Here is a 143,645-nt window from a genome sequence, read left to right as displayed (position 1 = left end):
GGTTGCAGTGAGCTGAGATTGCGCCACTGCACTCCAGCCTGAGCAATAAGAGCAAAACTCTGTCTCAAAAAAACAGAAAAAAATTAAAAAGAAGACAATAACAAATTTGCTTGATGGAGTTGTTACAGGAATTAAATGATATGATGTGGTGAAAATGCATTAAATTATAAAGTGTAATCCAGAAGTTATCTAATTATAATTATTCCTTAGTGGAATCTTTGAATATTCTCATAGCTCTTCATTTTAAAATGGGGAAGCTGAGGCTCAGAGAGAAGTTTACTCATTGTGATAGTTCATCTTATGTGTCCAGTTGGCTAGGATACAGTGCCCAGTTGTTTGGTCAAACACCAGTTTGGATGCTGCTGTGAAAGTATTTTTCAGATGAGCTTACCTTTTAAACCAGTGAACTTTGAGTGAAGCAGATTACCCTCCAAAATATGGGAGTCATCCAGTCAATTGAGTATCTTAAGAGAAAAGACAGGTCCCCTGAAGAAGAAGGAATTCTGCCTTCTGACTGCCTGTGAATTCAAGACTTCAGCATCAACTCCTGCTGGAATTTCCATCCTGTTGACCTGCCCTGCAGATTTCAGACTTGCTAGGCCCCCGCAACTGCGTGGGTCAATTCCCTCAAATAAATCTCTCTCTCCTTACCTCTCTCTATGTATATATTGAGATGCAGATTATAGATAGGTTATAGATCTAGGTACACATACACGGTACTCTCTATTGGTTCTGTTTCTCTGAATAATCCTTACTGATATATTCATCCTTTCCCTCATGAAGCAAATAATTATTAGGCACCTACTGTGGGCTCTGTTAGGTAAAGCAAATAAGACAGGGTCTCTGCCCTCAGGCAGGGAACAGACAAGTGACTTCCCACATACAATGTAGTGCGACCAGTGCTCTGAGTGGGGTGTGCTTTGGGAACTGTGGATCCACAGTGGAGGAATGTTAAAATGGTTAACTGAGAGCTGTGAGGCAGGAAATGCTTCCCAAAAGATAGTGATGCCTGAGTGAGTTTTGAAGGATGAATATGGATTAGCAAAGCCAAGAAGAGAGGGGCCAGGCATTTCAGGCCCAGGAGTATGGGAAGCAGGGGCAGCATTTATGCACACGAGACCCTCGGGAGTTCCAGGTGGCTGGAGCCGAGGGGTGTTGGAGAGAGCTGAGCAGTGAAGCAAGAGCAGTCAGCAGGGGACCCCTTTTAGAGATGCCCTTTATCCTGGAAGTCACAGGGAGCCCTCAAGGACTCCAAGCAGGGGAGACAGGGAACTGAGTTTCAGAAGGGTGCCTCTGCTACCAGGTGGAAGCTGACCTGGAAGGGACCAGTGAGGAGCCAGGTTAGGCCCGATGTGAGGCAGAGGATGAAGGAGGGATGGCAGTGACAGGTGACCATTCCCTCAACACGTGGCCGAGCTCCTGTTACCAGTGAGGCCCTCTGCTCAGTGATGAAGCTCCATAATAAACAACACAGACACTGCTTCTAGGGAGCTTGTTGATGGAACAGAGGGGACTTAGCATTGACTATTGATCTGTTCATCTGAGGGTCAAGAGAGCTATGGGTCAGAGAGAGATTGGGAAGAAGCTAGGGTGAGACTAAAATCTGGGAGGAAAAATAGGCTTTGTGTTAAGAACCTGGAATTGTAAAATATTGCGCATTTGGTTTTTTTTTCCCCCCATTCTGTAGAGAGGATCTACGGTCATCATGACATTCTCAAAGGGGAGAAAATATCCCCTCCAAGTTAGGAAACACTGAAGTAGAATGCAGTGAGCAGATGGCGGAGGGTGGAGCCCTGGGGAATGGCAATATTGAAAGGGCGGCAGGCAGGGCACGGTGGCTCACGCCTGCAATCCCAGCACTTTGGGAGGCTGAGGCAGGGGGATCATTTGAGCCAGGAGTTTGAGACCAGCTTGGGCAACATGGTGAAACCTCATCTCTACAAAAAAATACAAAAATTAGCTGGGTGTGATGGTGAGCGCCTGTAGTCCCAGCTACTCGGCAAGCTGAGGTGGGAGGATCACCTGAGCCCTGGAGGTGGAGACTGCAGTGAGCCGTGATTGCGCCGCTGCATTCCAGCTTGGGTGACAGAGTGACACCCTGTCTTAAAAAAAAAAGAGGCAGAGGAAAAGGCAACTGAGAGGAAATGGTCAAAGAAAGAGGAAACAGGACAGTGCAGCCTTATGGAAACCTAGAGAGGGGAGAGTCCCAAGAAGCCAAGGACTGCTCAGCGCCGCCTCCTGGTCCAGAGCAGGTAAAGGAGACAGGCAGACACCAGCCATTTGATTTGGAGTTGAGGAGTTGGGCAGAGAAGAACCTCCCAGAGAAGAAAGCCATTTTATATCAGCAAGCCCGTAGCACAACACACGTTCATATGCTGCAAGGAGCAAGCCAGGAGAATGAGAGCGGTCTCTGGCCACCAAGCTCCAGGCTGCATCAGTCCTTGCCCTTCGGGAAAGCGGTGGCCCCCAAGGAGCAAAAGGAAACCAAGCGATAAGTGAATGATGGCAGCCACGTGCAGCTGTGCACTGAGGCTTGCTCAGAAGCTTGAAAACCTGGATCCCAGGAGGAACAGCCAAAGAGCTTGGGGTTCTGCAACTTGAGAGGCCTCTGGGGAGATGATCAGCTGTTTTCAGAGGAAGGGCTTTCCTAGGGCGGAGGGAACAGGTATGTTTTCTGGATCCAGGACTAATTAAAGCAAGACAGAGTGGATTCAGTAGCAGAGGGAATTTTCTAAAGTCCCAGAAGCCAAGAGGAGTAGCAAGGCCCTTGTCTTCAGAAGTGTGCAGAGGCTAGGTGTTTATTTGGCAGGGCTGGTACACAGACGATCCAAACCTCAGGTCGGGGTTGGATTCCATGACCTTTAAGGTCCCTTCCAGAGTTAGGAATATCTAATACTTATCAGATTTCTCTGTCATCTTGAAGGGTTTTGTGAAATGGTCCAAAAGACTATTGTGATGCATTTTATTTTTTAAAAATCATGCTACATAAGGCTCATGAGGTTAGTGGTAGAAACGGATAGTGCGGCTTAAAAAAATAGCACATCTAGCAAGTATTATACCTCTTAAGAAGGAAATCATTGACTAGGGTTTGGATCAGTGGTTCCCAAAGGTCACTTGAGGGCAGATAACCTCCACCCCTCTATTTTAACTCTAAGAGCCCAGGTTGGACCCAAGGTGGGCCCAGGAATCTATTTTATTTTATTTTATTTTATTATTTTATTTTATTTTTTTTGAGATGCAGTCTTGCTCTGTCGCCCAGGCTGGAGTGCAGTGGCGTGATCTCGGCTCACTGCAAGCTCTGCCTCCCGAGTTCAAGCCATTCTTCTGCCTCAGCCTCCTGAGTAGCTGGGACTACAGGCGCCCGCCACCACGCCTGGCTAATTTTTTTTTTTTTTTTTGTATTTTTAGTAGAGACGGGGTTTCACCGTGTTAGCCAGGATGGTCTCAATCTCCTGACCTCATGATCTGCCCACCTCGGCCTCCCAAAGTGCTGGGATTACAGGCTTGAGCCACTGCACCCAGCCCTATGTTTTAAATAAGCAACAGTGCTCCACCCCCAACAAAAATCTGATGTGGCAGATCCCAGGACTCCTCTTTTGAGAAACTGGGTGATGACGGACTGAGGATAGCAACAATCCTCCAAATAAAGTGCTCTATAAATGGCGATGTGCTTTGTGGTTGGGAAAAACAAGGCTCAGCAGTGTGGAATGTGTGCCGGGACAGGCTGGAGGCAAGTGTAAATCCCAGATTGACCTCAGGTCCAGGTATTTCCCCTTGGCATTGAGCAGGCTAAATGGAGAATTTTGCAGGCCTTGATCTCATTCACTTTCATCACTCCCACCTGGGCGGAACAGGCGGCTCAAATCACTGCCTCAGTCTGCTGGTCTATAAAATGAAATAATGGTGATTGGGCCTGTATTCTCCACGAACGAGGGAGAACAAATCTGCAAAGTATGGACCCCCAGGACTGAGTGGGGCTGGAACACTCTGGAGAAAGCTGCTATGGACTAAATGTTTGTGTCCCCCTGAAATTCATGTTGAACTCTAATCCACAACGTGATGGTATTTGGAGGTAGGGCCTTTGGGAGGTAATTCGGGTGAGATTAGATGATGAGGGTGGAGCTTCCAAGATGGAATTAATGTTATAAAGAGGAAGAGGCTGGGCACGGTGGCTCATGCCTGTAATCCCAGCACTTTGGGAGGCCAAGGCGGGCAGATCACTTGAGGTCAGGACTTCATGACCAGCCTGGCCAACATAGTGAAACCCCATCTCCACTAAAAATACAAAAATTAGCCAGGTGTGGTGGTGCATGCTTGTAATCCTAGCTACTCGGGAGGCTGAGGCAGGAGAATAGCTTGAACCCGAGAGGCGGAGGTTGCAGTGAACTGAGATCGCACCACTGCACTCCAGCCTGGGTGATGAGCGAGATTCCATCTCTAAAAAACTAAATAAAAAGAGGAAGAGACACAGTGCTCTCTTGCTGTCTCCTCCTCCACCCACCTCCTCCTCCTCCTTCCCCCCACTTCTCTCCCTCCCTGAATGCTTGCACCAAGGAAAGGCCATCGGAGGCCATAACCAGGAAGAGAGCCCTCACGAAGAACCTGACCATGTTGGCCCCGATCTCAGAATTCCGGCCTCCAGAATTATGAGAAATAATTATTTGTTATTTAAGCCACCAAGTGTATGGTATTCTGTTATGGCAGCCCGAACTAAGACAAACACATGACTATTTGCTCAAAGGATTCAGAAAGCAGCCAAGAAGGAATAACGGGGGTCACATTTACCCTCCTGCCTGGAAAAAACTGGGCAGAATGTATGAAGCAATAGTTTCAAAGTGCTAGACAGCAGGCAACAAAGGACAGTGATCCCGGAGACACAGGAAGCAAACGAGGTGAGCCCCGCGATGGCTCCAGCTGCCTGCGGGGGAAGTTTCCAGGCTGCAGCACAGGGAAGGGGAGCAGAGGCGGAGCCCAACAGAATTCCTGAATTGAAGCAGCAGGAGCTCCCAGGACAGCATACTGGAGAGGAGGAGCGGCACAGAGACATCTCCAGAGATAATGTGCAGAGAGAGAACTTCAGCGGAGTGCTGCTCAGCATGTGCGTGTGAGCAACCCACTCCAGGCCAGGGTAGGAACCACCCAGAAGGATGAGAGGAATCTAACTTTGATGGTCACAAAAAACAGAATAGCTTCTGTTCCCACCAGTCAGACAGGAAAGCCTCATTATCCATGGGGTATTGGATAGGGCACTGGGGAGAGTCTTGCCTCAGTCATGGGGAATAATTAATCCTAGGTAATAATTAGCCTAGACAAAACATGGCTCTGCTCCCACCCAATAAATCGTAAAAGCAAGAATTTAAAGGATCAAACTGTTCCAAGTAACTTAACTGCAGTCCCAAAACAGAGCTCGAGAATATTTACAGGAAATCAAAAATACCTAGCACCTGACAAATGAAAAATCTTAATGTCTGGTCCAGTAAAAAATTACTTGGCATGGTCTATATATAAACCCTCACTTTACAATTGACTTTTGACAAGGGTGCCAAGATAATTGAAAGGGAAAAGAATAGTCTTTTCTGTATTTTTTCTTGTTTTAGAGATGGGATCTCGATCTGTCACTTAGGCTGGAGTACAGTGGTGCGATCATAGCTCACTGCAGCCTGGAACTCCTGGGTTCAAGAGATCCTCCTACCTCAGCTTCCTGAGTAGCTGGAACCACAGGCTCATGCCACCATGCCTGGCTAATTTTTTTTTTTTTTAAATTTTGTGTAGAGACAGGGTCTCACTATGTTGTCTAGGCTGGTCTCAAACTCCTGGCCTCCCAAAGTATTGGGATTACAGGCATGAGCCACCGTGCCTAGCCAAGAATAGTCTTTCCAACAAATGGTACCAGACAACAACTGGATATCCACATATAAAAGAATAAAGTTAGACTTTTTCTTCATACTATATCCAAAATTTAACTCAAAATGGATCATAGACTTAAATATCAGGGTTAAAACTATAAAACTCTTAGAAGAAAATATAGCCATAAATCTTCATGACCTTGGGTTAGACAAAGCCTTCTTAGATATGACACCAAAAACAACTGACAGTTGGCAGGGCTCAGTGGCTCATGCCTGTAATCCCAGCACTTTGGGAGGCTGAGACGGGCAGATCACTTGAGACCAGGAGTTCGAGACCAGCCCTGGTCAAAATAGTGAAACCTCATCTCTACTAAAAATACAAAAAATTAGCTGGGCATAGTGTCGGGCACCTGTAATCCCAGCTACTCGGGAGGCTGAGGCAGGAGAATCACTTGAACTCGGGAGGTGGAGGCTGCAGTGAGCCGAGATCGCACCATTGCACTCCAGCCTGGGTGACAAGAGCGAAACTCTGTCTCTCAAATAAACAAATAAACAAAACACAATAGACAAAAATAAAGATAAGTTGAAATTTATTTTTCTAATTTATCCTTTTTGTCAATTAGAAAAATAAATTTTAATTTATCTTTTTATTTTTGTCAATTTATCAAAACTAAATTCTTTTATCCTTTGATGGACACCATCAGGAAAGGGAAAGACAGGCCCACTGAATTAGAGAAAACATTACATCACATGTCTAATAAAGATCTAGTATCCAGAATGTATAAAGAACTCTTGGCCGGGCGTGGTGGCTCATGCCTGTAAACCCAGCACTTTGGGAGGTCAAGGTGGGCAGATCACTTGAAGTCAGGAGTTCAAGACCAGCCAGGCCAACATGGTGAAACCCCATCTCTACTAAAAATACAAAAATTAGCTGGGCATGGTGGCACATGCCTGTAATCCCAGCTACTCAGGAGGCTGAAGCAGGAGAATCACTTGAACCTGGGAGTAAGAGGTTGCAGTGAGCTGAGATTGCACCATGGCACTTCAGCCTGGGACAGAGCGAGACTCCGTCTCAAAAGAAAGAAAGAAAAAAAAAACTCTTACAACTCGACAACAAAAAGACAAATAACAGACATTTACCTGAGTAGACATTTCTCCAAACAAGATAAACAAATGGCCAATAAGCACATGAAAAGGTACTCAACATCATTAGCCGTCAGGGAGATACAAATTAAAATCACAGTAAGATGCCACTTCACACTCACAAGAATAGCTATCATCAAAAAAAACAGATAACAGCCAGTGTTAGGATGTGGAAAAACTGGAACCCTCATACACTGCTGGTAAGAATGTCAGACAATACCGTCACTGTGGAAGAGAGTCTGGCAGTTCCTCAGAAGGTTAAACATAGTTACCATATGACCCAGCAGTCTCACTCCTAGAGAAATTAAAATGTAGATCCATGCAAAACAGGTACACAAATGTTCATGGCAACATTATTCATAATAGTCCAAAAGTAAAAACAACCCAGTGTCTATCAACTGATGAATGGATAAACAAAATGTGGTCTACTCAGTACAGTGGAATATTATTAGCAATAAAAAGGAACGAAGTACTGATACATGCTACTATATGGATGAACCTTGAAAACATTATGCAAGGACAAGAAGCCAGTGAGAAAAGACCACATATGGTAGGATTCCATTGATGTGAAATGTTCAGAATCAGAAAATCTACAGAGAAAAAGTAGTTGCCTAGGGATGGGGAGTTGGGGAGTGACTGCTAATGGGTACAGAGTTTCTTTTGGGAGTGGCTAAAATGTTTTAAAAGTGATGATGATGATGGTTGCACAACTCTGTGGACATACTAAAGAACATTGCACTGTATTTTTATTTTATTTTATTTTATTTTTGAGATGGAGTCTCGCTTTGTCCCAGGCTGGAGTGCAGTGGCACGATCTCCGCTCACTGCAGCCTCCACCTCCAGAGTTCAAGTGATTCTCCTGCCTCGGCCTCTCAAGTAGCTGGGATTACAGGTGCACACCACCATGCCTGGCTAATTTTTGTATTTTTAGTAGAGACAGGGTTTCACCATGTTGGCCAGGCTGGTCTCAAACTCCTGACCTCAGGTGATCCATGCGCCTTGGCCTCCCAAAATGCTGGGATTACAGGCATGAGCCACCGTGCCTGGCCGACATTGTATATTTAAAATAGGTAAATTGTATGATATGTAAATTATACCTCAATAAAGCTGTTATATTAAAATAAAATTACTAGGCATTAAAAGAAGCAAGAAAATATAATCCATAATAAGGAGAAAACTCTATCTATCTAAATCAACTCAGAACTGACACAGATGTTAAAATCTGCAGAGAGAGACATTAAAAGTTATCATTGTGTTTCATATGTTGAAAGAGTTAAATAGAGACATGGAGGATTTTAAAAGGCCCAAGTCAAACTCCTAGAGATGAAAAAACAGTCTAAGGTGAAAAATGCACTGGTGGAGTTAAGGGCACATTAAACATAGCAGAAGAAAAAAATTAGTGAATTTGCAGGCACAGCAATAGAAACTATCCAAAACAAAATACAGAGAGGAAAAATAATTTTTTAAAGATGAGCAGAGCATCACTGAACTGTGGTACGCTTCAAGCAGCCTAACATGTATGTAACTGAGGATTCAGGAGAGGAGAGAGAAGGGGAGGGACAGAAAAAAATATTTAAAGAAATAATAGGCCGGGTGCAGTGGCTCACGCCTGTAATCCTAGCACTTTGGGAGGCTGAGGCAGGTGGATCACTTGAGATCAGGAGTTCGAGACCAACCTGGCCAATATGGTGAAACTCTGTCTCTACTAAAAATACAAAAATTAACTGCGCATGGTGGCGGGCACCTGCAATCCCAGCTACTCAGGAGGCTGAGGCACAAGAATTGCTTAAACCCAGGAGGTGAAGGCTGCAGTGATCCAAGGTCATGCCACTGCACTCCACCCTGGGTGACGGAGTAAGACTCTGTGTCAAAAAAAAAAAAAGAAAAAAGAAAGAGATAATAGTTTAAAATTTTTCAGGCTTGATCAAAACAAATCCAAGAAGCCCAATGAACCCTAAGTACAAGAAACATGAAGAAAACCACACAAAAGCACACATCATAATCAAATCGCTCAAAAGCGATGATAAAATCTAGAATCAGTCAGAGAAAAAAAGACACCTTACATACAGAGGAACAAAGATACAAATGACAGGTTTCTCATTGGAAACATTGAGAACAGTGGGAAAACCTCTTTAAAATACTGAAAGAATTTATCACCAGCAGGCCTGCCCTATAAGAAATGTTCATCGAAGTCCTCCAGGCAGAAAGAAAAGGATATCAGATGGAATATGGATCTATACATGAAATAATAAGGAGCACTGGAAATAACTACATTGCTAAACATATCTCTTTCTTACTATTTCAATCTCCTTAAAAATAATTGGCTGTTTAAATGAGAATAACAGCAATGTATTATAAAATGTATGACAATTGCACAGCGGTCGGGTCAGGAGAAATGGAAGTATACTATAATTAGGTTCTTATACTATATGTGAAATGGTATTATATCGCATGAAGATAGACTGTGATAAATTCAAGATTTATACTATAAACTCTAAAGCAACCACTAAAATAAAACAGTTTTAGTTTCAAAGCCTACAAAGGTGATAAAATGGAATCATAAAATGTGTTTAACCCAAAAGATGTCAGGAAAAAATAGGAAAAAGGAAACAAACAACAGATGGCGGCAAATAGAAAACAAATAGCAACATATTTAAACCATATTTAATATTCACATTAAATGTAATGTAAATGGCCTAAACATCTCAATTTAAAAGGAGATTGTGAGGTAAATTAAAAAGCAAGACCCAACTATATGTTGACTAAAAGAAACACAATTTAAATATAAAGACACAAAAAAGTTAAGAGTAAAAGGGTAGAAAAATATACCATACTAACACTAATTTTAAAAAACCTAGGGTGGTCAAACTATTATTAGACAAATAGATTCCAAAAAAAAGAATATTACAGTAGGCCGGGCGAGTGGCTCATGCCTTTAATCCCAGCACTTTGGGATGCTGAGACAGGAGGACTGCTTGAGCCCAGGAGTTTGAGATCAGCCAAAGCAACATGGTGAGACTCCATCTCTACAAAATTAAAAAATTAGCCAGATGTAGTGGTGTGCACCTGTGGTCCCAGCTACTTGGGAGGCTGAGATGGGAGGATGGCTTGAGCCCTGGAGGTTGAGGCTGCAGAGAGCCAAGATTGTGCCACTGCACTCCAGCCTGGGTGAAGAGAAAGGCCTTGTTGTTTTTGTTTTGTTTTTTAAAAAAGAATATTACAGTAGTCCCTCCTTATCCATGGTTTCACTTTCTGAGGTTTCAGTTGTCTGTGATCAACCAGGCCCTAAAATATCACATAACTACTCTGCCTCTTTGAGGCCATTAAGTAAAATAAGGTTTAGTTGAACACAGGCAGTTCAACATAAGCACAGTCAACCTGATAACCAAGACAGCTACTAAATGACTAATGGCAATCTGGGCAGATGAAGCCAGACTGTGGGAGATTTCATCACGCTACTCAGGATGGTGTGCAATTTAAATTTATGATCTGTTTGTTTCTGAATTTTCCATTTACTTCACAATGCCTATGTTATTCCCCTTACTTAATATCTCATCATGTCATTATTATCTCACCTTCACAAAAAGGTGAATACAGTACAACAAGATATTTTGAGAGACAGAGAGAGAGAACACATTTACTTAACTTTTAATAGTGTATTTTTATAATTGTTCTACTTTACTATTAGTTGTTAGTCTCTTACTGTGCCTAATTTATAAAGTAAACTTTACCATAGGTATGTATGTATAGGAAAAAACAAAATGTATATAAGGTTTGGCACTGTCTGCGGTTTCAGGCATCCACAAGGTGTCTTGGAACAGATCCCTTGCAGATACAGAGGGACTACAGTACCAAGAATAAAGAAGAGCAATTCAAAATGATAAATACGTCAATTGAGCAGGAAGACATAACAATCCTAAATGCTTAGGCACCTAATAACAGAGATTCAACATGCATTAAGCAAAAACTGATATATCTGCAAGGAAAAATAGACAAATCCACAATTATAGTTGGAGACTTCAATACCCTCTCTTGATAACTGATAGAACAAGGGGGAAGAGATTCAGCAAGGATATAGTAGACCTGAACAACGCTAGCAGCTCGCCTGACCTGATGTATATGAGGGGACTTCAAAAAGTTCATGAAAAAATGTGGAGTATGAAAAACTACATGTGGATTTCAATTTTTTTTTGAGACAGGGTCTCACTCTGTCACCCAGGCTGGGGTACAGTGGTGGAATCATAGTTTACTGCATCCTCCATCTCCTGGGCCCAAGTGATTCTCCCACCTCAGCCTCCCAAGTAGCTGGGATTACAGGCATCAGCCTGCCTCAATTTCTTTTTGCACCAAAATGAATTCGTACTAACTTATTATAACATGTCTGAACACGATCTAGCTTGAGACACTAAGAAGGATAAGACTCCAGTTTGAAAAGAGCCCCAATCAGAGCAACATGAATTCTGCTAACACTGAAGCAAGAACAAATATCAAATTTATGGTGAAACTTAGGTGGAAGAATGGTGAAATCATTGATGCCTTATGAAATGTTGACAGAGATAATGCCCCAAAGACATCAGCAGTTTACAAATGGTTCACTCATTTTAAGAAGGGATGAGATGATGCTGAAGCTGAAGCCCACAGTGGCAGACCATCCACATCAATTTGTAAGGAAAAAATTCATCTTGTTCATGCACTGAAAAGGACCAATGACTAACAGTACAAACAACAGCCAACACCACAGACATCTCAGTTGGCTCAGCTTATACAGTTCTGACTGAAAAATTAAAGTTGAGCAAACGTTCTACTCAATGGGTGCCAAAACTGTTGTGCCCAGTTCCGCTGCAGACAAGAGCCAAGCTTTCAGTGAAAATTTTAAACAGGTGGGCTCCGGATCCTGAAGCATTTCTTTGAAGAACTGTAACAAGAAATGAAACATGGCCTTCTATCAGTGTGATCCTGAAGACAAAGCACTATCATGGCAGCGGGCCAGGCAGAGCAGAAGTGGACCAGTCAAGAGCAAGGGTCAAGGCAACGCTTGTTCAGCATGCTCAAGGCGTCTTGCTTGTTGACTTTCTGGAGGGCCAAGGAACAATATCATCCGCTTATTATGCGGTATTTTGACAAAGTTAGCCAAAGCTTTCACAGAGAAATGCCCGGGAAAGTTTCACCAGAGTCCTTCTCCACCACGATGACACTCCTGCTCATTCCTCTCATCAATTGTGACCATTAGGGAATCATTAGGCATCCACCTTACAGTCCTCATTTGGCTCCTTCTGACTACTTTTTGATTTCTAATCTCAAGAAATCTTTAAAGGGCATTCATTTTTCTTCTGTTAATAATGTAAAATAGATTGCATTGCCATGGTTAAACTCCCAGGACCCTCAGTTCTTTACGGATGGACTAAATAAATGGCTGCTATCATTGCTCACGAAAACATCTTGAACTTGATGGAGCTTATGTTGAGAAATAAAGTTTACATTTATTTATTTATTTATTTATTATTTATTTATTGAGATGGAGTCTCGCTCTGTTGCCCAGGCTGGAGTGCAGGGGCACAATCTCAGCTCACTGCAAGCTCCGCCTCCCGGGTTCACGCCATTCTCCTGCCTCAGCCTCCCAAGTAGCTGGGACTACAGGCGCCCACCACCACGCCTGGCTAATGTTTTGTATTTTTAGTAGAGTCGGGATTTCACCACGTTAGCCAGGATGGTCTCGATCTCTTGACTTTGTGATCTGCCCACCGCAGCCTCCCAAAGTGCTGGGATTACAGGCGTGAGCCACCACGCCCAGCCTACATTTTTAAATTTATATCTCCACTTTTTAAATTTTTAAATTTTTTAAATTTTTATTCCACTTCTCCCCTTTTTGAAGTGGAACTTTTTGAAGTCCACTCACAGAATCCCACAACAGCAGAATACACATTCTTCTCAAGTATACACAGAGTAATATAATATTTCTAGTAAGACCAACAAAAAAAAAAAAAAGAGAAGATATCAGTAAAATTGATAAACCTCTAGCCAAACTGATCAGGGAAAAAAATGGAGACACAAATTACTGATATAAGAAATGAGAAAGGTTGGGATTACTACAGATTCTACAGATATAAAACCATAATAACAAAATATTACAAATAACTTTATGCCAGTAAATTCAGCAACTTTGATGAAATGGATAAATTCCTTGAAAAATAATACCAAAGCTCACTCAAGAAGAAATAATCTAAATAGTTGCATATCTATTAAAGAAGTTAAATTTGTAATTAAAAATCATCCCACAAAGAAAACTGCAAGTCAGATGATTACACTGTTATAAGATCTTTGGGGTGTTGGCTGGGTGTGGTGGCTCATGCCTGTAATCCCAGCACTTTGGGAGCCGAGGCGAGCAGATCACCTGAGGTTGGGAGTTTGAGACCAGCCTGAACAAAATGGAGAAACCCCGTCTCTACTAAAAATACAAAATTATCTGGGCATGGTGGTGCATGCCTGTAATCCTAGCTACTTGGGAGGCTGAGGCAGGAGTTGCTTGAACCCAGGAGGCAGAAGTTGTGGTGAGCCGAGATCGCACCATTGTACTCCAGCCTAGGCAACAGGAATGAAACTCCGTCTTAAAAAAAAAATTAATTAAAAAAAAGAATTCAAGAGCAGTTTGCTGCAGGAAGTGCTCCCACATATTAGTTTTCAAGTGAAACAGCTATAAAGGAAGCAGGATGGATATTGAAGGTTTGTGCGACCTAAGAATGAAGGTTGCCGCTGGTGCCACATTGAAGAGAACAATTCCCAAGGAAGAAAAGAAGTTGGGAGAACCTCACAACAAGGCAGCACTCCTCTTCTGCCATCCCTCTCCAGGAAATGCAGGATTGTTCTTCTGAGAATGTCTGTGCACTAGTTAACAGTGTTTTGCATGTAGCAGGCGCTCAATAAATGTTTGACGAATGAACAACAACAACAGAAAAAGATCTTTGGGGTGTCAATTTTTCTGGCCATAAACTCTGTGGTTGGTGGCATCTTTGCCCGAGTTTTGCTCGGGCCCACTGGGCTCATTCTGCCCACTCAATCTGGCAGGCTGCACTCGGCTCATGATACCAGCCTGGGTCCCACACCGGTCAAGGGTGAGTCAGGCATGGAACGGCGAGGGGTGTGTGAGCGAGCCTGGGGTCTGGCCACTGTGCAAAGTCAGACATGCTGGCTGCTACAGTGAGGCGGGCAGCTCTCTGTGAGGCTGTGGCCAGACCCGGCAAACCACAAGCAGCTTCCATGGCGGGCACCAGGGAACACAGTGGCACATGGAAGCTTGGAGATGCTAGGAACTGCAGGGCCCCAAAGAGGGAGTCACAGCCTTGGCTTGGGGAACTCCCAGGTCTGGCCTCCCTAAAGGGACACAGCTCTCCTCTCCTCTTCACCCACAACGTGGTGAACAAGGGGGCATGTTTCAGCCCTGTTTGTGTTACAGCTCTTTTAGTCCCACCATTCGATGGGTCCCAAGTTCTTGTCCTGCAACTGGAAAGAATGAGGTACTCAGAAAAGTGGAAGGTGAGCAAGGTGAAGAGGAGCTTTACTGAGTGATAGAACCCCTCAGTCTCCTGCAGGGGGCAGCTCCTTTCCACAGCCTGGCTGTCCCAACGAGTGTTCAGCTCCTAGCAGAGAGGAGACTGTGGAATCGGAAGCTCCTCTCTACAGGCAGGTTGTCCTGTCATCTCTGCAGCTCTCAGCAGAGAAGAGGCCCTGGAATGGGTAGCTCCTCTCTGCAGCTGGTTGTCTCAATGTCTGCTTGAATCTCAGCAGAGAGGGGCCCTGCAGTGGGTAGCTCCTCTCTTCAACTGGTCATCCCAACATCTGCCCAGCTCTGGCAGAGCCTGGGGCTTTTATGTGCCTCAGAGGGGAGGAAGTACATGCTGATTGGTCCATGGGTGGCCATGGGTGGGCCTGGAAAAGGCACCACAAATTCCCACTCCTGTCTGCGGGACTGGCAGCTCACCAGGGACCCACCCCCTTCTGCGCAGGAGCCTGTCTGCCTCCCACTGCCATTCATGGCACCCAGGCTGTTCATGCCAAGGGGTGCCTGAAGGCCAGTGCTGAGCTGCCCTCAGCCCCCACTTGGCTTTCCTCCCATGCTCGTTGGTGCCCAAGGTCCCAAAGGGGGCCAGGGCAGCAGGGGGCTGGCGTGTCCACACTGCCCTGAGCATGTGCACACCCGGCCGGGCTATGAGAGCGCCTAGGTTCGGGCCTAGGTTCGGCCCTGACTTTGCTCTGAGATTGGATCAGGTGCCAAAAGCAGAGAGAAGCCAGGCAGTGGGAGCAGGCATTTCTGAGCCTGTGAGGACCGGGGCTCCTTCTCGGGCCCCCAAAAGTACAGGGATGCCTGGGTCCACAGCCACAGTTTGGGAGGGTAGGGCTCCTGCCAGCAACATGGAGCCGGAGGCCTGAGTCTGCAGCCACAACTTGGGTGGCTGCGGCTGCACCTGGGGAGCTCCCACCCCCACCAACTTGGAAGGGACAGGGCTCCCACTTGTCACCGGCTTCACAGAGTGTGCAGCCCTGGCTGCACCTCCCTGCTGCAGCTGACATGATGGCAGCAGCCGCTCCAGACAGGCCACCACTGCCATCACCACTAGTGAATTTTACCAAACATTCAAGGAAGAAATAATACCAATTCTACATGAAGTATTCTAGAAAACTGAAGAAGAGGGAGCACCTCCTAACTCATTCTATGAGGTCAGCATTATTCTGATACCAAAACCTAACAAGGACATTATAAGAAAAGAAAAATACAGACCAATATTCCTCATGAAATAGATGCAAAAATTCTTAACCAAATTTTAGCAAATTTAATCCAACAATATATATTAAAAGAATAACATGTTGTGAATAAGTGGGGTTTAGTTCAGGAAAGTAAAATTATTTTAACATTCAAAAATCAATTTATAGGCCAGGCATGGTGGCTCACGCCTGTAATCCCAACATTTTGGGAGGCCAAGGTGGGTGGATCACTTGAGGCCAGGAGTTAGAGGCCACCCTGGCCAACATGGTGACACCCTATCTCTACTAAAAATACAAAAATTAGCCAGGCTTGGTGGCGGGTGCCTGTAATCCCAGCAACTTGGGAGGCTGAGGCAGGAGAATCACTCGAACCTGGGAGGCGGAGGTTGCAGTGAGCCGAGATTGCACCACTACACTCCAGCCCGGGTGACAGAGTGAGACTCCATCTCAAAAAAAAAAAAAAACAAAAAACAAACAAAAAAAATCAATTTATGTAATTCTTCATATTAACAGACAAAATAAATATAGATCATCTCAATGACACAGAAGAAGAATTTGGCAAAATTTGACATCCATTCCTGATATAAGCTTTTAGCAATCTAGGAAAAGAAGGAAACTCCTTCAATAAAGGCCATCGTCCTTCCTGATAAAGTTAATCTACCAAAACCTACAGCTGACATCATTTTTTTTTTTTTTTTTTGGTCTGAGACAGTTTAACTCTCATCACCCAGGCTGGAGTGCAGTGGCATAATCTCGGCTCACTGCAACCTCCGCCTCCCAGGTTCAAGTCATTCTCCTGCCTCAGCCTCCTGAGTAGCTGGAATTACAGGTGTGCACCACCACACCCAGCTAATTTTTGTATTTTTAGTAGAGACAGAGTTTCACCATGTTGGCCAGGCTGGTCTCAAATTCCTGACCTCAGGTGATCTGCCTCGGCCTCCCAAAGTGCTGGGATTACAGGTGTGAGCAACCGCTCCTGGCCTAGCTGACATCATTCTTAATGGTGAAAGACTGAAAGTTTCTCCTCAAGATCAGGAACAAGACAAGGATATCTCATCTTACCACTTCTATTCAACATTGTATGTGGCCAGTGCAACAAGAGAAGAAGGAAAAAAAGGCATCCAGGGGGTAGTGGCAAGCACCTGTAATCCCAGCTACTCAGGAGGCTGAGTCAGGAGAATTGCTTGAACCTGGGAGGTGGAGGTTGCGGTGAGCTGAGGTCACGCCACTGCACTCCAGCCTGGGTGACTAGAGTGAAACTCCATCTCAAAAATAAATAAATAAATAAATAAATAAATAAATAAATAAATAAATAAATAAAAGAAATGAGAGGCAAGAGGCATCCAGATTGGAAAAAAGGAAATGGAACTGTTTTTACTCACAGACAACAGGATTATCTATGTAGAAAATCTGATTAAATCTATGAAAAAATTAGAATCAGTGAATTTAACAAAATTGTAGGTTGCATGATTGATATGCAAAAAAATTGTATGTCTATACACTAGCAATTACAAGTTAGAAACTAAAAGTTTTTTAAAAAACAGGCCAGGCATAGTGGCTCATACCTGTAATCTCAGGACTTTGGGAGGCCAAGGTAGGCAGATCGCTTGAGGCCAGGAATTCAAGACCAGCCTGGACAACATGGTGAGACCTGGTCTCTACAAAAATAAAAATAAAAAAATTAGCCAGGTGTGGTGGCATGTGCCTGTGGTCCTAGCACTTGAGAAGCTGAGATAGGAGGATTGCTTGAGCCCAGGAAGTCGATGCTACAGTGAGCCGTGTTTGTGCCACTGCACTCCAGCCTGGGTGACAGAGTGAGACTCTGTCAAAAAAAAAAAAAAAAGCCTACAAAAAGACAGTGTGGTATTGGCAACAAAATAGACAAATAGGTCAATGGAACAAATAGACCAACATACATATGGATTACTTATTTTTGACAAAGATGCAAAAGCAATTAAATAGAGAGAGGATTGTCTTTTCAACAAATAGTGCTGGGATAATTGGATTTTATGTGCAAAGCAAAAAAAGGAATGTTGATTTATTCCTTATACCATATACAAAAATTAACTCAAAATGGATTATAGACCTAATTATAAAACCTAAATTTGGCTGGGCATGGTGGCTTATGCCTATAATCCCAGCACTTTGAGAGGCTGAGGCAGGAGAATCGCTCGCATCCAAGAGTTCGAGACCAGCCTGGGCAACATAGCGAGATTCTGTCTCCATGAAAAAAATTTTTAACTTAGACTATGGTTGTAGTGGCATGTGCCTGTAGTCCTAGCTACTTGGGAGGCTGAGGCAGGAGGATTGCTTGGGTTCAAGGTTATAGTGAGCTATGATCAAGCCACTGCACTCCAGTCTGGGTGACAAACAAGACCTTGTCTCTGAAGAGAGCAACAACAATGAAAAACCTAAAATTATAAGCCTGCTAGAAGAACACAGAGGATAAAATTCTTATGATCTTGAGTTACGCAATGACTCCTAAATATACCAAAAGAGCATGAGCCATAAAAGAAAAATATTGATCAACTGGACTTCACCAAAATAAAAAACTCCTGCTCTTTAAAAGGCACTATTGATGCCGAGCCGAAGCTGGACGGTACTGCTGCCATCTCAGCTCACTGCAACCTCCCTGCCCGATTCTCCTGCCTCAGCCTGCCGAGTGCCTGCGATTGCAGGCGTGCGCCGCCACGCCTGACTGGTTTTCGTATTTTTTTGGTGGAGACGGGGTTTCGATGTGTCGGCTGGGCTGGTCTCCAGCTCCTAACCGCGAGTGATCTGCCAGCCTCGGCCTCCCGAGGTGCCGGGATTGCAGACGGAGTCTCGTTAACTCAGTGCTCAATGGCGCCCAGGCTGGAGTGCAGTGGCGTGATCTCGGCTCGCTACAACCACCTCCCAGCCGCCTGCCTTGGCCTCCCTAAGTGCCGAGATTGCAGCCTCTGCCTGGCAGCCACCCCGTCTGGGAAGTGAGGAGCGTCTCCGCCTGACTGCCCATCGTCTGGGATGTGAGGAGCCCCTCTGCATGGCAGCCCAGTCTGGAAAGTGAGGAGCGTCTCTGCCCGGCCGCCATCCCATCTAGGAAGTGAGGAGCGCCTCTTCCCGGCCGCCATCACATCTGGGAAGTGAGGAGCGTCTCTGCCCGGCCGCCCATCGTCTGAGATGTGGGGAGCACCTCTGCCCTGCCGCCCCGTCTGGGATGTGAGGAGTGTCTCTGCCCGGCCGCCCTGTCTGAGAAGTGAGGAGACCCTCTGCCTGGCAACCGCCCCGTCTGAGAAGTGAGGAGCCCCTCCGCCCGGCAGCCACCCCGTCTGAGAAGTGAGGAGCGTCCTCCCTCCTCGTCTGGGAGGGAGGTGGGGGGGTCAGCCCCCCGCCTGGCCAGCCGCCCCGTCCGGGAGGTGAGGGGCACCTCTGCCCGGCCGCCCCTACCGGGAAGTGAGGAGCCCCTCTGCCCGGCCAGCCGCCTCGTCCGGGAGGGAGGTGGGGGGGTCAGCCCCCCGCCTGGCCAGCCGCCCCGTCCGGGAGGCGAGGGGTGCCTCTGCCCGGCCGCCCCTACTGGGAAGTGAGGAGCCCCTCTGCCCGGCCAGCCGCCCCGTCCGGGAGGGAGGTGGGGGGGTCAGCCCCCCTCCCGGCCAGCCGCCCCATCCGGGAGGGAGGTGGGGGGGGTCAGCCCCCCGCCCGGCCAGCCGCCCCGTCCGGGAGGGAGGTGGGGGGGATCAGCCCCCCGCCTGGCCAGCCGCCCCATCCGGGAGGGAGGTGGGGGGATCAGCCCCCTGCCCGGCCAGCCGCCCTGTCCAGGAGGTGGGGGGGGCGCCTCTGCCCGGCCGCCCCTACTGGGAAGTGAGGAGCCCCTCTGCCCGGCCAGCCGCTCTGTCTGGGAGGGAGGTGGGGGGTCAGCCCCCCGCCCGGCCAGCCGCCCCGTCCGGGAGGGAGGTGGGGGGGTCAGCCCCCCACCCGGCCAGCCGCCCCGTCCGGGAGGGAGGTGGGGGGGTCAGCCCCCCGCCCGGCCAGCCGCCCCGTCCGGGAGGGAGGTGGGGGGTCAGCCCCCCGCCCGGCCAGCCGCCCCGTCCGGGAGGGAGGTGGGGGGATCAGCCCCCCGCCCAGCCAGCCGCCCTGTCCGGGAGGTGAGGGGCGCCTCTGCCCGGCCGCCCCTACCGGGAAGTGAGGAGCCCCTCTGCCCGGCCAGCCGCCCCCTCCGGGAGGGAGGTGGGGGGGTCAGCCCCCCGCCGGGCCAGCCGCCCCGTCAGGGAAGTGAGGGGCGCCTCTGCCCGGCCGCCCCTACTGGGAAGTGAGGAGCCCCTCTGCCCGGCCAGCCGCCCTGTACGGGAGGGAGGTGGGGGGTCAGCCCCCCGCCCGGCCAGCCGCCCCGTCCAGGAGGGAGGTGGGGGGGGTCAGCCCCCCGCCCGGCCAGCCGCCCCGTCTGGGAGGTGAGGGGCGCTTCTGCCCGGCCGCCCCTACTGGGAAGTGAGGAGCTCCTCTGCCCGGCCACCACCCCATCTGGGAGGTGTACTCAACAGCTCATTGAGAACGGGCCATGAAGACAATGGCGGTTTTGTGGAATAGAAAGGGGGGAAAGGTGGGGAAAAGATTGAGAAATCGGATGGTTGCTGTGTCTGTGTAGAAGGAGGTAGACATGGGAGACTTTTCATTTTGTTCTGTACTAAGAAAAATTCTTCTGCCTTGGGATCCTGTTGATCTGTGACCTTACCCCCAACCCTGTGCTCTCTGAAACATGTGCTGTATCCACTCAGGGTTGAATGGATTAAGGGCGGTGCAAGATGTGCTTTGTTAAACAGATGCTTGAAGGCAGCATGTTCGTTAAGAGTCATCACCACTCCTTAATCTCAAGTACCCAGGGACACAAACACTGCGGAAGGCCGCAGGGTCCTCTGCCTAGGAAAACCAGAGAACTTTGTTCACTTGTTTATCTGCTGACCTTCCCTCCACTATTGTCCTGTGACCCTGCCAAATCCCCCTCTGCGAGAAACACCCAAGAATGATCAATAAAAAAGAAAAAAAAAAAAAAGAAAAAAGAAAAAAAGAAAAAAAGAAAAAAAAAATGTAAAAAAAAAAAAAATAAATAAATAAAAAAAAAAAAAATAAAAAATAAAAGGCACTATTAAAAGAATGAAAAGACAAGCCACAGACTAGGAGAAATAGTGTAAATCATATATCTGATAAAGAACATGTATTCAAGGCCAGGAGCAGTGGCTCATGCCTGTAATCCCAGCACTTTGGGAGGCTGAGGCGGGTGGATCACCTGAGGTTGGGAGTTCAAGACCGACCTGACCAACATGGAGAAACCCCGTCTCTACTAAACATACAAAATGAGCCAGGTGTGGTTATGCATGCCTGTAATCTCAGCTACTTAGGAGGCTGAGGCAGGAGAATTGCTTGAATCCGGGAGGCAGAGGTTGTGGTGAGCCAAGCACGCCATTGCACTTCAGCCTGGGCAACAAGAGCAAAACTCTTGTCTCAAAAAAGAAAAATAAATAAAATAAAAAACAAAGAATAGGTATTCAAAATAGATAAAGGACCAGGTGTGGTGGATCATACCTGTAATCCTAGCACTTTGGGAGGCCAAGGTGGGCAGATCACCTGAGGTCAGGAGTTCGAGGCCAGCCTGGCCAACAACAACCGTCTCTACTAAAAAAAAAAAAAAAAATACAAAAATTAGCCATGTGTGGTGGTGCCTGCCTGTAATCCCAGCTACTTGGGAGGCTGTGGTAGGAGAATCACTTGAACCCGGGAGGCTGAGGTTATGGTGAGCTGAGATCGCACCATTGCACTCCAGCCTGGGCGACACAGCAAGACTCTGTCTCAAAAAAACAAAAAACAAAACATAAAACAAACAAAAACAAATAGAGAAAGAACTCTCAAAACAGCATGGTACTGGTATCAAAACAGAGATATAGACCAATGGAACAGAACGGAGCCCTCAGAAATAACACCACAGATCTACACCATTTGATCTTTGACAAACCTGACAAAAACAAGAAATGGGGAAAGGATTCCCTATTTAATAAATGGTGCTGGGAAAACTGGCTAGCCATATGTAGAAAGCTGAAACTGGATCCCTTCCTTACACCTTATACAAAAATTAATTCAAGATGGATTAAAGACTTAAATGTTAGACCTAAAACCATAAAAACCCTAGAAGAAAACCTAGGCAATACCATTCAGGACATAGGCATGGGCAAGGACTTCATGACTAAAACACCAAAAGCAATGGCAACAAAAGCCAAAACTGACAAATGGGATCTAATTAAACTAAAGAGCTTCTGCACAGCAGAAGAAACTACCATCAGAGTGAACAGGCAACCTACAGAATGGGAGAAAATTTTTGCAATCTACCCATCTGACAAAGGGCCAATATCCAAAATCTACAAAGAACTTAAACAAATTTACAATAAAAAAAAAAAACAACCACAACAAAAAGTGGGCAAAGGATATGAACAGACACTTCTCAAAAGAAGACGTTTATGCAGCCAACAGACACAGGAAAAAATGCTCATCTCCGGTCATCAGAGAAATGCAAATCAAAACCACAGTGAGATACCTTCTCACACCAGTTAGAATGGCGATCATTAAAAAGTCAGGAAACAACAGATGCTGGAGAGGATGTGGAGAAATAGGAACACTTTTACACTGTTGGTGGGAGTGTAAATTAGTTCAACCATTGCGGAAGACAGTGTGGCAATTCCTCAAGGATCTAGAACTAGAAATACCATTTGACCCAGCAATCCCATTACTGGGTATATACCCAAAGGATTATAAATCATGCTACTGTAAAGACACATGTACACACATGTTTATTGTGGCACTATTCACAATAGCAAATACTTGGAACCAACAGAAATGTCCATCAATGGTAGACTGGATTAAGAAAATGTGGCACATATACACCAGGGAATACTATGCAGCCATAAAAAAGGATGAGTTCATGTCCTTTGCAGGAACATGGATGCAGCTGGAAACCATCATTCTGAGCAAACTATTACAAGGACAGCAACCCAAACACCACATGTTCTCACTCATAGGTGGGAATTGAACAATGAGATCATTTGGACACAGGGAGGAGAACATCACACCCTGGGGCCTGTCGTGGGGTGCGGGGCAGGGGGAGGGATAGCATTAGGAGAAATACCTAATGCAAATGATGAGTTAATGGGTGCAGCAAACCAACATGACACATGTATACCTGTGTAACAAACCTGCGCATTGTGCACATGTACCCTAGAACTTAAAGTATTAAAAAAAAAACTCTCAAAATGCAATAATGAAAAAACAAGCCATCTAATAATAAAATGGGCAAAAGATCTGAACAGACCCTTCACCAAAGAAAACATATGGATGGCAAATAAGCACATGAAAAGACGCCCAAATCATTAGTCATCAGGGAAATGCAAAGCAAAAACACAGTGAGATACAACCACACACCAGTTAGAATAGCTACAATAAAAAGGCTGGCTTCCCACCTACTCAAGAGGCTGAGACAGATCACTACTTGAGCCCAGGAGTTGGAGGCCAGCCTGGGCAACATAGCAAGATCCCATCTCTTTTTTTTAAAAAAAAAAAAAGGTCTGTGCATGATGACTCATGCCTAATGCCTATAATCTCAGCATTTTGGGAGGGTGAGGTGGGAGAATCACTTGAGCCCAGAAGTTCAAGAACAACCTGGGCAACATGGTGATATCCTAGCTCTACAAAAATAAAAATAAAAAAATTAGCCAGGTGTGGTGGTGCACACCTGTGGTCCCAGATACTTGGGAGGCTGAGGTAGGAGGATCACTTGAGCCCAGAAGGTTGAGGCTGCAGTGAGCTGTGTTCATGCCACAGCACTTTAGCCTAGGCAACAGAGTGAGACTCTGTCCCAAAAATGAAATCAATTTTTTCTTTTTTTAAAAAAAGGCTGACTGTAGGTTCACAGAGACGGTTTGATGAGTAAATGAAAGAATGAGGCAATAAATGAACCAGAGCTCAGTCTCTTGATGCCCATTTTCAGTTCAAAACTCACAAAAGACTGATATGTACAACCAATTTTATTAATATTCAATGTGGATATGTCTGGCTCCCTCGACAGAAGCCCTCCAAAATGTTGGTGAGGATGTAGAACAACTGGAACTCTCATACTCTAATGATGGGAATGTAAAATGATGCAACCACTGTGGAAAACGGATAATTTTTAAAAGTTAAAAACACACCTACCTCATCCAGCGATTCCACTCCTAGGTGTTTCCTCAAGACAAATGAAAGTATATATCTACAGAAAGACTTGTACACAGGCCAGGCATGGTGGCTCACGCCTGTAATCCCAACACTTTGGGAGGCTGAGGCAGGAGGATCTCTTGAGGCCAGGAGTTGGAGATTATAGTGAGCTATGATTGTGCCACTGCACTCCAGCCTGGGTGACAGAGTGAGACCCTGTCTCTAAATATATAGATAGATAGATAGATAGATAGATAGATAGATAGATAGATAGATATAGATAGATAGATAGATAGATATAGAAAAGGGCCGGGCGTGGTGGCTCTTGCCTGTAATCCCAACACTTTGGGAGGCCAAAGTGGGCAAATCACCTGAGTCTGGAAGTTCGAGACGAGCCTGACCAACATGGAGAAACCCTGTGTCTAGTAAAAATACAAAATTAGCCAGATGTGGTGGCACATGCCTGTAATCCCAGCTACTCGGGAGGCTGAAGCAGGAGAATCGCTTGAACTCAGGAGGCGGAGGTTGCAGTGAGCCAAGATTGTGCCATTGCACTCCAGCCTGGGCAACAAGAGTGAAACTCCATCTCAAAAAAAAAAAAAAAAAAAAAAGAAAAGAAAAGAAGGCCAAGTGCAGTGGCTCACACCTATAATCCCAGTACTTTGGGAGGCTGAGGTGGGTGGATCACCTGAGGTCAGGTCAGGACTTCGAGACCAGCCTGCCAGCCTGGCCAACATGGTGAAACCTTATCTCTACTAAAAATACAAAAATTAGCTGGGCACAGTGGCGGGTACCTGTAATCCCAGCTGCTTGGGAGGTGGAGACAGGAGAATCGCTTGAATCCAGAAGGCAAAGGTTGCAGTGAGCTGAGATTGCACCACGACACTCCAGCCTGGGCAACAAGAGTGAAACTCCATCTCAAAAAAAAAAAAAAAAAAAAAAAAAAGGAAAAGAAAGAAAAGAAAATATTAAAAAATGTTTAAAGAGTTGCACATAAATGTTCATAGCAGTCTTATTTGTAATAGCCACAACTGGGAATAACCCAAAGTTAATTAAAAAGTGAGTGAATAGGTGAATGCATAAGTGAAGAATGCATCTCTTCAGCCTGGAATGCATAAACACATAGTGGTTTATACAATGGAATATTATTCAACAATAAAAAGAGTATTGGACATGCTACAACATGGATGAGTCTCATAATAGTTATTTTCAGTGAAAGGTGCCAGACAAAAACTGGTATATGCTGTATGATCCCATTTATATAACATTATAGAAAAGTGCAAATGAGTCTATACTGACAGAAAATAGATCAGTGGTTGCCTGAGTATGGGGGTGAGGATCAAGGATGGGTAAGAGGGAGGAGTTACAAAGGGGCACAAGGAAACTTTTGAGGGTGATGGGATTGTTCTCTTGTATTAACTGTGACAGTTCATGGGTGTGTATATATGTCAACATTTATGAAAATTTTTTTGAGACAGGGTCTTGCTCCATTACCCAGGCTGGAGTACAATGGTGTGGTCACAACTCACTACAGCCTCGAATTCCCGGGCTCACACAATCCTCCCACCTCACCCTCCCTGGTAGCTGGGACTATAGGCACGCACCACCACACCTGGCTAATATTTTGTATTTTTTGAGGAGATGGGGTTTCGCCATGTTGCCCAGGCTTGTCTTGAACTCCCGGGCTCAAGCAATCCTCCTGCCTCGAACTCCTGAAGTGCTGGGGTTACAGGCGTGAGCCACCATGCTCGGCGAAAATGTACACTTCAAATAGGTGTAGCGTGCCAGGTGCGGTGGCTCACACCTGTAATCCCAGCACTTTGGGAGGCTGAGGCGGATCACCTGAGGTCAGGAGTTCAAGACCAGCCTGGGTAACACAGTGAGACCTTGTCTCTAATTCAAAAATAAGGTCGGGCGCAGTGGCTCGTGCCTGTAATCCCAGCACTTTGGGAGGCCAAGGCGGGTGGATCCTTTGAGGTCAGGAGTTCGAGACTAGCCTGGCCAATATGGTGAAACCCTGTCTCTACTAAAAATACAAAAATTAGTTGGGCATGGTGGGGGGTGCCTGTATTCCCAGCTACTAGGGAGGCTGAGGCGGGAGAATTGCTTGAAACCAGGAAGTAGAGGTTGCAGCGAGCCAAAATGGAGCCACTGCACTCTAGCCTGGGTGACAGAATGAGACTCCGTCTAAAAAATAAAATAAAATAAAAAATAAATACACATAGCTTATTGTATTTCAACTATGCCTCAGTAAAGCTGTTTTTGAAAACCTCATTGAACTAGACACAAGATCTGTGCATTTTATCGTATACAACTACATATATGTATATATACAATATACATATGTACAAATATATATATATACTGTATATAGTATGTATACATACACACACATATATTTACATATATTCTTTTAAGGTCTCAAGAGAAATCACTTCTACTTTGACCTTGAGTGGCCCTCAGAATCCCTGTGATAGCCACCTGGCAGTGCATCTTTGGGCTGGTCCCTTTCTTCTCTGGGAAGCAGTGTCCTCTTTTGTCAAAAGCCTGGCTGTATTCTGAGGTCATCGCCAGCTCTAACACCTGTGGTTCTGTGAACCTAAGGATGAAAAAGAGTCCCCTGCAAACAGTGACGGCAGACAGTTAAACCAAACCAGATTTCCAGTCCAAACCCTGGGGCCCAACCTGAGCCACTTCAAATTCCATTAATCTACCCCTGCATGTTTGCACAGCAAAAAACCTGTTGTTCTTAAAGTACTGATCTTGGAGCTGGAGCCAGGGAGGCTGGGAGCTGGCAAATACAGACGCTGGCTACCTGGGTTCTCACTCCAGGCTGCTCTGCTGATGTGAGCCAAAGGAGGAGCCTGCCTGGCTGCCCTGGGTCCTGTGTCTTTCTGGAACCACCTTATTGAGTGCTGTTTGGGTGGTCGCTAAGGCACCTGCTCCTTTCTGAAAGGAATAACCAATTAACAAGAAACAAACAAACACTGGTTCTTCTGCCCAAGCCAGCCACCTCCTGTTTACAGGCTGTGGCCCTTTGGCCAGAGCCCCAGCTCTGCCTTCTAGGGAGAACTGGCTGAAAATGAGTGAGAAATGACCAGGGGTATGGTGGACTCTGGATTTGGGTCCTGGGTCTGCGTCTTAAAAGCTGTGATCTTAGGCAAGCAGTTTCATCTCTCCCTGCATCTGGGGAGTGTGAATAACCAAACCAGGTACCTGGAGTGGTTGCAAGGATTACAGAAAATGAGATGCCAGAGACACAACATACAGAACTTCCCAGTGGCGCCTGGCATGGACTGAACACTCCCTAAACCTTGACTATCAATATTCATTAAAGCTGCTGGCATGGTACCTGGCACCCTTTTCTTCTGCATGAAGCTTTACTGCTTCCAAGTGACATTTGCATTCTGGAGTTCACTTTTCCCCTCAGTAAGAATTTAAGAGGGACTGGCGCTGTGTCTTATTCCTGGTGTTCAGAGGACAGCCTTCTTTGCAGCCCCTCCTCAGAAGGCAGAATGAAATATATGTGTTCCTCCTGCTGAAAACCTCTGCTGACAGCCTGCAGCCTTCACAGTCAAGCTCCCTCTCTGCTGCCAGGGTCCAAGACTCTCCTGACATCCAGACACTCCCTCAGCTGCCAGGTGCCCTCCCCACACTACACCCACCTTGCCTTCCTGCCTGGTGGCTGAGCGTCTCTTCACCCTGGACTGCCCTTTCCACGCCCCCTGCCTGGCTCATTCCTAATCACCCTTCAAGGTCCTGCTTAGGTATCACCTCTGCTAGGAAGCCTTCCCAGACCTCCCGAGACAGCATGAAACTGAACTACCATGGTGTATTAGCCTGTTCTCACACTGCTAATAAACACATACTGAGACTGGGTAATTTAACACAGAAAAACAGGTTTACTGGACTCACAGTTCCACATGGCTGGGGAGGCCTCACAATCATGGTGGAAGGCAGAGGAGGAGCAAATGCATGTCTTACAGGGCGCCAGGCAAGAGGGCTTGTGTAGGGGAACTGCCCTTGATAAAACCATCAGATCTCATTGGACGTACTCAGTACCAGGTGAACACTATGTGGGAAACGCCCCCATGATTTAATTATCCCCACCTGGCCCTGCCCTTGCCACATGGAGATTATTACACTTCAAGGTGAGATTTAGGTAAGGACACAGCCAAACTGTGTCCAGAATTGGTGGGTTCTTGGTCTCACTGACTTCAACAATGAAGCCGCGGACCCTCACGGTGAGTATTACAGTTCTTAAAGGTGGTGTGTCCGCAGTTTGTTCCTTCTGATGTTCGGATGTGTTCGGAGTTTCTTCCTTCTGGTGGATTCGTCATCTCGCTGGCTTAGGAGTGAAGCTGCAGACCTTCGCAGTGAGCTTACAGCTCTTAAGGCGGCACGTTTTGAGTTGATAGTTCCTCCCAATGGGTTCATGGTCTCACTGGCTTCAGAAGTGAAGCTGCAAACTTTCGCGGTGAGTGTTACAGCTCATAAAGGCAGTGTGGACCTAAAAAGTGAGCAGCACCAAGGTTTATTGGAAAGAGCGAACAAACCAACCTTCCACCTTCGCAAGGGGACCCCAGCAGGTTGCCACTGCCGGCTAGGGCAGCCTGCTGTTATTGTCTTATCTGGCCCCACCCACATCCTGCTGATTGGTCCATTTTACAGAGAGCCGATTGGTCTGTTTTACAGAGAGCTGATTGGTCCGTTTTGACAGGGTGCTGATTGGTGCGTTTACAATCCCTGAGCTAGACACAAAAGTTCTCCACCTCCCCACTAGATTAGCTAGATACAGAGTGTAGATTGGTGCATTCACAAACCCTGAGCTAGACGCAGGGTGCTGACTGGTGTGTTTACAAACCTTGAGCTAGATACAGAGTGCTGATTGGTGTATTTACAATCCCTTAGCTAGACATAAAGGTTCTCCAAGTCCCCACCAGATTAACTAGATACAGAGTGTAGATTGGTGCATTCACAAACCCTGAGCTAGACGCAGGGTGCTGATTGGTGTGTTTACAAACCTTGAGCTAGATACAGAGTGCTGATTGGTGTATTTACAATCCCTAAGCTAGACATAAAGATTCTCCAAGTCCCCAGCAGACTCAGGAGCCCAGCTGGCTTCACTAAGTGGATCCCGCACAGGGGCCGCAGGTGGAGCTGCGTGACAGTCCCGTGCCCTGGGCGCACTCCTCAGCCCTTGGGCAGGTCGATGGGACTGGGTGCCGTGGAGCAGGGGGTGGCGCTCGTCGGCGAGACTCAGGTCGCGCGCAGGAGCCCACAGCGGGTGGTGGGGGAGACTCAGGCATGGTGGGCTGCAGGTGCGGAGCCCTGCCCTGCGGCGAGGCAGCTAAGGCGCGGCGAGAAATCGAGCACAGTGCCGGTGGGCCGGCACTGCTGGGGAATCCAGCGCACCCTCCGCAGCTGCTGGCCCAGGTGCTAAGCCCCTCACTGCCCGGGGCTTGCGGGCTGGACAGGTGCTCCAAGTGCGGCCCGCTGAGCCCACGCCCACCCGGAACTCGTGCTGGCCCACAAGCGCTGCGCGCAGCCCCGGTTCCGCCCGCGCCTCTCCCTCCACACCTCCCCGCAAGCCAAGGGAGCCGGCTCTGGCCTCGGCCAGCCCAGAGAAGGGCTCCCAGGGTGCAGCGGCAGGCTGAAGTGCTCCTCAAGCGCAGCTAGAATGGGCGCAGAGGCCGAGGAGGCACTGAGAGCAAGCAAGGGCTGCGAGGGCTGCCAGCACGCTGTCACCTCTCAAAACCATACCACATGGGAAGGGCCCAGACTTCAGAGTTGGCATTCCTGGCTCTGTCCCCCACCAGTCACACACCATCAACAAGCCGCCTTGCCTCTCTGAGAGGTTTTAGGTCCTCTAAAAATAATACCTACCTCATAGTGTTGTTGTGTGGATGAAAGGCAAAGCCCTTACTTACCATAGTGCCAGTTCATTGTAAGCGCTTGGCAGATGCTAGCTGTGTGCACCTAAGTACCTGGCTTTTAGTCCTTGTCCAGTTACTGACATGCTGAGTGGACGCGGACAAGTCTGTCTTAGACTTGGTTTCCCTATTCTGTTAATGAAGCATCTTAAGCCCCAGAGGCCTGTGGATGGTTTGGTGGGGGGGGGGGAGGGGGAGAGGGGTAAATTAATATGTAGCCCACAGTGCTGGGGCTTCTGGGCTTTTTTTCAGAAAGCGCTCCAGGCTGCCCACTAAAGAAGCCCAACTGCCACAGCAGCAGACCCTGCGGGGAGCTGGGCGCTCTGCAGCCGCCTGAGCTACCACTGCGGGGAGCTGGGTGCTCTCCAGCCGCCTGAGCCGCCATAGCTGACTTGGTATGAGCAAACATAGGCTAATTCTCTGATCTTGCCTGGCCTCCTGTGGCCAGTGCTCAGGACATGTCATTTGAGTGCTGAAATAAACCTCTGGACCTTTCTTTTTTTTGTTTTTGTTTTTTGAGATGGCGTCTCACTCTGTAGCCCAGGCTGGAGTGCAGTGGCATGATCTCGGCTCACTGCAAGCTCCACCTCCCGGGTTCAGGCCATTCTCCTGCCTCAGCCTCCTGAGTAGCTGGGACTACAGGTGCCCGCCACCACGCCCGGCTAATACCTCTGGACCTTTCTTATCCCTCAAGGACAAATTCAACCCCCTTTTTCCCTTGAGACTGGCATCCTGCTGGAGAAGGCATGGCCCAAGGCAGGAGGCCAAGAGCACACTCCTTCCCAGGCATCCTGGACTCGCCATCTTTCTCATCCCCCACCTTACTGTCCCCTGTTCCCCACCCATAGGAGGGCTGAAGACCCATGAGTTCTACCAGTAAATAGTCCTTGACCATCCCTTTTCTCTGCCCATTTGGTCCAAGCCCTTGGCTTCTTTTTATTGGGCTGTTGTAGTGAAAGGTCATGCTGGGTGAGATACCGTGGCTCACGCCTGTAATTCCAGAGCTTTGGGAAACCAAGGCAGGAGCATCTCTTGAGGCCAAGAGTTCAAGACCAGCCTGGGCAATATAGTGAGACTCTCATCTCTAGAAAAAGAAAAAAGAAAAAAGAGAAAAAAGAAAAAAAAAAAGGCTGAGCGTGGTGGGGCACGCCTATAATCCCAACTTCTTGGGAGGCTGGGGGAGGAGGATCATTTGAGCCCAGGAGTTTGAGGTTGCAGTGAGCTATGATCATGCCAGTGCACTCAGTCTGGGTGACAGAATAAGACTCTGTCTCTAAAAATATATATACATAAATAAAGATTGTGGTAGATCCAGTTTCCAGGCTAAATTGCCCTTGATGATAGCCCACTGCCATGCTAAGCACTCCACGATCTGTCCCCTGCTCACCCCTCTCACCTCTTCTCCTAGCTCCTCACCCACCCTCTACTGTGGCCTCTCTGGCCTGTTGGACATTGCCTGGCTGAGCTGTACGATCACACTTCTATGACTTTGTTCACATGCCCCCTAGGCCTGGATTTTCCTTTTCGTCCACTCTTACCTCTGGAAATTCTTCTAGCCTCCAGAGCCAGCCCAAAGTCTTCCTCCTCTGGGAAGGAAGGCTCCTCTGGTTCAGGGTCAGAACTAACGATGCCCGAGGGCTCTCTCAGCTCCTGCTTGCACTGCAGTTGGAGAGAAACTCAGTCCCTTGGGCAAGATCCCTGAGGAACCCTGTTCCAGGAACTCCTCAGTTGTTCCGGGTCAGAAAGGTGATTGTCCTGGCTCTGGGAGGCCCCTCTTCGGAGCCCTGAGCCCAGCATTTCCTGCGTTCCCAGCCCTCCCTACATGGTGTGAGGTGCTTCCTCCAGATGACCCTAAGCTCCTCGTTTGCTAGGATCCAGGTCTCTTCTCTGGGAGCTCAGCACCTGGCTCACAGCTTGGTCCAAAGCAGGTTTGCAGAGACTGATGAGCGAACGAACATATGAGGCAATAAATGAACCAGAGCTCACTAGTCCCTCGGATGCCTATTTTCAGTTTTCTTTTTTAAATTTTTTTTAAGTTCCGGGATACATGTGCAGGTTTGTTACATAGGTATACATGTGCCATGGTGGTTTGCTGCACCCATCAACTTGTCATCTGGGATTTAAGCCCCTATTTGTCCTGATGCTCTCCCTCCCCCTACCCCCTACCGCTGACAGGCCCCAGTGTGTGTTGTTCCCCTCCCTGTGTCCATGTGTTCTCATTGTTCAACTCACACTTATGAGTGAGAACATGCAGTGTTTGGTTTTCTGTTCCTGTGTTAGTTTGCTGAGAATGATGGCTTCCAGCTTCATCCATGTCCCTGCAAAGGACATGATCTCATTCCTTCTTATGGCTGCCATTTTCAGTTTTCAAAACTCAGAAAACTGATATGTAAAACCAATTTTATTAATTTTTCAGTGGGGATATGTCTGTCTCCCTCGACAGGAGCCCTCCCATCAGGCAGATCCCAAGTCTCTCTTTCAGAATATGGGTCTCACACTTGCTGACCCTCAATCTCATGTTTTATTTTTATTAAAAAGAAATTTTTTGAGACAGGGTTTGTTGCCCAGGCTGGAGTGCAGTGGCATGATCATGCCTCATTGCAGCCTCAATCTCCCAGGCTCAAACGATCCTCCCATCTTAGCTTTCTGAGTAGCTGGGACTACAAGCATGCACCACCCCGCCCAGCTATTTTTTTCCTATTTTTTGTAGAGACAGGTTCTCCCTATGTTGCCCAGGCTGGTCTCGAACTCCTGGGCTCAAGTGGGACACTTCCACCTCAGTGTCCCAAAGTGCTGGGATCATAGGCATGAGCCACTGCACCTGACAAGCTCACTTTTAAAATACCCCGCAGAGACTGCCCTGGCCAAGGTATGATCACACTGGTAGCTGGAAAGGCTTCTGGGCTGGGGTGCCACAGACTGTGTTTGGGTTCCAGTTCCAGCACTGACTTTGCTGTATGATTCTGGACAAGTCGTTACCCTCTCTGGGCCTCAGTTTTCTCATCCATCTAATGGAAATATTCATCCTTGCCTGCCTGGGTGGTGTGAAGCTGGAAAGATAAGCACAGAAGCAGCTCATTCAGGCTCCAGGATCAAAATATAGTCCCTACTTCCAGAAAACTGGGCTGTTTAGGCGGGCAGCTGGGCATAGAGTGGAGGGTGGGGAGTGCTGGGGTGGAGAGCAGGGTGGACAGACAGAAGACTGGTGAGGAGCCCTTCAAGCTGCTCTTTCTCCAGATCTTCTATTCTACAGCTCAGAGCTTCCTGGGGTGGCTTCCCACTGGTAGGATGCCAGATATCCTGTTTCATGTGCTCTGTCACGTGGTTAAATCAGTAGAGCCTGCTGGGTTAACTGAACTGGGGAAGATGCTAAGGTTGCATCCAAGCCCAGTATATCTGCCTTAGGTACCAAAGGGGTAGGAAGTGGCATATGTTTCACGTATGTGCCATCCATGAAAGCTAAACTCGACTTGTCATTTAAGCCCCAGACGTATCATCACTCTAAGGGATGACGAGATTAGGATCCACAAGTATGCCTTGGAGCAGTTAGCAGATTTCCTCTGTGTGGCCCCAGAGACAGGTGTGAAATCATGGAAGCAGATTCCCTTTGTCTTTGTGTTTGTGTTTTGTTTCATTTTTTTTGAGACAGGATCTCACTCTGTCGCTCAGGCTGGAGTGCAGTGGTGTGGTCACAGCTCACTGCAGCCTTGACCTCCTGGGTTCCCACAATCCTCCCACCTCAGCCTCCCTAGTAGCTGGGACTATAGGTGTGTGCCACCATGCCTGGCTAACTTTTGTATTTTTGGTAGAGATGGGGTTTCACCACCTCATCTTTGTTAGAAGCCACCTAACATGGTAATGAGCTCCTGGTCATTGGAAGCATTCAAGCAGAGGCTGAACAACTTCAAAGCAGGAGAGAAAATTCCTATTCAGAAATGATGTGTAGATCCCATTTCAAAGGCTGCTTCCTGCCCTTGTGCGCTAGGATTTGATTTTCATGTGAAGGGTTATCAGTGCCATTCCAGCCAGCCTTCCATGCTGGCCTGAGTGACCCACTCAGGGTCCGGGACAGGCATACTCATCAGACCAGTCGGAGCAGTGCTGTACATGGTCGCGGCAGAGATGTCTTGGGATACAGTCGCAGTACTTGAAGAAGGTTGAAGGACAGCGCCACCACCCAGGGCCGCAGGGTGGGCACACAGTTACTGCGGAGACAAGAGCCAGCAGGAGAGCAGTTGCTGTGTCCTGGAACGCTCTGTGCACCAGGGCACTCCCTAGTTCTGAAACCTGCCGTAGCTCCCCATGGCCCCAACCCATCTGACGTGAGTTGAGTGTGTTCCTAGTTTTCCTGTGGCAGAGAGAATCTAGACTCCACAGCTCACAGGCTATGTGACCTCCCTCACCCTGTCTGAACCTGTTTCCTAGTGTGCTCAAGCTTGTTATCAAGCAAAGGATGTCAGGCAAAGTCCCAGGCACACGGTAAAGACTGCAATATGAATGGGTGCCCTTCCTTACCCTGAGTCCAGCTATGCTCACCTGCCATGACTGCCTGAGGGTGCTCCTAGCCTTCTCTCCTCTGCTCAGGCCTCCGGCATTCCTCCCCACACACCCAGCCTCTGCCTACTGAAACCCGTCTATTCTTGGTCTTCTTGAATGCTACCTCTTCTGAGAAATCTCCCTTGATTCCTCCAGGTCCCCAGCACCTCCTTTCGGCATCAGCATGATGTGAGTCCTGGGGGTAGGACACATGCCTGATTCCTGATGTCCCCCACCTGAATCTGATACCAGGTGCGTTCTGAGCACCCCACCAATGCTCAGAACATGTTTGTTGATTGACCACTGGGGAAGAGATTGAGAGGAAACTCTAGGGCCGCTACAGGACTCGGGACTTGGATCAGGAGGCCTGGGTTCACACCTGAGCTCCCTTCCTATCACACATTGTACTAAGTTTCTCCTCTCAAAGCCTCCATTTACTTACATACAAATTGGGGCCAGTGATTCCTGCCCTGCTTTCCTCACAGGGTCACTGGGAGGTGCAGAGATAAGGGAACGCCAGGTTCAAATCCCAGCTGGGCCACGTATGTACTCCTTGCATGACCACCTTCTGGGACCCAGTTTTCTCATCTGTGCCTTTGAAGGTGACTTCCCCACTGCAGAAGAATGAGCCTCCAGAAAAAGTCACTTGGAGTGGTAGTGAGTACCCCATCACAGGATGTATTCAAGCAGGGGTAGAAAACTCCTTCCTAGGATGCAGGGAAGCATGCAAGGGGGAGCCCTAGAGATTCCCTGCTCACCCTTTGCCCTCTGGCTGCTGCCTGGACACCAGCCCCAGCCCAGCCTGTGCCCAGACCCCTACCTGGGCTCAGTTCATCTGAACAGTCCCCGCAGTTGTTAGTGCCATCACATTTTTGGTCTGAGTAGATCCAGGAGGCCGGGTCTCCACAGTGGGCCACAAGGAAGTGGGGGAGGCTCTGGGGCACATCTCCTGTAGAGGTACAGAGGAGGCAGGAAGAAGTCCACATCTGGCCACAGCTGTCTGAGGGTTATCGGGAGGAGGATTGACCACCCTGGCAGTGGCCAAACTCAGGATCAGTGCCCATCCAGCCCAGAAGGGTGCAAGCAGAAGGTTTCCTGGGGAGGTGGTGGAGTCAGAGGGAGAGGAGAGCTCCGTTGCTGGACAGAGGCCCAGAGATCTGCCCCTCCCTTCCTCAGTTCCTCCCCAGCCCTGGTGTGTTCCTGCCCCACACCACTGCTGATACTAGGCCCCCTCCACAAAGAGCCTCCTTGACACCTATCCAAAACCATTCTTTCAAGTTCAGGTTCAAGTTCCATCACCTCCAGGAAGCCTCTTCCCACTGGAACATCACAGGAATAAATGTGGAGTCTTACAGTTGGACCCCGGATCTCAGGGGAGATCTAGGGTTCACACACCTTGTAAGGCAGAGTCAGAGCACCTTTCTTGAAAGTGTGTTCTGTTAGGCAGCAGTGTGATAGGACTATCAAAAATTCACACAAACTCAGGCCACATCACTAGAGGTAGAAAACCTTGGGCAGGGAGGGAGCAAGATTCTGTTCGTTAGACTGCCCAGACCCAGCCAGAAGGGCTGAGGATGTTTCTGAGGCCTGTCCAGGGACGGGGACATGGGCAGTTGATATTCATTCTGTGGAGCATTGATGGAGTGGGGAGGGCCAGGAACTGGGTCACAAGGGGGCTGACTGTGACCTGGAGAAGGGGATGTGGCGTAGAGAAGAGAAACCTCATGGAGGGCAAGGGAGCAATCTTCAAATCCATGCAGCACCACCATCATGGCAGAAATTAAAGTGTGGTCTATCGGGGCAGGGTTGACAGAAGGACAGAGTTGGAACCAATCAGGGAGGAACCACTCTGGGAGGCAGCTCTAAGCCTGGGACAAGGAAAACCTTCCCATGGAAAAACCTTCCAATCCTTGCATCCCAGGGGATGCAAGCAGAGGCTGGGTGGCCTCGGTTGGGCTTGCTAGAGAGGGGATTGGGGATGAGCTGGGGCAAGGACTAGATGCTTTTGAGATTGCTTCTTGTCCTGAGGGTCTGTGATGCAATGACTCTCCCTCCATGAGCTCCCCCACCCCACCCACTGCACCTCTCCAGGCTCTCTCTCTCCTGTGGGGTCAGGCTCCTCTCTCCTGAGAACCTTCAGGTGTGTCTAAGATCTGGGGCCAGGTCTTCCCATTCATTCATTCGCTCATTCATTCAGCAAGCCGTTCTGAATACCCCTCTGTGCTAGGCGCTGGGGCCCCAATATCAAGCGGACTGGGCCTGCCTCAGAGGAGTTCACAGTCTGATGGGGGTGGCAGATGTGCCAATCAAGAGCGACAACCAGTGTGACGAGGGCTGGGACACAGGGAATCACAGGGACTGTGGAAGCCCAAAGGAGACACTTTAACCTAGTGTGGGAGTCAGGGAAGGCTTCCTGGAGGAGGTAACACTTGAACTCTGCCTTGAGGGATGAATACGGGCTCTCTGGGAGTGGAGATGCACAGGGTGAAGGCATTCCTTAGTGGGGGTACGTATGTGTGTCCCTGACTGGGACCAGGTCGGGGCAGGTGTTCCTGGATGAAGGCACTGGAGCATCAAAGCCATGGGGACGTGAAGGTGCCTGATGTGTTCAGGGATGGCTGAGCTTCAGTATGGCTGCCAAGAGCATCGGAGTGTGGGGGAACCCCTGGGAGGGGCAGCACCGAGCGGGTACTCACGGCACAAGCTCTCATCCTCGTCCTCGCCGTGGGTACAGGTGCGAATGCCATCACAGACCCCACTGGCTGGAATGCAGCTCCTCTGGTCATGGCACAAGAAGCCTGTCCTGTTTGTCAGTGTTATACAAGCTTGGGCTCCTGAATGGGCAGGGAAAGGCCCTGGAGGGTCAAGGGTGGTGCTCACAAGGACAAACCTTCCTCACCTGAACTCCGCCTAGAGCTGGCCTGAGGGGCTGGGGCAGTGGGGAGGATGGACCCAGCGCCATCAATGGGGTTCAAGCCCCAGCTGTACCCGCTGCCGGCTGCCTGATCTTGGGCAGATGACCTGACCACCCTGAGTCTCAGGTTGTTTGCAACATGGGAATCATAGCACACACCCCGTGGGACTCTTGTGGGGATTAAATGAAAGCATCTCTGTGAAGAAACGTAGAACAGAAAATGTGCAGAACTAGTAATGGTTCTCTCTTGTGTTGAAAACTTATTTACAGTGTCATGGGAAGCTTCTGAGGACAATGTTCAATTCAGTGAAGTGGTTTTAATGGTGGAGCTCCTGGTACCAGGTTAGAGTGTCAGAAGCAATATATTTGGGCTGGCTGGAGGGCCATATGTCATAATTCCTTCTATCTGGGCACAACTGCAAAGCACTTTCATATCTTTATTCTATAGTTCCCCAAACACCCCTGTGACACGTCATCATTAGCCCCCCATATGGGAGGAGAAAAGGAATACCCACTCCTAGGGCTGCCCCAAAGAATTAAAAGGCAGAAACCTACGGACAAGGTAGGAGGAACCCCTTGGCCCCACATGTGTATACGTGTGCATAATTGGGGATGGGAGCCAGTTTGTGCATTTGTGTTTGTGCATGCGTGAACCACCTCTCAGTCCCTGGGCTGCCTCAGCTAGTGTGTGTGGGGGAGGCGGCGGGGGGGAGCAACTCTCAGAGACACTCATGTTGACACAGACACACACAGATGCACACACACATGAACACAGGCTCACACACACACTGCTGCACCTATGTGCACACTCACAGATACACAGACAACAGATGTGCACACACGCACTGACACACAGACATGAACATGCATACACAGCTGTGTACACTCATAGACACGCTAAACACACAGATGTGCACACAGGCTCATGACTGCAGCTGCTCATGTATTCATCCACCTCAGGGTCTGCGTTCCTGCACGGGCAGGGGGAGCGCTGCGAATCTCAGCCCCCGCCCCCACCTCAGCCCTCTATACCCACCCTGCCTGGCTGCAGAGCCATCCTTCAGAAACATCCGCCTGCCCCCAACTTGCCCCCAACTTAATCCCCTTTCTGTGGCTCCTGGACTATGACCTCCCTTCTCGGTGCAGCCTGTGAGGCCCTTGGCACTGGGCCCCACTTGTCACTCCAGCCCTTCCTGTGCACTGGCCTCTTGCAGTCTCTTCTTCTCTTCCTGCTTCCTCCCACCCCTCAGGGCTCCACACATGCTGTTCCCTGTGCCTGGGATGCTTTTCCTGGCATCCCCCCACTACCAATACCCATTGTGCCTACCCTGACTCCTCAATGGGGCTAGACTCTCAGGGCTCCCAGGGACCCCGCTGTAATGTGTATTCACGTCTAGACGGCTCTCGGAACAGTTATTAGCTCCATGAAGGCAGGCACTGTGTTGGGGTTGTTCACCCCTGAAGCTGGGGCTGCAGGCATGTATGGGATGTCACCCGGTCCCCTGTGGTGGAGATGGGCACACAGTTGGATAGCACCACCCCGGGGTGGCCAGGCCAGAGGAAGAGGAAGTGTAGGGACTGGGGGGCTGAGAAGAGGCTCGTAACCCATCCTGGGGGTCTAGGAAGGCATCCTGGAGGAGGTGACATCAGAGCTGGGTCCTCTCAATAATCATGTCACAGATGTGCAAATGGAGGCTCAGAGACAGGTATAGTCAGTGTGTGTGCAGGTGTCTGTGTGTGTCTGTGCATGCACCTTAAGGAATTAGTCCAAAGTCACCTGGTGGAGAAGCCAGGCAGGTCGGGGCTCCCTCGTCTCTCTGTGCCCTCCCATGCCCTCCCCGCCGGGTCTGACCCACCCTCTCTTGGCCGCCCTGACCTGGGGTGCGTGATGGGAGTCCAAGAATGGTGACCAAGGCGATGAGGGCCGCCACAGTTGCCAGGAGGAGCAGCAGAGAGGCAGAGAGGCAGGCCCCGCGACGTGAGCAGCAGAGGTGGCCGCCGCCTGCTGTGTGGGGGGGAAACAAGCCCAGGGGTGGTGGTGATAGGGGGCCAGCGCTAGGAACATGGAGCTCCCTCTCCGCCCTGGCCGCTGCAAGCAGCCTCTCCCCCACCAGGGTGAGCAGAGCAGGGATGGCTTCACTGGAGGAGCAGCTCCCAAGCCCTCCTTGATGCTCTTTGTTCTGCCTGTGGGCCCACCCCACTAGGTGCCCCCCTGGCCAGGGGCCCACAGCTGGCTGAATGGCAGAGGCGGACAGCCCTCCCCTCCCACCCGCCATCAGGAGACTTCCTCAGGACGCAGGGAGAGATGGACGCCTGCATGTCCAGCCCCCACCTTGGGGCAGAAGCTCCATTAGGCCCTTCATAACCGTGCTTTATTTTTCAAAACAACCTTTTATTTTATCAATGAGGAAACTAGGGCTCAAGAAGAAAAGATTCATGTCACCCTGGGTGGAGCTGGCGTGTGAATCCACACCTGTTTGATGCCAAAACCCATGCCCTTTCCACGATCCCAATTGACTGTCCATTCTGGAGTCTGCTGGGATGCAGGTTGGAATCCCAGCTCTACCACATCCTACCTGGGCCACACTGAGTAAGCCACTTCACTTCCCTGTGCCTCAGTTTCCTCATGTGGAAAATGGGTACCATAATAGCTACCTTAGACTTTGTTGAGAGGATTAGAATTTGTTGAGTTAATGTGCACAGAGTAAGTGTTGAGTATGAGCTATTATTATTGCTTTTTTTAATTATTATTTTTATATTTTAGAGATAGGGTCTGGCTCTGTTGCCCAGGCTGCAGTGCAATGGTGTGATCGCAGTTCACTGCACCCTATAAGTCCTAGGCTCAAGCAGTCCTCCTGCCTCAGCCTCCCAAAGTGCTGGGACGACAGGCGTGCACCACTGTGTCTGGCCTGTTATTGCTTATTGAGGACTTACCATGTGCCGAGCCTTATTCTAAGCACTGTGGAGATAGCAGTGATAGGGGACGTCCCTGCTCTTGTAGAACTGTACTTTAATTCTCCTTTAATTCTCCCCTGCTTACAAAATAATAAAAGAAGGCTTTACTGAGGACCTCCTGGGTGCCCTGCTGTGCAGCTTGCCCTGGTCCTTGCCCTCTGCAGCTTGTTATTGCACTTAGAAGGCAAGGCATGGACATGTCTGAAGGGGTGTGGGAGCTACTGACGTGCCCAGGCCACAGGTACCTCAGAGAAAGGGGCAGGAGCAGGTGTGATTCATCCCTGTGACCCCAGGGCCCAGCCCAGAGCCAGGCACGCGGTGGGGGCTTTTGTTTTTTGTGTTTTTTTTTTTTTTTTGAGGCGGAGTCTTGCTCTATTGCCCAGGCTGAAGTGCAGTTGCATGATCTCGACTCACTGCAACCTCTGCCTCCTGGGTTCAAGCGATTCTCCTGCCTCAGCCTCCCGAGTAGCTGGGATGACAGGCGCCCGCCACCATGCCTGGCTAATTTTTGTATTTTTAGTAGGGACGGGGTTTCACCATGTTGGCCAGGCTGGTCTTGAACTCCTGACCTCAGGTGATCCGCCCACCTTGGCCTCCCGAAGTGCTCGGATTACAGGTGTGAGCCACCACACCGGCCTGGGGCTTTGTGAACACTCTGTGAATATGCCAACCTGGGGGTCCAGGAGGCAAGAGAAGGCCCCCAGTATGGGTCAGTCCAGGTTATTTCCAATCCATTCACATTTCTGATGCAGTGTCCTCAGAAGCAGAATGGGATTTCCACAGGCAGGTAAGGGGAGGGTGCAAAGAGAGGGCATTCCAGGCAGAGGGTGTGGCAGGAGTAAAGGCCCGGTGGTTGCAGGTGGGGGAGCACAAATGGCCTGGGGTGGTGGGACTCCAAGATGGATGTGTATTGGGAGGGGAGACAATAGCAGGAGAGGCAGCATAAATCTAAAACCTGTCATCCCTACAGCCCTAGTTGGTGGCTCCTTGGCCATCAGCAAACAGGGTAAACTCAGGTAACCAGGGAGGCAGCGTGACTCTGGGCAGGGAGAGGTGTCCTGATCAGCCAAGCAGCTCCTCAAATATTTGTGCAGCACAGACCATGCACAAGGTGGGGCCATGGGAGAACCCGCAGAACCAAGGCTCCTGGCCAGGTGAAGCTGTTGCACTTCAAAGCCAGAAAGCCCTTAGGTGCCAGTCCTCTCCCTGTACCGATGAGGAAAAGGAGGCGATTCTTTCCACAACCGCGCCCATCATGAGTCAGGACTTAGAAATAAACAAACACCAGCTCGGAGCAACAAAAGCCCTGGGGCTTTGTAACCAGAGAGACCTCAGTTCACATTTGAACCCTGGCCCTCCAACCTCCCTGCTGTGTGACCTTGGCCTGGTTACTCAACCTCTCTTAGTTTCAGCTGTCTCATCTGTTACTGCCCCATAACAGGGCCCCTATCTCAGAGCTGTCCTGAGGATTAAAGAGATCATGCAGTGCCAGGCACCTAACTGGGGCTGGATTCTTTATAGCTGGTATTTTAATCTACCTCTCTGAGTGTGTTTCGTCATTGATCAAATGTGGGCCAAGCCAGGGCATGTGCAAAGCTCAGTACATGTGTGTTTCTTCCTTCTTCTATTTTCAGAAGGGTAAAGAGGACTGTCCTGGTCACACCATGGGCCAGTGGCACATAGTAGGGCTAAATAAATGTGTCACTTTATCCATCAGAGTTAAAGAGAATTGCCCAGGTCACCCACTGAGTCAAGAATTTGACGCTGGTGCTCTTTTCTCTGTGTTACAGGTGGGCACTGTATGCAGTTTGGTGCCTGTGAGGTAGGCAGCACACAGTAGGTGCTTAATGAATGCATGTGCATGGAGAGAATGAATAACCCTATTAAGCAAGTGACTGTCAGCATGGCTGGCCAGGAAGCTGGGAGCAGACAACGTTAACATGGAGGCAGAGGTCTGAGGGACAGTGGGAGCCTTGAACCCTCCTCATGTCTCTATCGCCAACTGCCAGCTTCAAGGGAGCCCCACAGGGCACTGGCCCCAGGCCCTCCAGTTCTTTACCTTCCCCTCCAGGGTGGGCTTTGGGTTCAGCAGCAGTGTAGCCATTCTCTCCCTGCCCAAGAGAACAGAGTGAGGGGTGGGCTTAGGTGAGGTGAGCTCCAGCCTCAGGGAGGCAGACAACAGGGTTTTCAGAGGGGTCACTGAGAGAGTCTTAGGTGGAACCACGGGTCCGTCACACCCCAGCATCTCACGCCCCAGATGCATCATGCCCGCTTCATATGTCCACACCTTTGCCTGCACTGTGCCCTCTGCCTGGAAAGCCTTTTTTTCTGCTGTCCACCTGGTAAATATTCATCCTTCAAACCAGCTTGGGCGGCGACTCCTGGGTGAGGCTTTCCCTGATACCCTCCTCCCCAGTAAAACTGGCCGCTCTTCTCTCCTGTCCACCTGGCTCCTCTGTTTCCATACCAGCACTTGCCACCTGGACTGTATTGCTGGGTCATTGATAGGGTCCCCTACACCCTGGGAGTGAGCCCCGGGGCAGGACGGGGGCTGATTTTCCTCCGTGTCTCCCATGTATGCCCACTCTCTACTGCCCACTCCTCATCCCAAGGTTTGCTCTCCCAAGATCAGGAGCCTGGTCAGGGCAGCTCTTACCTGGGGACAGCTCTTACTTGGAGACAACTCTTACCTAGGGACAGCTCTCACCTGGGGACAGCTCTCACTTGGGGACAGCTCTTACTTGGAGACAACTCTCACCTGGGGACAGCTCTCACCTGGGGGAAGACCTTGTTCATGTCTTCGGTTTCCTGCTCCCCGACTGGGGCTGTGTGCAGAGAGCTCAGCACGGGTTCCCTGCATTGTCACCAAGGCCAACTTGGAGGAGGGACAAGCAGGAGGCCTTGCCCGGGCCACACCCTCCCTGTGGGCAGGCCCCTGTCAGCTGCCTTCCAAGCAGAGGCAAAGGCAGGAGGGCCCCTCTCCGGCCAGGCTATTCCCTCATCTGCCATCTGACAGCAACATTGCGAGGCTGGAATCCTCATCCCTATTCCACGGATGAAGAGCCAGAGGTTCAGAGAGGGAGAAACTGCCCCAAGTCTCACAGTACATGGGAGGAGTGAAACCCAGAAACTTTTCAGGAAGTGCATTTTCCTCCACATCAGAGATGGAACCGGAGGAGCTCAGGTTCCAGGGGTATGAAGATGCAGGCAGAAACTCCCAGAATTGACGTTTCGGTGGCTAGAAAGTAGGGGTCATTTTCTCGTTGATGTTCTTCTGTTCAACTACATAGGTGACCTAGATTGAAAGAATATGCATTTTCCACTAAAATTATAAAGCAAATATAATTTTAAATTGTTTCATTTAGAAACGTGGCAATGTGAATTTTTACTGCCCCTGAGGTGGTGCCTGAGGTAGGGAAGAGGTGGGGGGCTGGTTGCTTGCGTGAACAACCCCTTCTATGTCCCCAGTGAGTGGGTTTCCCTAGCAGCCTGTCCCACTGCTGAGTAAACCAAGGCCCTGGAATCTTGAGGGACAAGTCCAAGGACCCGGACCAAGGGAGGAGAGGTGTCTACCTCCAGAAATGAGCTCAGGAGTTCTTGCACCTGCCTCTGATGCCCATAGATTTTCCAACCTGCAATCAGCCTTTTCTTTTGCATTGGGAAATAAAATGATGAATCCACGTGGGTGCAAGTGGGAGGCACAGACACAGGGGCAGCCCTTGGGAGGCAGCAAGTAACATTGTGAAGAGCTGAGCCCTAGGCCAGGAGAACAGGACTCTCATTAGGGCCCTACCACTGGCTCTGACGGGTGACTCACTCCCCTTCCCTGCGCCTCAGTTCCTTCATCCAGAAAATAAAGATATAAGCTAGATGAAGGGGGTGTTTTAGTTTAAGGTTCCCCAGAATCAGACTCTAAGACAAAATTTGAGGGCAAGTAGAGTTAATTGGGAGTGATCCCAGGAAATGCTGGTCGGGGGGTGAGGGAAATGAGACATGGAAGAGAAGGATCCGATAACAGTCGTGTTATGAAGCAGGTTTCCGCTGTGGGCAAGTGGAATTTAGCCCTGCTGGGGCACTCAGGGAAGCTAGAGGAGAAGATGCCCCTCAGAGTTATCCCACTCAAGGTGAGGGGAACTGGGGTATTAATCTGCCAGCTCCTGCCAGTCTTGGTTGAGAATGGCCAGAGGAGGCCAGGCATGGTGGCTCATGCCTGTAATCCCAGCACTATGGGAGGCCGAGGCAGGTGGATCACCTGAGATCAGGAGTTGAAGACCAGCCTGGCCAACATAGTGAAACCCCGTCTTTACTAAAAATACAAAAAATTAGCCGGGCATGGTGGCAGGCGCCTGTCATCCCAGCTACTCAGGAGGCTGAGGCAGGAGAATCGCTTGAACCTGGGAGGCAGAAGTTGCGGTGAGCCAAGATTGCGCCATTGCACTCCAGCCTGGGCAACAAGAGCGAAACTTCGTCTCAAAAAAAAAAAAAAAAGACTAGCCAGAGGGTGTTAATTCCTTGTACCACTGGGCTGCCTTAGGCAAGGAGATGTCAGTGATGGCAACTTAGCAGCTGCACGCTAAGCTAATATGTCCTGAAATGGAAAGCGCTGATAGCATGGGCAGGGCACCCATGGTCCCTACTAAAGACACTAACTAGATTTTATCTGGCATGTCAGCTGCAATTGATTGCAAAAGGCTCTCTGGAACATGGGCCTCAGAAGGATTCTGAGGTCAGAACTGTGATTGACTAGTGATACCTGCCATGGGTGTAAGAGTGGAGAGGGGTATCAGACATGATGACTTTCACTCACATCCGTGTGAAAAGACCACCAAACAGGATTTATGTGAGCAATAAAGCTGTTTATTTCACCTGGGTGCAGGTGGGCTGAGTCCGAAAAGAGTCAGCGAAGGGAGATAAGGGTGGGGCCGTTTTATAGGATTTGGGTAGATAAAGGAAAATTACAGTCAAAGGGGGGTTGTTCTCTGGCGGGCAGAGTGGGGGTCACAAGGTGCTCAGTAGGGGAGCTTTTGAGCCAGGATGAGCCAGGAGAAGGAATTTCACAAGACAGTGTCATCAGTTAAGGCAGGAACCGGTCATCTGGATGTATACGTGCAGGTCACAGGGGATATGATGGCTTAGCTTGGGCTCAGAGGCCTGACAATGACCATTTGCCATTCCTGGACATATTAATGCCCTTCAGCCTCTGGCCTTCCTTGACTCTGTGATTCTTAAGTGTTCCTTTATAAAGACTCCCCGGGGCTTTGAAATGCCCTTTCATCTGCTGAGTCCAGGTACAGCCACATACAACTGTGCTGAAAGCACTGCGTCTCTCCAGGGCTCAGGCTGTCACCAAGAACCCTTGAGGGAAGGGCAGCAGGGGGCCTGGTGAAATGAAGGACAGGCCCTAGTGCCTCAATCCTTGAACTTCCTGGAGTCATATCCCCTGCAATTCACAGTCTCACTCTCAAGGGGAGGGCATGGATGGAAGGGAGGCAGATATTACTTATTGAGCAGCTACTATGCTCCAGGCACTACACCAGCCACCTTACACACGCCCTCTCCCTTGATCCTCACAACAACTCTGAAAGATAGGTAATATTATTACACCCACTAGGCAGATGCAGAAACTGGGTTCAGAGAGGTTAAGTAACTTGCCAAAGCCACACAGTGGGTAAACAGCAGAGCAGAGATTTTAACCCAGGTCAGTTTTGCCTCCAAGCAGAGTTGATTCACACTCCCTCCCTTGTGGATGAGAATTTCTGTTGATCACATCTCTGTCAACACTTAGTACCATCAGACTTTTTGACTTCCTCCAGCCTGACAACTGTGAAATACCATCAGTGGCTCACCGCCTTTAGGATTTGCAGTCCTCTTTTGCTTAACCTCAGATGTGTCTCATTCTAAAGCAGGGAGATGCTGGGCACTGTGGCTTGCACCTGTAATCCCAGGACTTTGGGAGGCCAAAGCGGGTGGATCGGTTGATATCAGGAGTTCGAGACCAGCCTGGCCAACATGGTGAAACCCTGTCTCTACTAAAAATATAAAGGGCCGGGCACGGTGGCTCACGCCTGTAATCCCAGCACTTTGGGAGGCCGAGGCGGGCGGATCACGAGGTCAGCAGATCGAGACCATCCTGGCTAAAACGGTGAAACCCCGTCTCTACTAAAAATACAAAAAATTAGCCGGGCGTGGTGGCGGGCGCCTGTAGTCCCAGCTACTCGGGAGGCTGAGGCAGGAGAATGGCGTGAACCCGGGAGGCAGAGCTTGCAGTGAGCCGAGATTGCGCCACTGCACTCCAGCCTGGGCGACAGAGCAAGACTCCGTCTCAGAAAAAAAAATAAAAATAAAAATAAAAATAAAAAAATAAAAATACAAAAATTAGCCGGGCACGAAGGCCCACGCCTGTAATCCCAGCTACTTGGGAGGCTGAAACGGGAGAATCGCTTGAACAAACGGAAGGCAGAGGTTGCAGTGAGCCGAGATCGTGCCACTGCACTCCAGCCTGGGTGACAGAGTGAGACTCTGTCTCAAAATAAATAAATAAATAAATAAAGCAGGGAGAATGGTGAGTGGTGGATGGAGAGTTCTAGCAGCAGCTTAAGGCGGTGCCCATATGAGGGTTAGAGGAGGAAATTGGAAAGAGTGGAAAACAGGGCTGCCAGAGTCCCTCAGGGAAACTCAGAACTTTGATCAGCAGAGTCAAAGGGACCTCAGGCTCAGAGAGAACAACGGCCTCACTTTACAGAAGGGGGATCTAAAGTCCGGAAAGAAGAGGGGACTTGTGCAAGGCCATACCGTGGTCAGTGTCCCAGTACAGTGAGCACTCCTTCCACAGCAGCAGATGGCCTCAGGGACATTGGCACGTGCAGCCTCAATTTTTTTTTTTTTTGAGACAGAGTCTTACTCTGTTGCCCAGGCTGGAGTGCAGTGGCGCGATCTCCGCTCACTGCCATCTCTGCCTCCTGGGTTCACGCCATTCTCCTGCCTCAGCTTCCCAAGTAGCTGGGACTACAGGTGTCTGCCACCACACCCGGCTCATTTTTTGTATTTTTAGTAGAGACAGGGTTTCACTGTGTTAGCCAGGATGGTCTCAATCTCCTGACCTCGTGATTTGCCCACCTCGGCCTCCCAAAGTGCTGGGATTACAGGTGTGAGCCACCGTGCCCGGCCCAGCCTCAATTATTTTTAGCCTCACTGTCTCTCTTGCCTAGGGTACAGGCCCCAGGCTGCCAACCTCACGTGTCCCAGCAGTTGCTCCTGAAGGGCACTGTTCAGATGCTGGGCCCACGTCGTCCCCTCCTTCTCTACTGTCTGCTGTCTTTCTGGTTAGTTAGAACTGATGGCAGGGGCTTTCACTGCCTGTTCTTGTCCTAGCGGAAGGCAGTTGTTGGAATAGTTATATCATGAACATTAATGGCTTGGGCTGTAGTAAACAACCTCCACCTCCACCCTGCTGTGCCCTTGGCCTTGACTGGGACTCCTGGGCCAGGGCTGGGTAAACTTCTAGCAAGAGCACAAGTTTTGGAGCTGATAGTCCAAATGGTCTCACCACTAGCTGAGTGATCTTGGCTGGGTCACTTAACCTCTCTGAGCTGGGCTCAGATTGAGGCTGGGCTGGGCACGGTGGCTCACGCCTGTAATCCCAGCACTTTGGAAGGCCAAGGCGGGCGGATCACAAGGTCAGGAGATCGAGACCATCCTGGCTAACACAGTGAAACCCCGTCTGTACTAAAAAAATACAAAAAATTAGCCAGGCATGGTGGCGGGCACCTGTAGTCCCAGCTACTCGAGAGGCTGAGGCAGGAGAATGGCATGAACTCGGGAACTGAAATCGTGCCACTGCACTCCAGCCTGGGCGACAGAGCGAGACTCCGTCTCAAAAAAAAAAAAAAAAGAAATACGGAAAGGTAGGAAGAATAATGTAACAAATAATCACGAATCCGAGTTAACAAGTGTTAACATGTAGTCAGTTTTGCTTCACATTTTTTTCTGTTAAGTACAGCACAATTGAGGGCCTCTGTTTTTTTCCCCAGTTGTATTTCTTCTCCTCCCTTTCCAGAGTTGATCAGTTTCCTGAGTATGGCATGTATTCTTTGGTAACTGGTTTGTATATTTTTAACATATGGGTATATATGCATGAAAAATACGTAGTGCTGCCTTTATGGCTTTTTAAAAACATTGATAAAATTTAAAAATAAATATCATTTTAGTGTACATATCTCTATTGTTCTTTACACACACACACACAATCTAGTGTACATATCTCTCCTGCTCTTTACACACACACACACACACACCTAGAATCAGTGTAGAAGCATCTTCAATTTCTCCAGATCTTGTGAAACTGCTCTGCAAAGGGAGTGACCTTGCACTCCCATCAGTAGTATGTGAGAGCTCCTGTCTCCCCAGTCTCACCAGCTGTTGAAATTGCCAGACTTCCTGACACCTGCCAGTCTGGTAGGTGTGGAATTGTATGTGGTTTAACTTTCACTCCTCTAGTTAGTCCTACTGCTACTACCAATTGCTAACATTTATAGAGTTCTTTACTTTTGTCACATACTATACTACATGCTTTATGTATATTCACTCATTTCATCCTCCATAGGAGATGGGGACTATTATTTCCATTTTACACATGAAAAAACTGAGGCACAGAGACATGAAGTTACTTGCCCACGGTTCACACCCACAAAGTGGCAGAGCCAGAATTCAGACCTGGCTGGCTGAATTCACTCTTATCCTCACCACTCAAAAGTGTGGCCAGCGGATCAGCAGCACCCACATCACCTGGGAGCTGGTTAGAGATGCAGATTCCCAGGGCTCCCCAGACCTACCACACCAGAATCTCCATATTGACAAAATGCCCAGGAGATTCGAAAGCACATTACTTTGGAAAAGCACCGCCCTACCCTATGTCGTTATGCAGCTCCTTTTAAAATATACAAGTGGATTTCCTCCCTCGTGAATTGCCTTTTCATATCTGTTGCCCATTTTTCTATGGGTGGTTTGTCTTTTCTTTATTGATTTATGAATTTCTTTATGATGGATTTGAATCATTTGTTATATGGGTTGTAAATATCTCTCCCAGTCTGTGGCTTGTCACTTCTTAGGATGACTTCTGCTGGCTCCTTCTACCTTTCTAAATCCATCGTTCTTGCCAGAAGTCTTCTTTGCCTTTGCCTATACCTATATTCTTTATGCTCTGGGTCTCCATCTTAGCCTGGCTGTGGCTAAGGGAGAGTCACTGGACACGAGGTCAGCAAACCCCAGCTTGAGTCAGACAGACCTGGGTTTTCATCCTGACTCTGCCAAATTGAGACCTATCTAATTTAAGGTGGCAAGCTGCAGACTCTGTCAGTCTCAGTTTCCTCATTTGAAAAATGGGGATAAGAATATTTAATTCAGAGTGGTGGCTGGAATGAAGTGAGTACACATATGAGAAAAGTGCTCTGCACCCTTTAAGGGTGGAATATTGTTTCTGGATGCCTTGGTCTGTTTCCAATTATGGAGATTGACCTAGGGACCTGCGAGATCTGCTTCTAGACCTGCCTATTGGTGAGGCCCAGTCTCTGCGTCAGCATAGATCACTCCTTCCCTATCCCTCCCACAACTCTGGGATCCTGGCTGGCTGCCTCCCCTCTCTGTTTACTCAACTGTACAATATACATGTTAAACCCCATCCTGTTTTCCAAGATGGATTTTTTTTTTTTTTTTTTTTTTTTTACTTTTAAGTGCAGGGATACATGTGCAGGATATGCACGTTTGTTACATAGGTAAACATGTGTCATGGGGGTTTGTTGTACCAATTATTTCATCACCCAGGTATTAGTTATTTTTTTTTGATCCTCTCCCTCCTCCCACCCTCCACCTACAATTGGCCCCAGTGTGTGTTGCTCCCCTCTATGTGTCCATGTGTTCATCATTTAGCTCTCACTTATAAGTGAGAACATGTGGTGTTTGGTTTTCTGTTTCTGTTAGTTTGCTAAGGATAATGGCCTCCAGCTCCATCCATGTCCCTGCAAAGGGCATGATCTTGTTCTTTTTATGGCTGCATAGTATTCCATGGTGTATATGTACCACATTTTCTTTTTCCAGTCTATCACTGTGGGCATTTGGATTGATTCCATGTCTTTGCTATTCTCAATAGTGCTGCAGTGAACATATGTGTGCATGTGTCTTTATAATAGAACGATTTATATTCCTTTGGGTATATACCCAGTAATGGGATTGCTGGGTTGAATGGTGTCTGTGACTTTAGCATTTTAGGTCTTCAAGGAAGACACTGTCTTCCACAATGGTTGTCTTCTACATTGTCTTCAACAATAGTTGAACTAATTTACACTCCCACCAATAGTGCATAAGTATTCCTTTTTCTCCACAACCTCACCAGCATCTGTTATTTTTTTGACCTTTTAATAATAGTCATTCTGACTGGTGTGAGATGGTAACTCATTGTGGTTTTTTTTTTTTTTTTTGAGACAGAGTCTCGCTCTCTCACCAGGTTGGAGTGCAGTGGCATGATCTCAGCTCACTGCAACCTCTGCCTCCCTGGTTCAAGCGATTCCCCTGCCTTAGTATCCTGAGTAGCTGGGACTACAGGCACACGTCACCACATCTGGCTAATTTTTCTTTTTTTTGTTTTTTGTATGTTAGTAGAGATGGAGTTTCACCATGTTGGCCATAGTCTTGATCTCCCAACCTCGTGATCCTCCCGCCTCGGCCTCCCAAAGTGCTGGGATTACAGGCATGAGCCACTGTGCCCGGCCTGTGGTTTTGATTTGCACTTCTCTACTATCAGTGATGTTGAGCTTTTATTCATATGCTTGTTGGTGGCAAGTATATATTCTTTTGAGAAGTGTCTGTTCATGCCCATTGCCTACTTTTTAATGGGGTTGTTTTTTCTTGTAAATTTAGTTCCTTGTAGATGCTAGATATTAGACCTTTGTCAGATGCATAGTTTGCAAATATTTTGATCAGTGATGTTGAGCTTTTATTCATATGCTTGTTGGAAGCATGTATATATTCTTTTGAGAAGTGTCTGTTCATGCCCATTGCCCACTTTTTAATGGGGTTGTTCTTTTCTTGTAAATTTGTTTAAGTTCCTTATAGATGCTAGATATTAGACCTTTGTCAGATGCATAGTTTGCAAATATTTTCTCCCATTCTGAAGGTTGTCTTCCAGGGTTTTTGTAGTTTTGGGTTTTATATTTAAGTCTTTAATCCACTAGATGGATGTTATAAGAATCCATTTAAGGTGATAGGTGAGAGTGCTACAAAGGGCTTTGCAAATGTCATGGGGAATCAACAAACCCACCCCATTGTGAATTACCTAAGTAGACACTTTTACAAGATAGCATTATTTTTTAATGCAGATGATCCAAGTTTTATTAAAGTTTACATACTTAAGCATAAATAAATTAACAGATTTGTAGCACCAATAATGGTGGCATGATGGTACACCTGGAGGTAACATTATCAAGAGCTTTTGTTGAAACCTTTCATTTTCAATCAGGTGCTGATTTTTTCCCACCCAAGTCTTCAATTATTACTGTTCTAACACTGCAAAAACCATTCAAGCATAAAAAAGCATGCAAGAGGCAGTAAAATAAGCCCAAATAATTGAGAATTGAACAAGAAAACAAAATAATTTACTCTTAAAATGACAAAAGTAAAATTAAGACAACCTCTAAACCAGGGGTCTGGTGAACTTGGATGGGAAAAATTTTAAATCTTTCTTTTCACCAATGTCTAACTGAAATATAACATTTCCTTCAGTTACGAATATAGGAAACAGTCCACAGTAGGATCAGAGTACCTGTGACTTTGTCACCAATAGAAATGAGACATTTAGATATATTACAGTTGTTAGATATTTCAAGATATGAATTTGAATTATAGTAATTTTAGAACCACCATGCAATCTTATTTTGTGTTAACAGAATATGTATGTTACTGGATCATAAAACTTTGAAAATATCTTAACTTTATTTTAACGTGATCAGTTTCCTTTGCGATCCTTTATATTTAGTTTTATGCTTTGAAAACATTACTATGAGAGGGGGTCCACAGGCTTCACTGGATCACTAAAAAGCTCAATGGCACAAAAAAGTTTGAAACAAATAAGTCATTAATATCACAGGAAGAGAGTACTTAATAGTGAAATAGGGTGGGTGCAGTGGCTCATGCCTGCAATCCAAACACTTTGGGAGGCTGAGGCGGGCAGATTACCTGAGGCCAGGAGTTCGAGACCAGCCTGGGCAACATGGCGAAACCCCATCTTTACTAGAAATACAAAAATTAGCCGAGCATGGTGGCACGCGCCTGTAGTACCAGCTACTTGGGAGGCTGAGGCACGAGAATCGCTTGAACCTGGGAGCTGTGGAGGTTGCAGTGAGTCAAGATTGTACCAGTGCACTCCAGCCTGGGTAACAGTGTGAGACTCTGTCTCAAAAAAAAAAAAAAAAGTGAAATATATGAAGCTGACTTCAACAGTAACAGATTTCAGAAAAGGTCTAAAAACTGTGCTCCAGAATTTAATTACCACAAGGAGTTAGAAAATCCACACTACAATCCAGCTTCCTAAACAGAAGACTAAATTTCCTGCTATCCCTGTCTTTACCACTGTACTCACCCCCACCCTAGACTCTAGTGTAGAACAAGTAGTCAAGGAAAGAGAGATTAAAATGGTCACTCATGCAGATGATACCCAAATGCAAACGTGACACGCTTAGCAACTGGAAACCTGGTGGGAGGGGCGCAAGAGCACGCTGGCTTCCTAGAGACTGGTTGGCAAACGTAGAATTAAGAGGACGGTGATAAGAAACCAGGGATCCATGGGGCAGCCTTCCCAGTTTGCTTGGCAACATTCTGTTGCCAGGCTGTGACCAGGACTCAGAGACCAGTCCTAGGTTTACCATCCAGACAACAATGTGGGGGAGCAGAGAGAGCGTTATAGAGAAAAGTTTAAAAATATAAGTAAAATGAAATAGTATTCTTGGGTATTAAAAAAAGAACTCTGAGGCTAAGATTATTGTTGGCCTCTGGACTTGCCCTTTCTGGTCTATCTTCCACATTGCTGTCCGAGTGAATCATTCCAACACTGTATGGCACTCTCTTGCTTAAAATCTTTCAGTGGCTCTCTACTGTGCTCAGGATCAAGTGCAGGTTTAAAGTGCAGGTTTATTACCTGGTCTGCCTAGCCCCATCTTTTGTTATGCTTTTGTATGCTCTATCTCGGCCTACTCAACAATCTGCAGTGCCCCACCCTCTGGCCTCTAGGTCTTTGAGCACAGTGTCCCCACTGTCTGGTACACTGCTCTCTACATTGTGTTTGGCGTTCCCTTTTTCTCCAGGTTTAAGCTTGGCTATCACTTTCTCCCAGAAGTCCTCCTGTGTGCTCCCATAATGCATACAGCTCCTCCTATGTGCTCTGTGCTTATCTGGTCATAGCACTTATCACATTAATAATAGTCTCCTTCAGAGTCTGAGCAATTGGGGTCAGGCACTGGGTCTTACTGTGGTCCTAGCATTTAGCATAGGGCCTGCCACTCAGGATCTCAGGTGGTTGTTGAATGGTTAAATTGTGGATCTATAAAGGCAGAGCTGAGCAAAATTACTGCCTTGGTGTGGTGGTGACAGTAACTGGAAATCTCTGTCAATGATTCCCTACATGTGGACTTGATATTCGAGTCCACAAAAATTATAATGGAACTACTTTATATCTTTAAAAAACTTGTAACAAAAATGGCTCATTTATCTAAGACAAATCCAGACAGACTAATAACAAAGGGTAATTGTTTGCCTTTGGCTGGAAGATAAGCTCAGACAGTGCAGGGTTTTTTGCTGATCAGCAACTCAGATTGCCTCATGATGCACCACAGGGATTTCTGAGATAAGATTGACCAGATCATCTAGTAATTTCTGATTTACTACAAAACATATCATAAATGAAAGGTGCCCATGAAGTTTTGTGAAAAAACTTGGAATCTAGGCCCAGATCATTCATGATGGTGATTAGTACTGCTTTTGTAATTGCCTGAATTAGCATGTCTCTTAGATGAGGGACCTGAGCCAAGAAAGATCTTAGAAGTCTGGGAGGTTTGAACCAGAGACCCAACGGTCTTGAGAATTTGCCTAGGACCAAGACCAGATTCTCAAGATGCTTTCTGTGTGGTAGGAAATAAGATTATGACTGTTTTATGGAAACAAGGAGCTAAGTAAAGTTAGGCACATCCAAGAAGGGCAAAACTGTTACTTTAGGAGAAGGGGCTTGGAAGCTCAGTTTTGTTGCTTTGGTTGGGATTTTCAAGATCGGAAACATTTTTATGCTGTATATATTTTGGGGATTTTTTTTCAAAAGTAAAATATTTCTTCTCAAAAGTAGATTCTGTGCTTCAGAATTTAATTACCACAAGGAGTCAGAAAATCAACACTACAATCCAGCTTCCCAAACAGAAGACTATATTTCCCATTATCTCAATCTTTATCACTGTACGCACCCTGACCCTAGTGTAGAACAAGTAGTTAAGGGAAGAGAGATTAAAATGGTTACTCATGCTGATGATACTCAAATGCAAACATCAGTCTGGCTTAATTATGCTAAAAAAGAGGAGACAAATATTTGAGTGCCTGCTAAATATCAAGAATGTCTTGGTATTTTCACATATAAGGAATTCTCTCAACAAGAGGGGAGATATTTGTCTAAACTTGGATCAATACTTTCAAGAGAAATGAAGGTATCTCAGGCACTTCTCATTCAGGAAGCAAAGAGAAATGAAACCAAGGGAAGGTGGAGAATATAGGACAACTGTACAGTTGCTTTAAAAAAAAAAAAAAAAAAAAGATGGGATTCTCATTATATTGCCCAGGATGGTGTTGAACTCCTGGCCCCAAGTGATCTAGATAATTCTTTGTTTTGTTTTTATAAGGGAGGGTCTTTTCTAACAGTGGGCTCTTTGATTCCTGTGAGACAGCAGCATTTTGTGTTTCTCTGTTTGCTTCATTGGATGCATTACAATTAAACCTGTGCCTGACTAAGGAAACTAAGTATGCACTAATGATGGGAGACGAAACAACAGGGCTTTTTATTTTATTTTTTTTAATGGTAACTCCTATCCACTACCCATGTTTTATATAGTCCCCATGTTTGTTTGTATTTTTTTGTACAGAGAGGGTCTTGCTATGTTGCCCAGGTTGGTCTCGAACTCCTGACCTCAAGTGATCCTCCTGCTTTGGCCTCCCAAAGTGCTGGGATTACAGGCGTGAGCCACTGTGCCTGGCTGAGTCCCCACGTTTTATCCCATGTTTTCTAACAAAAAGAAGAAAGAAACAATGACTGCTTGACAATGACGGCTAATTCCTCCTTTCTTCCCCATCTGGATGTGTTCACAACTTTCTATCATCCAAATCTAGACAAACTAAAAATAAAAACCTACACTTTGTGACCAAAGTCTTCCTTGATTAGCTGTTAACTGCTTTTCATTTGGACTCAGGAAGGCTAAAGACTAGGCCATAGGAGGAGTGACTAACTTATTCTTTAGTCAAACAGCACTGATGCAGTTGTCAGCAATGCCCCTGTGACTGAGGAAAGTATTGTTTTACAAAGTTTTTAATATTTTATGGCATAATAACAGTGAATCATATTAGAATTCTGGTGTAGGCTGGGCGCAGTCACTCACGCCTGTAATCCCAGCACTTTGGAAGGCCTAAGTGGGTGGATCACCTGAGGTCAGGAGTTTGAGACCAGCCTGGCCAACCTGGTGAAACCCCGTCTCTACTAAAAATACAAAATTATCCAGGTGTGGTGGCGCATGCCTGTAATCCCAGCTACTCGGGAGGCTGAGGCAGGAGAATCACTTGAACCTCAGAGGTGGAGGTTGTAGTGAGCCAAGATCATACCATTGCACTCCAGCCTCAGCAACAAGAGCAAAACTCCATCTCAAAAGATTCTGGTGTATTATTATTATGACCTGATATCATTCTAATATTAAGCTCTGTATTATTGCAGGTAAAAATAAAATGAGTTTTTGCCAAGTAAAATTTATACTTAATTCTGCATCACAAGAGTCTAATTTTTAGTGTTAAAATGAAGTTTTCTCTGAAAATATGTTTACCTTATACTTCATATGCTATCTAACAGAGAAAAATAGTTCTTTGGAAACACTCATCAAACAAAAACCTATAGCCTGTGCAAAATAACATCAAATGTACTGCTGAGAGATCAGTTTTGCATCAAAATGGTCCCTGACCATCACATTATAAAGCAATAGCAATAAACACAGAACATTTCATAATTCTTATCTAGGTTGGGCAGGAATAGGAAGGAAGGTCTAGAAAAATCAGATACTCAAATTTCAGCACATAATTATTCAAATAAAATTTTAATGATTTCAGTTCCTGAAAATGTAGTGTCATTAAAGGTCATTTCCTGCTAAATTTCAAATTACAGATTTGTGGGCCATTCCTGAGCAGAAGCATCATTTCTACTAAATATTCAGCTTGTTAACTAAGGTAACTGACAGTATCATGGCAGGAGGTGAGAAGGAGCAATGATCAGCTCATAGCTAAGAAAAGGGAAAAAAACAATAACCAAAGCAAAAAACAAAATAGCTACAGATATTAGTAAAATAATAATACAATCCCAAACATCCACCTCTTAAATTACTACAAAAACAATACCAATAAAGTTATAGCAAATACAGTCTTCACAGATTTGAGTAACTTTATTTGCATTTTATAGTGATTTCTTAAGGCCTATATCCAATGAAACCATTTTAAAAGCTCTATGAGGAGTGGAATTTTAGATGTCTATTACACTTGTCTTTTAAAAGAAAAATGCTTAAATTTCAGAATGAGCAAGATTCACTTTTGTAGGTAGAGGCCCTGCTTCTTCATGATCTTCAGTTTTAGATCTAACAACCACAAGAGAAGAAGCTGGATATCTGTTTAGCTTTTGTTCATTCATAAACTCCAAGTCACCATAGATACTCAGCTTCTGCAAAAGAAAACCAATGTACATTAGTAGTCTGGATAATTAGGAACCTCTCCAAGTTAGTCTTTAAATAACAATTTAATTTATAAATAGTTGGTAAAAAAAATTCTATAAAAACTTTAAGAAAGAAGAATACTTTTTCTCAAAGTGTTGTAGGTATGTGATTCAGCTCCCAATGGATGGCCAAAGAAAGCTGTTCCACGTCTCAAGTTAAAATCCTCAGGAGTATAACAATTGGGTATCAAGAAAAACAGCTATGGATGCCTTAAGTGATCAAGTCCTTCAACATCTTAGCTCTCCTACCAAGTGGTAAAATAATTTGGTGCAAGTTTTTCTGCTCCTAAATGTTTTAGCTGAACATGTATGGAAAATGATATATAAAGTTCCTTAATTGTTAATACCATATACAAGAAGACACTAAAAGAACGAAAGCATAAAACAGAATCACTGCAAATGTCATAAAACTCATTGGAGAATAATAGTAATATCTAACATCTTTTGAGAGTAGGTAGACTTAGATATATGTATGAATGTCTCTGTCTCTCTTTTTTTTTTTTTAAAGAGACAGGGTCTTGTTCTGTTACCCAGGCTGGAGTGCAGTGGAGTGATCATAGCTCACTACTAGGCCTTGAACTCCTGGGCTCAAGTGATTCTCCTGCCTCAGCCTCCTGAGTAGCTAGGACTATAGGCATGCACCACCATGCCCAGCTAATTTTTCTTTTTTCTTTCTTTCTTTTTTTTTTTAAATGATAGGGTCTTGCTATGTTGCCTAGGCTGGTCTCAGACTCCTGGCCTCAAGTGATCCTCCTACCTTGACCTCCCAAAGTGTTGGGATACATGTGTGAGCCACTAGGCCTGTCCGTATGTATCTCTTAAAGGCAGAAAAGCAAAGTGAAAAGTCTCCACTAAGAAACGGCATAGGCTGGGTGCGGTGGCTCATGCCTGTAATCCCAGCACTTTGGGAGGCTGAGGTGGGCGGATCACTTCAGGTCAGGAGCTCGAGACCAGCCTGGCTAACATGGTGAAACCCGGTCTCCACTAAAAATACAAAAAATTAGCCAGGCATGGTGGTACATGCCTGTAATTCCAGCTACTCAGGAGGTTGAGGCACAAGAATCACTTGAGCCCGGGAGGCAGAGATTGCAGTGGGCTGAGATCGCGACACTGCCCTCCAGCCTGGGGGACAGAGTGAGACTCTGTCTCACAAAAAAAAAAAAGAAAAAAAGAAATGGTATAGATTCTGTTGTTAATCTACTCATACGGCAACAAATCCCTGTATCCAAAAGTTAGAAACTGAAGTGCTGATATCACTGGCAGGACAACTGACTAGATTATAAAGCAAGAACTCCACAGAAGTACCCGATACTGGAAAGGTGTTTTTAAAAGATGCTGAATAAAGAGCACCTTCAAGAGTTTATCAAAAGTGACACATGCTATCCTGGCTGGGCGTGGTGGCTCAAGCCTGTAATCCCAGCACTTTGGGAGGCTGAGGAAGGTGGATCACCTGAGGTCAGGCGTTCCAGACCAGTCTGGCCAACATGGTGAAACCCCATCTCTACTAAAAATACAAAAATTAGCTGGGTGTGGTGGTGCATGCCTGTAGTCCCAGCTACTAGGGAGGCCGAGGAAGGAGAATCGCTTGAACCCGAGAGGCAGAGGTTTGCAGTGAGCCGAGATCGCGCCACTGCACTTCGGCCTGGGCGACAGAGCGAGACTCCATCTCAAAAAAATAAATAAATAAATAAAAAGTGATAAAGTGATACATGCTATAACATGATGAACCTTGAAAATATGCTTAGTCAAAGAGGCCAGTCACAAGAGACTACATATTGGCTATCTAGGGCTGGAGGGTGAGATGGAGGTGGGGGTGGTGCAGCTGCTGCTGCTTGGGAGAAAATGGGGAGCAATTACTAAGAGTATAGATTTTCTTTCTGGGCTGATGAAAATGTTCTAAAAGTGATTGTCACGATAGTTGCTTACTCACACGTTTCAGATGTGTTCTAACTGGACTGTTGCCTCAGGGGAACAACTATCCTGCAAGGAGGTGCCCCAGTACCTTAAGCTTTTCCAGTATGAGAGTAGCTTTAAGACAAGTTCAGGCCAGGCGCAGTGGCTCACGCCTGTAATCCCAGCACTTTGGGAGGCTAAGGCAGGCGAATCACTTGAGGTCAGGAGTTCGAGACCAACCTGGCCAACATGGTGAAACCCCATCTCTACTAAAAATACAAAAATAAGCTGGGTGTGGTGGTGTGCGCTTGTAGTCCCAGCCACTCGGCAGGCTGAGACACAAGAATCGCTTGAACCCGGGAGGTGGAGATTGCAGTGAGCTGAGATCGTGCCATTGCACTCCAGCCTCAGCGACAGTGCGAGAGCCTGTCTAAAAAAAAAAAAAAAAAAAAAAGTTCAGTGGTTGATGGGTTGGACATGGATCTGATGGATCTGATATAGCAGGCCTCCATAAAACTCAGAATTCACATGTGACTGTTGGCTCTGGGGCACTGTGAAAGAAAAATGTTCACAACTCTACCTAACAACATTTAAAGATCTTGAAGCAGCAACCAGGAACTGTTTGATTTTATACATCAACATGAAAGAAGCCACTGAAGGGAGGTAGGAGACTGAGGAGATGTTGGTTAAAGGACACAACATTTCAGTTAGATGGGAAGAATATGAAGATACATGAAAATACTTTGTAAATTTTAAAGACTATATAAATGTTAGTTATCAACATTATCCTGTCCCAGTTTCCAGGTACCTACATCAATTATATCACCTTAATAAAAAGATTAAGTGTAATATTATCTTAATCATTTTTCATGTGCAAATCATATATTTAAACATCTTTATAGTCTATTAGGATAAGACAGTTGTTCAAGCACCATGTTAGGCACATGCCAATGGCTTATTATTAGATTCTAATTTCTGTCTTTTCTCTTTTTCTATGGTACTTTGGAGGCATAAGAAAACTAAAGTTTATTTCAGTTGGATTAGATGTTGACAGCCATTATTATTCTATATTTAGTTATATAAATACTTTTCTGTTCTTGAAAGCTAAGTTGAATAATTAAATTATAGCCTTTCCCCCAAACAAAAATCCTTTACCTTAACAGTTATATTTTTTGGGCCAGTTAAATTTTAATTACCAAGGAAGTCACAATGTCTCCCATCTCTTTTGGGGTTAGATACCAGAATATAACAACTCAAAATCAAACACTCCAGCATTTTTTTTTCTTTTCTTTTCTTTTCTTTTGAGACTCAGGGTCTTGTTCTGTCACCAGGCTGGAGTACAGTGGCACAATCCTGGCTCACTGCAGCCTCAACCTCCTAGGCTCAAGTGATCCTCCCACCTCAGCCTCCTAAGTAGCTGGGATCACGGGCACGCACCACCATACCCAGATCATTTTTATAATTTTTCATAGAGACAGGATCTCATCATGTTGCCCAGGCTGGTCTCAAATTCTTGAGCTCAAGTGATCCTCTTGCCTAGGCTTCCCAAAGTGCTGGGATTAGAGAGGCATGAGCACCACACCTGGCCCAGCGCAGCACTGCTCCTTACTATTGTGGTAATTAATTTAAACTATTAAGTGGTTCTACAAGTCTTCTCTCTGGCTGGGTATGGTGGCTCACACCTGTAATCCCAACACTTTGGGAGGCAGAGGTGGGCAGGTCACTTGAGATCAGGAGTTCAGGACCAGACTGGTCAATATGGTGAAACTCCATTTCTACTGAATATACAAAAATTAGCTGGACACGGTGGCGCATGCTTGTAGTCCCAGCTACTCGGGAGGCTGAGGAAGAATCACTTGAACCTAGGAAGCAGAGGTTGCAGTGAGCCAAGATCCTGGCCACTGCACTCTAGCCTGGGTGACAGATGAAACTCTGCCTCAAAAAAAAAAAAAATTCTTCTTTCCCATATATCCCCTAGAAACTGATGTCAACAGGTCTTTTCAGTCTTAGAGAGTCAGAAAGAGACACCGTTCTCAAGCCAGTCAACATATATGTCACCACAGTAGTTAGCATCACAGAAAGCTGAGAACAATTCTTGTGCTGCAAACCTGTAATTTTTATGTGTGCCAACCTCTACCACATTAAAACCACCACATCTTCTCTCTTTCTATTAGTAGAGAGGCCTTGTTTTTCCAGCTAAACAAATAAGGTGTTTAAAATGATATATCACAGGGCTCAGTCTTCAAATGGTCTAAGGGTTAGAATTAAATTTACCTCAGAGGGAACATACTGCTCCACAGCTGTAGCAACAGTTGCACAACAAATCCAAAGCAATACCATCACCGAGAGGACAAGAGTTGTAGTTAAAATCCACCCAGAGTTACTGGAAAAAAAAATCAACAATTAGTTATATTAAAATTTTATAAGAAACAGGAAATTCTTAATTAGTCAACCTTATGTACTTAGCTCAACAGTACAATTAAAACTTTGTTGGTTATCTTTGAAACTATTAAAAAACATACTTATAGAAGGAAATATTATACTAATAGCTATTACATTAGGTTGGCATAAAGTCTTTTTCCTCCACTTCTAATGTTTCTGTAACATGGCTATATCACTTTTGTAATAATAATAAAATCAGATATACTTGACTTTCTGCTAAATATATAAGACAAGTGAAAGTGTCCTGTAAATTGTACACTGTTGTACAAATGTCATATATTATTTTGCAAGTTATTACGATACTTGCTTTAAGAAAACCAATATACCAAAAAGTTAAGGTATAGAATAGGTAAATTTAAAATGATCATTTGTTTTATAAAAGAATTCACACCAGGCTTCCAGAAGTCAGTTTCCCTAGAATACTTTACATATTCAATTTGCCATAATTTACTTATACTTCAATTTAAAAAAGCACAGCTATTATAAGGCATTCTGTAACCATTACAGCATATCTCAGTAAAGAGATAGTTATATTTTCCTTATAATTAAAATATCTTAAGACAGAAGGCCAGTTATGAGAATCAGCAATTAGAGATTTTTTATTTATTTTTATTTTTATTTATTTTGAATTTTTATAGAGACAAGCTCTCACTATATTGCCCAGGCTGGCCTTGAACTCATGGGCGCAAGCCATTCTCCCACCTGGAGTTTTTTTCATAATTGACCTATTAAGATTCAAAGAATAGGAAAAAGTCAAGCCATTTTTAAATAATTAAAAGTCTAACTCTGACAAACTGTGTAATACAGATACTCCCTAATTTTCACATCTCTGCTCATCCAACACTGCCTAGTAAGAGATCTATACTTACCACCCTAATCACTCGATAGTTTGCCAAGACTTGAACATGCAGTAAGCACAGTCATTGTTTGTCTGCCAGCAAAAGAGGTGGACTTTGGAGAATGTTGCATCTAAAAGCAGGGAACTCCCATATGATTCTTTAAGTATCCAATTTAGAAAGATAATAGAGTAAAATATGTTTTTAATGAGCAAATACCCACTTTCCTCTCCATGTTCCAGCCCTAAGTAACCTGAGTACTAAGGAATTTACCACAAAATGAGGATATATTTGATATCTAGATTCCAGTAGCAACTACCTAAGCCAGAAAACTGGGGCTCATCCCTTCAATCTCCACAACAAAACAATGACTAGATCCTACAGATTTTCAACTATCTCCATTATCTCTTGTTCTTATCTACTGCCCTAATCCAGACCTCATAATTTCTTCCCTGATTTACCAAAGTTCTCCAACCTGGTCCTCTAATCTATCCTTCACATAGAAGCCTCTTCTTGACACTTATGTTCCTGATTCTCTCTATTCCTGTTTTCCCAGTTCAGTCAAATTTCTGACTCTCCTTATCCTCCATATATAGTAATGTACCCTACACACATTGAGCAGGAGGCCAGTATATCTGAAAAAAAAATTTTAAGTAAATCTTCTGCTATAACTAGCAAAAATTTCTACTCATCACTTGAGATATTTCTATCTCACCTGTCAATCCTCCCCTTGAAACCTCCAGTAGACTTAAATACAGTCCTTATATGCTGTGTATGAGACATGTGTAGGACTGTGTGTGTGTATAGCAATCATTATTGTCCATGTCTGTTTAGATCTGAGAACTCCTGACATCTTTACTAGGTCTCAACTCCCTAGCACAGTGCCCGGCTCCTCAAAAAGAAATGCAAGTGAAGAAAGAGTGACCTCAATTTCCATTCTGGAGACAAGGGTGTCTCTTTAACAGCTACGACCAGATTCCAATAACTGGCTGAGTGATTCTGTATGTAATCATGGAAAAATCATGACACTTTAGGAAGTAAATAGTTACAGCAGAATAGGATGAGCAGAAGATGTACAGTTAGAAAAATTAGGTTTGAATTCTAACATAGTGACTGTATAACCTTGCGAGTAGTCAATTCACCTCTCTAAATCACCACCTACTTATCACAGGGTACTGTTCTAAAAGTCAAATGGGATCACTGAAAGGGAAAAAGCATTTAAAAAAAGAACACTTAAAAAAATAATAAAATTTGAGACAGTCTCGCTTTGTCACTCAGGCAGTGCAGTGGCACGATCACAGCTCACTGCAGTCTCAACCTCCTGGGTTCAAGTGATTCTCCCACCTCAGCCTCTTGACAGCTGGGACTACAGGTGCGTGCCACCATGTCCAGCTAATTTTTTTATTTTTTGTAGAGATGGATGGGGTCTCACTATGTTACCCAAGCTGATCTTGAACTTCTGGGCTCAAGTGATCCTCCCACCTTGGCCTTCCAAAGTGCTGGGATTACATGCATGAGCCACCGCACTCGGCCAAAAGAATAATTTTTATTCAAATGTAGGATCCTATTATAATTTATATTTGGGCACAAAAACTTCTAAGAAATACATTTCTATAAATACATTATAAAGTTAGTTGCTTCACAAAATTACTTTTAAAGTGTTAGATTTAAAAAAACAACATAGCATATAATGACAAAATGTTAAAGGTCAATAAATCACCAATAATATGCCAGGTAGTACAGTACTGGGAACTGTAACTTAAGATTAAATAATTATTTAGGTTTCACAGAACTATCAAACTGCAACAAACATCCTAAATACTGGAAAGAAAAACTGCCCTTTTTTGGACAAGCTCAAAACCAGGTTTAGAAATGAACGAAGGATAAAATTTAAAGTTTAATCCTTGTTTTCTCACATAGTCTTTAAACATTTTGCTTAGTAAAAAGTATTAATTTGTAAGGTCCACCTAACTGTAATGATATATGATAAAACCTCTCAAGAAACTGTTTCTATAAGAAATTACAGGGAGCATGTGATTTGGACTACTGCAGTTTTATACTTGAGATAGAACAGTCCACTAGAATGAACACACTATAAAGCAGTAACTTGTTTACCACTCACTGAAATGCTTGACCTGGTATCTGACACAGAGTAGGTGATAGTCAATAAGTGGTATGGCCCACTATCTTTCTCTTTTTCCTTTTTTTGTTGGGGGTGGGGAGGAGTAAAATGTGGGGGAGGGACCATATCTGAACTCCTTGGAGAAGAGGAAACATGCACACTTTCATAAAACCTGCCTCTCACCCTCATAAGGCTTCATATTTTTTCCTAGGAGGGCATATGGTACCCCTACTCTCACTTGCCCACTTTACCATTACCCTTAAAAACTCTTGGCACAGAGCTGATATTCCTTAGTATAGAATATAAAGCCCTTCTTAATCTAGAGTCTTTATCCAGCTCTTCTAGCCTCAAATCTGGCCATGCAGATAAAAACAAAAACAAAAATCTGATCCCTAAACCATTCAAACATACTTATTTTATTTTATTTATTTTATTTTTTGAGACAGAGTCTCACTCTGTTACCTAGGCTGGAGTGCTGTGGCGTGATCTCAGCTCACTGCAACCTCTGCCTTCCAGGTTCAAACGATTCTCCTGCCTCATCCTACTAAGTAGCTGGGATTACAGGCATGCACCACCACGCCCGGCTAATTTTTGTATTTTCAGTAGAGATGGGGTGTCGCCATGTTGGCCAGGCTGGTCTCGAACTCCTGACCTCAGGCGATCCACCCGCCTTGGCCTCCTAAAGTGCTGGGATTACAGGCATGAGCCACTGTGCCCGGCCTCAGACATATGTTAAATTAAAGCTTAATTTAAATGTGTGGAGAAGCACATTCAACATAAATCAAGAGATTCTAACAAGAAGAATGCTCTTGTACTGTGAAAAAAACTACCTGCCTGGGTTTTATTCAAGTAGTATGCCTACAACCTTTTAAACAAACTAAAATATCTAATGTACAACTTTGGAAAGGAACAAGTAAAAAGGTTTACTTTTGAGGTGCTAATTTTAAAATAATAAAAAGTAATATATCTCTCTGATACAAGCCAGATTTTATCTGTTATACACATAATAAAGAGGAATACATACAGAGAGAGGCATCTTAAAAAGCCATCACTTTCTCCATCTTCAAGAAAATTCCTGTGCGCTTGTGAATTTCTCATTTGCAGATCTGCTGAAATAGTAAGTATGAGTTTATTATATCCTATATTCCAAAAGCTAGTCTCACATGACTACTTCTAGATATATACACTTTACAGATATCCAATTGTTTTTGTTTGTGTCATCTGATACATTTTATGTGTACCAGTTTCTCTAGCACATCAAAACCAAATGAATATTCTATCACATTATGAGTTTCCTGTTTTATTTTCAAATTCTTATTGACATTGATGCTTTCTGCTTAATTACATGTGAGCTTGGATTTGGTTTATTCTAATCTAATTAAAGTTAAAGATGGTCTTATGTTATGTGCTATCATTATCTATCCACTCCCACCCACCAAAATAATTAGAAGGCTAATTAAATCAGTATCTAAAATAAGGTATGAGGAAATTTCACAAGGTGAGTTCTGCTTTAGCTTGATGTTTTATGTTCTTATAAGTCAAAATTCACTTCTAACATGGAAATAAAAATAGAATGGGGACTCTCACTTTTGGCATTTTTCATTATTTGATCAATTTATTGGGAAATACCAGAATATTTGATTAGTTCATGCTCAAAACATCCTTTGAAGCAAACTAAATGTTTTTAGAATAGTGATTTTCAAAGTGTGGCCCCCAGGCCAGCAGCATCAGCAAAATCTGGAACTTGTGAGAAATACAAATTCTCAGATCTTCTCCCAGACCTAGTAAATTAGAAACTCTGGAGGTAGGGCCCAGCAATCTGTGTTTGAACAAGCTCTCCAAACTGTAACACACATGAAAGTTTGAGAACCAGTGTTTTAGAAATTATCTGTTTATGTTCCATCAGTGTAAAAACAAACATGACCAACTCTACTACAACCAGATTTGACTGCTAATGTTTTTATCTAAGCTACTTAAAATAAAACTTACAGGACATTTTGCTTAGAGATGATTCTCTCAAATTTGTAGGCTCCTGCTCCAAATGTGGTGCATACTGGATTTCTGGCTTAGACTAAAATAATAATGAAAGCAATTAAGTCATTTGTACTTCTTTAGCTTTTTTCAGTAACAAGTTCTAAAACACATCATCTCTTTAAACATTTAAATTGAGAAAAAGTAGCAGAAATACTGTATAAAAAATAAAACACATTAGCCACAATATATTTTAATTGCACTTCCTAAACATCAGAGCCAGTGCCTTGCAAAGAAACAGATTTCTGGCATATTTATGTTAGTTTAACTTCCTGACAACGTTTTTTTTTTTGTTTTTTTTTTAAAGGGAGAGGGGGACAAATCATGACATACTACATTAAATACTATACCTTGCAGAAATGAGTTCTAATTCTAGTTGATCAGGAATAATTTATCAGACTGCCAAAACTTTTGGCTAAATACACATTATCTCTATTTATTCTCATATGAAACATTCTATTCTTCCCTAAGTATGAGGAATCCATAAATTACAGCCAAACACTCCATACTTTTTACATCTTGTGTATAGTTCTGATCCTCTAGAATGGGGGTTTCTGCATCCCAGTTATGCTCAAATTCACACAGACTTTAGAGAGACACAGAGCTAATCTCCTATCTAATGAGGAATGAATGAGGGCTTCACTCTGAGAGTCAACTTATGCCTTGAGGTAAGTAGCTTTACGACATAGAACTTGTTCATGAATTTAAAGAGAAAATTCCTGTGTTTTACTTATTACCAAATTAAGTAGAGGGGACCCAAGGTTCAGGGGAGTGCTAAAAATCACATACTAGCCATACATTAAGCCACTTACTTAGCTACAGTCCTTAAAAGGTTTACTTTATTACCTGAGAGGAAGACAGTGCCACAGCATAAACTCTGTTGACTGGTAAATTTGAGGAATTCAACTACTGAATTAAAAGCATGGTAGGGTAGTATATGGGCCTTGGTGCTAAAGTGCCCTGGGTTTGAAGCTTAATTCTGTTACTTATTGGCCGTGAAACTGCAACAAGTTACTCTCACCTTCCTCATAATAAAACAGGAATAATACAACCTCATAAAGTTGTTTGAAGATGTGAGAGAATATATCTAGCACAATATAACCTCCAGGGAATAACAGTTATTATCATGTGGTAAACGATGAGATAGGAGACATTACTTCTCTAGGCAAAATACTTCTTCAACAAGTTCTCTTATTAGAGTCATGAGTAAAAGCACTGTAAAAAACTAAAAATTATGTCATATTGCTTTTATCTGATATCCATATGTAATCATATATGGCCACTATTTATGTTCGAAGTATATTAATTATTGTCTCTCATATTTAAAAATTTCATTTTATCAATTTAACCACCATAAAATTTAAAAGACTCAAGAGTTCTGGTTACATAAAAACTAATGGGCTTTAGATTAGGCTTCTAACAGGCAAAGGGAAGGGTAATAAAACTGATGTCTAATATTTTAATGTAGGGCCAAATAAGTAATTATTATTTGATGATAAATATTTGTAAGTGACTGAGTATGGTTCTATGCTGAAACACTCATTTAAGACATATACATTTACTGTTGTTAGTATTTAGATGAATCCATGAAGCTCAGTTGTCACCTGGAATATAACTATTTTTCCGTCATCGGCTTGAAGATAAAAAGTCCATGAAGAGGTTATGAAGCTCTGTGCGGAGTCCATCATGTCACTCCAGAATGACCTCACCAGAGTTAGAGGAAAGAGTAGGTGCATTTTTGGCATCAGGGACATAAGCTAAAAATAAAATAAATAATGAGAAATATATTATTTTTATATATGTATATTCGAAAGAACAATATAATCAAGATTACTCCAATCCTTATTGGGACAGGATACAAACAATTAAATACATCTACCATAATCAATAGCATTAGAGTAAACTCTTAGTTATCTATGCAAATGATGGTAAAGCTTAAAAACCAAGGCTACTTTAATTTGCCACCAAACACACTTACTAGCTACCTGTCACCTCTATCAGAATAACAGGCTTTTGAATTAAGTCCAAAAATAAGAAGACTCTTAAGATGTAATTAAATAAGGACCAGCAAGGCCTTAAGGGTAGAACGGGAAGGGACAAATCATATCATTCTCATCTTTAATGCTTTCATCGAGAATAAATCATGCTATAATGAACATCAATGGAAAAGAGGACGGAAAAAATCAATCAGAAGAATATATACATAAAATGGTAGACATCTGACAACACGGCAGGGTGAAGGGAGTATTTATGGGCTGAGTATATGTAGGAAGCTACTGATAAGATTTTAATGGCCCAGCGTGGTGGCTCACACCGGTAATCCCAGCACTTTGGGAGGCTGAGGCGGGTGGATCACGAGGTCAAGAGATGGAGACCATCCTGGGCAACATGGTGAAACCCGATCTCTACTAAAAATACAAAAATTAGCTAGGCGTGGTGGCGCACGCCTGTAGTCCCAGCTACTCAGGAGGCTGAGGCAGGAGAATCCCTTAAGCCAGGGAGGCAGAGGTTGCCGTGAGCCAAGATCACGCCACTGCACTCCAGCCTGGCGACAGAGCGAGACTCCATCTCAAAAAAAAAAAAAAAAAAAAAAAGGATTTTGACAAATGATATCATCTTTCCTCCAATTCTGATTTCTTGACTTCTTTAGCAGCACTGGGCCTCTCTAAAGCACAAGTGTGGGATGCCATTTACTAAACTCTAGGGATAGCTTTGGTTCTGCTTTGTTTCTTTTTTCATTTGTTTTTTTTTTTTTTTTTGAGACAGTGTCTCGCTCTGTCACCCAGGCTGGAGTGCAGTGGTATCTATGGTAGCACTTGGGCCCAGAAGCTTGAGGCCAGCCTGGGTAATATAGTGAGATCCCCATCTCTAAAAAACATAAAAATAAAAAATGCATATACCTCTTAACTCAGCAATTCTAGCCCTATGATTTTATTCTACAGGTATACTCACAAATGTGCAAAATAGGTATCATTTACAAAAGAAAAAGATTAGGAACAACCTACATGTTCACAAATAAGGGACTGCCTAAAAAAATTATAATATATCTACACAGAATATTATGTAGTAGAAAAAAATTAGTAGAAGCTCTTTATGTATACTTGTATTTACAAAATATATGTGTACATCCTTGTATACGCATAACATATCTATGCATTGGTAACCTTGGCTACATTCACGAGGGAAAACTGAGTGGCTAAGAGACAGGGGTGGGAGACTTTTCACTATATGTATACTCTTTTTATCTTTTGAGTTTGTACATGTGACTATTTCCTGTGCAAAAATCAATAAAATTAAGAAACTTTTCCCAGTATGTCTGGAGAACAGAGTATGAAATTCCCTTGTCAGGAATTTTAAGAGATGGCATTGGAGAAGTAATCAGGAGTAGGTTGTGATAAACAGTTTGGACTTAAATCTATATGTAATTGGGAGCTACTGATTATATAAGACAGGAGAATGGCATGATGAAATTTAGAAAAAAAAATCTGGACACAGCAAAGGATGGAGTTAGAAAGGGTTAAATTAGAAAAACAGTTTGGAAGTTAATTTAAAAATACAGACAAGAAATGATTATCTGAGTTAAGGCAATGGCAACTGTCCAATGGGAGTTGGGATGGAGAAAAAGAACTCTGAAATAATTCCTCTGAGCCTTGGTTTTTTCATATGTAAAATGAGGGTAATATCTTCACTGGAATGTGAGAAGAAACAAAATAAGATTATGAACGTAAGCATAACTTTTAATAGTAAAGCATTATACAAAAGCAATTATTCAACTGACTTTTCTATTTGCAAACTAATTTTGTTTGCTGAAAGCCAAATATAAAATATAACACTAAAATAGGATCAAGTGGGTGATAAACACTTCAAGCAATACAAGTCAGTGCCATCTAAGCAGGCTAGTTTGAAAGGCAGTATTGTTTCGTACTTGTTCTTGTCTCAGTTCAGCGAATGGCAGCTGATTCTGGCAACCAAGATGGCAAGCATATTGCTCATCAGATTGGGAATATGCTTCTGTACATGCTGTAAGAGAAAAATAGTCAAATTACAAGAAACAAAAGAGAAAGGGAAAGAGGAAAGAAAAGGATTTGGCATTTTATTAAAAAAAATTTTATACTTAAAAAGATTTCATCAATGTGAATTTCCAAATTTGGTAATATAGTAGTAGGAAATGTATCTTTAACAGATTGTCTCCCTCCTACAAGTCAAATGTTTTAGATACAAATCTATTAATTATACACCCAGGCTCTGGCCACATGATGACATTCATATAAGAGGATCCTTGTGTGGTGGAAAATGCACTGGATTGGCATCCTGAAGATGCCACTCAAAAAGGTTTAGTTCCATCATTTGTTGGTGTGTGTGACCTGAGCTGAGCAGTTTAACCTCTGACTATTGATTTCTATATGTGTAAAATAGAAATACCACAACCTATTGCATAGGGTTGAATGAAATAATATATTTTAATGATTTATACAAATATAAGGTATTATTGTTAAGAACCAGATCACTCAGTTAAGTAAGGGTATGCACATGGCAAAAGAAAAATAAAACAATCAGCCTAACATCTGAAAGTCTAAGAAAATTGAACTAGAAAATGTTCTACAGCAGATAATTCTAATGTTGAAATGGGTCTCTACCAGATATACTCTCATTTAGTTCATTAAATCCATTTCCTTCTTGTGATATAACATTTTATCACTATCCTAATTTTATTTTTTCCCAACTCAGTAATGCATTTGTAATACACTTCTCAGAAGTGCTAGATAATAAACTGGACAGCATTATGCATATATAAAGATGATCAGTTAGGAGACTAAGCCGCAAAAATACGGTTATGATATCAAAGACTGTATGTGAGCCATGGCATAGTGATAGGGGAAAAGGTGCCTCCTTCTACACTAATAAACAGTGTAACGAGTGGAGAATATTCCATTATAGTTATTTAAAAAGTTAAACGTCAATTGTGTCCTGATTATAGGTTTCTTTTATTAAACATATTGCTTTCAGCAAAAAGAAAGAAAAGTGGTTTAACAGATGACAAAGCCCTGGCTACTTATTTTAATGGCCTGACCAATGAATAATATGCTATTAAATACTGAGTCAAAGGCCTGATTCAGTAAAAAACTTGGAGATAAGTCGATGAACTTATGATTGAAAGGTTTAGGAAAATTATACTATCTGTGAAAAGGTAGTAATGAATTGTGAGTAGGGTAATTATACTGCATTTGTCTGACAGAATGCTTGGTTAAACAAAGGTGTCCTATTCATAGCAGAAAATAAACACTGTCTCAACAAACAGATGAAATTTAAAGCCCATGAAATTTCTAGCAGCAGCTACGAAAACTCTTAGATCCATAATAATTACAATATGTTAGATGACTAGTTTCAACAGTGTGTTTTCCATTTCCTAAAGAAAATACTTCAAAAGCTTATCACAAAGAAAACAATGTTACATACAGCTGATGTCGTTAGCATAGCATCTTACCAGATTCACATTCCAATTTAGTTCGATTTAAGTCAATTCCATCATCCACAAACTGACAAATTGAAAACAGCCTGCAACCTCTCTGACATGCGTACAACTCCTCTTCCTAGGGAGTTCAAGAACAGGAAGGGTTACCAAAAAATAGTATTCTTTTTTCCTCAGGGGAAAACAGGTTAGGAAGAAAGCAGTTAGTAAAGTTTATTACAAATCGTCCAGTAAGTTTCACAACTGAAAGAAAAAAATGATAGGAGCCAGTTGATACTCAAGACCTTTGCCATATAGAGGTTTTAGTTCCTTATTTTAAAAGTGATATGAAGAAAAAAGCCTAGTAGGTAAAACCACCACCCTTTTTCCATTTTCTTTGGTTACAATCTGTGGGGGGAAAAAATTAAAAATAAAACTAATAGTGACAGGCCAGGTGCAGTGGCTCACACCTGTAATCCCAGGGCTTTGGGAAGCTGAGGTGGGAGGACTGCTTGAGGCCAACAGTTTGAGGCCAGCCTGGACTATATAGCGAGACCCCGTCTGTACCGAAACAAACACACACAAAAAAATAACTGGGTATGGTAGTGCACACTTCTTGTCCTAGTACTCAGTAGGCTGAGGTGTGAGGATTGTTTGAGCCCAGGAGTTTGAGGGTACAGTGAGCTATAATCACACCACTGTACTCCAGCTTGGGGTACAAAGTGAGACCCTGTTGCTTAAAAAACAACAACAAAAAAAACACAACGGTGATATAACTAGAACTTTAACAGCGATAGGAGTAAGCAAATACCCTAGGACCAATGGCATACTTCTGCCACATCCCTGTTTATATGAATCACCAGGCTTATCAGGAAAAGTATCAGACTAGCTTCACATGGCAAATGGTGACACAAGGGCCTGATAAAGTAAGGTATACATCTATAAAAATGTTTATATGAAGGGATTTTTTTAAACTGGGCTTACATTAAATGAAAACACGGGAGCAACAGTGTGGTATATGGGAAAGGACACTGCAATCAGCCAGACCTAGATCAAACCTTTTGGGTGAGTGCATAAGTTATTTTACCTGTCTAAGAATCTCAGCTTTCTCATCAAAAAAGGAGAGAACAGCCATTATCTCCAAATTCCTCAATAATTTGGAAGCTATTTCCAGTACAGTGCCTGGGATGTAGAAGGTGCTTAATAAATGGTAATAGTGTTAATAGATTTTTAAAATAGAAAACAATTACAGGCATCAATGTATATTTGTGAAAGCTTAAGATAGGATGGACATCTGGTTCTTCATTACTGTAAAATATTAACTGCTTAATAAGACTAATGTCTTCAGCTGTTTTTCTTTGATAAAATAAAAGTATTTAAAAAAAGCTATTGCATATGGGGGAGCCCCCTCGACTTACTGTGTGATCCACTGTGTACAAACTGGCAGACACCTAATAAGGAAACAGCATGTGCATATACCAGTTAGCAACCAATGGAATACAAGCTATATATTTCTTTCCAGCAAAAGGATTAGTAAAATTTATGCAGCAGCAACAATCCATCAAGAAGAGATGGCTGCAGTCTAATATTAAATATACTTTATCATACAACTTTGAAGGTAGCACACTTTTGGACCTCAGTTCCAGCTGCATTTACTGTTAAGATGAAATTGAAAGAATTTTAACAATTGAGATAGATTTCATATCTGAGTAGCTGTTGCAGGCTTTGTAAAACAGTTAAAGAATTATTTTATGTCTCTGGAGCACCACATATTTCCTTATATTGCACAAAGGAAGCATAAGCTCATTAGTATCAGCTATACCACATGCCATTTCATTCTCAGATATGCTTTCCTTTAATAAGTCATCCAGTACCAATTTCGGAAAACCATATGGCATGGTGAAAAGAGCCGAGGTTTCAGGAATCGGCCCTGGTTTGAAGCTCAGACTTGCCACTTATTCTGCACAACCTTTGACAAGTTACTTAATCTAATTCCTCAGTTGTAAAATAAGGACAATACTCTTACATCAATCCTAACTACTATTCATTTATTTTCTACTGCCTGTATAATTGCAGAGTGTCAATCTTCACTATTAGGAGAATTATATATTTATATCCACAATAGCATTACTATTATGTAGTACTATCTAACAGACAGACATATTTAATGAGCATCCACAATGTGCCAGGCACTGTGTTAAGACTTAACAAATTATGAAACATCTGGTATGGAGTAGGCACTCAACTGGTAGCTATCAAGAATCATATCTTTATTCTAAGTATTTCATGTTATATATACAAAAATAATGATTTCAAGTAAATATTTCATGCCCTATGTATCCCAAATGACTGGCAAGTTTATATAACATGTATCTCCTCTGATTTAGGACACAATAAATAGTGCTTCCACCATATGAAATACCAGCTAAATTCATAATTAGAAGGTCCCTCAATGGTACTATTTAGGCCAGGCACCGTGGCTCATGCATGTAATCCCAACACTTTGGGAGGTCAAGACATAAGGACCCATTCAGCCCAGGAGTTTGAGACCAGCCTAGGCAACACAGCAAGACCCTGTTTCAATTATTTTAAATTAAAAAATAAATAAATAGAAGTTAAGTGATCAGCAAGGACAAACAGTAATCAAGGAGCTGGGAATAAAACCAGGTCTGTATGGTTCTAGAGACCACACTCCATTAAAAAATGACCAGGCTGGCTCTAATTAGCTTTTTTATTAACATGATTTATGTCTCTTGTTTTTTCGACCGAGATAAATTACACAATTGCACTTCTGTAGATAAAACATAGAATAATTTAAAAATAACTACTTACAAACAGGTATTCTACTTTCTTGCAACAAATAATTAGTTCTCAAAAAGTGTCTGAGATTTCTTTTTTTTTTTTTTTTGAGATGCAGTCTTGCTCTGTCCCCCAGGCTGGAGTGCAGTGGCACAATCTTGGCTCACTGCAACCTCCACCGCCCGGGTTCCAGCGGTTCTCCTGACTCAGCCTCCTGAGTAGCTGGGATTACAAGCGTGCGCCATGTTCGGCTAATTTTTGTATTTTTAGTAGAGATGGGGTTTCACCATGTTGGTCAGGCTGATCTTGAACTCCTGACCACCCAGGATCCACTCGCCTCGGCCTCCCAAACTGCTGGAATTACAGGCGTGAGCCACCGCGCCCAGCCTAAAACGAGATTTCTATCTCGTTTTTCAAACGCTATGTGAGTTTGAAAATTCATCTAATTTCTTACAATACACAGTGCTTTTTCCTGGAGCACAAAGCACAGAGGAGAGCCAATAGAAATCAGTGACATAATTAAATATGTTTCTTTCTTTTTTTTTTTTTGATGCAGAGTTTCCCTCTTGTCGCCCAGGCTGGAGTGCGGTGGCGCGGGCTCACTGCAACCTCTGTCTCCCGGGTTCAGGCGCTTCTCCTGCCTCAGCCTCCTGAGTAGCTGGGATTACAGGCGCCCGCCACCACGCCTGGCTAAATATTTTTGTATTTTTAGTAGAGACAGGGTTTCACCATGTTGGCCAGGCTGGTCTTGAACTCCTGACCTGAGGTGATCCACCCGCCTCAGCTTCCCAAAGTGCTGGGATTACAGGAGTGAGCCACCGCGCCCGGCATTTTTTTATTTTTATTTTTTTGAGACACGGTCTCATTCTCAGACTGGAGTGCACTGGCGACATTTCGGCTCACTGCGACCTGTGCCTCCCAGGCTCAAGCAAGCCTCCCACCGAGTAGCTGGGACTACAGGTGCTCGTCTCCACGCCTGGCTAGTTTTTTTTGTTTTTCTTTTTTTCCAGAGACGGGGTCTTGCCATGTTGTCCAGGCTGGTCTCAATCTCCTGAGCTGAGGTGATCCACCCACCTCGGCCTCCCAAAGTGCTGGGATTACAGGCGTGAGCCATCGCACCCGGCCGAATATGTTTAATGCAAGTTTATTAATAGGAGGCAGCATAGTGTAGCCAGTTTTAAGCTGAATTCCTGCTCCACTATTTCTTGGGTATGTGACCTTAGGCAAGTCACTTAACCTTTCAGAGCCTCAATTTCCTTAATTTTAAAACCCTACTTTACAGGGTTGTTGTGAGAATTAGGGATAATGGTATGATAAATCTCCCATCACTCTGGCTAACAGTGGAGTCTATATAAATTTCAAGTCCAGGACCTATAGGGAGCCAGATGATTTGGAGTTCTTTGTGAGAAAAGCTTTAATAAATAAGTAAAAATAGTTTATAGATATAACACCAATTGTTAGAAAATAGTGGACATTATTAAAGTACCTACAAGTTCCAGGAAGGTATCCTTTCAAATTATTTGATTATTTTCCGAACATTCTGGTTTATACCACAAAATTGCCAAGAAAATCCCAAAAAAGGAAAGAAACCCTAGAAAAACAGAAAGTAAGTCTCAACCCAATTCCAGGCCAAATCAATATTAATGAGCTTCTTCATACAATCCTCTTAATGATGAGAAGTTTACAAGAGGTGAAGAAAAATAACGTGGTTAGAAGCAGTATTCATTGATTTAAGTCTGAAGTTAAAACTTCTCACTTCTTTCTCGATCGTTACATAAATCTCTGGAAAAATTTAGTAGAGTCCCCTCTCCCACACTTTTTTTTGAAAATTGATAATCTCCATGCAGTTTAAAATCCAGCCGTAACAAAATCTGAAAAGTGCCGGCACTTAGAACTTTTCATTTCAAAGACCTGAAAATACTCGCCAATATGGAACATCCTAAGCTTCACTGGAACTGTCTCCGTAGCCACTCCAGTTTTAGAGAGCAAGGAGGTCCAGCCACAATGGTTAAGCAAATAGCATAGAGGAGATGAAGGAAAAACGAAGAGGAAACCACCAGCAACATCAACAAAAGCTCTCATAAAACAACGTGGGGGAGGGCATATACTCAAATCATACATGGGAAAGGTGTGGTGGGAATCATCAAGCAATTTAGAAAGTTGAGTAAACAGAGTTCTTAGGCTGAAAAACCAACGTGAAGAGGGTTAGGTATGTAATTAAAAGAAAGGGGGGAAGCATAGAGAGGAGGGCCATTCCTCTCTGTAAGCTGCGAACCCCCTCCTGTCCACAGTCTCATTTCTTCACCCACTCCACGAATTCCCCGTTTTCTGCACTGAGTGGTCAGTTTCTGGTAGGCAGACACCTAATTGCCTCTTCTCTAACCCAGTCCCTCTTGGCAGCGTCTTGGACACAGTAACTCAACATAGGCAGACAGCATTCCTGAGCGTCTCGCTACTCCCTGAGCTGCCTTCGTGACGCTTTTTATACTACAGTGGAATCGTCTACTTGTCTGACTCCCCGAAGACTGCGCTCCTGGCCCCGAGAGGCGCTTAGTAAACAAGGGTTATCAATCAATCATTTGTGGACTCGCGTATCTGCGCCTCCCTTTCTACAACCCCCCCTTACGCTCCTTAAGGTGAGGACCCCGCATTAATCATCCATATCCTCCCCTATCCTCCTCCGAGTGCTCGACTCCCCTGCAGCCCGGCAAGCTCCCAGAGGAAAGGGACCGCGTCTTTCTCATCTTTGTGTCCCCCAGCCTATCACAGGGTAGTGCAGGACAAACTTCCGGTAATGACAGCAGAAATGGGGTGCAGGCAGGATTAGGGAGGAAAAGAGGAGCTACACAGATGGGAGACAGCGATTGAAGGGCCGATTTAACAGCCAGGTTGCCAGAGCCGACATACGTGTGGGGAGCCGAGAAATGGGCTGCAAGGGAAGGGTCGCAGCCCGCTCCGGACGGGCCCTACCTTAGGGTAGGTGTGCAAGGGGTAGGTCAACTGACAGGCCCGGTGGCAAGACGCCGTATCACCCAAGACCGAGTCAAATGCTTCAGCCGAAGCGGTCCCCGAACCTCCGGCCAAGGCCATGGTCAGCAGCAGCAGCGGCGGGAGCCCCAGTTGGGTCCTCACCCAGAGGCTCCCCTTCGGCGCCGCCATCTTGTTCCCCTCTGTCACAGCAGCTCAGCTTGTTGCTGTTTTCTTGGAAGGGTTTCCTCCTCCTCCTGGGGCCAGCCCCCTTCTCCGCCCCACCGACCGTTGCTTCCGCCTCCGCCGTCACTTCAGCTCCGCCCTCACCCGCCTGAAACTGCCGCCTCCTACCTCACCTCTGGGACTACGAACTTCTTCTCCTAGGCTGGCGTGAGGAGGGGAATTCAACCATCGCAAGCGTTAGCGCGAAGCGGCGCCTTCTGACTTCTTCCTTTCGCGGGGCAGACTGGGGCATGTAGTTCTCCATAGGCGGGAGGCGCACGGTGCTGTCGGGAAAGTTGGTCTCGGAAAACTACAGCCGCCCTCAGCGCGCCTTCCGCCCGCATTTCTTCGCAGTGCATTCTGGGGAATGTGGTTCGCTGTGGCCCAGAGGCGCGAGGGTCGGCGGAGTTTCTTCAGAGGAACTACCGCCCTGGGAGGAAGCGTCTGTTTAGTTTCAACACAGACGACTGGGCTTGGGAGCCTACGAGGTTGCAGTCTGGAGGGCGCCAACAGCAGCTACCAGGGCTGCTTTTCCTGGTGGGTCTCACGTCAGACCGTTGTTGGGTGCCCCTACCCGGGCTCCTGAGTGCTGAGAACGAGGAGGATGGGGTTTCTCCTTGTTCGGGGATCCAGAGATTACAGCCGTGGGTAGGGTCCTCTGACCACCGAGCAGTTTGTTCCAGGGGATGCTGCGTATTGTGAGACCCTCTGCTGAGTTCTGGAGGTGGTTGTCGGTTGCTGATTACCAGGGCAACCCTTGGGATTATGGCTGTGGTGAGGTGGTTGTTAAGAGGGCGTCACTGAGCCTAATGTAATCCTAACCCTTTCACAGCCCAATCTTATTTGGAAGAGGGCTTAGGTGCACGCTCTAGCGGGGATTCCAATATTGGGCCAATTCCCCCAATATTGGAATCCTCGCTAGAGCGTGCACTTCTGGAAGCTAGGAACCTCCTAACTCAGGACGTAGACTGATGATTGATTACAGTTTCAATTCTTCGGAAGATCTTTCTTTTAAAGAGAAAATCTTACTTCCTGTCAATTCCACTCGAGGCCCCATAATTCATGAATTCTTCCAGAGAACTCAATTGTGTTACTTTGGGGAACAAATATCATGGCAGTCTTTAGTGAGGTTTTAGAATCTGCCCTCTTTCTTGACCAGAACACGCTGCAAGCACGTCAAGGTAGTCGGAGTCCCCTAACAATGGATAAATTCGTCATTCGAACGCCTAGAATCCAGAATAGCCCTCAGAAGAAAGATTCTGGAGGAAAGGTTTACAAGCAGGCCACGATTGAATCTCTGAAGGTGAGAGGGGATCTGGGGCTAGAGGAAATGTGCAAAGGACTGATAGCAAGGTGGTGCTAGAGGTTCTGTTGTGGAAAGACCTATGAATTATTTCTTGTTATGCCTCCTCCTCAAAGTGTACCTGACCACTCCTTTGTTTCGCCCATAGCTGTACAGACTTACATTTATAAATTTCTGCTACACCCCTGCTACACCCTTGTAATCACTCCGGTTTACACCATGTGTGCTAGCTCGTAGGACAAGTCCCCTTCATTGATATTCTTTTGCAAAATGCAGTCTGTTAGGAATGTTAAAGTACCAAATATGATTCTATATACCTACCCTGTACAAACTCATTAAGGGGTGGGCTTTGATGCTGTTCTCTCACATCTGTCACACTGCCCAGAACTGTATCAAATGGCTTTACAGCTTCAGCTGAGACTGGGAAAGAGGCTGTTTTTTTGTTGTCGTTGTTGTTGTTTTTGTTTTTCAGACAGGGTCTCACTCTGTCACCCAGACTGCAGTACAGTGGCACGATCTTGACTCACTGCAACCTCCACCTCCCGGCTTCATATGATCCTCCTGCCTCAGCCTCCCAAGTAGCTGGGATTACAGATGCCTGGCTATTTTTTGTTTTTAGTAGAGATGGGGTTTCACCATGTTGGCCAGGCTGGTCTCGAACTCCTGACCTCAAAATGATCCACCCGCCTCTGTCTCCCAAAGTGCTGAGATTACAGGCATGAGCCACTGTGCCCAGCTGGAAAGAGGCTGTTTTAATGAGCTCTTGCTACATTGAAGTCAGTCTGATGTCTGCAAGCAAGATGCAAAGAGTAGATACAATGTATCAATCAACATAGTTACCCAATAAATGCTAAAGTAATTATTTTACTAAAACAAAACAAAACAACTTGTACTTAGTCCCCTTTGTCATCCTGAACCTTGCCTCTTAAATTTCTGACTTTTTCATTTTCTTTTACCAATTTTTCTTCCTCCACTAGGTTCCTAATGTTTGTTCTCCTCAGAGTTCTGTCACATTTTATGTATTTGGCCAGGATGACATTATCCATTCTTTAGGCTTTCTGTGCTAAAACTGCCAAACCTGCACCTCCAGCCTAGGTTTCAGAAGGTGGGAGGAGGATCTGGGGCTAGAGAAAATGTGCAAAGGATTGTAAGAGCAAGGCAGCATTCTGAGTACTTGACATATACTCAGTTGGACTCCTTTTCTGGATGTCCCACAGGCTTAGGAGACCCATATTGGAAAGCAGTGAAGGAGAGTATAAACAGGCCTTACTGGTAACTGGGTGATCTTTAGTAGCAAGTCAGTCCCTTCTCTAAGACCTCAGTTTCCTCATCTATAAAATGTGGAGATTGAACTATATCAGTGTTTCTTCAAGGGGTGCTATTGTTGTATGGGGCAAGATAATTCTTCATTATTTGGAGCTGCTGGTGGTTTACAGGATACTTAGCATCCCTGGCTCTCAGGCACTTAATGCCAATGGCACCTCCCATTCTGATAACTGAAAATGCCTTCTCATTTTTCCAGACAGCACTTGATTGAGCCCTACCAAACTCTAGATGATCTTTAAAGTCTGTCCTAGTCTTGCAGTTCTGTGACTGCATAGAACACATTCAAGGTTTTCAACTGTCTCTACCTTGTCAGAATATTCATGGATAATTGTACATAGCAATGATTCTCAATGAGGGATCATGTCAGACTCTCTCCAGGAAAAAGGTGGGAAGGAATAGTTGAACTACACATACACTCACCTACACCTACAAACACCCATATTCTTTTCTTTTCTTTCTTTTTTTTTTTTTTTGAGACGGAGTTTTGCACTGTCGCCCCGGCTGGAGGGCAATGGTGGGATCTTGGCTCACTGCAACCTCTGCCTCCCTGCAACCTCTGCCTCCCTGGTTCATGCGAGTCTCCTGCCTCAGCCTCCCGAGTGGCGGGGATTACAGGTGCCCGCCACCACGCCTGGCTAATTTTTTGTATTTTTAGTAGAGATGGGGTTTCACTATGTTGGCCAGGCTGGTCTCGAACTCCTGACCTCATGATCCGCCCACCTCGGCCTCCCAAAGTGCTGGGATTACAGGCGTGAGCCACGGCACCTGGCCCAAACACCCGTATTCTAATATACCTCCTCCTACCGCTCTCCCCTCTGGGTTCCTGCTCGTGCCCTAGTTGAAAATCACTATGTGTGATGATGAAAATAAATGATGTGGAAATTATGGAATAAGAATAAAACAACAGGCTGGACTCAGTGGCTCATGCCTGTAATCCTAGCACATTGGGAGGCCAAGGCAGGTGGATCACCTGAGCCCAGGAGTCCGAGACCAGCCTGGGCAGCTTGGCAAAACCCCATCTCTACAAAAAATACAAAAGTTAGCTGGGTATGGTGGGGAGCGCCTGTAGTCACAGCTACTTGGGAGGCTGAGATGGGAGGATTGCTTGAACCTGGGAGGTGGAGGTTGCAGTGAGCCAGGATGGTACCACTGCACTGCAACCTGGGTGACAAAGTGAGACACCATTTAAAAAAAAAAAAAAAAGAATAAAACAACAGGCATATTTAATAACATTCCCCTTAAATGCATTAGCTTTTCTTCCAAACCTGTTCCTTGTTCTCCTGTATTAATGTATATCCGTATACCAAGTAACTGGAACTAGAAATCTAGGAACCATCCTTAACTCTTTTTTCTCATATCCAATTTTCTTTTTTCTTTGTTTGTTTTTTTTTTTTAGGGTCTCGCTCTGTCACCCAGGCTGGAATGCAGTGATGTGATCATGGGACTATGATCACATCATAGCTGGGACTATAGGCACATGCCACCACACCTGGCTAATTTTTTTTTTTTTTTTTTTGTAGAGACAGGATTTCATCATGTTGTCCAGTCTGGTCTTGAACTTCTGGGCTCAAGCTATCTGCCCTCCTTGGCCTCCCGAAGTGCTGGGATTACAGGCATGAGCCACTACGCCTGGCCCAAATTTTTAGTTTTACTTCCTAAAAATCCTTCTTGCCCATACTCACTTGATTGTCTTCCACTTTAAGTTCAGAATCATACTTCTCATCTAGAGCAGTGCTATGGTCTGTTGACTTGTCTCCCTGCCTTTGACATCCCCCATTCACCTCCCTTCCACTCTTACACCAGAGAAATATGTCTAAAATAGAAAAGAAAATTACTCAGGTCACTTTCCTGCCTAATCCTTCAATAATTTATCATTACCCATCAATAAAGATCACAGTTTTTTACATGACACCCAAGGCCTTCCATGACCTGGCGCCTGCCTGCCTCATCCCCTGCTAGTCTTTTTATTTATGCCTCATCCAATGTCAACCATTCACAATTCCCCAAAGATGTTGTGCTCTTTCCTTCCTCTGTGCCTTTGCATATACTGTCCTGTTTGCCTGGAATTCCCTTACTATCTTGTCTTGGAGGCAATATAATGCAATAATTAAGAACATAGACTCTGGAGCCAGACTGCCTTACTAAAATCCCAGCTCTGCCACTTACTACCTTCGTGACCTTGGTCAAGTTATTTAGCCTCTCTGTGTCCATCTTAATCTGTAAAATGGGGATTAATAATACCTGTTTTATAAGGTATTATGAAATTTGAGTGAGTCAACATATGTAAAGTGTTTGGTACAGAGTCTGGCCAATACTAAGTACTTTGTAAGTCTTTGCTATTATTGTTATTATCATTACTTTATAAAATCCTATTCATCTCCCATGACCTAGTTCAAATCCTCTACTATTGGGCCCTTCCTGACCACCCTTTTGTCCCTGAGACGCAGAGCCAATCTAATCACTCCCTTCTCTGAGCCATCCCTGTATATTAAACATGTCTGTATCATTGCACTTATTTGTGCTGTATCATGGTTGTTTCTTTACATGCCTGTGCCCCGCTATACTTTGAGCTTCTTGAAAGACTATGTCTCATTGATTTTGTGTCACTGGTTCCTGGCACAGGACTTGGCCTATAGTAGGCTGCAGTACATTTTTCTGAATGACCAAATGAAGTAAAGTAAAAGGCTTGGCATGGCACGTGAGACCTGTTCTACCCCAGTGCGCTTATCGTCTCATCCCTTGTAGCCCCTCCTTTATATGTACGCATTCCAGCCACACCTTATTTCTTGCTGTTCTTTGTTTGTTTGCTTGTTTGTTTGACATGAAGTCTCACTCTGTTGCCCAAGCTGGAGTGCAGTGGCGAGATTTTGGCTCACTGCAACCTCCACCTCCTGGGTTGAAGCGATTCTCCCGCCTCAGCCTCCCAAGTAGCTAAGACTACAGGCACACGCCACCATGCCCAGCTAATTTTTGTATTTTTAGTAGAGACGGGGGTTTCACTATTTTGGCCAGGCTGGTCTTGAACTCCTGACCTTGTGATCCTCCCGCCTCGGCCTCCCAAAGTGCTAGGATTACAGGCGTGAGCCACTGTGCCCAGCCTCTTGCTGTTCTTTGTATAAGCGCTTCCCTTCCATGCCTTCAGGGCTTCCTTGAACTTGATGCTGGTCCCTTTTCCTTGAAAGCCCTTCTGTTTCTTTTTACAGAGTCAATTTCTACCCATTTGTCAACCCACTCAAGAACTACTTTGCCTATAAATCTTAGATTATAAACTCCATGAGTACAGGACCTTGAGTTTTCTTTTCTTTTTTTTTTTTTTTTCAACTCAGAGTCTTGCTCTATCACCCAGGCTAGAGTGCAGTGGCATGATCTCAGCTTACTGCAGCCTCTGCCTCCTGAGTTGAAGCGATTCTCCTGCCTCAGCCTCCCAAGTAGCTGGGATTACAGGTGCCTGCCACCACACCCAACTAATTTTTGTATTTTTAGTAGAGATGGAGTTTCACCATTTGGCCACCCTGGCCTTGAACTCTTGACCTCAAGTGATCCACCTGCCTTGGCCTCCCAAAGTGCTGGGATTACAGGCGTAAGCCACCACAGTCTGTCAGGATCTTGAGTATTTTATTTACTTCTCTGCCCTTGGACGTAGCACAGTGCCTGACACATATTAAGTGGTCAATAAATATTTGTCAAATAAATGAATGTTGAAATGCTTTCTGGGTTCTCTAAGGGAGTTAATCCTTCCCTCATTAGTACTCTCAACGTTTGGTTCAAATATCTGTGGAAGCACTTACTTTACTGTATTGTAATTGTCTGATTACCTGTAGCTTTCTCCAATCCACTATGAATTCCTGAGACCCGGGACTGTAATATCTTATTATGTTCTGATCTGCTCCAAAACCTAACACAGTGCCTGCTACACTGTAGGTAAAATGTATTGAATAAACAGTAATCATCTGTATTCTGGCATGCCATTGTAGGGTTTTGATAGTAAAGTATTCTACAAATATTGTGAAACAGCTTATGCCCAGCACAATGCTAAGTACTATAGAGAACATGAGAGAAACTTAAGATCAAAATACAAACCCTCATGAAACTTCCTGAAAAGTGATCAAATTATAAGAAGTTAATAAATAATGAAGCCAGGTGTGGTGGCTCATGCCTATAATCCCAGCACTTGGAAGGCCAAGACAGGAAGACCACTTGAGCCCAGGAGTTTGAGACCAAACTACATGGTGAGGCTACATGGTGAGGCCTCATCTTTACCAAAAAAAAATTAGCAGCCAGGCGCAGTGGCTCACACCTGTAATCCCAGCACTTTGGGAGGCTGAGGCGGGTGGATCATGAGGTCAGGAGTTTGAGACCAGCCTGGCCAATATGGTGAAACCCTGTCTCTACTAAAAATAAAAAATTAGCTGGGCGTGGTCGCGCGCGCCTGTAGTCCCAGCTGCTTGGGAGGCTGAAGCAGAAGAATTGCTTGAACCTGGGAGGTGGAGGTTGCAGTGAGCTGAGATTGCGCCACTGCGCTCCAAGCTGGGCGACAGAGCGAGACTCCGTCTCAAAAAAAAAAAAAAAAAAAATTAGCCGGGCGTGGTGGCATGCGCCTATGGTCCTAGCCACTAGGGAGGCTGAGGTGGGAGGATTGCTTGAGCTCAGGAGGTTGAGGCTGTAGTGAGCTATGATCATACCACTGTACTCCAGCCTGGGCAACAGAGCAAGACCCTGTCTCAAAAATAAAATAAAATAATGAGAAAAAATTATATGTGATCCATTACAGAATTGTCATATAGACAATAAGGGCTAAGAGGTAAGAGAAGAGGCCTAGCGTGGTGGCTCACACCTGTAATCTCAGCATTTTGGGAGGCTGAGGTGGGCAGATCACCTGAGGTCTGGAGTTTGAGACCAGCCTGGCCAACATGGTGAAACCTCATCTCTACTAAAAATACAAAAATTAGCCGGGTGTGGTGGCGGGCGCCTGTAATCCTAGCTACTCGTGATTACAGGAGGCTGGGGAAGGAGAATCACTTGGACCCGGAAGGCAGAGGTTGCAGTGAGCCGAGATCATGCCACTGCACTCCAGCCTGGGTGACAGAGCGAGACTCTGTCTCAAACAAAAAAAAAAAGAGGTAAGAGAAGAGAGAGCTTAGTCCCTGTTTTAGTGCCCAAAGAAGGCTATGTGGCAGGGCACCATTAAGGGACAGGAGGATTTGACTAGGTCTGATATACTCTAGGGAAGTAGTGACATATAACCATTCAATGAGTGGTATGTGCTCTTCTGTTTCCTCTATGTATGCATGATGCTTGGTGTGTTCACAATGGCAAATTAAAAAGAAATTGAGTTAAATGTGAATGTTAGAGTCAGCTAGGTCCACTTTCTGCCAAGTGACTTCCAAACATGAGCATTATGTTTTAATGCCAAGAACCTACTAAATGTTTAAGCCTCAGTTTCCTCATCAGTAACATCAGAAATAACAGTACCCCATCTGCATGATTATTATGAGAGTGAAATAAATAAATTCATATTGAAAGGGCTAACCATTGTGCCTGGTATGTAGTAAAAACCAATAGTTTCCTCTTTTCATGTACGGAAAAAGAGGGGCTTGTATAGTAAAACCAAAGCTGAGGAGGAGGAGGATGATAGTAGTAATAAGGATTACTACTAACATTTATTGAGTCCATTTTTATGGTCCAGGCATTGTGCTAACTAATGCTTTACATATATTAACTCTTTAAATCTTAATAATAGCTTTGTGATATGTATGCTTTTATCATTTATATTTTACAGATGAAAAACTAAGGCACAGAGAGATTAAGTACCTTGCTTGAAGTCATGTAGCCATTAGTGGCAAAGTTGGGATTTGAACTAGATAATCTGGGTTCATAGTCTGTCCCCTATAGATAGGGTGAGCTGGAAAAAAAAAAAAAAAAAAGTAGAAGTTTCTGAATGCCAAACTGAAGAGGTATAAAAATCTTGAAATATTAGGACCATTGTACTTCTGTTATCAGTATATATTACAAGTAATTTTGCCATAGGCGTATCACATTCTATAAAAGTGATTCTCAATAGAGCTCATGTAATGTCCATTTAAGTGGTAAAGGTTAATTTGGTTAATCTCTTTTTACTCCCTTAAGAGGAAGTGATTTCTTCTGTTGGTTGCAATAAGAGAATTTTTTAAATTAAAAGGTCCTAGAGTATACTCATTCTTTTAGGTTCATCACCTCAGAAGGTTCTATAAACCTTTCCTGCCTTTGTAGGATCAACTAGCCAACATGTTGCCTCCTGCCCCCACCAGTGGAATGGTGCCCACGTAACTGCTTATGAATGAATCATTTTCCCTAATTGGTTTTGTCAAACCTGACATTTCAGCAATCCACAACTGTAAAACCAGATGGTATATTGGAAAGCACATCTTCTTTCTGGCAATAACTATTCTACTCCTCATTGTAGTGTCCTTATTGATATTTTGTGTCCATTTCTCTTGTTCCTCCAAATAATTTGAGCAATCTATTTTCTGGCCCATAGTTAGAGATTGAGACATTTCTTGATATATATGGAATTCTTTTGCTCTTGAATAGACTGATGTTTTTCCTATTCCTGACCTAAAATTTCATATCTGACAACTGTACTGTACTTAGTCCTTGAAGGTAGAAATAGTTTTGTTCAGTTACACCTACTGTGCACTGGGGATAGTGAGATAAATGAGAAATGGTTCCAGCCCTTAAGGGAAAGACAGCCTTGTCGATGGTAAGTATTTGCAGAAAGCATAGATGCAATAAAAGGAGTCTATACAAGTTGCAGAGGGACGCAAAGTGGAGTATGGTAAAATGTGGTAAAGGAGAGGCAAGAAAGGCTTCATAGAAGACATGATGCTTGAAGAGAGTCTTAAAAAATGAATAAGTATTTATCAGGTAAATGAGGTAAAGAAAGAACATCCCAGGCAAAGGTATGAAATTCAAAAGGAAGCTGTAAATAGTTTGGCGTATCTGGAGCAAATGATGAGACTGAAAAGAATGTCAGGAGCCAAGTCATGGAAGGCCTTTTATGCCATGCTAAAGAGTTTGGACTTCTTTAGTTCCATATGTTGATATTATCTGATGTGGAACTCTTAGCCTGATTCCAGCCATGCAGAAATGCTGGATTAAAAGTCTCCAATACAGAGCTGAGCTTGAAAGCAAGAAAGGGAAATCCTTAGGTGCGAGGAAGAGAGAGGAAAGCAAAATCAGAGCTGTAAATGGGAGCTGAAGCTAAGTAGTTCCAGGGAACATTGAATCCAGGTATAATGCTTAGGGGCTGGGATTTTAAGGCCAGTATGGTTGGGAGATAAGACCTCGGGCTAATGTGATGTGGGGAGCTAGAATTGATCTCCTATGTGAAGCTGGAAGCCGAAACAGGACTACCATATGTTTGTGAGAAATGAGCTAGAAAAATTCCATCCACTGGTCCAGGGAAGCAGATTGTTACCTTCTCAGGGTCTTAGATGGAAAAAGAGTTGACAATAATAATAAATTAGAACCACACTCTTATTACCATGCATGAATATGTGTATAGTCATCTCTCAGTATCTATAGGGGATTGGTTCCAGGACCCCCCCTACAGGTGCCAAAATCCACGAATGCTCATGTCTGTTATATAGAATGGTGTGCTATTTGCCTATACTCTATATAGATCTTCTTGTATAGTCTAAATCATTTCTAGATTACTATACAGGTTGAGCATCCTAATCTGAAATCAGAATGTCACAAAATCCAACACTTTTGAGTGCCAACATGGTACCCAAAGGAAATGTTCATGAGAACATTTTGGACTTTGAATTTTTGGATTAGGGATGCTCAACCAGTACGTATAATGCAAATATCGAAAAATCCCAAATCCCAAATCCCAAACATTTCTGGCCCCAACCATTTTGGATAAGGGATACTCAATCTGTAATACCTAATACAATGTAAATGCTTTGTAAGTAGTTTTTATACTGTATTGTTAATGGAATGGTGACAAGGAAAAAAGTCTCTATGTGTTCAATACAGATGCAGCCATCTATTTTTTAAAAAATACTTTTGACCTATGGTTGGTTGAATCCACAGATGTGAAACCTGCCAATCCAGAAGGCTAGCTGTAGTTAAATTCACTCTATTTTCAAAACTGAAAAAAATTAATATAAAAACTGGCCTAGAACTGAGAAAATTCAAATCTTGGCAAAGGCAAATGTGAGATTTCTCTATTAAGACACTTCATATCCTAGAATGCAGAGGACTTCCATAGAACAGAATCCCCTGTAAGGATAAACTAATGGTCAGAAATTACAAAGTCTGTAAGAAAATAAATTAGCAAGGGAGAGAATGAGCAGACAGATGTAAGTAATAGAATTTCTACCCCAAGAAGTAGAGATAAGAAAACAATCTCAAAGAGACCTTAAATATGTTTAAAATGTTTGTTATTGGTGGAGGGTGTCCAGGTTCTTGGCGTTTTGAACAAAGAATTGGACAGAATGCATAAAGCAACAAATGGAGCAATGAAAGCATAGATTTACTGAAGTAAGTACACTCCATAGAGTGTGAGCTGGCTCAAGCAGCCTCAAGAGTGCAGGTTACAGAATTTTCTGGGGTTTGAATAGTTTGAATACCCTCTAGAGGCTTCCCGTTGGTTACTTGGCTTACACCCTAAGTAAATGAAGTAGTGGCCTGCAACCAGTATGATTGGTTGTGGAAGGTGACTAATCAGAGGCTGAAGTGAAGTTACAAAGTTACACCCTATGCAAATGTCTGATTGGTTCCAGGAGGCTGAAATGAAGTTACAAAATTACACCCCTATGCAAATAAAGACTAGGCAAGCGACCGGTTTTGTTGGTTGTGCATTTTTCCTTTTTTTTTTTTTTTTTTTTTGAGATGGAGTCTCACTGTGTCACCTAGGCTGGAGTGCAGTGGTGCGATCTCGATCTCGGCTCACTGCACCCTCCACCTCCCAGGTTCAAATGATTCTTGTGCCTCAGCCTCCCAAGTAGCTGGGATGACAGACATGTGCCACCATGCCCAGGTAATTTTTGTATTTTTAGTAGAGATGGGGTTTTGCCATGTCGGCCAGGCTGGTCTCGAACTCCTGACCTCAAGTGATCCGCCTGCTTTAGCCTCCCATAGTGCCGGGATTACAGGTGTGAGCCACTGTGCCCAGCTGGGGTTTTCCTTTTGATTTAGTTCTAGGAAGTCAGTGCGAATCAGCCTTAGGTTCCCTGCCTCCAGACCTCATGTTCACAGAGATAAAGGAATGGAAACCATAAGATAAGAACAGAATAGTATGAAAAGAGAACAGGTAAGTTTGGAGAAGAAGAAAAACAGAACTTGTCCAATGAAAAAATATCATTATTGAAGCAGAAACACATCAAACAGGTTAAACATAGGCAAGCCATAGCTAAAAAGAGAAATACTTAGAATTTCTAAAGAAGTAACTTACGATGTATCATACAGAAATGAAGAGACAGAAATATGAAAGAGAAAAGTACATAAGGGATAGGCAGAGAAGCCATGGAATTGGGGTTGCTGAAGTAGAGGCTTGTGAGGAGAATACTGGTATCAATTTCTGTTAGTATACATCTTAAACATTGTAAGAGTAGGTTGAGCATGGTGGCTCACACCTGTAATCCCAGCACTTGGGGAGGCCAAGGCAGAAAGATCACTTGAGCCCAGGAGTTCAAGACCAGCCTGGGCAACATAGTGAGACCCCACATCTACAAAAAAATTTAAAAATCAGCAGAGTGTGGTGGCCCACCTGTGGTCCCAGCTACTTGGGAGACTGAGGTGGGAGGACCACTTGAGCCCAGGAGATCGAGGCTGCAGTGTGATCTCACCACTGCACTCCAGCCTGGGCAACAGAGCATGACTCTGTCTCAAAAAATATATATATATAAGGGTAAACACTCAAATCATAGAAATATAATAAGTAACTTCCAAACCATAGAGGGAAAAAAAAGGGGCTGGGCACAGTGGCTCACACTTGTAATCCATGTGCTTTCAGAGGCTGAGGTGAGGGGATCAGTTGAGGCCAGGAGTTTGACTGGGCAACAGAGTGAGACCCCATGTCTACAAAAAATACAAAAATTAGCCAGGTATGGTGATGCATGCCTGCAGTCCCAGCTACTCGGGAAGCTGAAGCAGAAGAATTGCTTGAACAGGTTGGGGGAGAGGGGGGCGGAGGTTGCAGTGAGCCGAGATTGTGCCATTGCACTCCAGCCTGGGCGACAGAACAAGACTTCTTCTCAGAAACAACAACAACAAAAATTAGCCAGGCGTGGTGGCATGCGCCTGTACTCCCAGCTACTCGGGAAGCTGGCAGGAGGATTGCCTGAGCCCTGGAGTTGAAGGCTACAGTGAGCTATGATTGTTACCACTGCAACCAGCCTGTGCAACAGAGTGAGACCCCATCTATAAAAAACAAAAAAAGGAAAAAGGAAAAAAATAGATTAAAGAAAACTGTTAAAAAGAAGATATGAAAGAAGAAAAAAAGAAGAGAAAATATGTTCAAATATATCAGTAATCATAATAAACACAAATGGATTAAACATGCCTATTAAAAGATAGAGATTCTCAGATTGGAATAGGAGGCAGGGAGCAAAATAAAGCAGCCACAGGCTATGTAAAGTGTAATGACCCAGAGAAGTTGAAAGTAAAGAGATGAAGACAACATACAAAAAACTGTCATAGACAGGAGTTCATTGAAACAATGTTTGTAACATGTAAAATATGGGGAAAGAAACTGCCTAATAGGGGAATAGTTTTAAAATTCTAAGACATTTGTGTATAAAAATAATGGAATACTATCCAATACTATTAAAACAGATCAACCAACCGGGATTATATGTTTCAGTTTGGATAAATCAATAAAATACATTGGTAAAAAAGGCATGATATTTGCACTTTCTTCCTATTCAAAATTTCCCCTTGGCTTTATTGATTTATTTTTCATACAGTTTAACACTAATATCATTTTATATTGTAACAGATCATAGAAAAAGACTGTCTCAGTTTTTACTAATACCCCTAAAGACCAAGAACAAAGCAGTAGGTATCAAGTGATATTTCCCAATGAGATTCTGGACCATCTATACAGAAGGCAATACCTGAAGACCAGTTTTGGGATCCTGAACCCATCACCCACCATAAGCCATAAAGTAGGTTGAAGTTAAAGGAAGAGGGGAGAGAGAATTCCTTTGGATGAAGCAAGAGTGCCACGATATTTTTTCACTTGGAGAACTTGACTTTAGTTCCTGGGGTTGGTGGACAGAGATCAGTCTCTGCCTAGGAAAGTCTAAAGACAGAGAGTGGCTGACTGATGTCAAAAGGAGAAGTGGGTATATTGGGAGGGCTGTTACCCGCCGAATTCTTTAGGACAAAGATGTGGGCAAGTGTGGGAGAAAATACTGGGTGGCCTGGAGTTGAATGAAAATTGATGGGTCCACAAAGATACTTGGAAGGACACTGGGATCCCTATAGGGAGAGCCTGTGGGAGGTGGGTTGCCAAAAACTGGGGAAGCGGGAGGACTTGTGGATGGCTGGCAGAAGGAGACAGTGCCCACAGTATGGGAACTCAACAGTGGGAGCTTTCCAAGGAACTGCAAAAGTAACCTATACGAGAAAAAGAAAGTCAGCTTTCAACATCTGCCAAGTCCAGGTAGTACTAAAACCTGATTAGCATAGTATCACTATGTTAAAGTAAGGCTTTTCCTTCCCCTTTCCTCTTTTCCTTTTCCTGGCTTTGAACCTGGAAGGGTCAGAAACCAAACCAAACAAGTGGATTGGAGAGGAAGAGAAGCAAAGTTGGAGTGAGAGGGAAATCAAACACCCTTCTCCCACCATAGGCTTCTAGGCTGGAAGCAGACACCAGCCAAGGGAGAGAGATAAGACTTTTTTGTTGTTGCTTTTATCAAACTATCATATAGAAAATGCATGTAGAAAACTGCACAAATTGTAAGTATACATGAGGAATTTTCACAATAAACACACCAGCATCCAGATCAAAAAACAGTATTACCAGAATCCCAGAATCCCCTTCAATTCCCGAACTGTGCCCACCTCCCTCAGATAATAACAATCCAAGATGAGATTTTTTTGTGTGTAGTTGTAAAAGCAAATTAAAAGTCTCCCACTTTACTTTTTAAAAAATTATTAGTGGAATAATTTCAATACTATAGAAAAGTTTGCAACACAGTGTGAAGAACTTTCCCATCTCCTTTACCCAGATTCTTTAACTGTTAATTTTTTATACTTAATGGAAAGATGCATATCAACTTTAAGATGGTACATAGTTTCTTCTAGGAAGGGAAAGAGGGGAATGAGTTGATGCAGGGTACAAAGGTACTTAAACTTTATAATGTTTTATTATTTTATGTGAAATGGCAAAGTGTTCATTTTTTCCATTATAAATAGTGGGTTACTCTCTGTATCTTTCTATGTGTTTGAAATTTTAAAAAATTATTTGAACAAGAGAGAGTTTTGAATTTTATCCTCTAGGAAGTGGGGAACTACTGAAGTGTGCTTTTGATTGTTGACATAAACATGTCTATGACTTCCCTGCTCGCTGTTCTTGCCTATGAATTAAGACACTCTTAAGTGAGCTATAGAGTTGATTCACCTCAGCATTGTTTTTCTCTTCTCATCCTTATTGCCTCTCACTGCTAAGTGCCCAGTGGTGTCTGAGATGGTAAAATTAAAACTTGCACTTTTCCTAATAGATGCACCTCTCTTCCTGATTTGCACTAAGCCGTACCTGCTTTTAAGCAATTACCCATCATTTGGGGCCATCAGATGCACTGTACTTTGGTTCAGGTCATAATCAAAAATTCATATGTCAATAGGAGCCCCATTAGCTCAGGTGAAGGCAGATGTCTTTCTAATGAAAATGTTCCATTTTCCAAATGACTTTTCTTTTTCCCAGAGAGTTGTGGTTGTAGAAGACATAAAAAGATGGAAAACTATGCTGGAGCTTCCTGATCAAACCAAAGAGAATCTTGTTGAAGCCTTACAAGAATTAAAGAAGAAAATACCCTCCAGGGAAGTGTTAAAATCAACAAGGATAGGTATATTCCTTCTTAATTTTATTTTTTAAGAAAGCTTATATTTTGTCTCCCTTCTTCTTTCCTTCCTCTCTCCTTCAAACATGAAGTTATCTGCCTTATCAATGCTTTCAACTCTCTGGTAAAGGACTGTTGTTTAAAAAATTATCTGTTGGTTGCAGGCCAATACCTTGGTAATATATTAAAAAAATTATCAGATAAATGAAATATACAAAATACAAGCCCCAGTTTTTAAAATTAGATTCAACAGATATAGGATTACTCTTGTCAAATTACTATGAAAGTTTCTAAATGCTTACATTTAATTTATGTACTTACTTCATGGACTGGAAACTGGCAATAACACATGGATAACATTTTGAGTGTGTTAGATGCTGGGTATGCAGAAATGGATAAGACATGATTTGTGACCTCAAGAAACTTAGGATTTGGGCTGGGTGTGGTGGCTCATGCCTGTAATCCCAACACTTGGGGAGGCCTAGGTGAGCAGATCACTTGAGGTCAGGAGTCCAAGACCAGCCAGGACAACATGGCAAAACCCCGTCTCTACTAAAAATACAAAAATTAGCCAGACATGGTGGTCCGTGCCTGTAATCTTAGCTACTAAGGAGGCTGAGGCATGAGAATTGCTTGAACCTGGGAGGCAGAGGTTGCAGTGAGCCAAGATCGTGCCACTGCACTCCAGCCTGGGCGACTCAGACTCTGTCTCAAAAAAAAAAAAAAAAAAAGAAACTTAGAGTTTGGTAGAGAAGACGAGCATATAGACAAATGGGAACAGTGAAATATTGTAGGTGTAAATAAAAACATGTAAATAGTGTTCTGAGTACTATTCTAATCTAAACAAGGTATATACTGGGGACTTCAGAAAAGGCTTCATAGAAGAGGTGACATTTCAGTTACATCTTGATATTATAGCATTGGAGATATTTAAAAGGTAAGTCAGGGACCATGTTGAATTGCCATTTTAGTACAGTACACAACTGTGAATAATACGTAAGGGAGGGCCAACATGTGTTACTCAAGCTGCTCCCAGCTCCCCAGGGAGTCCAGGACAGTCATTCACAGCTGCTGTTCTTGCCCTCACTAGTGCAGCCATTGCCTTGGTCTGCCTCCCCTTGACCTCTTGTTCATGAGAAGCAGGAGAGAGAGCAGCTTCAGAACTGGCACTAACAGCTGGGAAGAGCTGTGCAAAATCCCCAGAGGGCCCCCCAAGAGTCTTAGAGTTGTACCCCTGTAATATAAACCGGAATCTGAGAAAATCAGATGCTTTAAGAATATAAGACCCTATCATTGTAGCCAAGGAGATTCTCCCATCTGCTGCTGGATTTTGTCTTTATAGGTTATAATCACTAGGGGGCAATAAGACCATTCATATGAGCAGATAAAGTATTTCCACCAGTAGAGGGTACTAGTGATTACTAGTTTATGACATGTATATGTGTACATATGTATATGTATATAGTTAAGCACATTCCACAAATACTATATATGATCATAACTTAAATATCAACATAATAGGCTGGATTTGAAGGTTTTAAGATTATAATTAAAAAAATAATTTCTATTTGGTGTTCGAGTGTAATTGTGAGTATGCTTTCAAGAATGGGTATTTCTGATGTTTGGAGATTTCAATTCAAGGATCATAATGAAACCACAACAGGGCTTGACTTAGGAGGAACTGGAAACCATCCAACTTTGAGTTTTGACTCTATCCCAAGCCTCCCCTAAACCTGAGGTTGTATGGAATATAGGAGTTTCTTGGTTTCTTTATAGTTACATCAGTTGCTATGCTGAAGATTTCATTTGGATCATTGCCTGAGAGTGTTTACATTTCTTCAACCTTTAGTCTTCCTGCCTTTTCCTATCCCGTGGGTTATAAGGGACAAATATTTACTGAGTACCTTTCCTGTGTTGGGAACTATATAGGCATAATAATGAAGGAGACAGATATTGTCCTGCCTTTTTGGAGCCTTAAGTCTAACAGAAACACAGTTTAACAAGACTTCATCATACAATGTGATGAGTGCTCTGATGATGGGGAGAAGTCAGCAAAATGACTATATGTGTTAGGAGTAGGGCAGAAGGTATTGAAGAATGTGTCTGGCCGGGTACATCACGTGAGCTGTATAGAAGGTGGAGGTGGGAGAGAACATGGTGCATTCCAGAAACTAAAAGTAGTTTGGCGTGTTAGAAATGTAATGTGCTTGAGAAAGCGTGGCAAGAAATGAGGCTGGAGAGACATTCTGGACCAGATGGAGAAGGTTCTTTGTAAGCCATTCAGAACTGTTTGGTCTTGGCATATGTATTAGTTATCTATCACTGTGTAAAAATTACTCTAAAATTTAGCTGCTGAAGACAATATTTATTTTTTCACACAATTTTTTAAAGTTGAGAATCCAGGAGCAGCTTATCTGGGTGGTTCTAGCACAGGGTCTCTTATGAGGTTGCAGTCAAGCTGCTGGCTGGGGTTGCAGTCATCTGAAGGCTGGACCAGGGCTTAAGGATCTGCTTCCAAAATGGCTCACAGGATTGCTGGCAGGAGGCCTCAGTTTCTCATCATGTGGGCCTCTCCTTGGAGCTGCTCATGACATGGCAGCTGACTTTCCCCAGAACAAGTGATCCAGGAAAGAACAAGAAAACAAGAGAACAACCAAGATGGAAGCCACGGTCTTTTATAACCTAATCTCAGAAGTGATATATCATCAGTTTTGTCATATGCTATTGGTCACACAGACCAACGCTGATACAGTTTGGAAGGCAACATAAGGGTATGAATACCAGGAGGTGATAATCATTGAAGCCTAACTTGTAGACTGGCTACCATAGCCTGTATTTCTTTTTATTTATCTTAGATACATTATACTTCCTGGACCTGCAAATTCATGTTCATTTTGAAAATTTACAGCAATTATCTTTTATTTTTATTTTTATTTTTTTTTGAGACAGGGTCTTTCTGTGTCACCCAGGCTGAAGTGCAGTGGCACAATCACAGCTCACCGCAGCCTTGACCTCCCAGGCTCAAGTGATCCCCCCACCTCAGCCCCCCAAGTAGGTAGGACTGCGGGTATGCACCACCACATCCAGCTAATGTTTGTATTTTTTGTAGAGATAGGGTCTCGCTAAGTTGCCCAGGGTGGTCTCAAACTCCTGGGCTCAAGCAGTCTTCTCATCTCAGCTTCCCAAAGTGCTGGGATTACATGTGTGAGCCACTATGCCTGGCAACAACCATTATTTCTTCAAAAGTTACTCTCTTTCGTTATTTCTGTTCCCTCCTTCTGAGATTCTATAATTAGAAGCATATTAGGTCTTCTGTTCTTCATACCCTTTAGTTTATCTATTTTTTATCTCCTTGTCTGACTCAGCATTGTGTGGTAATGTCTTCAGATACGTATCTTCCAAGTCACTCATTCTCTCTTCAGCTGACTCTAATCTGCTATTTAGCCCATTTGTTCTTTATTTCAATAACTGTTTTTCATTTTTACAAATTTGCTTTATCCCCCCCAATTTTTTTTTTTTTCTTTTTGAGACAGAGTCTTGCTCTGTCGCCCAGGCTGGAGTGCAGTGGCGCGATCTCAGCTCACTATAACCTCTGCCTCCTGGGTTCCAGCAATTCTCCTGCCTCAGCCTCCCAAGTAGCTGGGACTACAGGCACGTGCCACCACACCCAGCTAATTTTTGTATTTTTAGTAGAGACGGGGTTTCACCATGTTGGTCAGGATGGTCTCGATCTCTTGACCTCGTGATCTGCCTGCCTCAGCCTTCCAAAGTGCTGGGATTACAGGTGTGAGCCATCGGCCTTGGCCTCCCAAAGTGCTGGGATTACAGGTGTGAGCTACCGCACCCAGCCCCAAAATGATTTTTATAAATTTTTTTTGGTGCATTCTTGTGATTTTGCCTTTTATTTCTTAAACATTTAATATCTAGTTCTTCTGTATTCATCTGACTATTCTAATATTTATGGTTCTTGGGGATTTAAATCTGTTATTTATTGTTTCTGCTGACTGATGGTACTTGCCTTCCCATGTGCTTGTTGATTTTTAATTGCAAACTCATTATTGTATTTCTATTTTTCTTTTAACTTTATTTTTTTTGAGACAGGGTCTCACTCTGACTCCCAAGCCGGAGTGCAGTGGCGCAGTCACAGCTCACTGCAGCCTTGAACTCCTGGGTTCAAGGGATCCTCCTGCCTCAGCCTTCCGAGTAGCTGGGACTACAGGTAGATGCCACCATGCCTGGATCATTTTTTTAATGTTTTGTAGAGAAGGGGTCTCCCTGTGTTGCCCAGGATGGTCTTGAACTCCTGTACCCAAGTGATCCTCCTGCCTTGGCCTCCCAGAATGCTGGGATGAGAGGCATGACCCACTGTGCCCAGCCTGTATTTCTATCTGTAGGAATTCTGTGGGGCTAAATTGAGAAGCTTCCCTCCAAAGGGGATTAACTTCTTTTGTTTCTGCCAATAATCAGAGGCCATCTCTGACCTGGAATACTTTAGCACACCTCTTAAGGATCTTACCTCAGTATGAGAGTCCCAGCTCCCCTCCTCGCTACTGGCCCACAGCTAAGTATTTCAGCAGCATTGCTATTGATATCAGCCCTTAGGATAACCCCACCCCTCCCTGAGTGCACCCTTCTAGCCTCTGCTAACTTTTTTGTTGGGGTTAGGTGGCTTTCATCCAGGATCTAGTAATACTGCAGTGAAAGAGTAGCTTTAGTCCGCCATAAAGCTTGAGAGTTTGCTCTTTATCTTAAAGATAGTAGGATTATTATTGAAGAGTTTTGAATGGAGGAATGACATATTCAGTTTAGAAAAATCTGTCTGGTTGCCATGTGGGAAAAGTGTTGGACAAAAGCAAACCTAGAGGCTGGAAGCTCAGTTAGGAAGCTACTAAAACATCTGCATAAGAAATGAGAGTGGCCTGGATGGAGTATCAATCATGGGGATGAAGAAATTGTAGTTGGAATCAAGAGACATACATGTAATAAATCCAAAGGACTTGTAGATTGATTGGATGTTGGGAATGAAGATGAAGCAGTGAAGGCTGAGGGCTAGGTTTCTGATATGGGCAAGTAGGTGGATGGCAGTACCACTCATTAAGATAGGGAACAGCAGGTTTGGAGGTGGAGGGAATAATAAGTTCCATTTTAGACTTATTCTGTGGAACATCCCAAAAGAAATGTCCAACAGAATGCTAGAAATACAAGAGTGAAGCTAAGGAAAGATTGTAACTATATACTGGGGAGTCATTATCAGCATAGAGCTGGGAAATGGTGTGATAATAGTAGATAAGCTGCCGGGCGCAGTGGCTCAGGCCTGTAATCTCAGCACTTTGGGAGGCCGAGGCGGGTGGATCACGAGGTCAGGAGATCAAGACCATCTTGGCTAACACAGTGAAACCCCCTCTCTACTAAAAATACAAAAAATTAGCTGGGCATGGTGGCGGACGCCTGTAGTCCCAGCTACTCAGGAGGCTGAGGCAGGAGAATGGCGTGAACCCGGGGGGCGGAGCTTGCAGTGAGCCGAGATCATGCCCCTGCACTCCAGCCTGGGCAACAGACCGAGACTCCCTCTCAAAAAAAAAAAAAAATCTAGTAGATAAGCTTGCCTAGGATGAGTTTATAAGTTAAGAAGACCCAAGAGCTGAGTCTAAAATCCAGAAACACAGCAGTATTTAAGGACTTATAGAAGAAACCGAGAAGGTACGACCAGAGAAGCAGAAAGAAAACAAAAGAATGCTGTCATGGAATGCAAAGGAAAGAGTGTTTCTAGGAGGGGATTGGTTAGCTTTGTCCATTCTTGTCAAAGGGCCAAATAAGATACATCTAAAAATTGCACATTGGATTTTGCAAAATGAAGTCATTAATGATCTTACTTAGGACGTTTCAAAAGTAAGGTTAGGGGCAGAAGCTTGAGGAGTGAAGAAGATGTATGAAAATGAAACAAAATAGACAACTCTTTCAAGAAGTTTGGTATTGAAAGAAAAGAGAGGTGACAATATCAGAAAGGGAATGTGGTATTGAAGAAAGTTCTGTTTTTTAAGATGGAAAAGGATCCTAACATGTTGAATGCTAATGGCAAAGATTCTGTAGAGTGAGAGAAGTTAGTGTAGGAGAATAATAACAGGGTGAGCCCCTTAAATTGTTAAGATTGATTACCAAGATGAGGATTAGCAAGAGCCTTGGATCATCATTTGATCTGTGTTTTATAGAATCTATATTCATTCATTCATTCAACACATACTGAGTACCTTCCTTGTCCTATGCCTTATGCTGGGTGCTACAGAATAATGCATGGTTCATGTTTGTAAGGCGCCCACATTCTCTGGAGAAATAGGCATTCAGGTGTATAATAATGATTGACGTGAAAATGCTAAAATCAAGGGATGTACAAAGGTCTGTGGGAATACAGGGGAGACGGTGAATACTTTTGCTTAGGCAAGTGGAGAAGGGTTTTTATAGAAGAGATGGGACTTTGCTAGGTCAAAATGAGATCTGGCTCCTTGCAGGCAGAGACATGAGTAAAGGAATGGAGGCTTGAAAATCCTGAAAACCACATGCTAGAATGTAATATGCATGGCTAGAATGGGCAAGGGTGGATAGTGATTGGGCCTGATTATAAAGAAACTTAAAAGCTAGCCATTAGGGTATGGACTTTTCCCAGATGCCATTGTTTTCAAGTGTGGATTTCTTAGAACTGTGGTCCAGTGAGATGTTATTTGAAGAAAGTGTCCTGGGTTCAAATAAAGCTTGGAAAGTGCCACATTACTATTTCCTCTCCTTTAGAGGTTTTCAGTATACTTTGTCATTTAATAGACTAGATGAAATCCTACAATAAAGAAGCCTGTTTGGCCAGGCGCGGTGGCTCACGCCTCTAATCCCAGCACTTCGGGAGGCGCAGGCAAGTGAATCACTTGAGGTCAGGAGTCTGGGACCAGCCTGGCCAACATGGTGAAACCTTGTCTTTACTAAAAATATAAAAATTAGCTGGGTGTGGTGGTGCGTGCCTGTAGTCCTAGCTACTCGGGAGGCTGAGGCAGGAGAACCCGGGAAGCTGAGGCAGGAGAACCCAGGAGGCAGAGGTTGCAATGAGCCAAGATCATGCCACCGCACTCCAGCTTGGGCAACAGAGCAAGAACTTGTCTCCAAAAAAAAAAAAAGAAGAAGAAGAAGAAACGTGTTTTATTTTATTTTATGAGTATTTTTTTGTTTGATTTTTAACTTTTATTTTAGGTTTAGGGGTACATGTGAAGGTTTGTTATATAGGTAAACTCCCTGTGTCATGGGGGCTTGTTGTACATATTATTTCATTACCCAGGTATTAAACCTAGTACCCAATAGTTGTGTTTTCTGCTCATTACCCTTCTTCCACCCTCCACCCTCAAGTAGACCTCAGTGCCTCAGTGTCTGTTCCCTTTTTTGTGTTCATGAGTTCTCATCATTTAGCTCCCACTTATAAGTGAAACATGCAGTATTTGGTTTTCTGTTCCTGCGTTAGTTTGCTAAGGATAATGGCCTTCAGCTCCATCCATGTTCCCACAAAGGACATGATCTTGTGCTTTTTTATGCCTACATAGTATTCCATGGTGTATCTGTGCCACATTTTCTTTATCTAGTCTGTCATTGATGGGCATTTCAATTGATTCCATGTCTTTGCTATTCTGAATAGCACTTCAGTGAAGGTGGGTATCTTCTTAGCAACCTATGAGCTTTAGAAACAGCTGTTACTGGAACCATTTAATGGTAGCTATAGGATGACATGATGAGCGTTTCTGGTGACCAAGAGAAAAATGCATAGGAAAAGGGTGTTATAGAGAAAGAACAGGTAGAAGTCAGGAGATCAGATAGGAGGTCATTCAGATATTCATTCATGTGCCAGGCAGTGTTCTGGATACATGTGATTAAAACAAGACAAAAATCCCTATCCTTGTGAAGCTTACATTCTAGTGAGGAGACAGGCAATAAAGAAGAAACATAATAAACAAATTGTGTAGTTATGTTAGAAGATGATAACTACTGTGCAAGAGAAAAAGTCAAGCAAGTTAAGGGGGATGGGGAACGTGGATGGTCTGGGCTGGAGTAGGCCTCATTGAGAGATGACATTTGAGCAGAAACTTGAAGGAGGTGAGGAAGTGAGCCATGAGGATGAGGTATGGCTGTAAACATTGAGGTGAGACACGATGAAGACTTAGAGGACTGAGAGAATGGTGAAATGAAATAGCTCCTTAGAGAAACCTTATCAGGGAGAACGGGCTGGATTTAGCAAGGATTGACCATAGAGGTGAGGGAAAATGGGGATGCCCTGATGATGCCTCTCGCTATGTTGCCACCCTTATCCTCTCCACTGGCTCGCTCTTTCTGCTTTCAGACAAGCACAAATCTTCCCCTTTAATTGTCTTTGCCACCTTTTCCAAACACCTTATTTCTCTCTTTTTATAGCCAGATTCCTTTAAAAATGTTGGCTACTCGCAACTCCCATTTCTGGCCTGCCCAATCCTTTGGGAAAAGCATTCCAAGCTGTCTTCTCCCACAACCACTATTCTCTCAGGACACAAGTAATTTCATACTATCCAAATCCAATGGTCTTGTCTCAGTTCTCATCTTCCCAGACTGTGAATTTGAGACCATTGATACTCCCTTTCTGTTGACATAAATGACACTGAACTGGTTGCCAGTTCTGTATCTATTTTTAAACTGTTTGTTACCTTCATAGCCCTTATCTCAGTTTGTAATCACCTATTTAATTATTTACTTCTTCATTTTTTTATTTGCTAGGCAGTAACTCTGTGCCAGCAGAAGTTACATTTTATTTACCACTGTATTTCAAGCATTAGTGGCATACAGCAGGAGCTCAGGAATATAGTCTTCAAATGAGTGAAAATGACAACGTTGAACAAGTTTTCTCTATGGCTCTTCTCGCCTTCTGTGTCCTTGTTTCTTTCCTTTCTGTGTTTCTTCAGTCCTTGTCCTCTCTTCTCTAACAGGGTGCTTTTCCATAAAGCTCAGCCCTTAGTCTTTTGCTGCTGCTTTAGATTAGCCGGAGAGCTTGTCCATGTCTCCAGCTTAACTGAGGCCTTAATTCAGATACCTCTTGGATATGCATCTCCTATCCTGATCCATTTTTGAATCTTAGATTTCTAGAAAGGTTGTTCCAATTTACATTCCTACCATTTTCTTAAATCTTACAAATTTAAGAGGTAAAAATAGCATCTTGTTTTCATGTGCTGCATAGAATGAATTGTTTTCCATGCATTTTTTTGGCACTTTTTCTTTTTTTTGTAAACTGTCTGTTCATGTTCTTTGTACATTTACTGCTGAGATCTTATAATTTTTCTTATATATTTCTATGAGCTCTGTAAATGTCAGTGTCATAACCCTTTTAAATGCATTTACCTACTTCAGTTTATAAACAGGGAAACTGAGACCCAGAGAGACGAAGTGACTTATCCAGGGCCACCTAGTAAGTTAGCACCAGAGATGTAATGAGAACCCAGGTCTCCTGGAGCAGTGTTCCTTCCTGGTTAGCAGGATGCCATTGTGCCCTGGACCCCAGCCATATGTCCCTTTATTTTATTGGACTGTCTCTATGGGTTCTACCATCTGCTTGAATTTAACTCTTTTAAATCAGAATTTAGTGCCTTTTCTTGTATACCTCAAATGGGAATTTTCTCTCAGTATTTGCATTTGAGTTAATGTCCCTAGAGTTTTGTTCTTACATAAACCCATTAAGTGGAAATGTCCAGCAGGAGGTTGGAGATGCGGGATTCAAGCTCAGATGCAAAATTTAGACTGGAAATACTTATTTGGAAGTCATCTGCCAGGAAGTGTTTGCTTGCAATCACCTTAGTAGATGAATTCTCTAAGTAAAAGGAAAGATGAAGGGGCTGAAGAACTGAACCTGGGAGAAAATCTCTGCTGGGGAAGTGGGAGGAAGAAGAGGAGCCAGATAAAGAGACTAAGGAAGTGTGGTTAGACAGGACGAGAGTCAGGGCGGTACATGGACATGCAGGCCAAAGACTGTTCTTAGAGGCAGGGGAAATGAGTGTCCTCAAGTGGTCTGGGAAGTTGAGGGCCAACTAGAAAAAGCCTTTGGAGCTGGCAGTGATAAGGCCTCTGTGAGTGGATACCTTTATTATCAAGGAAACCAAAGAGCATGGGGTATCGAGTAAATGGCTGATCAGGCAGTGGAGTTAGGCCTTGTATTCTTAACCTGGTGAGCAGGCATGCTCCATTTTTGCAACACTATATACATGAATATTCTGGGAAAAGTTTTGTCAATCATATCTGATTTCAGAGATGCTGTATTTTTGTTTATGATTGTTTAACAACAACAACAAAACCCCTCTTCTTACAAAGTACTTTCACATCTATGACCTTGTTTGATCTATATAACAGCTCTGGAAAGTAAGTGTAATTTTTTTCCATTTTACAAATGGAAAAACTGAGGCTTGGAGAGTTTAAAGTAACTTGCCCCAGGTTAGACAACCAAATAATAAATGACAAAGCTAAAATGTTCTTATACCATGTTATGCCATCTCCTGAAACCTAAAAATGAATAAAAGGCTAAAATCAAAATGATGGTAGGACTGCATTCCTTTCTGGAGGCTCTAGGGGACAATCTGTTTCCTAGACTAGTTGCCTTTTCTAGTTTCTAGAGGCCACCTGCATTCCTTGGCTTGTGATCTCCTTCCTCCATCTTCAAAACTTGCAATGGTAGGTTGAATTCTTCTCACATCTCATCTCTGACCCATCTTTCTGCCTCTTCTTCACTTTTAAGGACTCATGTGACTAGATTGGGCCCACTTGGAAAAGCCAGGCTAATTTCTCCATCTCAGGGTACTTAACTTTAATCACATCTATAGCCTCTTTTGCCATGTAAGGTAACGTAGTCACAGATTCTGAGGATTAGGGCATAGTCATTATTGGGGACCATTGTTGTGTCTACCATATACCATACTCCTCAAATTATGCTATGTGTTTCAGGCTTCTGTGCTCTTGTTCACTCTACTTCTTGTGTTATTCCTGTCTCCTTGAGTTATCGTTATTATTATTATTTTTGTTTTGCAAAAGCCCTTCAAAAAATCTGACAGAAGTGCCAGCGCATCCAGCCCTTGTTGCCTTTGAACTGGGAGTTTAGTCACCAACTAAATTAGCATTGTCTTAGTGTGATGCTTTTCATTCTCAGGGCTCTGCAAGAAGGCTCCTGAGTGAGGTGATGCAGGGACTATGGAGAGATGCTCATTACCAGGGGTCTCCAATTTTCTTTCTTTTTTTTTTTTTTTGAGACGGTCTCACTCTGTCAGACAGGCTGGAGTCCGGTGGTACGATCTTGGCGCACTGAAACCTCCGACTCCTGGGTTCAGGCGATTCTCGTGCCTCAGCCTCCCAATTAGCTGGGATTACAGGCGTGCACCACCATGCCCAGCTAATTTTTGTATTTTTAATAGATATGGGGTTTCACCATGTTGACCAGGCTGTTGTCGAACTCCTGGCCTCATGTGATCTCCCCACCTCAGCCTCCTAATAAGTGCTGGGATTACAGGCGTGAGCCACTGCGCCTGGCTGAGTTATTATTAAGACCAGTATAAGCATTGCCTCTTTCATGGTGTTCCCTGACCCCTTTACCAGCTGAATTGACTCCTCTGCCCTTTTGGCCCTCCTTGGGGTTCCCCCTTCAATACTATCTTAGGACCCGTATAACACCTTTTTGTGTGCATTTGTTTGTTTAGGTGTTGTCCCCTGACTTTCCTAGAGCTCCTTGAATACAGATTAGTCTGGATTTTCCGGGTCTTGTCTTGCTCAACATTCTATCCCAATGCCTATGAGTATTTGGTAATGTTTGGTAAATGAGCAAAAGACTGCTTCCTGCAGGGAATTTGTCTTAACAGTGTGCTGGGATGCAGAAATCCCCTAACCTTAAACCCAGGGAACTTGACCTGGGTCATAAGACCAGCCAGTGGCACTGCTTACTTTAAAACATAAACTTCATGGAGCAAATAATGACTTTTTGCAGATCATTAACTTCCTTGATGTAGCTACTGGCCAACTTATGACCTTGGGGAAAGGTCATGGAGCCTCATCTTTTTCATCTGAATCAGGAGGATGTAGGACTATCTGATCACCAGAGGGAATAGTAGAGGGTTAAAGCGTGGGCTCTGGAGCCAGACTGCTTATATATGAAACCTGGTCTGGCTTCTTGTTGTTTTTCGCAAGTTACCTCGCCTCTCAGTACCTCAGGTATCTTTACCTGTAAAATGGGGAACTATAGCACCTACTTCATAGAGTTGTTCTGAGGATTAAATGAATTAATATATGTAAAGTGGTTAACACAATAGCTGTTATTATGATTATTTTATAATTTTTTTAGGGACAGGGTCTTACTCTATCATCCAGGCTGAGTGCAATGGCGTGATCATAGCTCACTGCAGCCTCGAACTCCTGGGCACACACGATCCTCTTGCCTCAGCCTCCCAGGTAGCTGGGACTGTAGGCATGTGCCACCATACCCAGTCAATTCTTTTATTTATTTATTTATTTAAATTTTTTGTAGAGATAGGGTCTCACTATGTTGCCCAGGCTGATCTCAAACTCCTGCACTCAAGCGATCCTCCTGCCTTGGCCCCCACAAAGTGCTGGGATTACAGGCATGCCACCATGCGCAGCCTGTCATTATTAATGTTATCATGAAATTCCCTTTGTGATCTGAAATTTATGATTCTGCTCTGTTTTTGTCTAGTAGAGGGTTTCCCAGACTCCTTCTCTTTCTTGCCCCAGACTGAATTGCCTTTTTGCTGTTAGTCCTCTTTGGAAATTCTTCCCTCTTGCTGACAAGTCGCATCCCCCACTGGGCTCCTTTACAGCCCTACCTACGCTTCCTGGGCTGATTTGGCTGGTTGGTTGGCAGAAGACTCCTGACCAGTCTGGGCATGGCTCTTGTGGGTGTATCTGAGGGATGTACTGCCCCCTGCAGGCCAAAAGCAGTGACTCCACTGTCCGGACCTGAGAGTTGAAGCTTTCTGTCCTTCGGCCACCTCTCAGGGCCTGTGCTCTTCTGATTTTGGAATACCAAGAATGTGAATAACAGTATCTCAATAGAGCCTTATTGAAGACTTTCTGTGTGCCAGTCCCTAATAACAGAGAAGTATAATGTATTAGGGGTTAAGTGTGCAGGTTCTGGAGGTGGAGTCAGGCTGCTTGTGTTCTAATCCTAGCTTCCACACTTATTAGCTGTGAGACCTTGGGCAAGGTGCCTTACTGAGTTTAGGTTTCTCATTTGTAAAAAGAGATATAATAATGGTATTTAAGTCATTGTTATAAAAATTAAATGAGATAATTCATACAAAGCCTGGAGTGATAAGCAGGAAAAATTCTCAGCAGTGGATAAGAATTAGAAACTTTTCATTTTCTCAGCACCTTTGGATTCATTTCTTTACAGTATAGTTTCATTATTTTGTTTGCAGTTGTGTGATTTTCCTAATCACCTCTATCCATATTCAAATGTCAGTACAAAACCAATTTGAAAGTCAAATGTAAATGTTTTTCATTTAACTGATTCAATTCAGCAAACATTTATGGATTGTCTCTTCTGTGCTAGGCACTATGCTGGGGGGCTGGGAATAGAACTTGGAGTAAGGTACAGGTTCTGCCCTCAACACGTTTACAGTTTTGAGGGTAAGATGGACATTTAAATATTCTAGGCAGAGGGAATGGTATGAGCTAAGGCACAGAAGTAGGAGCAGGCCAGCCAGCATGACCCCAAACAGGGACATGCAAGCTGCTCTCTATGGCTAGAAGTTAGTGCACAGAGGCAAAAGAGTGGGAGGGGTGAAAGTGAGGGGAGGGAGGAAGGAGGGTGACATGGTGACAGGTGAGGCCAAAGAGATTCTAGGTCATCCAGAGTTTTAATGCTATGTTAGAAGTTAATTTGAGGGCCATGGAGAACCATCGGAGGATTTTTATTAAGGGTATGGTATGATCAAATTGTGTTTGAAAAAGGTCATTTTGCCTTCAGTAGAGAGGATGAATTGGAGAGGGCAGGACTGGAGACAGAGATTGGTTAGTGAAGTAATACAGTTGACCTGTGGAGAAGTGATGAGAACCTGAATCAGGGTAGTAAGAGTGGAGAACAGGCGAGGAGGAAGAGTAAAAGATAGAGGGAGAATTAAGGAAGTAGATCTATATGACTTGGAATGGCTGAATGAACATAAGGTTGAAAGAGACAGTGGATCCTAAAATGGTGGGTGGGTGGTGGTGCCATTCTGTGACCAAAAATGTTGAGTTAGAGGTGTTTGCAGAATAAGCAGGTGGAGATGTCCAGTAGGGGACTGGATATTTGGTCTCGTGCTCAGTGAGAACCTTTGGCTAGGGACACGTAGTTGGGAGTCATCTGCCTGCAGGTAGCTGGACCACAGGAGTGGGCAAGATTACTCAGGGAAGGCAAGTGGAGAAAGAAAAGAGGCCAAGGACAATGCCCTAGCTGGGGTTCACAGATAATTAAAGATTGGGCAAAGGATTAGCAGCCAGCAGAGGAGATAGAGAGGAGAAGAGACTCAGTAACAGGTGGTGTCTCCAAAAGCAATGCAAGAGAATATTTCAGTAAGAAAGCCAGTGTCAGATGCCACAGAGAGGCCAAGTAATGTCAGGATGGAGAAGGACTGCTGGATTCATCCAAGTCAAAGGACTCTCTGTTTGAGGGACTTCTGTATTATTTCTCATACATAAAGCTGGGTCAGCAGTGCCTTTCTTGGAGAGAGAAATGGTTAAGGTGAGACTCTTATGAAGGGAAGGATCTCTATTCTGAAAGAAACCTGAATATTGCCCTACTATAACACAGCCCAGGCTGTTAGGTTTGTTGACATGTTGAGCCAGCCCACTAGATTGTGAGCTGAACTGCATGGATACACACAGTCCCACTACTCAGAAGAGACCACCATTAATAATTTTACTGTAAATTCTTTAAGGCTTTTTTCTTTGCATATAAACAAAAATGTTGTTTATATGTATACACATATGTAGTTTTAAAAATAAACATTGACTCACACTATGTGTGGTCTGAGACCTGCTTTTTTCACTTAACTAAAAAAAGTGATCATTTTTCCGGTTACTACATGTAGAGCTATTTTAGTTTAGTGTTTTGTCGGGTTTTTTTTTTTTTGAGACAGTCTTGCTCTGTCACCCAGGCTGGAGTGCAGTGGTGTGATCTTGGCTCACTGCAACCTCTGCCTCCAAGGTTCAAGCGATTCTCATGCCTCAGCCTCCTGAGTAGCTGGAATTATAGGCATTCACCACCTTGCCCAGCTAATTTTTGTATTTTTAGTAGAGAGAGGGTTTCGCCATGTTGGCCAGGCTGGTCTCAAACTCCTGGCCTCCAGGGTTCCACCCACCTCAGCCTCCCAAAGTGCTGGGGTTACAGACGCTAGCTGCTGCACCCAGCCTATTTTATTTTTTAATGGCTGCAAAGTAGTTATTGTTTAAATGGACCATAATTTATTTAAAAAACAGGACCCTTAATGATGAGCTTGTAGGTTGTTCCTAGCTTTTCACTATCACAAACAATACTGGAATGAATATTTCTGTACATGTGTCTTCTTTGTACACTTTGGCAGGTAAAATGTAGGCTAAATTCCCAGGGCTGTGTTCTTCTCATCTCTGTATCCTCAGCACCAGGCATAAGGTAAATGCCCGGTAAAAGTGTTTAAATGGGCCGGGCTCGGTGGCTCACACCTGTAATCCCAGTACTTTGGGAGGCCAAGGTGGGTGGACCACCTGAGGTCAGGAGTTCGAGACCAGCCTGGCCAACATGGCAAAACCCCGTCTCTACTAAAAATACAAAAATTAGCCAGGCATGGTGGCCACTGCACTCCGGCCTGGGTGACAGAGCAAAACTCCGTCTAAAAAAAAAAAAAAAGTGTTTAAATGCTCTGGATCTAGGTCTGATATCCTGTACGATCTTATTTATCATTTTATTTTTAGCATCTACTACAGTGACCAAGAGCATAAAATCTTGCTTGCTGAATGAATAATCTCAGGGATAAGGAGAACTCCACCTAGAAAAGGAAAGTATCCAGGGGTGCTTTGTGCTTTGTGCATTGGAATGCACTTTCCTAAGCATCGCTAGCTAGGAAGCACCTTTAGACATTTCTAATGAGTGCTCTGCATTCCTCCTCCTCTTCCTCCTTGTGATGAGTGTTGATGTACTCCTTTCCCAGGTCCATAGAAAGGCTAGGTACAAATTCTTGATAAATAATTGGTTAGAGGGAGAAGTTAAAGACTCAATATTATTTTACCCTGTCTTCCCTTCAAAGTTTTATTTTTCAACTCCAGGATTCTCTTCATAGAACCTGTAAAGCAGGGACAATTGCTTGTTTAAGCCCTACATGACTAGTGCCCAGCATAGTATCTAGAGCAAACAGGCCTTCAATAAATGTGTGGAGAATAAAGGAATCAAACAATATTGGGTCATGCAGTTGGCATAATTGGAGAAATTTTCTAAATGTTTTGACCATTTTCTCAAATAAAAATTTTTTTTCTGCTTCCCTTTGTTCAATGATGCCTCTTTCATTATGTATTAAATTCTTATGTACTATGGTCTGTTTCCAACCTTCATTTTTTAAAATTCCCTATGCATTTTCTTTTTTGGTGTTGGTCCATATCATTTTCAATGTTGTTACTTTATAATATGTTCTAATATCTTAGATCTTAGATATGAGGCTAGTTGTGCCTCATAACTCCTCTTTTTCAAAATAGCATTTTATACTCCTGCTCAGTTATATTTGTGTAGAAGTATTTGGTTGTAATCTAATAAAAATAGCCTACTGAGATTTTTGGTTGAGATTACATAAAATCTATAAACTAATTTCTTTTTTGTTTCTTTTCTTAGGCAGGGTCTTGCTCTGTTGCCCAGGCTGGAGTGCAGTGGCATGATCACAGCTCACTATAGCCTTGAACTTTTAGGTTCAAGCCATCCTCCCATCTCAGCCTCCCAAGTAGCTGAGAGTACAGGCATATGTCACCTCACCTGGCTAATTTTTTAATTTTTTGTAGAGATAGAGACTCATTATGTTGCCCAGGCTGGTCTTGAACTCCTGGGCTCCAGTGATCCTCCCACCTTGGCATCGCAAAGTGTTGAGATTATAGGCATGAGCCACTGCACCCAGGCGACTACTTTCTATATTGCCATTTTTGTGCTCATTTTTCCATCTCATAATAAGGTATATTTTCCCTTTATTCAAATCTTCTGTTATGTATTTTAGTAGGAATGTATGTTATTCTTTATATGAGTCTCTCATTCAACCAACCTGCTCTCCTGATTCCCATCTCCTGCCACTATGCTCACTGCTGGAGATACAAAGATGAGCATCCCCTAAGGTTAGGGGATTTCTTGCATAGCTCTTTCTGCAAGAAGCTCAAGTTGGTGAACAAAAGAGATAACTGATCAAATAATTACAACTAACTCTAGTAATTACCATGATAAACAGAAGCGCAAGGTGCTAAGGAAGCAGAGAGCAGGGGTACTGACCAAGACTAGAGATATTAAGGAAGAATTCCTGGAGGAAGGGACCCTTAAATGAGTCTTAAAGGCCGAATGGAAGTTGGCCAGATAAAAAGAGAAGAGTATTTCAGGCAGACAGAATGTTCATTGGGGTGTATGCTCAAAAGTAAAGAGATAAAAAATAAAATGTTTTAGGAGCTGCAAGTAGCTGGAGTATTGGATGACAGTGGATAGTAGCTGGAAATGAAGATAGAAAGTAGGTAGGAGGGTGGCAGATTGTGAAGGGACTTTTATGAAAAGGTAAGAGTGGATATAGCACCAAAGGATTTAAGTGGAGGAGTGAAATGGTCAAATTTATGCTTTAGGAAAAAAGTCCCTAAAAAACAAAACACTAAAAATAAATAAAGGCTATCCTAGCTGCAGTGTGGAAGATGGCATTAAGGGGTACCAAACTTAGCTGGAGAGGTCAATCAGGGTGCCTCCATAGTCAACTGGAGGCAACATGCCCTAAGGCAGGGCAGCGGGGCTAGGGATGGAGGAAAAGGAGGAATCCTGGAGCATTAAGGAAGTGGGCACAAACAGACAGCACAAGTGCTCACACACCCATTCTTGTCCATGCTTTCCAAAGTGCTTTATAGTTTTTACTAGTTTAAACAGGATTTGTTCCCCTGTGGTGTTCTGACTGGCTATTGCTGACTTAAGAAAGCTATTGGTTTTTAAAAATATATCTATCTTATATTCAACCCATGGAGCAGGATTAAAAAGTTCATTAAAATAAAAAATTAAAAAATATATATGTATCTTATATTCTTCCATTTTTTAAACTTTTAGTTTTAAGTGTTCAGTTGACTTCTTTAGCCTTTCTAGGTATTTATTTTTATCTAAGTACTTTGCATATTGATATTTTTGACCCTTCACCTTTTTTCCATTTTTATTATGAAATTCTCAAACATACACAAAAATAAAGAGAATATTATAACTAACTCCCATATGCCCTTCATCTAGATTCAATAACTATTAAGATTTTGTCCCACTTCATCTTTCCCTTTTTGCTTTTGTGTTGTTGCTGAGGTATTTTAAAGTAGAATCTCAGACCTTTTGTCATTTCAACTCTACATACTTCAGTATGCATCTCTAAAAAATGTGGATATTTTCTCTTGTAACCACAGTGCCATTCTTATTGTGCTTAACAAAGTTTACAATTATTCCGTGGTATAATTTAGTATCTAGTGCATATTCATATTCCTTGTTTATCTCAAAATATCTTTTAACAGTTGGTTTGTTCCAACTGGGATTTGAATCACACATCGCATTTGGTAGTTTGTACTCAAGAGACTCTTTTAATCTACAGCAGTCCCTAACCCTAGCCCCTTTTCAAAAATAAAAACAAACCAAAAACAACAACAAAGAGAAAAATCACTGACTGTGGAAGAAACCATATCTGTTGTCCTGTAGAATGTCCCACATTCAGAATTTGTCTTGTTTCTTCATACTATAATTTAATTTATTCCTCTGTCTCTCCTATTTCCTATGAATTGGAAGTTAGCTTTGAATGACTAACTGGATTATTGTTCTTTTTCTTTTGGGGAAGAGGATAAGACTACTTCATAGGTTAAGGGTGCGAAGTACTTCTTCTGTTTCTTCTGTCTGACAGTCCCACTCTTAGGGATGCTAACATTGAACAGTGGGTTTAGATGATGACAGCTCATCCCTCCATTATAAATTTCCCCATCAGACTCATTGAATGAGTTCATCCACTGATGATTGTCTCTGAATGAATTATTTCATCAGGGCTACAAAAAAATGTTCTCATTCTGTCAGTCTTTTCACATTTATTAGCTAAATAATATTCCCATAATAACTAGGGCTATTTTGTTGTCTTGAAATACAGTATGTACCCCCTTCCCCCAAAAAACTAGATAAATGCTTAATTCATTTTCTTTTATAGTAATTTTTGGTTAAAGAAGTTACCTTTGTTGTTCTTTTTAAGAATCTATTGATTTTGCTTCTAGTTTATGACTTAATTCATTGGCTAGGCTGCTGGTTCTCCCCCAATGATTATCTTATTATCTTAGTCCTTGTGAAATGGGTTTCTTTTGCACAAGAGTCTTTACATCCTTGGGTGTGTGAATGACTTTCTCAGTGCCACACGTCAGTCCATCTAGTCCTGCGCTTCTCAGAAGAAGATGTAACAACCTTTCCTTTGGTTTTTCTCTTCCTGTTCCAGGTCACACTGTGAACAAGATGCGTAAACACTCAGATTCAGAAGTGGCTTCTCTTGCCAGAGAAGTTTACACTGAGTGGAAAACTTTCACTGAAAAACATTCAAATAGACCTTCTATTGAAGTTAGAAGTGATCCCAAAACCGAGTCGTTTAGGAAAAATGCTCAGAAATTACTCTCAGAAGCCTTGGAATTAAAGGTAATGCCCTAAATGTATACAACTGTTATGTACCCATAATAATTAATTTTTAAAAGAAGAAAAATAAAGGTAATGTCCTGGTCGGATGTGATTAGTAGGTGCTCTTGGTTAAACGCCTCATAATTTCATAATTAAGATTTCATAATCTTAATGCTGTGGCTTTATTTTAACCAGTTATTCTTTAAGGATTCTGGATTTATAAGCATTCCGGGAGACAGTGTTGTAGGAGGCAGGCTTTTGAACTAGCAAGATCTGGGTTGAAACCCTGACATTCTAGTTGTGACACCTTAGGCAGATAGCTTAACGTTTTCTGAGACTTGATTTCTTAATCTGTAAAATGTGGATTGTAAGTCCTACCACTTAAGGTATTAAAAAGGTTAAATGAATCATATATGCAAAAGAATAGTAGTGCCTGCTGATTAGAAGTTATTTAATGGATGTTGGTTACTTCCCATTTAAAATTCCTTCCCTTCTTGCTGAAGTAAAAATTCTGTGATGGACTGTGTTATGGAATATCAATGGTAAAATAAATAGCTGTCTATTGAAAAGACTCAGATCCCCCATTTTTTGTCAACAGCCATATCTTTAGCTTTAAGGCATAAAATCAATTGGATAGACATGTTCCCTAACACCTTCATGGCTTACAATTCAGATGATGTTAGTGGTTTGAAGTATACATGCTGGAAGAAGGATTTTTGCTCATTAATAATAATATTCATTGTCATCAAACAACAAATCTTATAAGCCGATTAATACTCTGGAAAATAGGACATATAATATTCATGTTTCTTCCTTATCCCAGGATATCCCAGAGCAACTCTGCTAAAGTATCCTTAAAGAACAATTTAATATTAATAAAATAAGCAATTCAGAAGTCTGATTTAAATGCTAGCTCTGTTACTACAGTCTCTAAAAAAAATTTTAGCCTTTCTATCTCAATTATTTATCTACAAAAGAAGGACTTGTGATATAGTACTTACTTTTTTTAAAATAAAGTTTTGGACCTGAAGTGAATTTGCACCAAAGCAGCAGCTGCATTGTCACAGTTCTGTCTTCACCTTCACCATGTTCCTCTTGGTCAAAAACGCACCAAGTCGTCTCCAACTTTGAAGCATTCAGCAAACAATGGCAAGACAGAGCCACCGGAAATGTACACCTGATTTTCATGATAAATATGGTAGTGCTGTATTAGCTAGTGGAACCACTTTCTGTATTGCTATATGGACATAGGTAGCAACACAAATCAGAATAGAATGGAACCTGTCCCCTATTGGCAGGGTCACCCCAAAGGAATGGAGAGATCAGTAATCATTCCAGCTGGTGTAATAATGAATTGTTTAAAAAACAGCTCGTAGTTGATGCCAAGTTAAAGCACTGTGTACCCATTAAGATATGGCATTATTGAAGAAATAAAGTACATTTGAAACCTTAAAAAACTAAATAAAGTTTTGGGTTTTTAAATACAAACTTCTAATAGAAAATGAGAAAAATGTATAAAAGGGAAAAAAATGTAACCCAGACATAATCTTGTTAACACATTGGCACATTTCCTTTTTTGGTAAATTATTATGGGTTTTTAAATGAATGTTGGGCAAGTTATGATTATCTGAGATTTATATAGAGTGAATTATATGCCAAATGTTCCATAAGATATTTTTATTGATTATTTAAGTAACATTGCAGAATATTGATGTAATTATTTACATTTGTGTTCTCTTGAATCTTGATCAATTTTAGTTAGTGTCATTTTTTATATCCTTTTCTATATATCTTTATTTTTTCATGTTTATAATTTTTAATGACTATTTGATAGTTCAGTGAATTGCTATGCTGGAGGTTCACTTAACTTTTCCTAAAGGAAGCTTTAATATGAGTATTAAACCCTTGGAAGAGAGAACAAAGTATGAAAGTTGTAAGTCTGATTTTCCAGAGTATCGATTAGCCAACAAGATTTATTTTAAATAAAGTTTAGTTTTGAAATAAGTCAAAATTACTGCAGAAACATACAGTGTGGGTATATAATACGTAGTTAATGTGGTGGTAAATACCAATTTCCTGTGGTATCTTTTTAAGTAAATGATAATAACAAAGCTATGCTTGTGAGGATTAATGAGCAGTTTGCCTACTGTATTAAACTCCATGATAATTATCCTTTTAGTTTATCCATTAATTATCCTTTAAATGGCACATCAAGTGGTAAGCACTCAAGTGTTATAAAGGAAAGTTAAAAAAGTGATACGTTTGTTAGTGTTTTCCAACATAATTGGAAAAAATATCAGATTAAGCATAGCTGAATGGTTTTGTTCCCAAAGAGTAAATTTAAAAAATTAAAAGTATACATCTCACTGTCGTCCTTAGCCAAAAAAAAAAAAAAATCACTGCTTTCCTTGCATAAACAGCATTTGATAGCATGTTTATCAGTTTGTTATGTCAGAGAATATAAATACAAGCACTTTTATATAAGGTTAATTCTTAGCACCTATCATCATCTGAGATATTTCCATATTAGAGTAAATCAATGAACCATCTAATTCAGTATCTGGTCTTTGACAGTAACCAGTGTTGAGTGCGTTCAAATCAGACATCAGATCTTCGTAAATGTACTTAATCAGGCAGCAGTAAAGCATTGGGTTTAAGTTATGGGCCCAGTGACTTAAAAGCCTCTACAATTTGATCCTAGCATGTGTTATTGCAAATACCAAATCTTCTCATTACATTTTTGTAGGAAAAAAATGTTTCCATGTTGTTTCACTCATATCCTTTAATAGTGAAAGCCATAGATGAAGAATAATAATGCACAGCCTAAAGGTGCATCTCTTTATTACCCTACAGATCTTGCTTTCTAGATTCATGGATTATTTCCTTGTTCTTGGAATAGTGAAATAGATGAATAAAAACTCCATCGTTGAAACCCAGGCTCCATTCCCCTTTACTTTCTCCCTTCCAGATCTTCTTTGTTCTTCCCCATCTTTTAGATCTTTCCTCATATGAACATCCCCTGTGGTGTCATTCTCTTACTTCCCCTTCCTCATTATCCACTCTCCTTTCCTACCTCACGGCCTGTGATCATTTTCCTATTATGTCATTTAAAAAAATGAACCTGATTCTCAAAGTGAGCCTGTATCATTAAGAGTTATGAAACACTGGCTGGTTGGCTCAGTTGGTTGTCAGATGGTGCTAATGAGATCCAGGTCAGGGGTACGTCCCCATATGGGACTATTAGTTTTTTCTTTGTTTAATGGCCTCAGACTGCACCCCTGGCTTTGACCAGCTCTCTCATGAATGTATTCAAGTGGTCAAAAAGAAGTGTGGGTAGATATGTACAAATTCAATCATGCTATTGGAAAACCCACACAAAGTTTGCTTCCAGTGGCTATTCAATTCAACAGATGTTTAGTAAGGATCTACTCGGTGCTGGGGGAGAAGACAATCATGAATGAGTCACATTCTCTATCCTAAGAAAGCTTTACTATCTCCTGGCTGATAACCTATAAACGATTAATTAAAATATGAGGCAGTCTGAAGTAATGGTACTAGCAAGTATCAACACATAAAGTGCAGAGCAGTTAAATCTGATGGGGGAATCTGAGAATGTTTCGGAGAAGAGATGGCAGTGGAGCCCGCCTTTGTAAGAGGCGTAGGATTTTGCTAATTAGAACATACACATAAAATAGAAACATATTTTATCTGCTATATATATGATGTTATTAGAAGAGCAAGAAAGAAGGGTTACACATGGGAAGGAAGGGCATTCATTTAACAAATATTGGTTGAACATTTACTATGTGCCACTAACCTATGCTAGCTAGGCATGCATAGTTTAGAAATGGATACAACATGGTTTCGACTCTAGCAGTCCTTATAGTCTTCTGAGGAAGATAGACAAATAGATAGTTACAAGACAGTGTGGGAAGTTCTGCACTTAAGGTAAACGCATGAAGAAGACCCTGTTCCCATGCCCTGAGAGAGCTTACACATGTGGCAGACATCACTAATTGGTTATGACACCACTTCCCACTGATGAAGGAGCTCAAGGTGGTCATGTTTTATATCTTCCTCCAGCTATAGCTAGTTCATCCAGAATTAGACAGCTGTATAACACACTTAACTCACAGGCACAAACAAATAAGGATTCTGACTCTCTGTCTCTGGGAAATGTGAACTAGGAGATACCAAGAAAACAACAGTGCAAGTGTTGAACAGAAAGGATATTGGAGGAGTTGCGAGGAAGCAGAGCTGTGAGTAGAGAAAAGATGTGTAGCATAGGAGGAGAGAATAAGGCAGTTAGAATTGTTAGTGAGTAAGGCCCATGGAGAAGAGCAAAAACATGTGAGAAAGAGACCAGGCAGCCCGTGAGAGATACAGAGAAAGGATCGATTTCTAAATAAATCCCTAGGTTTCTCCCAGTGTTCCTATCCTCATTCCCATTCATACAAATTATCTCATAGCAAAAGCCCTTTTCTCAAGGACTCGGTGAAACTCTGGTCCTTCCACCCAGAAGGGCTCACCTAAAGCACCAGATTAGGACCCACTGGAAAGGACTCATCAACTTGGGTGGGTTTGGATTACCCAAAGGCACTTACAAGACAGGTATTCTTCACTTTGCAACAAACTTGTTATACATACGGTACATGATGAATCATTTTCTATTATGATTTTAATGTCACATATTTTTCTCCATTTCTTAATTCTGATTGGTCTTCATTCAACAAGAGGCATGCATGAGAATTGTTAGATGCTTGCCTTCTATTACCACCACACTGCTGGCATAGCACCTGTCATGCTGCCCACCCCCAGGTTCCTACCCACTTCTAGGATGTGAGTTTGTGATGGGCAGGGTTCACATCCTTTCTGTTCTATCTCTCTAAGAGCAGGCTAGACCCAGAGTAGCAATTCAGTTAACTATTTGCTGAATGAAGTATGTGAATTCCAAGATACTCTCAGAGTACTTTTTTTTTTTTTAATACAGGTACTATAATTTGCTGGAGTGGCCATGACTTGTTTTACAAACACATATACCCTTCTTCTTTGATAACGACTCCCCTCAAAAAAAAAAGACTTTCATGCTAAGTGTATCTCTAACCATCACTGGAGACTAACCAGCCTCATACCGGGATAAGGAACTTTCTTTCTGGCAAATGCTGCAGGACAAATGCTGGATAGCCAGCTAGCCACCTTTCCAGCTTCCTAAAGTAGTCTGGTGCCAGGCCTGCCTCAGGGGGCTAGTTCAGTGCCCGGAAAGGAAGCCTGGAAAAACTTGGAGTCTGGGTTCTAGAGAACCACAGCACCAAGTCCACTCACTCCAGCACAAGCCTTGGAAATAATCTGTCTGTCATTAGGACCACAAACTTTTGTGAGCACCTTTTGTCGGCTAGACTAAGGCAGATATCTGGGCCTGGATATTCACTCTCTCTCTCTCTCTTTCTCTCTGTCTCTTTCAGTCCTGTTCTGCTCTTTGCTTGGTCCTTATATCTGACAAGTTTGTTTTTTCTACTTACTTTGGTCCATCTGTCTCTCATGTTAGGACATTTTATTAAATGTCAGGTGACCCCTTTTTATTTGGGGTGTGTTTTTTCTTTTTTTGAACTTTGCTTTTTGCACAGAAGAACAAACATATATGTACAGCTCAGTGAATTTATCACAAAGTAAACACCTATTTCACCTAGCCAGATCCTACTCATGCTCCAGGTCTCAGATTAAACTTCATTTCCTCTTGAAGCCAGGCACTGCCCTCCTGGGTTGGGTTGCTTTGCCATGGCTGTGTTCTCCACAGCGCTGGTTCCTCTCCTTTCTCCTGGTGCACAGGATCCTTACAACCCCTGTTCACAGTCTGTCTGTCCTACTGGACTAGGCTGCCCAAGGGCCCAAGGACTGAGCCTGCCTTAGTCACTGTTTATTACTCAGCCCAAGCACAGAGCCTGGCACATAGTGCTGAATAAATGTTTGAATGAGTGGCTAAGGTAGGGAGAGAAAGGTTAAAGGTAAAAAAGGAAGTGAGAGAGAGAAATTTGTCTCCTATTTTCAAGGAATTTTCTACTAGGAGAGACAAAATATAGATCATTGGCTGGGTGCAGTGGCTCATGCCTGTAATCTCAGCACTTTGGGAGGCCAAGGTGGGAGGATTGCTTGAGACTAGGAGTTCAAGACCAGTCTGGGCAACATAGCAAGACCCCATCTCTAAATTTTTTTTTTAATTTTAATTAGCGGAGCATGGTGGTGCATGCCTGTAATAATCCTAGCTCTTGAGAGGCTGAAGCCAGAAGATCACTTGAGCCCATGAGTTTGAGCCTGCAGTAAGCTTTGATCACACCACTGCACTCCAGCCCAGGTGACAGAGTGAGACAGTATCTGTAAAATAAAAGTATATACTTCATTTATAATATATGATGATAGTGACTAAGGGAAGCTCAGGGCATGGTGGCAGCCTGAAGAGCTTTCAGTCCTTTGCACTGGGGTCTTTTTGTTTGGTTGTTTTTGCCTCGGCTTTGACATACAAAGAGGAGTGTTTTCCGTAGGGAAAGGTGTGCCTTGCTAAGGGAACATGTGCTGGTGCAGAGGCACAGAGGTGTGTGAAAGTGGTCAAGAGTGGAGTGCTCAGGGCCAGGTGTGGTCAGGATTGGGGAGGGGAATAGCTGAAGATGGGCCTGGAAAGGAGGGTAGGGGCTGGGGGGTCTCGGATCAGCATCCCAACCTACCCTGGATTCAGACCGTGTAGACAAAGTTCCAGATCTCTCCTGCTTTGATTAGGTCTGGGACCTCAAGATGGCTTGGGCCTGAGCCAGACCACCCCAGAATTGCTACAGGTCCCTCCCCTAGACCTGCTCTGCTTAATGCAAACTTTAGGCGTCTCTCCAATCTCAACCATTCTCTCGGAATGTTGAAGGGGCCATTAGTATGGTGAAAGGGAAGAAACATGAACTTTGGAGTCGAGGGGTCCAGGTCACAGTCCCAGCTCTGTCTCTTAGTAATTGTAAGACCTTGAACCTTTGCCTTTGAACCTATTTCCTTATCTGTAAAATGTGATAATAGGAGTTATGAGCATTAAATGTGAAAAGTGATTTTTGAACTGTTCTGTACACATATTAGGATCTAGACCCCATGTCTCTAAAATGCCGTAAGGAGTTAAAAGGCAGTCTAAAAACAAAACAAAAAAAAATATGAACCGTTATACTGATTTATTATTCTTGGTCTTCGTTTCCTGGTTGGTAAAGTACAGGGCCCAGTACCCGTTGCTTAGTTCAGGCCAGTTTCCTGTTATATTACCACCTGGCAGGGGTTGTGAATGAGGTCCCTGTCACAAAGCACATGGCCTTGTTCCTTAATTGCCAGGGTGGAATTAATTTGCTCTTCCTGTTTCTCTTGTGACAGGAAGTAGATGTCCTTGAATTTCAGTTGATTAATGGAGGCCTCTGAGCAGAGTGCTCCAGCCTCTCTTGCTTTTAATCCTTATGCAATGTAAGGCTCTAATTTGATAATTTTGCTGTTTTTTAGATGGATCACCTACTGGTTGAAAATATTGAGCAGGAAACGTTTCATCTCTGCTCCCGCCTCATTAATGGGCCGTACCGGCGGACGGTGAGAGCCCTGGTCTTCACATTAAAGCACCGAGCTGAAATCCGGGCTCAGGTGAAGAGCGGCTCGCTGCCAGTCGGCACGTTTGTACAGACCCACAAAAAGTGACCTGAGGACGGTTCCAGCCCTGGGCCAGGCAGAGAGGAAAATGGGCCTGTCTCTGCCGTTCAAAGACGCTTTTGAGTTTGGGTGATGGCTGATGCTGGCTGTGCTAGATTTTCCCATGGTGCCGTTCCTTTGCAGACAGAGGATTCGGAGAGCCCTAGGAGACAGGCCTGCAGGAATGTGCTTCATTAGCTGGAGTGCGCTGGTGCTGCCTAACAGAACGCACACTGGCTGTCACTAGGAAGCGCCATACGGTTGCTATCACCCAACATGGTGAAAGGGTGATGGATTTCACTGTGAGTATGCCAAGGACACCTCTAAACTTCCCCCATGTCAGGCAGATGAAGTTACTACTATATTTCACCACCCTGCAGGTAACTGAAACTCAATTACCGCTGCCGCTCACTCGGTTCCATCCCCCTGAGTTTAGATAGCTCTGGTGCCTCTCAGAACTCCCCTGTCTGTTCTCTTTGCTCTACCCCAGGGGTGAGCCTGCCAGAGCCAGCCGACTACCCCTTCTTCCCAGAGCTCACTTATCTGAACGTTTCAGCTCTCCCTGGAAGACCTTCTGCGTTGGTCTCCAGAGCCCCCATGCTGAGGCTACTAATGAGGAACTGGCCCGAAGCCTCCCACACCTCAGGGTTTATTTGAATACGCTGGCGCTCTCAGTTTAGGGCTCTGTAGAAGATACATAATGAAATTTCTCTTGAAATGAATTACTGCAGTAGAAAAAAGTACATACATATATATGTTAAAATGAAATATCTCTACACAGGCCTGTTTTAACAATTATGTAAATAACACTTGTTTTTTTAAAAGTAATAGTAAGCTGGGAACTTTTTTTTTCTAAAACAAAAGGTGGAGTTCGTTCACTGAAAAGTGTTTTGAGTTGAGAAAGGGTACAGTTGGTGAAATTTAAAAATGATGGAACAAGGATTTGAGGAATGTAGAAGACTCAAGGAAGCGGGGATTAGATTAGGGGAGACTGGAGCACGTTTGTAATCTGAAAGGAAGGAGCTGGTAGAAAGGGAGAGATTTAAAATCCAAAAAAAAGGAAGATGAGTTGAAAAGCAAGGGGAGAAGGGACGGGACTAACATTATTGCCTACCTTCTAAATACTAGGCACTTTTCCTGAGACAGTTTATTAACCTTTACCTGGATCTTTATATCGTTTTGTAAAAATATTGCTTACTTCTCTCACCCATTGTATTAAGTAGGTATTGTTGTTTTCATTTTTTAGATTTATTCGTTTATTTAGCAACCATTTCCTGAGCATCCATTCTGTGGGGTAGGTGTATACTGAGCAGTAGTTACAAATGGGAGCCTGAGGCTCACTGAACAGAAACATCACCTTCAATTTCCTACTGCTAGTAACTATTGGAGCTAGAATAATAATAATCGAGCGTTTACCCTGGGCCCAGCACTGTGGTAACCATTTTACAAAAAGAAAATACCCAGTTAAACATGAGAAAAGTGAGGCTCAGAAAGGTATAGTAACTTACTCAAGGTCACGCAGATAGTGAATGACAGATCTAAGATTCAAAATCCAGGTCTATTTGATTGTATATGGTTGCCTTGGATGATTTCATCTACTCTCATGTTTTCAAGCATCATTTACATGCTGATGACATTCCAGTTTGTATTGTCAGCCCAGACCTGTCCCCTGACTTTCAGATGATATTTCCTAGATGCCCCATAGACATCTCAGATATAACATGTCTTCTTTCCATTGGCAGTACCAGCAAGCCAGACACTCCAGCTAGGAACTCAAGGAGTCAGCCTAGACCCCACATCTCCCACCCTCAGCCAACCAAGTCCTGGTGGTTTGATTAGGTTGGTGCAAAAGTAATTGTGGTTTTTGCCATTACTTCTAATATATTACTTCTTTGCATTTGCTGTTCCAGTTGCAATGCTCTTTCCCCAGACATCTGCATGTTCTTGTCCTCACTTGCTTTAGGTCTCTCTTTCCCTTATCAAAAAGGCCTTTGCTGACTACCCTAAATACAATAGCACTCCCTCCCAACTATTCTTTAATGCTGTACCTAGCTTTATTTTTCTTCAGAATATTTATTACTCTTTAACATAGTTATTTCTTTATTGTCTATCTCCCCACTCCCAGAATGTAAGCTTCATGAAAGCAGAGTCTCTGTTCTGTTCCCTGCTATATCTCCAGCATCTGGAACAGAGCCTGGGACAAGCTAGGTCTCCATAACTATTTATTGGATAGTTGAGTGACTGGTTGTGGATGTACAGTATAAGCATCTAATTCAATCAGGGAGTGCTTCCTGGAGGAGCTGATACCTGTGCTCAGTCTTAAAGGGCAGGAGTTTGGATAGGGGAATGTTAGTTAATATAATGAAAATTTCAAAATTAAAGGGCAGGAGTAATTAATTGGGTGGTTGAGATGCATGCCTGGCAGAGCAAGCAGAGTATGGAAAAACCCAGAAGTGGAGATATCTGGAAGGTGATTGGTATGGCTGGAGTAGAGGACACTGGCAGGAGAGTAGCTGGAGATGAGGCAGGAGAGGAAGGCAAGGACCAGGATCAGGTTTGAAGGGTCTTGAGCATCAGGTGAAGGCGTTAGACTGATTTGAAGCAGGAACTGGTCACTTTTGTGTTAATAGGCTATGTGGAAGAGAAGCTGGGGTAGGGAGACTGGAAGTAGCAAGCTTCATGTTTAAAGAACCAAAGAGTTCTGCTAACTTAGGAACCCAGAGTAAGTTGAAAACAAATTGCTCTCTGGCTGAAAGCCTTCAGTGGTGATAGTTGGAAAGTAGAATGATTGCAGAGATGTGCTTTGGAGATTTGGAAAGCAGGCTGTGTTATTTGTGGCTGTTTTCTCCTTGATGCATGTGCAGAATTTCCATGAACGCTAATGGAACTATTCTGAGCATTTGCTGAAGGGAAGGAAGCTTGCAGACATCCCTCCCAATCTTGCCCACACACTGAGAAGTAACTCAGAGCTACAGTCTGTTAAAAATGAAAAGGTTGAGGCCGGGTGCACTGGTTCATGCCTATAATCCCAGCGCTTTGGGAGGTCGAGGCAGGCAGATCACCTGAGGTCAGGAGTTTGAAACCAGCCTGGCCAACATGGCGAAACCCTGTCTGTACTAAAAATACAAAAATTAGCCAGATGTGATGGCAGGCGCCTGTAATCCCAGCTACTTGGAAGGCTGAGGCATGAGAATCGCTTGAACCTGGGAGATGGAGGCTGCAGTAAGCCAAGATTGCACCACTGCACTCCAGCCTGGGCAACAGAGTGAGACTCTGTCTCAAAAAAAAAAAAAAAAAGTTGCCCCTGAAATGGGGTGAGAGTAGTTCCTGAGACCTCTGAGTTACCTGTAAGTCAAGGTGTGAATATGTCTTATAAGCAAGTTCAGTTGCTAGGGGAAATATGGGAAAGTAAATACCATTTGTGTCTGCTCTAATAGCTTATTGATGCTTTTCTTGTAGTGGTTAATTTGGAGGTCCTGGTTGGGCATGGTAGCTCACGCCTGTAATCCCAGCACTTTGGGAGGCTGAGGCAGGCGGATCACTTGAGGTCAGGAGTTTGAGACCAACCTGGCCAACATGGTGAAACCTTGCCTGTACTAAAAATACAAAAATTAGCCAGATCTGGTGGCAGGCACCTGTAATCCCAGCACTCGATAAGCTGAGGCAGGAGAATTGCTTGAACCCGGGAGGCGGAGGTTGCAGTGAGCTGAGATGGCGCCATTGCACTCCAGCCTGGGCGACAGAGCAAGACTCACCTCAGTCTCAAAGATAAAATAAAATAAAAATAAATAAATAAAAATTGGAGGTCTTGGTCCTCTGTGTAGGGACTCAGTCTCTGTATTTTCATTCATTCATTCAACAAACAAATATTGCCCATCTTCTGTGTGCCAAGGACTAGACTGGCACTGGGGACACAGCAATAAAGGAGAGATAATTTCCTCTGAGTCTGGTGAGGCAGATAGACACATAACGAAATAAATAGAGTATAGCATATTGGGTGATAACTATAGACATGAAAATATTGAGAAGATGGGGAAAGGAATGAATAACACCACTCAGAGGAAGAATCTTCACAGAGGAGTTCATGTTTGAACCAAAGCCAGAAGGATAGGTAGGAGTTCTTAGCAGAGGGCTCAGTCTATGTGAAAGCACAGAAGCGTGAGGTGTATGGCTAGTTTCAGTAAAGGCAAATAATATGAGGTGGCTGAAGCATAAGGTTCTTAGGAATGGTAGTGAGAAATTGGGCAAAAAAAGTAACCAAGGCCTTGGAGGCCTTATCAATGAGTTTGGACTTTGGCCTTCAGATAATGGGATACCATGAGAAGTTTTTGAGGAGGTGAGGGACCTAATCAGATGTGTGTTTTAAAAAGATTTAAAAAATAAAAACAAAAACAGATATTTTAAGAAAATTTTAAACATTCAAAAGAAACCCAACAATTTAAGGCAAAGGAAAGAAACACTTGAGATTCAGTAAATTAGAGGGGTTTTTTTTTTTTTTGACAAATGAAGTTTAAAGTTGCCCAAACAGATATCATTAGAGAATCCCAGGTTTGAAAAATGGCAGGAGACCCAGATAATGCATTTACTGTGTTCTGTGGTGAAGGAACAGGCAGCTGGCCTTTTTCATTTATAGAATATCAGGTTCTTAAACTTGTGCCTGTCAACCTTGGTTTTCTTTTGCTGTAGCCTCAGGCCTCAGAACCTTACTCTGAGATTGGTAATGTGTTTTGAATGTGTTTATCACAGCCAGATGGGGCAAAGGCTCAGTTTGTTACTGCCCATTATTGCAAGGGAAGGGAGTCCATCCAGAAAACAAAGCTTTGGGAGTTTCAGTTAGTTGGGTGACACTACCCTGGTATCAAAGGAAAGATGGTTTGATTGGATGACATTGTATTTTCTTTAAATCAATCAAAATGATACAATTACTGTCAGGGATGGACTTACTCATAACCTGGGGAGGTTGGTTTCAAGATCCAAGAAGATCAAGACATCCAATCAAATGCTGTTTTTTAATGTTGATAAAATCATTCTTTCAATACATATTTGTTGAGTTCTTACGTGTCAGGTATTAGGGTCACAGGGATAGAGAAGACATAATCTTTGGCCTCAAGAAGCTTACAGTCTAGTGAAGACTGTAAACAGACAATAAACAGACAATTTTTACTATTTATTTTTATTTTGGGAGGGGGTCAGGGTCTCACTCTGTCGCCCAGGGGGCAGTACAGTGGTGCAATTACAGCTCACTGCAGCTTTGACCTCCCAGGTTCAAGCAAGCCTCCTACCTCAAGCCTCCCAAGTGTCTGGGACCATAGGTATGTGCCATCATACCTGGCTGATTTTTTATTAGCCAGGTTGTCACCATGTTGATCAGGCTTGTCTTGGACTCCTGGCCTCATGTGAGCCTCCTGCCTTGGCCTTCCAAAGTGTTGGGATTACAGGCATGAGTCACTTTGCCTTGCCCAGACCATTTTTGAAAACACAAATGGGCAGGGTGCAGTGAGATTTTTAGGGGCCAATGGTCTGGGATGTGGCAGGGACATTCTCTTGAAAGTAAAAGACAATTATTGCATCTCACTCCAACCATTAAGAAGGAAGCACAATGCCTGGGAGCCCTCTTTAGGTTTTGGAGACAGCATATCCCACACCTAGGAATATGCTTCATCCATGTACTGGATGACACAGAAAGTTGTGTTTTGATTGGGGCCCAGAGCAGGAAAGGGCTCAGCAGAAGCTCCAGGCTACAACACAAGTGGCCATGCGGTGTGGGACAGATGAGCTGGCAGAGCCCAAAGTACCTGAGGTATCTGTGGTGGGAACAGATGCCTGTGAAGTTTATGACAAGACCCTACAGGAGAATCACAATGTAGACACCTGGGGTTCTGGAGCGGGGCCATGCCATCTGTAGCCAAGAATTTTATACTTCTTAAGAAACAACTCTTGATGCTACAGGGTTCTGGTAGAGACAGATCATCAGACCATGGATCATCAAGTTGACCATGTGACCAAAGCTGTTCATCATGAGCTGGATTCTGCCATATCCACCAAGTCATAAGGTCAGGCAAAGCCAGCAGCAATTCCTAAGATAGAAATAGTACAACTGGGGTTGGGCATAGCAGGGCCAGAGGGCAGAAGATAGTTACGTGAGCAGGTGGCCCAGACATCTATGTCATCCACTACCTTTGCACCAGTACCTGCCTGTCCCTCATTTCACACCTTTGGCTGCCTGGGGAGCTCTTTATAATATCCAGCTGATAGAAGAGAAAAAAAGCCACGCCTTGTCCTTAGATAGGTCAGCTCAGTGTGTGTGAGCAAGACAAAAAAAGACCGTGGCTGCACTGCAACCCCACACAGGGGCATCCTTGAAAGACAGCAGAGTGGGGAGTCCTTCCAGTGGGCATAGGTTGTGCATCATGCACCTAGCCATCCACTGTATGTGGAAAGAGAAGGAGCCTGAGCTTAGACTATATACATGGATCTCATGGGCAGTGGTGAATGGCTTGGCTGGTTGGTAAGGGGTCTGAAAGGAATAAGATTGGAAAATTGGAAACAAGGAGACCTGTGGTGGAGGCATGTAGTTGGACCTATAGGAGTGGGCACCAAGTGTGAAGATCATTGTATTCCATGTAAACACCCACCAGAGAGCACATACCATGGAGAAGCACTAAACAACAATGTACACACAGTTGACATCAACCAGTCTCTGAGGCCACCCCAGAGCTGACACAATGGGTGTATAAACAGTAACCATGGTGGTGTAGTAGTCCATTTTCACACTGCTATGAAGATACTACCTGAGACTGGGTAATTTAAGAAGGAAAGAGGTTTCATTGACTCAAATTTCTACATGGCTGGGGAGGCCTCAGGAAACTTACAATCATGGCAGAAGGCAAGGGGAAGCAGGCATCTTCTTCACAAGACAGCAGGGGAGAGAGAGAGTGCAAAGGGGGAACTGCCAAACACTTTGAAACATCGGATCTCTTGAGAAATCACTCACTATCATGACAACAGCATGGGGGAAACCGGCTCCGTGATCCAATCACTTCCCACCATGTCCCTCCCTCAACATGTGGGGATTATAATTCGAGTTAAGATTTGTGTGGAGACACAGAGCCAAACCATATCAGATGGTATGGCATGGCTCCCACTCACCAAGACTGATCTAGCTATTGCTGCTGCTGAGTGTTCGGCCTGCCAGTAACAGAGACCAACTCTGAACCTAGATATAGCTCCATCCCTTGAGAACAACCAGCAGCCACTTGGGAAGTTGACTATATTAAACCCCGTCTACCCTGGAAAGAGCTGTGATTCATTTTCGCTGGCATAGATGTATATTCCAGATACGAGTTCGTCTTCACTGCTTGTAGAGCTTCATCCAGCACAACTCTCAAAGGGCTTATAGAATGTTTAATCTACTGGGGTAGATTATGGGATCTATAGATTATGGGATAGTCATACAGGATCCCATATGATTCCACAGCAAAGGAGGTGCAGCAGTGGGCACATGGTGACAGGGTCCACTTGTCCTTTCATCTACTGCGCTATCCTGAAGCTGCCAGCTTGCAACTGTGTCGAAGGCACAGCTGGGGCACCAGCTCAGAAACCCTGAGAGAAGAGCTGCCATCCTCCAGGGTGCAGCACATGTTCGAAATCAAAGACCGTTACGTGATGCTTTGTCTCCAATAGGTAGAATACATGAGTCCAGGAACCAAGAAATGAAAGCAGGAGTGCCCTCACTCTTACCATCACTTCTAGTGACCCACTTGGAGTGCCTCCTGTTCTCATAGTTCTGGGCTCTGCAGGTTTAGAGGTTTTGAGTCACAAAGGAGGAACACTTCCACTAAAAGAAACATCAAGATTACTATGAACTATTAGCTGTGACTGCACCCAGGCACTTGAGCTCCTCATATCAGGAGACTACTAGGCAAGAACAGTCACCATTCTTTGAGGGATAATTAATCCTGATCATCAGGAGGAGGTACAGCTGCTGTTAAGCAATGGAGGGTAGGGAGGTATATCTTTGGTACTCAATTGATTCACGTGGAGACTGCTTGGTATTCCTTTGCCCAATTTTTTTTCTTTTTCTTTTTTAGAGGTGGAGTCTCTGTCACCCAGGCTGGAGTGCAGTGGCATCATCTCGGCTCACTGCACCCTCTGCCTCCTGGGTTCAAGCTATTCTCCTGCCTCAGCCTCCTGAGTAACTGGGATTACAGGCGTGTGCCACCATGCCCAGCTGATTTTTGTATTTTTAGTAGAGATGGAGTTTCGCCATGTTGGCCAGACTAGTTTTGAACTTCTGGCCTCAAGCAGTCCACCTGCCTCAGCTTCCCAAAGTGCTGGGATTACAGGCGTGAGCCACTGCGCCCGGCCCCTTGCCCAATATTTATAAAATAATTATACAAGTGCCCAGACCGTGACCTGAGCAGGATATGCTGACTTCAGGCTCAGCCCCCTCAGGGCTGAGGGTCTAAATCATGCCTCCGTGGAAGTGACGGAGACCGGAACACGTGCTGGCTGAGGGTAAGGAGGATCTAGAATGGATAGTAGAAGAGGGAGATGATGAGTATCAGTTGTGGCCTCAAGACCAGTCAGTGATGGAGGTTGTAGTTTGTCCAACTTACTTTCCTAAGTTTCCCCCAGGAAAGGAGGTCCACCAGAACTTAAACCAAAAAGTAGAGTTGAGCAGCACAAATGTGGGCTGTAGTGGACACCATCCTGTTCTGCCCAGACCCCCCAACCACCATGCTTGCTGGGCCTCTTCCCACAGCTACTGGGAGTGCTCTCAGCCAGCAGCCTTCAGCTGTCAGCCCCCTGGGAATTTTCCTCAATGGAAGAGTTACCTCACTGACATACCCCTTTCCCAGGCAGGTCAGTTCGAGGTTATGAAGGCCTGGCCCCACTGCCTCAACTTGACAACTTGGAAGGGCCATCTCAGCTTCAAGACCCTCCCATGAGACTGGCTGAGGTCTTCATACAGCATCGGAGCCCAATTTATCTCTCTGAGCAATCCTGCTTCCTTTCCTGCTCCCTTCCCAAGAGCAATCCCTGATAAACTTCCTGCATGCTAATCTCCATCTCAGAGTCTACTTTCCAAGGAAGTGGGCCTATAACATAGCTCTTCCAGTTTTTGTTAACAATTCTAGAACAGGGGTCAGCAAACTTTTTTTTTTTTTCTTTTGAGACGGAGTCTCACTCCGTCACCAGGCTGGAGTGCAGTGGCGCGATCTTGGCTCACTGCAACCTCTGCCTCCCGGGTTCAAGCGATTCTCCTGCCTCAGCCTCCCGAGTAGCTGGGACTACCATGCCACCACACCCAGCTAATTTTTTTATTTTTAGAGAGATTGGGTTTCACCATGTTGGCCAGGATGGTCTTGATCTCTTGACCTCGTGATCCGCGCTCCTCGGCCTCCCAAAGTGCTGGGATTATAGACATGAATCACCACACCCGGCCAGCAAACTTTTTTAAAGGAACAGATAGTAAATATTTTAGGCTTTGTGAGCCACATGGTCTCTGTCACAACTATTCAGCTCTGCTATTGTAATACAAAAGCAGCTGTGGACAGTATGTAAATGAATGAATGTGGCTGTGTTCCAATAAAACTTTATTTACAAAAACAGGTGGTGGGCTGCTTTTGGTTCATGGGCCTTAGCATGCCAAAACATGCTCTAGAGAAATACTTTTACATATGTGCAAAGGAGGCATGTACAAAGATTTTAATTGCAACATGGTTTGTAACAGCAAAATTTTAGAAATGGTCTAAATGCACATTTAAAAAAGAATGGTTAAATTGTACATCTAAAATGGTTAAATTGTACATCCAGATTTTGGAATACTGTGCAGTGGATAAAAAGAATGAGTTTAGGTTTGTATAACAGCACTGTCTAATAGAAATATAACACAAACCACATATGTGTTTTTTAATTTTCCAGTAGCCACATAAAAAATATAAAAGGAAACAAATTAATTTTAATAATATATTTTGAGTCCAATATGCCCCAAATATTATTACTTTGACGTGTGATCAATGTAAAAATTACTGAGACATTTTACATTTTTTGTACTAAGCCTCTGAAATGTGGTATGTATTTTACTCTTACAGTGCATCTCAGTTTGGGCTAATTACATTTTCAAGTGCTTATAGCCTCATGTGGCTAGTGGCTACTGTGTTGGACCACGCAAATTTATAAGTACTGACATGGGAACATCACTGAGACATATTGTTAAGTGAAAAAAGGAAGCTGCAGTACCATATGTACACTATGAACTATTTATGTAAGGGAAAAAAACTATTTCCATAGAAACATATTGAGAAAAAGAAAAAAAAAAGATGTGTACAGATATATACCCAATTTAGAGAGAGGTTTTGGATGGGGTGAGGGGTTTTTGGTCAGGAGGGACTCACTCCCCTTGCCTGATTTTTTTAAATAAACTTTTTATTTCGGAGTTATTTTAGATACACAAAAAGTGGCAAAAATACAGAGAGTTCATGTATGCCCCTCACCCAGTTTCCACCATTGTTAACTTCTTACAATAGTGTGGTACATCTGTCAAAATTAAAAGTCCACTGTTGGTATACTACTATTACTAAACTCCAGACTTCACTCAGACTTTGCCAGTCTTCCCACTGATGTCCTCTTTCTGTTTCAGGATTCAGTCCAGGATCCCAGGCTGCACTCAGTCATCCTGTCTATCCTGTCTCCTCTGTTCTGTGACAGTTTCTCAGGCTTCCCTTGTTCCCCATAACCTTGACAGTCTTGAGCAGTACTGGCCAGGTGTTTCATAGACTGTCCCTCAATTTGGGTTTGTCTGAGGATTTCTTCATGACTAAGTTGGAATTCAGGGTTTTGGGGAAGAATACCACTGAGATGAAGTGCCTGTCTCATCACTTCACAGCAGGGGGCACATGGCTTCCACAGGACTATTGACTGGTGATGCTAGCCCTGAGTGCTTGGTTACGTTAGTTTTTGCCAGATTTTCCCACTATGAAGTTGTCATTTTTCCCTTTCCATATTTTTTTTTTGGAGGCAAGTCACCAAATCTAACCCTCACTCAAAGGTTAGGGGGCTGGGGGTGGATTAAACTCCACCTCCTGGAGAGTGGAGTATCTACCTATATAATTTGGAAGTCTTCTTTAAGGAAGATTTGTCCCTTCTCTGCCATTTAATTTTTTTGATAATTTATTTATTAATATATCAATATGGACTCATTTTATGCGTTGGGTTGTAATCAGATGTTTTTTCATAGTGATCATAAATTCATATAATGTATTTTTAAATGCAGAAAACATACAAAAACCACGTTGTGTGAGAAACAAGCTCTTATGATTGGCAAGGATTTTTCCTCCACAGCTTTTCATGTCTGCCTTTGAGTAGGATAATCATTAGCGTATTGCTATTCAACCATAGACATGCTATTTCAACTCTCCAGACCTCAATTTCCCCATCTAAGTAAGAGAATATTTTGTGAAATGGTCTCAGAGGTGAAGAAGGGGATGGTATTTGTATGTTTGTAAGTGTCCACATATTTTGTTGCCTATTAATAGACCCTTAGTCCTTAATGGTTATCTTCTTTTATTTATGTTGGAAAATGAACTCAGAGCTAATAGCCCTTGAGAACATCCTGTAAACATAATCAATATTTATATCCCCCATTACAACCCCAAAGGGTTCGCCTTCCTTGCTCTTTCACCCCTTTAAGTGGGATTAAGTTTTCCTTTTATTCCTCAGCTTTTTCTCCAGCGGCTGAAGGCTAACCTGAGGCCTAGCATTCCCAGTCCTGCTGACTTCTTTGGCCTCATTCTTGTGCCTCTCATCTAGCTATGCACAGCCACACGGATGTCCTTATCACCCTGCATCATCCCCAAATTCGTATGTTGAAGTCCTCACCCCCAGTACCCCAGAATGTGACTGTATTTGGAGATAGGGCCTTTACAAAGCTAATTAAGGTAACATGAGATCATATGGGTGAGCCCTAATCCAGTATGACTGGTGTCCTTATAAGAAGAGATTAGGATGCAGACAGCACACAGACCATGTGAGGACCAGCAAGAATGTGGCCACCTACAAGCCAAGGAGAGAGGCCTCAGAAGAAACCAAACCCACTGACACCTTGATCTTGGACATCTAGTCTCCAGAACTGCGACAAAATAAATCTGTTGTTTAAGCCATCCAGTCTGTGGTACTTTGTTATGGCAGCCCTAGTAGAAGCTAATACACACAACCATGAATGAAAATGCTTCTTGAGCCGGGCGTGGTGGCTCACGCCTGTAATCCCAGCACTTTGGGAGGCCGAGGCGGGCGGATCATGAGGTCAGGAGATTGGGACCATCCTGGCTAACACAGTGAAACCTCATCTCTACTAAAAATACAAAAAATTAGCCGGGCGTGGTGGTGGGCGCCTGTAGTCCCAGCTACTCGGGAGGCTGAGGCAGGAGAATGGCGTGAACCCAGGCGGCGGGGCTTGCAGTGAGCCGAGATCGCACCACTGCACTCCAGCCTGGGTGACAAAGCAAGACTCCGTCCCAAAAAAAAAAAGGAAAAAAAAAAAAAAGAAAATGCTTCCTGAATACCTCCCTCCTCTATGCCAGGCCCGGTGACAGGTCCCAGGCCACAGAGATGAACCAGACGGGGGCTCACAGTCCAATAAGGAGCTAAGTCATCCATCTATTGCAATCTGACATACTAGGGGCTGAGTGGGAGCACAGTGGAGGGACCACTGAACTGTGCCTGTAGAGGGGCCTGGCCCGGAGGGTATCAGGAAAGGTTTAGCAGAAATGCTGACTTGTGAGCTGGGTTTGAGAGTTTTAGAGGAGTTTCCCAGGTAGGGAGTGGCATTCCAGGTACAAGGAAAGGTATGTGCAAACGTGGAAGCTAGAAGGATGTCAAAGAACAGGAGTAAGTGTGACGTGGATGGAGCCAAAGTGCAGCAGGAGGAGGAATAGCATGAAGTGAGCCTGGAGAAGGAGGGAGAGGCCAGTATGTGGGTGGCCTGAGTGCTGGGCTGGGAATTTTTACTTGGAGAACTTTAAAGGTTTTCAGGTGAGGAAACTCCTAAGTAAAATTATGGTTACATGTATCAGGGGCTTACTACGTAGGTAACTATTTGTTAACCAGCAAATATGGAGCACTTATAGCACATCAGGCGTTTTGTTATCTGTTTCCCTCTCCACCTGAATGTGAACTTCTCCAGGGAAGGGACTGTCTGATTTATTTCTGTGTCCCCAGCAGAGTCTGGTACAGATCAGGGGCTCTATACACATGCACTGACTGAGTAAATAATAGCCCAGGCAGGAGGCCAAGCCCTCCCTCAGCCATGGGTTTTCATGGTTCTGAAGTTGGTGCTGGGTCAGTAAATCTCTATATGTGCAAGAGCCCCGTCCCCTCCTGCCTGATGTAGACAGCAAGGCTCCCAAAGAAGCACTAAGGGTTGGATTACCTCAGAGCCAGAAAATACATAGCCTGTGGCAGGTTTACCTCTGAGATAAGCAGCCCACATGGCATGGAGATGACTTGAGGCCATCTCATAAGGGAGAAGCATCCAGCATTGCCACAGGGGCCTCCAGACCAGGACTTAAGCAGATCAAATAGGGGAGGCTGTGTGTTAGAGGGGAATCAAAATCATCAAAATCATCAAAGCCCCAACCACCAGGTAGTGAACTCCTGTACAGGCTAGAGACTGTGCTGGGTACTCTGCAGTTTGCCTTAGTCTCCCAAATGTGACCCCACCCCTTAATCTTCTCTCCATCACCTTATGCCTGACCCTCTTACCCAGTCTTCTTGGGAGCCCCTTGTCCCTTCTCTAATCAATTCTACACTCAGCAGCCAGAGTGAATGTCTAGAATATACCGCAGGTCATGTCACTCCCCTGCTCAAAACCCTTCAGTGGGTCTGGGTGTGGTGGCTCATGCCTGTTATCCCAGCACTTTAGGAAGCCGAGGTGGGAGAATCGCTTGAGCCCAGGAGTTTGAGACCAGCCTGGGCAGCATAGTGAGATCTCTTTATCTCTTTACAAAAGAAAAAAAAAATAGCCAGATGTGGTGGCATGCACCTGTGGTCCCAGCTACTTGGGAGGCTGAAGTGGGAGGATTGCCTGAGTCTGGGAAGTTGAGGCTACAGTGAGCCGTAATTGCGCCACTGCACTCCAGCCTGGGCAACAGAACATAACCTTGTCTCAAACAAAACAAAACAAAACAAAAAAACAACACAACCTTCCAATGTCTCCGATCACCCTAAGAATAAAACAAAAGTCCTTACAGTGGCCTACAAGGTCCTCCATGTCCTGGCCTCTGGCACCATCTCCATCTTTGTCCTACCCCTGGCTCCAGCCTCTCTGGTCTTCTGTCCCTCAAACTCCCTGACTATACCCCTTCCTTGGGGCAGCTGCATGCACTCTTCCCTCTGCCCAGCATGCCCTGATTGCCCCGAGGTGACTTCTTGTCCTTCAGTTCTTACCTCCTCAGAGAGGCCTACCCTGGCCACCCTCTCTAATTAGGCCCACACCCCCAAGTCACTCTCTGACACATCAGTGTTTTTTTTCTTCATAGGACTTAAAGCGATCAGAAGTTACCATATGCACTTCTTTATTCCCTTGCTAATTTTTTTACTTCTCCCACCAGAGCTCTTCCTGGGAGCAGCGACCTTGTCCATCTCTCCTTCACTGGACCTCCAGTCCTTGGCATAGGGCTTGGCCCCATGCAGGGCTCCATGCATATGTGCTCATGAATGGATGGCACCGCCCCCGTGCCTCCAGGCTGGCCTCTGATAGTCCACGCAGCCGAGCAGACAGTCTGGGCTCCATGGGAAAAGCTAATCCCAAGCGTGTGGACCGACAGATGGTGTGGAACCCAGAGCGGAGGCGCAGCTTTTATTAGTTTGAGTTGCTTTTGCTTGGAATAGGATTAGCATAAGTACCATCCCAGGCAAGTGGATAAGGTAAAGCTGTGTTAGTTACATTCAGATTTTGTTTCTCGGCCACAATCCTGGGCCAAACTTCTGCTGGGTCAGTCCAATTCATGCCTAAGGGTACTACTCAGGAAGGTCAACTGGAGTGGCCAGTCCCCTCTCCACATTGACCTCTAGAGTGGCCTGTCCAACTCCTAAGTCCAACCTTCCCACACTGGGCAGAAAGCTTTTTACTGGCCCCGTTGCTCCCGGGTGAGGCCTAAACACTTGATGATGATGAAGATGAAGATGTGATGATGGTAGCCATCACACAGCTCTCCCATGTAACCCTCACGACAACCCTGCAAGGCAGATAGTATCACCATCCTCATTTGGCAAATGAAAAGCTGATGGCTCAGAGAAGTTAAATGACTTGCCCAAGGTGACTGAGCCAGTAGGCCACAGACAGGCTCCAAATCCCAGTCTGGACCAATTGGATGGGCATTCCTGGGTGGGCCGGCCTCCCTCTCTGGCAAGGCTGTCATGCTCCCCCGGTGCCCTGGCTTCAGCTTTGGCTGGATCAGTGAAGAGCCAAGTCAAAGATCAAGTCAGGGAAACTCATGTTTTCTGGCTAAGAAGTATTGCTACCCTTAATCTCTTCACTTTCTCTTCAGCTCCATGAAGGAGCATTTAACTTTTGGAAGGAGTCATTTTCCACAAAGAAACAGTTCTTAAAAATCACTGTGGGTCGGGCTCACTGGCTCACACCTGTATTCCCAGCACTTCAGGAGGCCAAGATGCAGATCACTCGAGCTTAAGAGTTCAAGAACAGCCCGGGTAACGTGGCAAAACCCCAATTCTACAAAACAACAACAACAACAACAACAAATAGCCAGGCATGGTGGCGTGCACCTGTAGTCCCAGCCACTAGGGAGGCTGAGGTGGGAGGATCACTTGAGCCGGGAGGTTGAGGCTGCAGTGAGCTAGGATGGTGCCACTACACTCCAGCCTGGGCGACAGAGACCCTGTCTCAAACAACAACAAAATCACTGTGTAATAATGTGTATAATAACAATAAAAGCTAACATTTATGGAGTATTTATTAACTGCCAAGACTATGCTCAGTGCTTTTCACGCATTATCTCATTGTTTGAAATTTCAATAATTTATGTGAATAAAGGAATTCTGCATATGTGATTTTTTTAAAAATAAGAGATTACAAAAAGGCGAAGAGAGAAAAGTAAGTCTCCCTGCCTCCTCTGCACTCCCATGTCCCTCTTCCCCTTCCCACAGACCACGCTGTGACCAGTTCCTTTTATCCTGCAGAGAGAGTCCATGAATGACCCTCGACAGTGCTTTGAGGTATTATTATTCTGGAGTTACATATTAGGAAACTGAGGTTCTGAGACAGGAAGTCACTTTCCCAAGGTCACACCACTTCAGGGCAAAGCTGGGAGTTCACCCCAGATGTGCTGACTGAAGCCCATGTGTTGAGGGTCACCCTGCCTCCCACAAAGAGGAGAGAACCAGAAAGCTGAGCTGAGAAGTGTGTGCTGGGCAGCCAGCTGGACTTGCTCACAAATAGGCTTTGGCTGCATACACTGGTCTTGAAGAATTCAAATTTGGTCCTCAGCAAACTGACAAATTATAAGCTGTCGCAGACCATCTAGGTTATTGACAAAGAGTCAAAGCTGCAAATACTACAATCCTGAACCCTACCAGTCATCGTTCTTGCTGTTTCCTGCTTCCTTGTGCCTCTACATCCTTGGCTGGTCATTCGCAGGCGTCAGCTCAGACAAGCTGCTCAGTATAAAGAAGGTCATGGGAAGCAGAGGAGGCAGTGCACAGCTCTGCAGCTCTAACACCCGGGCTAGGCCTCAGCTCTGCCCTCTGCATGGCTGGGGCAGTCCTGTCCCTCTCCAAGCCTCAATGTCTTCACTTGGGAAATGGGAATCATTCTATCTAATCAAAAGGTTTAGAGATCCTCAAGTGAGGTAATGAAACCCAAATGATGGTAATTAGCAAAACTCCATGCAAATGTAATGTAATTTTTTTTTTTTTTTTTTTTTTTTTGAGACGGAGTCTCGCTGTGTCACCCAGGCTGGAGTGCAGTGGCGTGATCTTGGCTCACTGCAACCTCCGCCTCCTGAGTTCAAGCAATTCTCTGCCTCAGCCTCCCGAGTAGCTGGGATTACAGGCACCTGCCACCACACCCAGCTAATTTTTGTGTTTTTAGAATAGACAGGGTATCACCATCTTGGCCAGGCTGGTCTTGAACTCCTGACCTCCTGATCCACCCACCTCAATCTCCCAAAGTGCTAGGATTACAGGTGTGAGCCACCGTGCCCAGCTGCAAATGTAAATTTTTAATAACAATAAAGGAAAGTTGGAATAAACCTAGTAGCCTCTATGTGAAATAGGCTGGCTTACCTCACACCTGCTATCTGCTCACTTCCTTCCGTTCCACCCACCAACCTGCATTTGTAAAATCGTTTACAGTTTACAAAATCCTTTTCATCCTGTTTCATTAGTCCTTGTCCAAGCCCTATGAGGCAGGAGGTTCCAAAGATGCCTTATCCTGATGTCCCACATTGCCTTCTCTCTGGTCATGACTGCCCAGGGGCAGCAGGGGCTGAGGCTGGGCCCCCAAAGAGGGAACTCAGGTTCTTTGACTCCTAGTCCTCTCCTCTCTGGACCTGAGCAATCTCAACAGAGACGTGCATGTGATAATCACTCCCAGTTGACAGATCAGGAAACCGAGGCTCCAAAAGAAGAAGTGACTTGCCCAAGGTCACAGAGCTGGTGAGAGGTGGTGTGGTCCTCACACCTGGCCGTATCACTGCCCTGCTTAACACCTGCAGTGGCTGCCCTGGCCCACTGGCTAGAAGTCATGCCCCTGAGCTTGGCTCTTGAGGCTTGCAGTGATCTGGCCCTCACCTCCCTCCCCAGATTAATCTCTCAGTGCCCTTTCTACACCTCTACCTTTCCAACTGTGTCATCATTCCCCAAATGTGCAATGACTTCTTAACCCCTTGTCTTTGCACCTGATGTTCCCTCTGCCAGGCTGCCTGTGTTCTCCTGCCCATCCATGATTAATCCCTCCTATGCTCCCTTTGACAGGTACCTGACAGAATGAGCTTTCCTTGTTGCCATCATTACTGTACTGATCATTTCGCAGAGTGGATCAGACCCTAGGCTTTGGAGCTAAAACTGCTTGGGTTGAAGGCCTGGCTCAGCCACTTATTAGCTGAGTGATCCTGGATAAGTTCGTCAACATCTCTGTGCTGTGGGCATGTTTTCTCAGTTGTGTTATGAAGGTCCCTCCTGGGATTGTTGCAAAGAATAAATAATACATATAGAACAGTGAGCACAGGGCCTGGCACAGCATAAGCACTCAATATATGCTACCTCTTATTATTTTCTATTATTTGTATTTGGTGGTGCCTACCATCTACCCGTCCCTGTGCTGGGCATGCCTAGCTGACCCAGATGCAGTCTCTGGCTTCAGTCCCCAGGGGAGAAGAGAGGCAGGTAAATATCCCATGATAATGCATTTATTCTGACCAAGCCACTGTTTTGTTTAAATCATCCCCCATCTGTGTCATGAGCTCTAAAGAGCAAACACCATTCTGCAACCACTTCTTCCTCACCAGACACGGACTGGGTCCTCATGTCCCCACCCCACTGCGTGTCTCATCCATGGGGAATAGTTTTGTGAGCTCCCCTTCTCTCCATGTTAACCCCAGAGTCAGGCTGTTCCCAGAGTGCAAGGGAAGACTCAGCTGCAGCACAATTTATCTCCCTGGGCTGCTCCCTCAGCTGAGATTTACGGGCTGTGCCTGTCACAGTGACCCTGCAGGCTCAATTACAGATCTGCTTCTAGGCTAGACTGGGGCAGGAACCTGCTTAGATTTGCCAAGTGGCCCCGAGGGAGAGCCACAGGCCCTGTCAAACATGGGACCTCCGAGGGCATGGGGACCATTTAGCTGCCTCGCTTGTCACACACAAGGAAACTGAGGCTAGACACAGGAAGACACATTCAAAGCTCCCACCAGTGAAAATGGGCCCAGCATGAAGTCTAACCTGGGCCCCTGAGTGCCATTAAGGGAGCTTATTTTACTATACGTGAGTATATGACTTCATTATTACTCAAATCGTTTTCTTTTTATGTAACAAAAATATTTACTATGGAAACATGCTTTGAAACTTAAACCAAAAGCAAAATATTGCACTTCCATAAACAAAGACCCTATTCTGTCCCCACAAGCACATTAGAAATGTATTAGATGAAACTTAAACATTGCCTGGCTTCACTGGCTGGTGGTTACAAAATGGAGTCCCATTTTTGCCAAAAGAGTCGATGACCCTGAGCTCCACTTCTACATAAGCAGAAACTTATCCTTCTCAGAAGCTCCCCTAGTTATTCCTGGGAGTCCCCAAGAATAGCCACAAGCTAGCCTGTCAATTGTGGTCACCGTATTTGCCGGTCCTTCCTCTCCAACTCTGGCTCCTTCCTCATCAATATCCTCAGTTAGTGAGGCCTTTGGAAGGAGTCCCATTGCTGCTGCTGTTAATGGTGCCTGCAATGAGGACAGTGTCAGGGGCAAAGATTCCTTATCCTGGTGCCCCATACTGCCTTCTCTCTGGTCATGACTGCCCAGAGGCAGCAGGGGCTAGGCCTGAGCCCCCAAAGAGGGAACCCAGGTTCCTTAACTCCCAGTCCTACAAGGTGCAGAGTGGAGTCTGACTTACCTGCCTCCCCGCCTTGTGGATTACAACTTATCAGTTGAGAGTCCTTGGTCAGGCCACCTCTCCTCTCTGAACCTGAACAATCTCAACAGTGACATGCAGGTGATAATACCTACTTGGAACAGTCGTCCTGAAGATCGAATGAGGTCATAGATACACAATGCCTGGCACATAGTAGGTGTTCACTGAATGAACCACTGTTACCATTATTATTATTCCGTCTGAGGCTGAGTTTCTCCAGAAATAGACTCTAAAACATTGATTTGAGACAAATGGTTTATTTGAGAGGTGAGTCAGAGGAGGTGTTGGAACACCTATAGAGGTGTTGGAACGTGAAACAGGGAGGAAAAGAAGCCAACAAAGGGTGTGTTATCAAGCTGATTTTCCCTGTAACCAGCCAGGGCTCAATTCCACTGAGGATTCCTGGATAATAGGGTACAACAAGCCTTACAGTTGTCCCTATCAAGGGGCAAGGGAGGTGGGGTATCTATCCACTAAGAATTATCTGGGATTTGCTGCAGGAGAACGGATATTAGCTCGCTGACAACTTTCCTGCATGCATGCAGGCCAGGCCCGGTGGGCTCCGAGGCCAGAGAAAGTCCTCAGGCAGAGTCACAAGGGCTGGCCCTTAGAGGCTGTCAGGTCGACATGCACAGAAATGGTGAGCATCAAGGAACACAGGCAGGACACTTTCAGTATCTGCTACAAATGCCATGTAGGGTCACTTCCTCTGAAAGACAAGACACTGAAATCTCTTTCAGGCTAGGGGAGCACAGGAGGAAGGCTACTTGGGGCCTAGTTCCAGCTGCCATCTTCTAATTGGACTGTGACCTTATTCTGCGCCATCTCTGGTCCTCAGTTTCCTCTCCTGTCAAATGGGGAGTTCAAAGCAGATGGATCTTGAGGTCCCAACCAACTCTCAGGAGTTCCTGAATTCATCTGGCTTTTTGGTTTGAGCCTCACAGCACCCCTTGGGGAGAGGTAGGAGGAGCCAGTGTGATTCTACCTGTTGAGAGGGGAACTTCCCTTCAGACTCAGAAGGAAAGTGACTAGGCCAGTGATTCTCAATGTGGATTCCCTCCACCTGCAGCCTTCCATCACCTGGGCACTTGTTAGAAAATGAAAATTCTTGGGCCCCACTTTAGACCTATTAAATCAGAAACGCTGGGGCTGGGACCAGCAATCGACAACCCCCCTTTAACAAAGTCCTCAGGGAGTTATGACCCTGGGCATGCTCAGGTTTGAGGCCAAGGTCAGACAGTGAGCTAAAGGCAAAGCTGGAACTGGAACCTAAGTCTTCTTTCTCCCAGGCATCCTTTGAACCATCTGCACACAGGGCCCAACCTGGGCTTCGGTGCTCACTAGGAGCACTCAGTGTCTCTCAGCTCTTCCCAGATGCCTTCCTTTCCCACTCCCATCTGATGTGCCTGGGGCTTATTACAAATCTCAGCTTGGGGAGAGGAAAAGAAAACTAATTTTGAAGTCCTAGAAACTCTGGCAGAGCAGCTGGGAGCTTCTAGATATCCCTTCTGCATACACCTACTTCCCAGGGCCACTGAAAAACGGGGGCATCTAGCAGTGTTTCCCAAGGTCAAACAAAGCTCTTTCTTCTGCAGAGAGCCTTGGTCACAGCATCAAGTAAGGGCAGGGTTGGGTAGGTTTGGGGTGAGGTCTGGGGGTGGGGTGGGCAGTGGAGGGGTGGAATGCAGCTAGTGAAGAATGCAGTAGAGTCCCTACAGATCCTCCAACAGTGGCAGTTGAAATGCCTGAGAGGGGAGAGGACTTAGCCAAGGTCACTCAGCCAGATCTGGGCCTCCTGACCACGGCCCAGCTGCCCAGAGGAGGCCTTTTGGCTCACTCTCTCCTCTCCAAGCTCTCCTGCAAGGGCTCTTGGGATTACCATGTCTTTGTACCATTCTGCAAATCTGACTCCATGCTCACTGGGCATCATGCTTCCTGGTCTGTGCTAGGTCTAGGCTGGGCACTGGGGATGCAGAAGTGTGAGTCAGCCACGGTGACTCAAGGAATCACCGAGACACCTGCAGAAATATTCCTTGGGCAGCAGGTTGGTACCATCACACACTCCTAGCCTCCAACCGCACTTACTTCTTCCACTGACTCTGGTTGGCTCACCCATTCCTGGGCCTCTCAGGAGCAGTTAAGGGGCTCTTCCCTTGCCTAAGCCCTCCAACTGCACCCTCACCTCCTATACTCACAGATGGCCTTGCCACCCATGCCACAAACAATATAAGCATCTCATAGCAGCTCCCTCCCCCTCCCCCTGCAGGAACATGAGCTGCACTGTCGTGTTCTCAGAGGCTGTGCTGTCCTGTCACTGCCCGCCCCTCTCCTTGTGCTCCAGCCCCTGCCTCCCACTCTGTAACAGGCCTTGCTCTACTTCAGTGTCCACCTCTCGCCCCCTTCCTTAGCTTTTCCCGTCAGTATTTAAATGCACTTAAAGCCTTTCCATCCTCAACAAACAAAACCAAACAGACAGAAACCAGGGTCACCATCCACTAAATCAGCCCCCTCCACCCTCGCCGGTGCTCCAGCTCCTCCTCGCCTCTCTCCTGCTTGAGAAAGGCCACACTTCTCCAGGGAGCCACGACTCTCACTCTCTTAGCTCCTCTCCTCAACTCCTCCTCGGCCCTATCTTCACTTGCC

At 44.2% G+C, this 143,645-nt stretch overlaps 3 protein-coding genes and 1 pseudogene across 9 annotated transcripts; 2 read left to right on the top strand and 2 right to left on the bottom strand.

Moving 5' to 3' along the window:
- Positions 1 to 32,093: 32,093 nt before the first annotated feature.
- On the bottom strand, positions 32,094 to 43,847 carry LDLRAD1 (low density lipoprotein receptor class A domain containing 1). 2 transcript variants are annotated; one of them, XM_513420.6, is made up of 6 exons: positions 43,065 to 43,163; positions 42,349 to 42,400; positions 39,211 to 39,339; positions 37,117 to 37,254; positions 35,241 to 35,369; positions 32,094 to 34,089 (listed from the first exon to the last, which is right to left on the bottom strand). In XM_513420.6, the coding sequence occupies exons 1-6, from the start codon at positions 43,083 to 43,085 to the stop codon at positions 33,941 to 33,943; spliced, it is 618 nt and encodes a 205-aa protein (XP_513420.3). In that variant the 5' UTR covers positions 43,086 to 43,163; the 3' UTR covers positions 32,094 to 33,940. The 2 variants fall into 2 exon arrangements, with proteins under 2 accessions (XP_513420.3, XP_009456645.2); XM_009458370.4 differs by lacking the exons at positions 39,211 to 39,339; positions 42,349 to 42,400 and having other exon boundaries at positions 43,065 to 43,847.
- Positions 43,848 to 56,646: 12,799 nt separating this feature from the next.
- TMEM59 (transmembrane protein 59) lies at positions 56,647 to 78,317 on the bottom strand. Of its 6 annotated transcripts, none has more exons than XM_009458320.4 (9): positions 77,873 to 78,314; positions 73,522 to 73,554; positions 72,140 to 72,245; positions 70,580 to 70,674; positions 68,259 to 68,411; positions 66,613 to 66,694; positions 65,648 to 65,729; positions 61,498 to 61,606; positions 56,647 to 57,279 (listed from the first exon to the last, which is right to left on the bottom strand). In XM_009458320.4, the coding sequence occupies exons 1-9, from the start codon at positions 78,059 to 78,061 to the stop codon at positions 57,124 to 57,126; spliced, it is 1,005 nt and encodes a 334-aa protein (XP_009456595.1). In that variant the 5' UTR covers positions 78,062 to 78,314; the 3' UTR covers positions 56,647 to 57,123. The 6 variants fall into 6 exon arrangements, with proteins under 6 accessions (XP_009456595.1, XP_016808395.1, XP_063671117.1 ...); XM_016952906.3 differs by having other exon boundaries at positions 65,648 to 65,732; positions 77,873 to 78,199; XM_063815047.1 differs by lacking the exon at positions 73,522 to 73,554 and having other exon boundaries at positions 65,648 to 65,732; positions 78,229 to 78,317.
- A 162-nt stretch (positions 78,318 to 78,479) lies between these two features.
- Positions 78,480 to 122,183, top strand: TCEANC2 (transcription elongation factor A N-terminal and central domain containing 2). Its single transcript, XM_001150996.7, has 5 exons — positions 78,480 to 78,631; positions 79,254 to 79,397; positions 93,640 to 93,781; positions 113,491 to 113,684; positions 121,176 to 122,183. The coding sequence occupies exons 2-5, from the start codon at positions 79,296 to 79,298 to the stop codon at positions 121,362 to 121,364; spliced, it is 627 nt and encodes a 208-aa protein (XP_001150996.2). The 5' UTR covers positions 78,480 to 78,631; positions 79,254 to 79,295; the 3' UTR covers positions 121,365 to 122,183.
- Positions 114,683 to 115,129, top strand: LOC129143744 (cytochrome c oxidase subunit 7B, mitochondrial-like; annotated as a pseudogene).
- Positions 122,184 to 143,645: the final 21,462 nt, after the last annotated feature.

This window comes from Pan troglodytes, chromosome 1 (genome assembly GCF_028858775.2).
Source record: "Pan troglodytes isolate AG18354 chromosome 1, NHGRI_mPanTro3-v2.0_pri, whole genome shotgun sequence".
In the NCBI taxonomy this organism is placed as follows: domain Eukaryota; kingdom Metazoa; phylum Chordata; class Mammalia; order Primates; family Hominidae; genus Pan; species Pan troglodytes.
The sequence above is the reverse complement of the archived record's forward strand: the minus strand, read 5'-3'. Positions and strand labels throughout refer to the sequence as shown.

Bases quoted from the DNA above. Each gene is read 5' to 3' on its own strand.
- LDLRAD1 (XM_513420.6), bottom strand. From the start codon at position 43,085: ATGAACAAGGTCTTCCCCCAG. The intron at 37,255-39,210 runs GTCAGGGCGGCC...CTGCCCATTCAG, and splicing joins ACTCCCATCACGCACCCCAG to GAGCCCAAGCTTGTATAACA. The intron at 34,090-35,240 runs GTAGGGGTCTGG...TTGTCTCCGCAG, and splicing joins TTCAGATGAACTGAGCCCAG to TAACTGTGTGCCCACCCTGC.
- TMEM59 (XM_016952906.3), bottom strand. From the start codon at position 78,061: ATGGCGGCGCCGAAGGGGAGCCTCTGGGTGAGGACCCAACTGGGGCTC. The intron at 66,695-68,258 runs GTGACAACTGAG...TTATTATTTTAG, and splicing joins GAAAAATAGTTATATTCCAG to TCTAAGCCAGAAATCCAGTA. The intron at 57,280-61,497 runs GTAAATTTAATT...TTTCTTTTGCAG, and splicing joins AGCAGTATGTTCCCTCTGAG to AAGCTGAGTATCTATGGTGA.
- TCEANC2 (XM_001150996.7), top strand. From the start codon at position 79,296: ATGGATAAATTCGTCATTCGAACGCCTAGAATCCAGAATAGCCCTCAG. The intron at 93,782-113,490 runs GTATATTCCTTC...TTCCTGTTCCAG, and splicing joins GTTAAAATCAACAAGGATAG to GTCACACTGTGAACAAGATG. The intron at 113,685-121,175 runs GTAATGCCCTAA...GCTGTTTTTTAG, and splicing joins CAGAAGCCTTGGAATTAAAG to ATGGATCACCTACTGGTTGA.